Here is a 102257-nt window from a genome sequence, read left to right as displayed (position 1 = left end):
TGAAAGGCCCCAGAGTCTGCAACACCACTAAGCAAGGGCCACCACCAAGCAGGCGGCACCATGAAGACCAAGGAGCTCTCCAAACAGGTCAGGGACAAAGTTGTGGGGAAGTACAGATCAGGGTTGGGTTATATAAAAAAATATCCTAAACTTTGAACATCCCACGGAGCACCATTAAATTATTAAAAAATTGAAAGAATTTGGCACCACAACAAACCTGCCAAGAGAGGGCCGCCCACCAAAACTCACAGACCAGGCAAGGAAGGCATTAATCAGAAAGGCAACAAAGAGACCAAAGATAACCCTGAAGGACCTGCATAGCTCCACAGCGGAGATTGGAGTATCTGGCCATAGGACCACTTTAAGCCGTACACTCCACAGAGCTGGGCTTTACAGAAAAGTGGCCAGAAAAAAGCCATTGCTTAAAGAAAAAAATAAGCAAACACGTTTGGCATGTTGGAGACTCCCCAAACATATGGAAGAAGGTAATCTGGTCAGACGAGACTAAAATTGAGCTTTTTGGCCGTCAAGGAAAACGCTATGTCTGGCGCAAACCCAACACCTCTCATCACCCCGAGAACACCATCCCCACAGTGAAGCATGGTGGTGGCAGCATCATGCTGTGGGGATGTTATTCATCAGCAGGGACTGGGAAACTGGTCAGAATTGAAGGAATGATGGATGGCGCTAAATACAGGGAAATTCTTGAGGGAAACCTGTTTCAGTCTTCCAGAGATTTGAGACTGGGACGGAGGTTCACCTTCCAGCAGGACAATGACCCTAAGCATACAGCTAAAGCAACACTTGAGTGGTTTAAGTGGAAACATTTAAATGTCTTGGAATGGCCTAGTCAAAGCCCAGACCTCAATCCAATTGAGAATCTGCGGTATGACTTAAAGATTGCTGTACACCAGCAGAACCCATCCAACTTGAAGGAGCTAGAGCAGTTTTTCCTTGAAGAATGGGAAGAAATCCCAGTGGCTAAATGTGCCAAGCTTATAGAGACATACCCCAAGAGACTTGCAGCTGTAATTGCTGCAAAAGGTGGCTCTACAAAGTATTGACTTAGTTTTTTTGTCTTATTTCTTGTTTGTTTCACAATAGAAAATATTTTGCATCTTCAAAGTGGTAGGCATGTTGTGTACATCAAATGATACAAACCCCCGAAAAATCAATTTTAATTCCAGGTTGTAAGGCAACAAAATAGGAAAAATGCCAAGGGGGGTGAATACTTTCACAAGCCACTGTACTTACCAACCAACTTACCAACTTTCACACAGCCAATGTCTGCAAGAAAACACATCTTTATACAAATTAAAATCATTATTATTACAACATGATTAAAGTTATTTACAATAACATGCAATTTACAACAAGATGTAATGTCGTAAAATACCTACCGCCTTGAGGTGGGGAGTGGGCCAAGCAGTGACAACAAGGGTGGGGAAAACAACAGACAAAACAGATTATGGACGACGGACACCATTTATTTTTAAAATGTTTATTTCACCTTAAGCCAGTTGAGAACAAGTTCTCATTTACAACTGCGACCTGGCCAAGATAAAGCAAAGCAGCGCGATAAAAACAACACAGAGTTACATATGGGGTAAAACAAAACATAAAGTAAAAAATACAACAGAAAATATATATACAGTGTGTGCGAATGTAGTAAATTATGGAGGTAAGGCAGTAAATAGGCCATAGTGCAAAATAGTTAAAATTTCATATTAACACTGGAATGATAGATGTGCAAAAGATGATGTGCAAATAGAGATACTGGGGTGCAAATTAGCAAAATAAATAACAATATGGGGAAAAGGTAGTTGGGTAGGCTAATTTCAGAATGGCTGTGTACAGGTGCAGTGATCCGTAAGCTGCTCTGACAACTGATGCCTAAAGTTAGTGAGGGAGATAAGTCTCCAGCTTCAGAGATTTTTGCAGTTCGTTCCAGTCATTGGCAGCAGAGAACTGGAAGGAATGGCGGCCAAAGGAGGTGTTGGCTTTGGGGATGACCAGTGAGATATACCTGCTGGAGCGCAGACTAGGGGTGGGTGTTGCTATGGTGACCAGTGAGCTAAGATAAGACAGGGATTTGCCTAGCAGTGATTTATAGATGACCTGGAGCAAGTGGGTTTGGCGACGAATATGTAGTGAGGGCCAGCCAACAAGAGCGTACAGGTCACAATGGTGGGTAGTATATGAGGCTTTGGTGACAAAACGGATGGCACTGTGAAAGACTACATCCAATTTGCTGAGTAGAGTGTTGGAGGCTATTTTGTAAAGGACATCGCCGAAGTCAAGGATCGGTAGGATAGTCCGTTTTACGAGGGCATGTTTGGCAGCATGAGTGAAGGAGGCTTTGTTACGAAATAGGAAGCCGATTCTAGATCTAACTTTTGATTGGAGATGCTTAATGTGAGTCTGGAAGGAGAGTTTACAGTCTAACCAGACACCTAGGTATTTGTAGTTGTCCACATACTCTAGGTCAGACCCGCCGAGAGTAGTGATTCTAGTCGGGTGGGCGGGTTTAAGCAGCGTTCGGTTGAAAGCATGCATTTTGTTTTATTAGTGTTTAAGAGCAGTTGGAGGCTACGGAAGGAGTGTTGTATGGCGTTGAAGCTCGTTTGGAGGTTTGTTAACACAGTGTCCAATGAAGGGCCAGATGTATACAAAATGGTGTCATCCGCATAGAGGTGGATCCGAGCATTACCAGCAGCAAGAGCGACATCATTGATATACACAGAGAATAGAGTTGGCCCGAGAATTGAACCCTGTGGCACCCCCATAGAGACTGCCAGAGGTCCAGACAACAGGCCCTCCGATTTGACACATTGAACTCTATCTGAGAAGTAGTTGGTGAACCAGGCGAGGCAGTCATTTGAGAAACCAAGGCTATTTAGTCTGCCAATAAGAATGCGGTGGTTGACAGAGTTGAAAGCCTTGGCCAGGTCGATGAAGACGGCTGTGCAGCACTGTCTTTTATCAATTGCGGTTATAATATCATTTAGGACCTTGAGCGTGGCTGAGGTGCACCCATGACCAGCTCGGAAACCTGATTGCATAGCGGAGAAGGTACGGTGGGATTCAAAATGGTTGGTGATCTGTTTGTTAACTTGGCTTTCAAATACTTTCGAAAGGCAGGGCAGGATGGATATAGGTCTGTAACAGTTTGGATCTAGAGTGTCACCCCCTTTGAAGAGGGGGATGACCGCGGCAGCTTTCCAATCTCTGGGGATCTCAGACATTACGCAAGAGAGGTTGAACAGGCTAGTAATAGGGGTTGCGACAATTTCGGCGGCTAATTTTAGAAAGAAAGGGTCCAGATTGTCTAGCTCAGCTGATTTGTAGGGGTCCAGATTTTTCAGCTCTTTCAGAACATCAGCTGTCTGAATTTGTGTAAAGGAGAAGCGGGGGGGGGGGGGGGGGGCATGGGCAAGCTGCAGCGGAGTGTGCAGAGCTGGTGGCCGGGGTAGTGGTAGCCAGGTGGAAAGCATGGCCAGCCGTAGCAAAATGCTTGTTGAAATTCTCGATTATTGTAGATTTATCGGTGGTGACAGTGTTTCCTAGCGTCAGTGCAGTGGGCAGTTGGGAGGAGGTGCTCTTATTCTCCATTGACTTTAAAGTGTCCCAAAACTTTTTGGAGTTAGTGCTACAGGATGCAAATTTCTTTTTGAAAAAGCTAGCCTTTGCTTTCCTAACTGATTGTGTATATTGGTTCCTGACTTCCCTGAAAAGTTGCATATCGTGGGGGCTGTTCGACACTAATGCAGTACGCCACAGGATGTTTTTGTGCTGGTCAAGGGCAGTCAAGTCTGAGGAGAACCAGGGGCTATATCTGTTCTTAGTTCTGAAGTTTTTGAATGGGGCATGCTTATTTAAGATTGAGAGGAAAGCACTTTTAAAGAACAACCAGGCATTCTCTACTGACAGAATGAGGTCAATATCCATCCAGGATACCCAGGCCAGGTCAATTAGAAAGGCCTGCTCGCTAAAGTGTTTTAGGGAGCGTTTTACAGGGGTGGTCGTTTGACCACGGACCCATTACGGACGCAGGCAATAAGGCAGTGATCGCTGAGATCCTGGTTGAAGACAGCGGAGGTGTATTTAGAGGGTAAATTTGTCAGGATGATATCTATGAGGGTGCACAAGTTTGCAGATTTTGGGTTGTACCTGGTAGGTTCGTTGATCATTTGTGTGATATTGAGGGCATCTAGTTTAGATTGTAGGTTGGCCAGGGTGTTAAGCATATCCCAGTTTAGGTCACCAAGCAGTACGAACTCTGAGGATAGATGAGGGGCAATCATTTCACATATGGTGTCCAGGGCACAGCTCGGGGCTGAGGGGGTCTGTAGCAAGCGGCAACAGTGAGAGACTTATTTCTGGAAAGGTGGATTTTTAGAAGTAGAAGCTCAAACTGTTTGGGCACAGACCTGGATAGTACGATAGAGCTTTGCAGGCTATCTCTACAGTAGATTGCAACCCCACCCCCTTTGGCAGTTCTATCGAGATGGAAAATGTTGTAGTTGGGGATGGACATTTCTGAATTGTTGGTGGGCTTCCTAAGCCAGGATTCAGACACTGCTAGAACATCGGGGTTGGTGGAGTGTGCTAATGCAGTGAATAACTCAAACTTAGGGAGGAGGCTTCGGATGTTAACGTGCAAGAAACCAAGGCTTTTACGGTTACAGAAATCAACAAATGATAACGCCTGGGGAGTAGGAGTGATACTGGGGGCTACAGGGCCTGGGTTAACCTCTACATCACCAGAGGAATAGAGGAGGAGTAGAATAAGGATACGGCTAAAGGCTTTAAGAACTGGTCTTCTAGTGCGTTGGGTACAGAGAAAAAAAGGGGCAGATTTCCGGCCTTTGTAGAATAGATTCAAGGCATTATATACAGACAAGGATATGGAAGGATATGAGTACAATGGAGGTAAACCTAAGCGTTAGGTAACGATAAAAGAGATAGCATCACTGGAGGCACCGATTGAGTCGGTCTCCGCGTGTATGGGGGGTGGGACAAAGGAGCTGTCTAAGGCAGGTTGAGCTGGGCTGGGGGCTCTACAGGGAAATAGTACTATAAGAAATAACCGAAACAGCAATAAGCAAGGCATATTGACATGGGAGAGAGGCATAAAGCAATCACAGGTGTTATTCGAGAGAGCTAAGACAACAGCTGTTAATGGCGACAAAGTTTGGGCTGAGGCTGAACATAAACAGGATGCGGTACCGTATAAAGGAACAGTCCAGCAGGCATCAACTGTATAGCTGAGTTATCATAAGGTCCGGTGAACAGCAATAGGAGAGTTCGGAGGTAGTTCGGGGGCTGCTACAGCACTGGCGAGCAAGAGGCCCGGCTTGAGTGTGCTAGCGGGCTGGGGCTAGCAGATGGATCTTCGTGGTCGACGTCGTAACGGGAAGCCTGTTGAAACCACATCAGACGACGGCAAACCAGTCGTGTTGGATTGGCGGGGCTCCGTGTCAACACTAGGAGGTCCCGTCCGGTTGACAGAGAGGTAGATAGCCGGGAGATGGGCCTGGCTTGAGGCTAGCTCAAGGCTAACTGGTGCTTGCTAAGGGGCAATGGTAATTAGCCAACGACAACAGCCATTTGGTTGCAGCTAGCTGGTTGCAATGGTCCGGCGCTAGGGTCCAGTGATTCCGGTAGAAAATCCGATATGCTCTGGGTCAATAGCACGCTGTGCAGACTGGCCGACAAATTGTCCAGGCTAGAGCTAGAGCTGGCTGGTGGGTAGTGCAGGCCACGGACAATGGTGAAGACGCTAACGGTGGCTAATAGCAAGTAGCCATTCAGTTGCAGCTAGACTAGTTTCAGCTTAAGGTTCTTGATAAAAGTTATAAATAAATAATAGAATCCTTTCCACGTTGGGTGAGGCGGGTTGCAGGAAAATATATTTAGTTAAAGAATGAAAAGTAAAATTGAGAAATATATAAAAATAAAAAAAACTGGCTATTTACACAAGGACACAGAAAAAAAACACGACCGCACTGCTACGCCATCTTGGATCAATGGACAGACAAATTCACGGACATTGACGACATGAGACAAACAAGACACATGAAAATGCTTGCAGCATCTCCTGCACCGACATAGCTGGTTGGTTGCTGCAGCACCCCTGATACATCACAACAACAACAAATATTAATATTTAAAATAAATGTCCATCAAATTAGTGCACTAGGGCTTTATTACGCCTGTATGAGCAGAGAAAGATACTCCTCAGCAGAGCGGGGAGAAAAATACCCCATGGATTTCTGATGGTATCGTGCCATGGAGGGTTCCTTACCTCTGCAGAGAGTAAGACTGTTTCCAATATCAAACAATCTGTGCCCCCTTTCTGCTGCAGGACGGCCGGCAACATGTAAATGACCAACTTTAATTTTTTATTTTTTATTTTATTTAACCTTTATTTTAGAAGGGAAAACACATTGAGACCTAGGTCTATTTTACAAATGTGCCTAGTCTATACAACATAAATATACACATTATACCCAAACATATACACATTAAAATACAAAAATACAGTCATGGGAAGCACAAATAAAACGTCACAAATCACCCAGAATAAAAGTTACATTCCTCCACAAATAAGTCCCCAATCAATACTTTAAGTTGCCAGAATGGCACCAGAACATCAAGATGAAATGTATTTTGAATTTTGTTCCAGCAATACGGTGCATTGGAACTAAAAGCAGATTTACCTAGCTCTGTGGAGACCCTAGATGGCTAAGTGTTGAAAGATGGTTGTACAATAAATCCTTCCAGTGATCTAATAAAAGGTAACTACTTAACGTTACCCTGAATTGTGATATTCTCTGCCCCCCTAGGAATGTTGGCCTCTTGTCGAGATCAGTGGTGTCTTCATGGTACTTCACCTGGTTGGAAAGCTAAATAAAACAGTCTGGCTTGCTAGCTAGCTGACTAGGCAGGCTGAGGTAAATAAGTAGCTAGCAATGTCAATCTAAAATCAACCTAAAAAGAGCTTAAATTATTTATTCCTATTTAGCAATATTTTCTTATATAAAGACAAATATATGGTAAAGAAAGAGTGTTCTCTTTTCGGTCTTCTGAAGCAGTAGTCCTTGGAGAGCGATTCTGAGGTAATAGATTAGCGCGGACCAAGCAAGCGCTTAGGAGGTGAAATAGAACTAGAACTAGAACTAGAACTTCTCGCATCCTCCATCCGCTGCGACTGCTACAGGGTAAAATAGAGGCAAGCGACCAGCATAGCAACGGACGCTTTGGTTAATTACGTAGGCCGGTGAGTTCTAGCAACAGCCCTATAAGGGGAGGGGGGACACACACTTTTTGGCAGATGGACACTATATGGCATGACAGGCCCCCTGGAGATCACGCCCTGCGTGCCAGGTCGGTATTCAGACATGATTACTACAAGTTTACAGTAGATAGATGGCTAGACTAACTTACCTATCAAAAAATTGTTTGCTGACATGGCTAATTGAGTGACTGTGAGTGACTGACATAACAAGAGAAAAACTGCTGATGCACAACCACATTTTGAAATGGCACCTTCTAAATATAAACAGTAAGTTGAGACTTCGTCTGAGTTCCTAAAAAAATAGTAAAAATTGTTTTTGGGTCGGGGGCCCCCTAGCGGCCGGGGGCCCTAAGCGACCGCTTATGTCGCTTATGCCTGGAGCCAGCCCTGGTTGTCCTGCTATCCAGCTGCAGCCAGTGATCAAATCCTCTGCAGCTGGCCTGGTCCCCAAACATTCCTGCCTAGATTGTTGCCTAATCAATTCTACCCCCTGCATACTATTATTGGTGCAAGTATGTAGGAGGACCACCGGAATAAATAATGTCTCCTAACATGCAAAGGCAACCTGATACAGCACTAGAAAACCTGAAAGAACCCATCACAACAGATATCTGTCGCTGGCCTTCACTATGTACTATGTACACCAGGGAACCAGATCATGTTTCGTTATGTTGGACAAAACATCTGGCTGCAGTGTTCCATCAACACCTCAGACAGACAGAGTTCTTAAGAAATAACTCCTGAGTGGCGCAGTGGTCTAAGGCACTGCATCGCAGTGCTAACTGTGCCACTAGAGATCCTGGTTCGAATCCAGGCTCTGTCGCAGCCGGCCGCGACCGGGAGACTCATGGGCGGCGCACAATTGGCCCAGCGTCGTCCAGTTGATAGAGCATGACGTTTGCAACGCCAGGGTTGTGGGTTCGATTCCCACAGGGGGCCAGTATAAAAAATATATATATATGTATTCACTAACTGTAAGTCGCTCTGGATAAGAGCGTCTGCTAAATGACAAAAAAAAAAAATAGTGAGTCTAACTCTACCTTAATGTTGTTGTTGTTGTTGTTAGGCAGAGAGAGGCATGGCAATGTTATCAGAGCAAAGGGCACATGCTCATATCTAAGGAGGTGTAATACTGCCCAATGCCTGATTACTTTATAATGTCTCAATCTAAGAACAACCATCAAGCTGAAATCAGATTTATAGACTTAAAAACGCTTCTTCCTTGATGAAGTTACATGGAAAAGTTGTTGACAGGCAGCTCTGTACACATACATTATCATGCAATGATTTAGTCAAGTGCATAACGGGTTTCAAAATACTAGAATATGTATTCAAAAAAACTTCCTCCATTCAGTTCTAGCTGTGGAGAACCTATTAGAGAGTACCAACGGAGTAGTGGATTCGATCAGATGTGCATGTTGTAAAGGTTAAAATAGTAGTTTTCAGTAGTCATCATTGCATTCCTTTGTCCTACAAAAATCTATAATTTATTTTTAACCAAGGAAAAACATGCTCTCTTATGATCTGTTTTCAATTTAGTGCCCTCACGTAAACCTTCCAGTAAGAAACATGGCATTTAGGCAAATAATATATTTGTGATTATGGAAACTGATGAGTTCTGTTTTACCAAATGTTATTCCCCGTAAATCTGTTATGGTCAATAAAAACACTATCTTATTTGTAATGTTCTGCCACAGCTTCCAGCTGATCCATCCCTTTGTTTCATACTCCGTTAGTCCTTCCTGCCTTCCCTTCACATCACAACCCACTGGCACAAGATCATTCCTAGAGCATAACTATAATGTCAAGAAAATAAGCAGCATGTTCAGGAGTCAGTAAACTATTTACTACCATTCAGCCACTAGATGAGGCTGTGTGTCCAATGTAAATTGAAGCTGGAGCTTGCAGAGTTTACAGGCTTTAGCTATACTGTAGCCTACTTGATCTGATTCAATGTACCTTCAATCTAAAAATTATCTTCAATATGATAAACTGACTTAATATATATTTGTTCTATTCATGGCAACAATTAGGCTATTACAGTTGATATGACACGTTCTGTATAATTGTTACATATGAAACAAGAATAAAATTGTTCGACATAAAGTAAGACTTATGCCTACACCTGCACACTCTTAGAAAAAGGGTTCAAAGCAGGTTCTGCAGTTGTCCCTGTAGGACAACCCTTTTTTGGTTCAAGGTAGAACACGTTTAGTTCCAGGTAGCACTCACCAAACAAACACTTCATATTGGTGAAAAGGTTCTACCTGATACCAAAAAGGGCTCTACCCAGCCCAAAAAGGGTTCTACCCAGCCCAAAAAGGGTTCTACCTGGATCCAAAAAAAGGGTTATCCTACAGGGGCAGCCATAGAACATGTTATGGTTCTACTTAGTCCCTTTTTTCCCCATAAGAGTGCAGTACATCAAGAGCTTTGTCTTTTGCTAAAAAACGAGTTCAAGCTTGACTCATCAAAAGCTCTTAAAACACATTTAGCTTTAGAGTTGTCCATGCTCCATTTGTGCTCAAGTTGCTCTGAAAGCTTATGAGACCAGTTACCAGCATATCATTATGGTCTTTTGTGATAATAAAAATAAAAATGTTGAATTAAACATAGCTGACATTGTAACAAAGAAGACTGTCTTGTAACAGTCAGCTGTAGTGCGTTATTTCATTTAGGAACCTCATAATGATTTTAGATTACGAAAACAGTTGTAACAGTGCGCTTGGACCGTTTTCCTTACAATGCATGCTGGGTATTGAAGTATTTTTTATCCGAGGGGGATTCGATTTGCGACTACCACCCATAGTAGGCCATTGAGATGCTCTGGCTGCAGTTGTACACAAGAACTACTACTACCGAAATGCCCTCCAGGTTGTTTCCGGTCATTCCGTTAAAAAAAGTTTCGACTGGGAAAAAGTGTTTGGTGAGGAAATGGCTGAGTAGCCTAGCTATATTAAATCGACTGTAACCGATTTCCAAACAAGAGGAGGGCAATTCATGAGTCAGGAGAGAAGGTATGTGAGGTCTGAAGTAACATGGTAGAGTTAAGAATTCCCTGCAAAACACAATGTAAATCGCTCTGGATTAGAGCGTCTGCTAAATGATGTAAATGTAAAAATGTAAATGTTTTAACTTGGCAATCACTAAGAGACAATTCCATTGCCATTGAAAATATAGATTTATAATAACTTTCTTCCAAATGTCATTTTTTTGTGAGTTTAAGTACATATTTATTTTGTTTTTACCGCATAAATCAGTGATGGTGTATTGTCCACATTGATCTCCATTGATGCTCTGTTGGCGTTCAAGCACAATGGATGCGCGTGATGATGCTCTCTAGATGTAATCAGTGGGATGGAGCGGTGATGTTACACTGGGTAGCAATTAGCAAGCCTCTTTTTCCTACAAAGAGGTGAGCTACAGGCTGCTGTTTGTGGTTTTTCGATATGTGGTGGCTATTCTTCATCCCCGTGGGTTGATTACAACGGCGTAGTCTATTCAATTCGATTTTTTTTTGCAAGAATATGATAGGCTACAGCTGACGAAATAGCCAGTTGCTAATTAGGCTAACCAGTACTTGTAGGCTACTTAATGAGTTTGAAAACAGCCGCTATAGTTATCTATGCGGTCCATCATTTGCTAGATTTGTCCACTGTTCAGCCATTAGCAACAGTTAGAAATGTTGCTGCGGCTTTCTTTGATATATACAATAGGCTAAACTGAGTCTACGAATAGGCTATGCCTTTGATTGAACACCCATTTGATGGGTTACCTGTTCCGTTATTCGCGGGAGTTGTATTGCCTAATGTGCTCTGCACTGTTGCCTTTACATGTTGCACTGTAGCAAACCGCTAATCATTCATCCATTAAAACCAACAGTGTTGACGTTGCTACAATGTTGCATTGTAACAATTACACCCAACCGCAACAATGTGTACGGTTACATGCACACAATAATGCGATTATTGTGGATAGTCAGGTTTAATGTAATATAGTTCGATTAAAACGTTTACATGCTTTGCAATAACGATTTTCCTAATCATGTTTACATGGACACATCTGAAATCAGTCTACCTGATGGCACTGATAAATGCAGAAAATTGCTCATCTAAACCTGATGGCACTTTAATAAATGCAGAAAATCGCCAATCGAAATAAACGATCTACCACAGCGAACATGTTATTTTTGGCAAGCATATTTGATTCTGAGTTCTGACATATAAAGTTTGTATGTGAAAACTACTTCTAAAACGCATACATTCAGTTGCTCCGAACTCACTTCACTCGTGCTAAATGCTAGCACATGCGCAGATCAAATACACCACTGGAACGCCAATTAAGGTGTTTACATTACCTAATAATTGGAAAGATTGCTCAGAGATCCAGGTGTTTTAATCGGCGTATGCTTACTTCTATTTTGAATTTACGCACATTAAGATAAGCAGAGTAGGGTGTTTACATGACTATTGTATAATCTGCCTACTGCCATAATCAGTTTAATATCGTATCATTAGGCTACTGTGCTTGTAAATGTACTGCATGTTGCATTCCCCTCCGCCATCCGTAAGCGATGTAAATACCACGCGTACATTCAAATACAAGCTCTACTGGCGCGATAGCCTAGTACTCATAAGCATACACACCGTTCTCCATTTTCAGTGTCGACGTTGTTTTCAAGGGATACACAAGCGAAACGTCTTATATTATTATGATGATGATTATAATTTTTTTTAACGTTTGTAGCCAAAATATGCGTCCAAACAGAGCAAGATAAACTAATGGGTTGTTGTCGATTTGGTTTTGCGAATGGTAAGTTACCATCTAGAGACGAATATTAAGCGTTCCTGTGACCTCAAGTTAGCTTTGCATTGACTTGTTTATGCATGATTTATGTCTCTGTGCTATAGCGAATATGGAGACATGATAGCCTAATATGGATACTACTCGCTCCTGCAGCATCATGGCTCAGCTGTAGGATAGCTTATGCTAGCCAGCAGATCCGAACCGCTTGCTTACGCCTCGATCACACCGACAGTGTGATTGTGCAAAATGGTATGCAGCATCATCTGGATATGTGTGCAACAAAAGTTCAACATTCACCCTCTGCTACCATTTATGTCAAGCTGTCTACACATACAGTTTGGTGCATGTGAACTACAATTCCGAGGCGGTGTTTTAACGTTTAGAAAAGTGACTCATCACTTTCAAACCCTTATCTTTAATATCAGCGAGAAAAATCTTTCTAATAAAAAATATACACTTACTGTAGTAGCAGTTTTGCACAGATCCACAAGCTGAGTGTGCCTCCAGTTGACGAACTACACTTCCTCCCCAGTTATGCTTACACACAGGTGTTCGGAGCACGCAAGATAAATAATTACCACTATGTCTTCTGTCTTTCTTCCGTAAACAAGCTATGTAACATGGCAATATAGCCATGTAGGAACCCTAACCCTATAAAGGTGTGTAGTAATTTTATTTGTCACATGCGCCGAATACAACTGGTGGCCAATAAAAAAAATAAATAAAATAAATAAAATAGTAACACAAGGAATAAAAAAGATGTGATACACAGTGTATGTTTGCAGGGTGTTAAACTCAAATCATTTCTATAACAGAACTATAATATAAATGCAACATGCAACAATTTCAAAGATTTTACTGAGTTACAGTTCATATAAGGAAATCAGTCAATTTAAATAAGTTCATTAGGCCCTAATCTATGGATTTCACATGACTGGGAATACACATATGCATCTGTTGGTCACAGATACCTTAAAAGAAAAGGTAGGGGCGTGGATTGTGCAGTGTGACACATCTCCCTTGCGTAGAGTTGCTCAAGCTGTTGATTGTTGCCTGTGGAATGTTGTCCCACTCATCTTCAATGGCTGTGCGAAGTTGCTGGATATTGGCGGGAATTGGAATGCGCTGTCGTACAGGTCGATCCAGAGCATCCCAAACATGCTCAATGGGTGACATGTCTGGTGAGTATGCAGGCCATGGAAGAACTGGGACCTTTTCAGCTTCCATGAATTGTGTACAGATCCTTGCGACATGGGGCCATGCGTTATCATGCTGAAACATAAGGTGCTGAGGGCGGATGAATGGCACGACATTGGGCCTCGGATCTTGTCACGGTATCTCTGTGCATTCAAATTTCCATCGATAAAATGTAATTATGTTCGTTGGCCGTAGTCTATGCCTGCCCATACCATTATGACGCCGAACTGCAGTCAGGTCAAGATCTTGGTGAGGACAACGAGCATGCACATGACAGTTTATGCAGAAATTATTCGATTGTGCAAACCCACAGTTTCATCAGCTGTCTGGGTGGCTGGTCTAAGACGATCCTGCAGAAGCCGGACGTGGAGGTCCTGGGCTGGCATGGTTACACGTGGTCTGCGGTTGTGAGGCTGGTTGGACGTACTGCTAAATTCTCTAAAACAACGTTGGCGGTGGCTCATGGTAGAGAAATTAACATTTAATTATTTGGCAACAGCTCTGGTGGGCATTCCTGCCGTCAGCAATTGCACACTCCCTCTAAATTTGAGACATCTGTGGCATTGTGTTGTGGCACTACTGCACATTTTAGTGGCCTTTTATTGTCCCCAGCACAAGGTGCACCTGTGTAATGATCATGCTGTTTAATCAACCTCTTGATATGCCACACCGTTCAGGTGAATGGATTGTCTTGGCAATGGATAAATGCTGACTAACAGGAATGTAAACAAATTTGTACACAACATTTGAGAGAAATACGCTTTTTGTGCATATGGACCATTTCTGGGATCTTTTATTTCAGCTCATGAAACATGGGACCAACACTTTACATGTTGCGTTTATATTTTTGTTCAGTATATATCCCTCTTCAGTGCACATGATTGAATCCTTTTTCATATTTTCTACACCTATTACTAGGCTAGTAGTGGGGTTCGTTCCTATGTGTCTGTACTGTCTGTGTTGGCCACCTCCAATACCTGCCCCATAAACCTGTATCTCATTATCTGATGCTGACTCTTTGTGGCCTGAGAGGTCTTGAAGTTAATTTGCCTGTCGGAGAAAACGCTGTCTCAGTGCTCTTGCAGTTCTCGCCACATCCTATTGGAATGCACTGTAATGGGCCATTAAGAGCAGAGCAGGATGCTTAACCCATCAGCTGGGCATGATTCAATTAGACCAAAGAGGAGACAGGTCTCTGACAAGCCACTTCAATAGCTCTCAGCCAGGGTTTCCGTTAGGAAAGTGTTGCGCCAGACAACATGACCGGGAAGATTTTAATGTACCGGCCATTTGAGAAATGTACCTGACCCATATGCATTGGGTGCATAACCCATTAGGGCGTCCACACACGGTTTTCAGAATGACAGAAATCACATTTAGGTTATGGTAATGCATTTTAACAGAACATGCAACTCATGTAATGAAGCAGCCAATAAAACGTCCTTTTCAAAAATTGGCCACAATGCAATTAGCGGGAAAACACCATTCTAAACAGCGCACCTGATAGCGGATCCATGTGACGGAGATGAAAATCTATGTCAGACACTTAGAAAGAGGGGGAATCTAAAGATAGAACAACTAGGATGGGTTGCTAATATGACTAGGATTGTGCCTTTTGGCTTCTGGACAACAAAATAAAGTTGATATGAAAACCAATAGAACAGGAGAGAAATTACAGTGGTGGGTCCAATGGGGAAGTAAATGAAAATACATTTGCCAAAATTAGATAATTTCTCCTGTCTATACAGAAATATATAAAATCATTCAAAATACTTCACCAGAAAGCATGACTTAGCCAGAGGAATTGAGGATCATTAGGTTTTTGAAATATTTTGCTGTGGATTGTTTTAAAGTAGAAGCTCGTAGGCCTATGCCTATTTGGGAAGCCCACAATTTGGGCAGCGTGAGTGGCAATAGGCATAGCTGATTATTGAATTGCGGCTGTCATTGAAAAGCATCTAAAATATGTGTGAAGATAATGTGCCTTGATTATCATTTAAAATGTTGAGACAAGAAGAAGGGGAGGGGTGTGTCTCTCCAGAATGGCTTATCTGTATCCTGCCAATTCTTGCGCATTCATTGTGTGAATTGTTTGCCCTTTTGATTCCCCATTACATATGTCACCAGTAGTAAATGTACCGTTAATCCCCGTCATTTGGTTGCATTAATTTGGTTGTCACTCTATAGCTAAGGAGGAAGAGAAATGGAAGACCCCTTCCCTTTTTCCACATTTTGTTACATTACAGCCTTATTTAAAAATGGATTAAATCATTGTTTTCCCTCATCAATTTACACACAATACCCCTTAATGACAAAGCAAAAACAGGTTTTTAGAAATGTTTGCAAATTTATAGATAACAGAAGTACCTTATTTACATAAGTATTCAGACCCTTTGCTATGAGACTCGAAAATGAGCTCAGGTGCATCCTGTTTCCGTTGATCATCCTTGAGATGCTTCTACAACTTGATTGGAGTCCACCTGTGGTAAATTGAATTGATTGGACATGATTTGGAAAGGCACACACCTGTCTATACAAGGTCCCACAGTTGACAGTGCATGTCAGAGCAAAAACCAAGCCATGAGGTCTAAGGAATTGTCAGTAGAACTCCGAGACAGGATTGTGGCGAGGTACAGATCTGGGGAAGGGTACCAAAAAAATTCTGCAGCATTGAATGTTCCGAAGAACACAGTGGCCTCCATCATTCTTAAATGGAAGAAGTTTGGAACCACCAAGACTCTTCCTAGAGCTGGCCGCCCGGCCAAACCGAGCAATCGGGGGAGAAGGGCCTTGGTCAGGGAGGTGACCAAGAACCCAATGGTCACTCTGACAGAGCTCCAGATTTCCTCTGTGGAGATGGGAGAATCTTCCAGAAGGACAACCATCTCTGCAGCACTCCACCAATCAGGCCTTTATGGTAGAGTGGCCAGATGGAAGCCACTCCTCAGTAAAAGGCACATGACAACCCGCTTGGAGTTGCCAAAAGGCAACTAAATGACTCTCAGACCATGAGCAACATGATGAATCCAAGATTGAACTCTTTGGCCTGAATGCCAAGCGTCACATCTGGAGGAAACCTGGCACCATCCCTACGGTGAAGTATGGTGGTAGCAGCATCATGATGTGGGGATGTTTTTCACCGGCAGGGACTGGGAGACAGGATTGAGGGAAAGATTAACGGAGCAAAGTACAGCGAGATCCTTGATTAAAACCTGCTCGAGAGCGCTCAGGACCTCAGACTGGGGCAAAGGTTTACCTTCCAACAGGACAACGACCCTAAGCACACAGCCAAGACAATGCAGGAGTGGCTTCGGGACAAGTCTCTGAATATCCTTTAGTGTCCCAGCCAGAGTCTGGTCTTGAACCCGATCGAACATCTCTGGAGAGACCTGAAAATAGCTGTACAGCGACACTCCCCATCCAACCTGACAAAGCTTGAGAGGATCTGCAGAGAAGAATGGGAGAAACTCCCCAAATACAGGTGTGCCAAGCTTGTAGCTTCATACCCAAGAAGAGTCGAGGCTGTAATTGCTGCCAAAGGTGCTTCAACAAAGTACTGAGTAAAGGGTCTGAATACTTTCAGTTTTTTATGTTTAATACATTTCCAAAAATGTCCAAAAACCTATTTCTGCTTTGTTATTATGGGGTGTCATGTGTAGATTGATTAGGGGAAAAAATAATTGAATAATTTTTAGAATAAGTGTGTCATGTAGAAAAAGTAAAGGGGTCTGAATAATTTCCGAAGGCACTCTTTAATCATGGCTTAAGCAACGAGGGTTTTTTATTCTTATTGGTAATGAGATTAACTAATATCAATGCGACTATAGAAGATCCTCACAGGAGATGCTGGAAAACACTTGGTTTGTTATTTTTGATTAAAACAATAACGCTATTCATAAATACGAATACAGAACTTGTTTTTGCGTGGATTCCACGACACGGTTAGCATTTAACACCTAGGACCGCTATTTCTTGTCCCGGAATCACGCTTAAGAGACAGGTTGAAGCCTGCTTGACAGAGACGCTAAGCTGCTAGCCATCAAGCTAACGAAGTTGGTACCAGATTAGTTTTGCAATGGAGCCATCTTTGTCTGGAGAACTAAATGAACGGTTCCAGCGCTGTAGGAGCTGTATCTATTACGCTTTGATTCGGGCAATTGTTTACTTGCCGAGGATTATAGGCTTGAGGTGGCTTCCTTGATCACGCCGGTCGTCAGCCTACGTAAGAAACTGGGGAAAACGCAGAGTGGAATGTTTACATTTTCTACGCCGGTGGCTGGACGGCGTTCGCGCTTGTTGGATGCATCTCCGCCTTGTCGTTTGTCATTATCCGACTGGCCGGTGTTGCCCGGAGCTCCCCCATATGATAGCGCCGTCGAAGGAGCACAGCATGAGGAGAAAGGCAATCAACGATGGTCGCATGTCACGAGCCGTGGAAGCCGAAGACAGCGACCTCCCGCAAAGCAGTCTACACTCCCAACGAGAGGCCCGGAGCGGATACAAACAACGAATAGTTTCGCCATCCTGGAGCCTGATCTTCCAGCACCTTTGTCGCTGGGGGTGCCTGTGTCTGCGGCCGCAGTGCCTACTACTACGATTTCGAATGTCAGCAATCTTCCGTCCCTGCTCGGGATCGAGCGGGGCTTCTCCATCTGTCGGGGAGTCCTGCATCCTGTGAAGCGTGGGAGTCGGCAAATTTCCTCATCCTTCTCGCCAGTCGTGATTTTGAGCATCTCCATGGCAAGAAATGTGACCGTTCCTGGTGCAAAAACAATGTCCTATCCTGGAGCTCGAGTAAATTACATTACTAAGCTGCTCCCGAAAGTACTACGTCAGGACATGGAAATCGATTCTATCGTAGTCCATGTGGGTTTTAATGACATTATGAAGGGCAGCTCTGAACTGTTGAAACTGGATTTTAAAGAGCTGATTGACACTCTGCTAGACACTAACAAAAAACCCATCATATCTGGCCCTGTGCCCTCTCTGAATCATGGCATTGAATGCTTTAGCAGGATTCTTGCTCTTCACAACTGGCTACGTGATTATTGCAGCTCAATGTGAGTAACTTTTTGTTGACAATTTCGATACCTTTTGGAAACAAAACACGTTTTATAAGGAGGATGGGATCCACCCAAATCATTTGGGTTCCTGGATCCTTTCACAGCATTATAAGGCTGCGTTGAGACAATAACTTAGCAATGACCCAAGCCCAACTCCCTACCATTGTGACTAAGAGTTATCAAAATGCTTCAGAAAATGTACATTACATCAGGGGCGTCGGTAGTCACAATATAAGTAACCTAATTTATGTCCCTCTAACTGCCCTGAATCCTACAGCTATTGTGTGCTGTAATCATGTGCCTAAGAACCAGATTTATACTGTTAGCACTGAGCCGGTGTGCCCGAGGAGGCAATCCACTGTGTGCAGCTCACCCTGCACTAACAAAAAGTACATGAGCACATCTACTGCTGCTAAGCTTCCCAGTAAAGCAATAAAAACAATTAAGCATCCCAGAAGAAAAGTGCTCAAAATAGCCCACGTTAACATAGAGTTGAAGTCGGAAGTTTACATACACTTAGGTTGGAGTCATAAAAACCGCCATAAAAAAGCCAGACTACGGTTTGCAACTGCACATGGGGACAAAGATCATACTTTTTGGGGAAATGTCCTCTGGTCTGATGAAACAAAAATAGAACTGTTTGGCCATAATGACCATCGTTATGTTTGGAGGAAAAAGGGGGGCCTTGCAAGCCGAAGAACACCATCCCAACCGTGAAGCACGGGGGTGGCAGCATCATGCTGTGGGGGTGCTTTGCTGCAGGAGGGACTGGTGCACTTCACAAAATAGATGGCATCATGAGGAAGGAAAATTATGTGGATATATTGAAGCAACATCTCAAGACATCAGTCAGGAAGTTAAAGCTTGGTCGCAAATGGGTCTTCCAAATGGACAATGACCCCAAGCATACTTCCAAAATTGTGGCAAAATGGCTTAAGGACAACAAAGTCAAGGTATTGGAGTGGCCATCAAAAAGCCCTGACCTCAATCCTATAGAAAATGTGTGGGCAGAACTGAAAAAGCGTGTGCGAGCAAGGAGGCCTACAAACCTGACTCAGTTACACCAGCTCTGTCAGGAGGAATGGGCCAAAATTTACCCAATTTATTGTGGGAAGCTTGTGGAAGGCTACCCGACTCATTTGACCCAAGTTAAACAATTTAAAGGCAATGCTACCAAATACTAATTGAGTGTATGTAAACTTCTGACCCACTGGGAATGTGATGAAAGAAATAAAAGCTGAAATAATAAATAATTCTCTCTACTATTATTCTGACATTTCACATTCTTAAAATAAAGTGGTGATCCTAACTGACCTAAGACAGGGAATTTTAATAGGATTAAATGTCAGAAATTGTGAAAAACTGAGTTTAAATGTATTTGGCTAAGGTGTATGTAAACTTCCGACTTCAACTGTATGTAGCTTAAGAAACAAGGTTCATTAAATAAATAATTTGCTAGTAACAGATGACTTTTATATTCTGGCTATCTCTGAAACTCACTTAGATAATACCTTTTGATACAGTAATAGCAATACAAGGTTATAACATTTACAGAAAAGATAGAAATGCCAATGGTGGAGGTGTTGCTGTTTACAGTGAGGGAAAAAAGTGTTTGATCCCCTGCTGATTTTGTACGTTTGCCCACTGACAAAGAAATGATCAGTCCATAATTTTAATGGTAGGTTTATTTGAACAGTGAGAGACAGAATAACAACAAAAAAATCCAGAAAAACACATGTCAAAAATTTTATAAATTGATTTGCATTTAAATGAGGGAAATAAGTATTTGACCCCTCTCAATCAGAAAGATTTCTGGCTCCCAGGTGTCTTTTATACAGGTAACGAGCTGAGATTAGGAGCACAAGATTGTAGACCTACACAAGCAGCTTGGTGAGAAGGTGACAACAGTTGGTGCGATTATTCGCAAATGGAAGAAACACAAAATACCTGCAATCTCCCTCGGCCTGGGGCTTCATGCAAGATCTCACCTCGTGGAGTTGCAATGATCATGAGAACGGTGAGGAATCAGCCCAGAACTACACGGGAGGATCTTGTCAATGATCTCAAGGCAGCTGGGACCATAGTCACCAAGAAAACAATTGGTAACACGCTATGCCATGAAGGACTGAAATCCTGCAGCGCCCGCAAGGTCCCCCTGCTCAAGAAAGCACATATACATACCCGTCTGATGTTTGCCAATGAACATCTGAATGATTCAGAGGAGAACTGGGTGAAAGTGTTGTGGTTAGATGAGACCAAAATAGAGCTCTTTGGCATCAACTCAACTCGCCATGTTTGGAGGAGGAGGAATGCTGCCTATGACCCCAAGAACACCATCCCCACCATCAAACATGGAGGTGGAAACATTATGCTTTGGGGGTGTTTTTCTGCTAAGGGGACAGGACAACTTCACCGCATCAAAGGTATCGTCAAACCTTGGGTGAGAACCTCCTTCCCTCAGCCAGGGCATTGAAAATGGGTCGTGGATGGGTATTCCAGCATGACAATGACCCAAAACACACAGCCAAGGCAACAAAGGAGTGGCTCAAGAAGAAGCACATTAAGGTCCTGGAGTGGCCTAGCCAGTCTCCAGACCTTAATCCCATATAAAATCTGTGGAGGGATCGAGTTGCCAAACATCAGCCTCGAAACCTTAATGACTTGGAGAAGATGTGCAAAGAGGAGTGGGACAAAATCCCTCCAGAGATGTGTGTAAACCTGGTGGCCAACTACAAGAAACGTCTGACCTCTGTGATTGCCAACAAGGGTTTTGCCACCAAGTACTAAGTAATGTTTTGCAGAGGGGTCAAATACTTATTTCCCTCATTAAAATGCAAATCAATTTATAACATTTTTGACATGCGTTTTTTCTGGATTTTTGTTGTTGTTATTCTGTCTCTCACTGTTCAAATAAACCTACCATTAAAATTATAGACTGATCATTTATTTGTCAGTGAGCAAACGTACAAAATCAGCAGGGGATCAAATACTTTTTTCCCTCACTGTATATTCAGAACCACATTCCTGTGAAGATTAGAGAGGATCTCATGTTAAATACTGTTGAAGTAATATGGCTACAGGTTCATCTGCCTCACCTAATGCGAATTTTGGTGGGAAGCTTCTATAGACCACCAAGTGCTAACAGTCAATATCTGGATAACATGTGGAATGCTTGATTAATGTATGTGATATCAATAGACAGGTATACTTTCTGGGTTATTTTAAATATTGACTGGCTTTCATCAGGCTGCCAAATCAAGAGAAAGCTTAAAACTGTAACCAGTGCCTGTAACCTGGTTCAGGTTATCAGTCTTCCTACCAGGGTGGTTACAAACAGTACAGGAATTAAATCATCAACATGTATTGATCATATCTTTACTAATGCTGCAGAGATTTGTTTGAAAGCAGTATCCAAATCCATTGGATGTAGTGATAACAATAGAGTAGCCATATCTAGGAAAACCAAAAGTTCCAAAGGCTGGGCCTAATATTGTGTATAAGAGGTCATACAATACGTTTTATAGTGATTCCTATGTTGTTGATGTAAAGAATATATGTTGGTCCATGGTGTGTAATAAGGAGCAAACAGACACTGCACTTGACACATTTATGAAATTGCTTATTCCAGTTACTAATAAGCATGCACCCATTAAGAAAATGATTGTAAAAACTGTATGGTTGAGAGGGATGAGGCAAAAGGAATGGCAAATAAGTCTGGCTGTACAACCTATTGGCAAACGTATTGCAAATTGAGAAATCATGTGACTAAACTGAATAAAACAACTCTATGAAACAAGGATAAATTACAAAGAATGATAGTAAAAAGCTTTGGAGCACCTTAAATTACATTTTGGGAAAAAAGGCAAACTCAGCTCCATCATTCATTGAATCAGATGGCTCATTCATCACAAAACCAACTGATATTGCCAACTACATTTAATATTTTTTTCATTGACAAGATTAGCAAACTTAGGCATGACATGCCAGTAACAATTGGTGACACTACACATCCAAATATATCTGACCAAATTATGAAAGACAAGCATTGTAATTTTGAATTCCATAAAGTGAGTGTGGAAGAGGTGAAAAAAGTATTGTTGTCTATTAACAATGACAAGCCACCGGGGTCTGACAACTTGGATGGAAAATTGCTGAGGATAATAGCGGACGATATTGCCACTCCTATTTGCCATATTTTCAATTTAAGCCTACTAGAATGTGTGTGCCCCCAGGCTTGGAGGGAAGCAAAAGTAATTCCGCTACCTAAGAATTGTAAAGCCCCCTTTACTGGCTCAAATAGCCGACCAATTAGCCTGTTACCAACCCTTAGTAAACTATTGGAAAAAATGGTGTTTGACCAGGTACAATGCTATTTTACTGTAAACTAATTGACAACAAACTTTCAGCATGCTTATAGAAAAGGACATTCAACAAGCACCTACACAAATGACTGATGATTGGCTGAGAGAAATTGATGATAAAAAGATTGGTGGGGCTGTTTTGTTAGACTTCAGTGTGGCTTTTGACGTTATCGATCATAGTCTGCTGCTGGAAAACCGTATGTGTTATGGCTTTACACCCCCTGCTATAATGTGGATAAAGAGTTTCTTGTCTAACAGAACACAGAGGGTGTTCTTTAATGGAAGCCTCTCAAACATAATCCAGGTAGAATCAGGAATTCCCCAGGGCAGCTGTCTAGGCCCCTTGCTTTTTTCCATCGTTACTAACGACATGCCACTGGCTTTGAGTAAAGCCAGTGTGTCTATGTATTCGGATGACTCAACACTATACATGTCGGCTACTACAGCAACTGAAATAACTGCAACACTTAACAAAGAGCTGCAGTTAGTTTCGGAATGGATGTCAAGGAATAAGTTAGTCCTGAATATTTCCAAAATTAAAGCATTGTATTTGGGTCAAATCATTCACTAAACCCTAAACCTCAACTACATCTCATAATGAATAATGTGGAAATTGAGCAAGTTGAGGTGACTAAACTGCTTGGAGTAACCCTGGATTGTAGGCTGTCATGGTCAAAGCATATTGATCCAACAGTAGCTAAGTATGTCCATAATTAAGCGCTGCTCTGCCTTCTTAACAACACTATCAGCAAGGCAGGTCCTACAGGCCCTAGTTTTTTCGCACCTAGACTACTGCTCAGTGGTGTGGTCAGTTGCCACAAAGAGGGACTTAGGAAAATTGCAGTTGGCTCAGAACAGGGCAGCACGGCTGGCCCCTAAAAGTACATGGAGAGCTAACATTAATGACATGCATGTCAATCTCTCATGGCTCAGAGTGGAAGAGAGTTTGACTTCATCACTGCTTGTTTTTGTAAGAGGTGTCGACAAGCTGAATGTACAGAGCTGTCTGTTTTGGAATACTGGCACACAGCTCTGACACCCATGCATACACCACAAGACATGCCACCAGAGGTCTCTTCACAGTCCCCAAGTCTAGAACAGACTATGGGAGGCGCACAGTACTACATAGAGCCATGACTACATGGAACTATATTCCACATCAGGTAACTGATGCAAGCAGAATAATCAGATTTTAAAAAATAGGTAAAAATACACCTTGTGGAACAATGGGGACTGTGAAGAGACACACAAGGGTATAGACACATGCATACGCACACATTGTGATATTGTTATATGGTGGTATTAATCATTTTGTATTGTAGATGGGTAGTGGTGTAATAGTGTCATGATGTACTGTTTTATATTTTGTTTTATATGTAATGTAAATGCTTTAATATGTTTGGACCCCAGGAAGAGTAGCTGCTGCCTTGGAGGATTGTAACAAATAAATGATAATGGTTGGAGATTTTAATACAGTGATAGATTCAGCAATCGATCGAACTGGGAGCCGCATGTCAAATTGTCACCCACAAGCTCATTCAGCAATCAGGGAGATGATATCCTCTCTGGATCTAGTAGATATCTGGAGATTTAAAAATCCCCAGTCAATAAAATATACTTGGTGAAGAAGGGAACAGGCGAGCCAAATAGTTTCTTTTTTAAATGTCCTCTTCACTCACTTCTACGGTATCAAACTGTTATTACAAAACGTTTACGTTCAAACCACTCTGTTATTGCAATCCAACTTGTTAGTGAGGAATTCCCAAGAGGTCCAGGGTTTTGCAAATTTAACCAATCCTTACTGGAGGATGTGCATTTTATTAATAACACCAAACAATTCATAATTTAATTATTTAACCACAATACAGACTCAGCTGATCCACATATTGTATGGGATGCCATCAAATGCACTTTCAGGGGACGTGATAAAACATGCTTCTTGGAGAAAGCTTTTAACAGAGAAAATTATTACTCTAAACCAACAAATAGACAATTCTTCTAAAGATTTAAATTACAACATTACAATTACTCAATGGAAAACAAAGAGCTAGAGAGACTTCATCAACAGGTGGTTGGTGGTATCATCTATAGATCTTAAGCCACATGGATGGAACATGGTGAAAAATACTCCAAATATTTCATGCATTTACAGCAGAGAAATTTTGCATGAAAAAATATCAACTCATTTTAGAGAATTTTGTGATCTCCCAACAAATTATTTGAAACAGTTGTTCACTTTAGAGGAAGCCAGCCCTACAATCTCACAAGCATTCTCAGAGAAAAGCATTTCGCTACACCCGCAATAACATCTGCTAAATATGCGTATGTGAACAATACAATTTTATTTTATTTAGATTCCCCCAAAAAAATATCGAATAGCCCCCACCTGAAACTTACAGATGAGCAGCAGCTTTTAGGTGAAGGTTTGATCACGGAGGAGGAATTACGTCATGCCATTGAGTCATTCAAAATGATAAAGTCCCCACGTTTAGATGGAATTCCAATTGAGGTATGTAAAACGTTCTTCACAGAAATTTAAGAAACCCTTACTATCCTGTTTGAACTATTCTTTCGATGCTGGAAGCCAATCCGGCACCCAACAGGAGGGAGTTATATCCTTATTATTAAAGCAAGATGCAAACGGTCAATATAAAGACCCAATTAATCTTTAAAAATTGGAGAGCCATCACGTTACTTGGTTGTGATGCCCATATACTGTCAATGTATTTCCTTGAGAGTTAGAAAAGTCATACAAGATACCACCATGATCAAACTGGTTTCTTGGCAGGGAGATTCATCGGAGACAGTATCAGAAGGCTTCTTGAAATTATTGATTATTATGATAAGGCAAATTAACTGGGCCTTATATTTATTGCAGATTTTGAAAAGGCATTTGATAAGTTCAGATGGGACTTCTTATGTGAATGTCTGAAATACTTTAACTTTGGCGAGTCCCTCATAAAATGGGTGAAGGTATTACGACCAGGACTCTGTGAGCAAAATCCTAAATAATGGATACATCTCTGATAGTTTAAAACTATCAAGAACAGTGAGACAGGGTTGTTCTCTCTCGCCTTATTTATTTATTTTTAATTGGAATTGGAATTCTAGCTATTAAGGTGAGAAATAATATAGAGATAGAAGGATTAGACATGTATGGTTTTATAACCAAGATTTCTACCTATGCAAATGATATCCCCTTCCATCTCTGTCCTCGAGCTGTCTCAATAAGTGCCCTCACCAAAGATTTAGATGATTTTGCCAATCTATCTGGTCTGAGACTCAAACTTTGTATTACCATGTAGTGTACCAATTACATGGACAGATGGGCCGGTAAATGGTCTTGGAATACATATACCTGAATACATGAACGACCTTGTTAAAATAAGCTTTGAAGCTACAATTTAAAAGATTGATAAAATATTACAACCATGGAAAGGCAATCCTCTTTCCATCCACGAAAAAAAGTCATGAATAAATGATTTAGCTGTCTCTCAATTCAATTATTTTATTATGTCTCTTCCTTCACCAGATAATATTTTTTTCAAACGATATGAACAGAAAATATACAAATGTATAGGGAAAAATACACCTGAGAAAATTGGGAAAAATACACTACATGACCAAAGGTATATGGACACCTGCTCATCAAAAATCTCATTCCAAAATCATGGGCATTAATATGGAGTTGATCCCCCCTTTGCTATAAATCTCCACTCTTCTGGGAAGGCTTTCCACTAGATTATGGAACATTGCTGCGGGGATTTGCTTCCATTCAGCCATGAGCATTAGTGAGGTTGGGCACTGATGTTGGGCGATTATGCCTGGCTCGCAGTCAGCATTCCAATTCATCCCAAAGGTGTTCAATGTGGTTGAGGTCAGGGCTCTGTGCAGGCCAGTCAAGTTCTTCCACACCGATCTCGACAAACCGTTTCTGTATGGACCTTGCTTTGTGCACTGGGGCATTGTCATGCTGAAACAGGAAAGGGCCTTCCCCAAACTGTTGCCACAAAGTTGGAAGCACATAATCGTCTAGAATGTCATTGTATGCTGTAGCGTTAATACACTGCTCAACAAAAATAAAGGGAACACTAAAATAACACATCCTAGATCTGAATGAATGAAATAATCTTATTAAATACTTTTCTCTTTACATAGTTGAATGTGCTGACAACAAAATCACACAAAAATTATCAATGGAAATAAAATTTATCAACCCATGGAGGTCTGGATTTGGAGTCACCCTCAAAATTAAAGTGGAAAACCACACTACAGGCTGATCCAACTTTGATGTCATGTCCTTAAAACAAGTCAAAATGAGGCTCAGTAGTGTGTGTGGCCTCCACGTGCCTGTATGACCTCCCTACAACGCCTGGGCATGCTCCTGATGAGGTGGCGGATGGTCTCCTGAGGGATCTCCTCCCAGACCTGGACTAAAGCATCCGCCAACTCCTGGACAGTCTGTGGTGCATCATGGCGTTGGTGGATGGAGCGAGACATGATGTCCCAGATGTGCTCAATTGGATTCAGGTCTGGGGAACGGGCGGGCCAGTCCATAGCATCAATGCCTTCCTCTTGCAGGAACTGCTGACACACTCCAGCCACATGAGGTCTAGCATTGTCTTGCATTAGGAGGAACCCAGGGCCAACCGCACCAGCATATGGTCTCACAAGGGGTCTGAGGATCTCATCTCGGTACCTAATGGCAGTCAGGCTACCTCTGGCGAGCACATGGAGGGCTGTGCGGCCCCCCAAAGAAATGCCACCCCACACCATGACTGACCCACCGCCAAACCGGTCATGCTGGAGGATGTTGCAGGCAGCAGAACGTTCTCCCCGGCGTCTCCAGACTCTGTCACGTCTGTCACGTGCTTTCATCTGTGAAGAGCACAGGGCGCCAGTGGCGAATTTGCCAATCTTGGTGTTCTCTGGCAAATGCCAAACGTCCTGAGCGGTGTTGGGCTGTAAGCACAACCCCCACCTGTGGACGTCGGGCCCTCATACCACCCTCATGGAGTCTGTTTCTGACCATTTGGGCAGACACATGCACATTTGTGGCCTGCTGGAGGTCATTTTGCAGGGCTCTGGCAGTGCTCCTCCTGCTCCTCCTTGCACAAAGGCGGAGGTAGCAGTCCTGCTGCTGGGTTGTTGCCCTCCTACGGCCTCCTCCACGTCTCCTGATGTACTGGCCTGTCTCCTGGTAGCGCCTCCATGCTCTGGACACTACGCTGACAGACACAGCAAACCTTCTTGCCACAGCTCACATTGATGTGCCATCCTGGATGAGCTGCACTACCTGAGCCACTTGTGTGGGTTGTAGACTCCGTCTCATGCTACCACTAGAGTGAAAGCACCGCCAGCATTCAAAAGTGACCAAAACATCAGCCAGGAAGCATAGGAACTGAGAAGTGGTCTGTGGTCACCACCTGCAAAACCAGTCCTTTATTGGGGGTGTCTTGCTAATTGCCTATAATTTCCACCTGTTGTCTATACCATTTGCACAACAGCATGTGAAATTTATTGTCAATCATTGTTGCTTCCTAAGTGGACAGTTTGATTTCACAGAAGTGTGATTGACTTGGAGTTACATTGTGTTGTTTAAGTGTTCCCTTTATTTTTTTGAGCAGTGTATTTCCTTTCACTCGAACTAAGGGGTCTAGCCGAACCATGAAAAACAGCCCCAGAAAATTATTCCTCATCCACCAAACTTTACAGTTGGCACTGCATTTGGGCATGTAGCGTTCTCCTGGCATCCGCCAAACCTAGATTCGTTCGTCGGACTACCAGATAGTGAAGCGTGATTCATCACTCCAGAGAACTCGTTTCCACTGCTCAAGTGTCCGATGGCGGCGAGCTTTACACCAGCCGACGCTTGGCATTGCGCATGGTGATCTTAGGCTTGTGTGTGGCTGCTTGGCCATGGAAACCCATTTCATGAAGCTCCTGACGAACAGTTATTGTGCTGACGTTGCCTCCAGAGGCAGTTTGGAACTCGGTAGTGAGTGTTGCAACCGAAGACAGACAATTTATACGTGATACGCACTTCAGCACTCGACGGCCTTGTTCTGTGAGCTTGTGTGGCCTACCACTTCGTGGCTGAGCCGTTGTTGCTCCTAAACGTTTCCACTTCACAATAACAGCACGTACAGTTGACCGTGGCAGCTCTAGCAGGGCAGAAATTTGACTTGACTTGTTGAAAGGTGGCATCCTAGAACGGTGCCACGTTGAAGGTCACTGAGCTCTTCAGTAAGGCCATTCTACTGCCAATGTTTGTCTATGGAGATTGCATGGCTGTGTGCTCAGTTTTATACACCTGTCAGCAACGGGTGTTGCTAACAAAGCCGAATCCACTAATTTGAAGGGGTGTCCACATACTTTTTTATATATACATTTACATTTTAGTCATTTAGCAGACGCTCTTATCCAGAGCGACTTACAGTTAGTGAGTGCATACATTTTCATACTGGCACCCCGTGGGAAACAAACCCACAACCCTGGCGTTGCAAGCGCCATGCTCTACCAACGGAGCTACAGGGGACTAATATACAGTGCCTTGCAAAAGTATTCATCCCCTTGGTGTTTTTCCTATTTTGTTGTTAAATAGATTTTAATTTGGATTTCATGTAATGGACATGCACAAAATTGGTGAAGTGAAATAAAAAAAATTACTTGTTTCAGAAATGTATACAAAATTAATAACGGAAAAGTGGTGCATGCGTATGTATTCACCCCCTTTGCTATGAAGCCCCTAAATAAGATCTGGTGCAACCAATTACCTTCAGAAGTCACATAATTAGTTAAATAAGTGTCACATGATCTCAGTGTGTGTGTGTGTGTATATGTATGTATATGTGTGTGTATATATATATATATATATATATATATATACCTGTTCTGAAAGCCCCATAGTCTGCAACACCACTAAGCAAGGGGCGGCACCATGAAGACCAAGGAGCTCACCAAACAGGGCAGGGACAAAGTTGTGGAGAAGTACAGATCAGGGTTGGGTTATAAAGAAATATCCGAAACTTTTAACATCCAATGGAGAACCATTAAATCCATTATTCAAAAATGGAAAGAATATGGCACCACAACAAACCTGCCAAGAGAGGGCCGCCCACCAAGACTCACGGACCAGGCAAGGAGGGCATTAATCAGAGAGGCAACAAAGAGACCAAAGGTAACCCTGAAGGAGCTGCAAAGCTCCACAGCGGAGATTGGAGTATCTGTCCATAGGACCACTTTAAGTAGTTGAATAGTTATGCACGCTCAAGTTTTTTTTTTGTTTGTTTCACAATAAAATATTTATGCATCTTCAAAGTGGTAGGCATGTTGTGTAAATCAAATGATACAAACCCCCCAAAAATCCATTTTAATTCCAGGTTGTTAGGCAACAAAATAGGAAAAATGCCAAGGTTGGGTGAATACTTTTGCAAGCCACTGTAGTTTATATGTATAACTCATTTCCAGAGGGTGGGCTAAGATTGACTAATTTAAAGGCCCTGGATGCGACCTTGACGACATCCTGAATACAGAAACTACAGTGCATTCGGAAAGTATTCAGACCCGTTGACTTTTTCCACATTTTGATTTTAGTCACTTAGCAGACACTCTTATCCAGAGCGACTTAGTTAGTGAATGCATATATATATATATTTTTTTTCATACTGGCCCCCCGTGGGAAACGAACCCACATCCCTGCCGGCCCAACCCTCCCCTACCTTGGACGACGCTGGACCAATTGTCAGAGCCTGGACTCGAACCAGGATCTCTAGTGGCACAAAGTACTGAGTAAAGGGTCTGAATACTAATGTAAATGTAATTTCTGTTTTTATATTTTAATACATTTGCAAAAATTTATAAAAACCTGTTTTTGCTTTGTCAATATGGGGGGGGGGGGGACAGTTTAATACATTTTAGAATAATGCTGTAACCTAACGTAATGGTGACTCCCGAGTGGCGCAGTGGTCTAAGGCAAAAACAGGTTTTTATAAATTTTTGCAAATGTATTAAAATATAAAAACAGAAATTACATTTACATTAGTATTCAGACCCTTTACTCAGTACTTTGTTTAAGCACGTTTGGCAGCAATTACAGCCTTGACTCTTCTTGGGTATGAAGCTACAAGCTTGGCACACCTGTATTTGGGGAGTTTCTCCCATTCTTCTCTGCAGATCCTCTTAAGCTCTGTCAGGTTGGATGGGGAGCGTCGCTGCACAGGTTTTCCAGAGATGTTCGATCAAGTCTGGGCTCTGGCTGGGCCACTCAAGGACATTCAGAGACTTGTCCCGAAGCCACTCCTGCGTTGTCTTGGCTGTGTACTTAGGGTCGTTGTCCTGTTGGAAGGTGAACCTTCGACCCAGTCTGAGGTCCTGAGTGCTCTGGAGCAGGTTTTCATTAAGGATCACTCCCCAGATCTGTTCCTTGACACTATCCTGTCTCAGAGCTCTACGGACAAATTTCCTTCGACCTCATGGCTTAATTTTTGCTCTGACATGTACTGTCAACTGTGGGACCTAATATAGACAGGTGTTTGCATTTCCAAATCATGTCCAATCAATTGAATTTACCACAGGTGGACTCCAATCAAGAGATAGAATCATTAGATCATTTGTTTTGGTTCTGTCCATTTGTAGCTTGTTTTTGGACACAGGTCCAGGAATGGCTAAAGGATTGCAATATTTACCTGGAACTAACCTTGCAGATAGCATTACTGGGTGATCTGAAAAGTCATAGTCAATCAATCAATAATATAATAATACTTTTAGCAAAAATGTTTATTTTTAATTCACAATCTGTAGAAGCAATGAGAATAGAAAGGTTCAGAACTTTTGTAAAACATCACAGTACGGTTGAAATATATATGGCAAATAGAAATCCTATATGGATGGTGTTAAGAGATAGATGGGAGGTATTGAATAGAGTTGAAGGATGGGACTAATAACAAATAACAACAAATAATAACAAAGAGAGCTAATAATGTAAGCATACTGTGTCCATAATAAGTATATAGGTTGTATGTTGGGAGCTTTTGGGAAAGAGCACAGTTAGAAAGATATGGCATTTAGAAGCAAACCGGATGGACATCATGAAAATGATCGGAGAGGTTTAGAGTAGAAGAAGTTCAGGAGCAAAAAAATAAATAAATAAATATGTATGTATATATATATATATATGTATGTGTGTGTGTATGTGTGTATATATATATATATATATATATATATATATATATATATATATATATATATATATATATATATATATATATATATATATATATATATATATATATATATATATATATATATGGATATATGGATATAGAATTATTGTAAAATTAACTCTGTCCATAAGGTGTAGATAGTAATTATAGACCGGAAGTAGAGGCCTGGGCGTTGTTGTTCACTAATTTACTCCAAGTAGGGAAAGGATGGTGGGGTTGAAAAGTAATAAAGGGGAATATATATATATATATATATATATATAAAAATAAAACATGGGGGATTGGAAGTGATGCAGACAATTACATTGATAGAAGATACAATCTATCTGCAATATTAAGCTGATCCATCCCCCCCAAAGGGAAAAAAAAAAAGTTGTAGAAACATCTCAAGGATGATCAATGGGAACAGGATGCACTTGAGCTCAATTTCGAGTCTCATAGCAAAGGGTCTGAATACTTATGTAAATACGTTTTTATTTAATTTAATTTTTTTCTACATTTGCAAAAAGTCTAAACCTGTTTTTGCTTTGTCATTATGGGGTATTGGGTGTAGATTGATTGAGAAAATAAAATCAATTTTATAATAAGGCTGTAACCTAACAAAATGTGGAAAAAGTCAACGGGTCTGAATACTTTCCGAATGCACTGTATATTCCAATCCTAACTGGATTTCACACAACCTTCTCCCTTTTCATCAACTTAAACATTTCTCTACCAAAATAATGTTTTTAGCAATGCATCTCCATTCCTTCAGGAGGCAATAAAATCATGGTTACACTTCCAATTCTATCCAACCGAAAAACCTGAGGTAATTCTTCAGCAATTTATTTAGTACAACACAAATATTGAAATTGATGGTCAACCTCCTTTGTTGGCAATCTTTTATTGAAAAACACATTTTATTTTCTAAAGGACATTGTGGACAAGGACGGAAAGTTGTTTGATTTTGGAACATTGTGTAGAACCTATGCGGATATTTGTACAAATCATACATATGCTCAATTGGTGTCTGTTATACACCCCATATGGAAAGTTAAGATTAAGAAAGGAACGCATAACTTAACTGTATGCTGTCGTACTATAAAAAAAAAAACTATAAATGGATACAATAAGATAAAATCAACTCTTAAATATATCAATTTACTTTGAATTTCCTTAACTTATCTGCAATTCCATACAAATTGGGAAGATATCTTTGACAACCCAATACCATGGAAGCAGGTCTTCAATCTCACATACAAAACATCAATAGATACACATTCAAGAGCCTTTCATTTAAAGGTATTCTATACAATTCTGTCAACAAAGAAAATGCTTTGCATTTGAGTTATTGAGCAAGACTCGAAGTACAGATTCTGTCATAATGACGAGGACATAATGCATTTTGTATTGGTACTGTTCGACAGTGAGCTTATTTTGACTACAGGTTCAGGGCTGGCTTTCCCATCACTATTATAAATCAGAAAATTCAACAGCATCAAAGAAAGTGGGAGATGCTAAGCTCTAAGGGCATATGTTTTTGACTAAGTCGACTAGAGTTCTATTGAACAATATTAATTAAAGCAAATATATTTTATTAGAACGGCACAATGTTCCAAATGCCATGGAATGTAAGCTAACAATGTTTTGTCCTTACATTGAGGGACATTTTTTTTTGATCCCCTGCTGATTTTTGTACGTTTGCCCACTGACAGACATTATCAGTCTATAATTTTAATGGTAGGTTTATTTGAACAGTGAGAGACAGAATAACAACAAAAAAATCCAGAAAAACGCATGTCAAAAATGTTATAAATTGATTTGCATTTTAATGAGGGAAATAAGTATTTGACCCCCTCTCAATCAGAAAGATTTCTGGCTCCCAGGTGTCTTTTATACAGGTAACGAGCTGAGATTAGGAGCATACTCTTAAAGGGAGTGCTCCTAATCTCAGCTTGTTACCTGTATAAATGACACCTGTCCACAGAAGCAATCAATCAATCAGATTCCAAACTCTCCACCATGGCCAAGACCAAAGAGCTCTCCAAGGATGTCAGGGACAAGATTCTAGACCTACACAAGGCTGGAATGGGCTACAAGACCATCGCCAAACAGCTTGGTGAGAAGGTGACAACAGTTGGTGCGATTATTGGCAAATGGAAGAAACACAAAATAACTGTCAATCTCCTTCGGCCTGGGGCTCCATGCAAGATCTCACTTCGTGGAGTTGCAATGATCATGAGAACGGTGAGGAATCAGCCCAGAACTACACGGGAGGATGTTGTCAATGATCTCAAGGCAGCTGGGACCATAGTCACCAAGAAAATAATTGGTAACACACTACGCCGTGAAGGACTGAAATCCTGCAGCGCCCGCAAGGTCCCCCTGCTCAAGAAAGCACATATACAGGCCCGTCTGAAGTTTGCCAATGAACATCTGAATGATTCAGAGGAGAACTGGGTGAAAGTGTTGTGGTCAGATGAGACCAAAATCGAGCTCTTTGGCATCAACTCAACTCGCCGTGTTTGGAGGAGGAGGAGGAATGCTGCCTGTGACCCCAAGAACACCATCCCCACCGTCAAACATGGAGGTGGAAACATTATGCTTTGGGGTTATGCGATGGACGGCGCCATGTACCTTCAAATCTTGGGTGAGAACCTCCTTCCCTCAGCCAGGGCATTGAAAATGGGTCGTGGATGGGTATTCCAGCATGACAATGACCCAAAACACACGGCCAAGGCAACAAAGGAGTGGCTCAAGAAGAAGCACATTAAGGTCCTGGAGTGGCCTAGCCAGTCTCCAGACCTTAATCCCATAGAAAATCTGTGGAGGGAGCTGAAGGTTCGAATTGCCAAACGTCAGCCTCGAAACCTTAATGACTTGGAGAAGATCTGCAAAGAGGAGTGGGACAAAATCCCTCCTGAGATGTGTGCAAACCTGGTGGCCAACTACAAGAAACGTCTGACCTCTGTGATTGCCAACAAGGGTTTTGCCACAAGTACTAAGTAATGTTTTGCAGAGGGGTCAAATACTTATTTCCCTCATTAACATGCAAATCAATTTATAACATTTTTGACATGCATTTTTCTGGATTTTTGTTGTTTTCTGTCTCACTGTTCAAATAAACCTACCATTAAAATTGTAGACTGATCATGTCTTTGTCAGTGGGCAAACGTACAAAATCAGCAGGGGATCAAATACTTTTTTTCCCTCACTGTGTTTATTTTTGTATTAGGCTACACCATGGCATTGCTGATAACTATCTTGTCCAAATGTTTTGTATTGTGTGTGTTTGTTTGTCTGAGTTTTGTTATGTACATTGTCCTCAGTTCTTATGGTTGTCTTGTCCTGTCATAAATTATTATTTTTTAATCTGTTAATTCCGGTATTAATTAGTCATTCTCCTTTCTCATTCTCGGAGTGGAAACGTTGTTTGCAGAGTTCACAACCTGCTACACTTGTGAGATTTGGTTTATTTCATAACCATCCATTTTGAGATTTGTCCATTTTTCTCATTGTCTTTTGTTTGGCGTGCTCCATATGAGCAATGAGCATGTCTGGTTTCTCTTTCCTGATAATGTTGAGGTAGTGCGTGCCTGAGCACTCATATAAGTACCTGGCCTGCTGCACAGGAAATGTAGGATTTTTTTTTTTTTTTTTTTTTTTTTTTTTACATCCATTGCAAATTATAATATATTAAAACTTCCTCACAGTAAGCTATTTGAAAAAGGTTTCAAACAATGAAGTATGTTTTCAAAATGCATACTGCCTCCAGCTCACATTGTAAAGTGGTGGGTGACGCAATAATAGGCTGTTGCCTGCACTTGAATGTTGAATTTTTTTGCTATTTTTAATCGTGCACCAAAACTGTTTTAAACATGTGATTTGCATTTAGATTTGTGGCGCACATGTTTTACTGTAGCAGCAACCAGCTGGGGAGCTGCAGCAGAAATCCCACTCAAAATAGGCTCTGTTTGATGTGCGCGTATGATAGTTGTTGGATAAATAAGATGCATGATTATTAACAAAAATACACAGGCCAATTTAATTGCACTAAATTATTCAAATTAACCTATAGACTGATAAGCATGACGGTGAAATGTATTTCCATCGACTGGTATTTCCATCAATGGCTTTAAACAGTGGAAGTGCATTTAAGAACGAGGATGGAAATATGGGCTGCAGAGAGCTTTGGAGATGGGTGTGTGAAAATACTGACCATGCAAAAGGTGTGGGTTGAAGCTAGATTATGCTGATACCTGACAGCTGTCCAAACCAGCGATCTTGTCTACTGTATGTAATCAGGAACTGCACTTCTATACACCACATTGAGTGGAGTCCTTACTTCTGCCTTTTAAGCAGAGGATAAAAACACATTCTCATTGCTCGTAGTGACCGAAGGACAGTGAGTTTCAAAGTTCAATTTGCACTAGCTTCCTGTTGAACGGTTCTCTAAAACAGGTGGAGAGAGAGAAGTAAAGTTTTTCAGAGGAGAGGATCATTTTGGGCTCCTTGGGAAAGTGGGCCACAAGTCCCTGCGGTGAGTGGTGCTATTCTGGGGCAGGCGCGGCGATGACGTGTAGCCGGCCCGGATTGAGAACAGACTCCATCGTCTGTCCGTATCCGAGAGGGGGGGCTGGGGAGCGGTGCTGATCGGAGAGATTCGCACGAGAGGGACCAGAGAGGCTGTAGGTCTGCCACTGCGCACCCAGCTACAAGACACCTTTGGCGGGGGAGAGATCTGTCATAAAGGCCCCTCCGGAGCAGTGAGTATGGCGCTGGGTCCACCTGCTTTAGGCTCTGGTTCTGTACAACTGCAGTGCTTTGCAATGCATCTCTCCTTACCTTCTAGATGTGTAGTGCTAGACGCATGTCAGGCTGAGCTCAGTGTTGGCTTGGTGAAGCGTAGAGAACTGGGGATAACTATTTTTCCTCCACTTTATTGGCGGCTGTTTGTGCCCAAAACCCAAGCAGCCCTGCAGTGAGAGGAGGCAGGCTGGGCTGCTATTTAAAGATCACATAACCAAGCCAGCTGCTCCCGTTTCCGCTCGCATCATAATTGAATCATCGCTAGTGGAGTGCGCCAGCCAGTGAGAGTGCACTCTACAAATGATTATACAGTAGTGACTCTAGCAACAACTAGTTTGTGATGCCTCCTGACCTGTGCTTTGTGATGCCTGGTCCTTGGTGACTGTGGAGGGGAGGAAGGAGGGATAGGTGTGTGTGTGTGTGTGTGTGTGGGGGGGGGGGGGGTGCAGGCAACAGCAGGACTTAAATGTACCCTCAAATGAAGTGTTGTTGTGGGTTTAGTCTGTGTGGGTCGCCTCAGGTTGTTTGCTATGGCAAGATAATATTTTGTTTCAGTCGGAGCTGATCAGAATGAGTTATAAGACGACCACTGACTCTGAGTTCATCAGGATCGATTCAATTGGCTACTCACCACGGTGGAAATCATTACGGTCTCTAATTAGTCAGGACTATCACTGACCAAGGTGTGTGCCAGCTCTCGCACCCTCCTGCTTGACAGTCCGTTTGAGGTGTTTATGTGAGGTCAGGTGTTATCAGCTGTGGTCTGGACTGGAGACTGACGTGTTATGATGTGTCAAAGGCAATTGGAGTGTATATTTGGCATCGCTATGGTGGAAAGGTGAGTGATTGAAGTTTCTGGACTGTTTGACTTTGACACAGTGAGCTTTGTGGCGGTGCTGAAAAGCATTGATTGAGCGCAGCGATATCGCCCAGCAGTGAGACGGTTAAAAACTCAAAAGGGAACTAGGCCATTTACATCCCTTTTTCATGAGCACCATCCTGAGGGTGTGCTGTGAGCATGAGGAAGAGCGAGCGAGGGAGGGAGAGAACACATTTCTGTCTGTTTCAAATGACATTCAAAGGCTGAGCATAAAGATGAGGGCATGACGATATGTATAAGATCACAAACACACACACACACACTTTTCTAAGATAGGAAAATGCTCGCCACTCTGCTCCAGATTCTGCTTGACTCACCAAGCAGTGGTACTGGGCGGGTCGGGAGTGTGAGAAACTTCATCTTCAACCACACTGACATCTGCTGCCTCTCAGCTCGCACCTTGTCTAGTAATTCAGTGTCAGTACTTGTCTTTCAGTACATTTTAGCCCAGGCTCTGAACTCAAGGAAAGGATGTGGCTTATCTGGTGTCACTGCCACTTGTTCGGTTTCATTCCTTTACCCTTTTAGCTTTCTTTTGTGATTGAAAAGCAAAGCTTTGTTCCCACGCTCATACAACAAGAGGAACTCATAAGGGGTGACGATGCTTCTGAAACAGAGCAATCAGTCATTAAATGGTAGCCTGATGATGGGGTGTGTGTGTGTGAGAGAGAGCAGTAGAACCCTGTGCATAGCTGTGTCCTAGACCGACTATTAGCCTAGGTAATGGCTGTGTGTGTGTTCATGTATTTATGATTGCGCGTGTGTAATAGAGCAGTAGAACCCTGTGCTTGTCTGTGTCCTGGACAGATTATTACCTCACGGCAGGGCATTGATTGGACGGTGTGTATTTATAGCTCTGGTCAATGGGGCCTCTCAGGACGACAGCCATCACATTGTCTAAACAGGCTTTTGCCCATGTAGTCTTTTTGCCCACTGTTCATTTAAAGAAAGACAATGTATAGGGATAGTATTTTTTGATCAGTCATGGAATAAAAGTGCTGAAAAAAAATTGGCTCCCTATAAAAAGAAGATTGAGAACAAGCTATGAAGTTTTGGTGCAGGTAAAGCAAACTAGCTCAAAAATTATATTGCGACATTGTCAAAATGATACGAGATATTGTATAATAACATCCCGATATGTAACTATCGATTTTCTTCCCCCGCTATCACTAGTCTTCTGTCCCTGACATGCAAGAAATGGCATTTGATGGAATGTGTTAGGCTTGGGCGATATTCCATTTATGGGTCTTTCTATAAACTAGGGTACCAGTGAGGATTTCCTATGCAGGACAACTTGTTACAGCTGTTGATAAGTCATTGATAATAATCTGCCAAATGTTTTCATGTCATTTACATTAAGATATAAGGCGGGATCATAGCTATATTCAATAAAATGTACGAGTTGATTTAAAACGTGTTTTGGTGTCTTGATGGATTTGTCCAAAATCGTGTGATATAAAACAACTTTTCTGTCCTTGCATTTATGGCAGTGTAAGTTGTCGTTATATCATATATTAAGCATTAATCAGTTCAATTAGACATTGAACTTGAACCCTGTAAAGAATCCTGGATCTAGTTGTCGGACAGTTTTTTGCATAGAGATCTCAAAAATGCAGTGTAACTACGTAACATTTTGTGTCTCCTTATGTTACAGGGTGAAAACAGTTTTCATGAGCACACAAATCCAAAATGATGTATGAGACTTAAAAATTGAATGCTTCTAACCGAAAGAGTCACCTTACCTTGATACTTAAAACCTAAACCAATACTGTCATTAACGTGGTTCTTCAATAAGTATGCATAATACTTGATGGATGTGCATTTGGTATCAAGCTGATTGTGTCGAGGCACAGATCTGGTGAAGGGTACCAAAAATATTTTTCAGCATTGAAGGTCCCCAGGAACACAGTGGCCTTCATCATTCTTAAATGGAAAAAGTTTGGAACCACCAAGACTCTTCCTAGAGCTGGCCGCCCGGCCAAACTGAGCAATCGGGGGGGGAAAAGGCCTTGGTCAGGGAGGTGACCAAGAACCTGATGGTCACTCTGACAGAGCTCCAGAGTTCCTCTGTGGAGATGGGAGAACCTTCCAGAAGGACAACCATCTCTGCAGCACTCTACCAATCAGGCCTTTATGGTAGAGTGGCCAGACGGAAGCCACTCCTCAGTAAAAGGCACATGACAGCCCGCTTGGAGTTTGTCAAAAGGCACCTAAAGACTCTGAGACCATGAGAAACAAGATTCTCTGGTCTGATGAATCCAAGACTGAACTCTTTGGCCTGAATGCCAAGCGTCATGTCTGGAGGAAACCTGGCACCATCCCTACGGTGAAGCTTGGTCCTTGCAGCATCATGCTGTGGGGATGTTTTTCTGCGGCAGGGACTGGGAGACTACTCAAGATCAAGGGAAAGAAGAATGGAGCAAAGTACAGAGAGATCCTTGATGAAAACCTGCTCCAGAGCGCTCAGGACCTCAGACTGGGGCGAAGGTTCACCTTCCAACAGGACAACGACTCTTAAGCACACAGCCAAGACAATGCAGGAGAGGCTTCGGGACAAGTCTCAATGTCCTTGAGTGGCCCGGAATTGAACCCGATTGAACATCTCTGGAGAGACCTGAAAATAGCTGTGCAGTGACGCTCCCCATCTAACCTGACAGAGCTTGAGAGGATCTGCAGAGAAGAATGGGGGAAAGTCCGCAAATACAGGTGTGCCAAACTTGTAGCGTCATACCCAAGAAGACTTGAGGCTGTAATGGCTGCCAAAGGTGCTTCGTCTTATCTCGATCGCCCACTGGAGTTTATATTTTTTATTCATTACCAGTATGAAAATGTATGCACTCACTTACTGTAAGTCGCTCTGGATAAGAGCGTCTGCTAAATGACTAAAATGTAAAATGTAAATGTAAATTAGACGCGCATTCGGTCCTTATATTACTGTAGCATAGGCTATGCTGCAGCAAATGTAAGCATACCTGTCACATGTAAAAAAAAGTTACCATGATGAGATGATAGGTCTACATGCGTTGTGAACTGCACTCCATACCGAGATGGTCTGTCCCCACCATGAGCATTGATGATTGATTATGCAGAGAGCCGAGAGAAGGCCATAGAGTAGCCAGCTTTAGAAATCCCATATTAACAGTTCCATTTCACGTCATGCTATTGATATAAAACATTTATTATAATTTACCAGTTTCTCGCAGTTATTTATCCCGGGAAAAGGGAGTGGTTTTGGGTGGTAAATCTTGGTAACCGGGTTCCCGCCATTCAACCCTAACCTGCACCCACACTTTTTCACACATTTGCTCACTCAACCACCTCTCCCTTGACACTCCACCATCTCTCCCTTGACACACACGCACACACCTTTCCTGTGCTTGTCCTTCATTCGCCCTGAAAAAGTCCCTGTTACAGCAGATCTGCTCGAGTTGACGACACTAAAAATAAGTTTCAAACGTGCTCACGCTCTGTTCCCAAGGTTTAATATTGTCCCCCTGGCTACACCAGCTGGAGTCAGTGTGTGTATTTCAGTCTAGATGGACTGTAAATGAGCATGTCCTTTGGCTCTCTTTTCCAAAGTTAATATTTAGTTACCATACACCACAATATGTTCTTTGCCAATTGTTTTTATTAACTAGCTTATAATTTAGATTTGTATGTAAATCTGAAGAGGAAAAATGCAGTTTCCAAACAATCGTTAAGACAATGTGTGTTTGGGTGTCATAGCGATGCATTACCCTTCTCCTCACTCCAAATCCTCTAAATATTTAAGTGTTGTTTTATGTGGAATGTCACTTGAGTTTATCGATCCCCATTAAAACTGGTTAAATGCTCTCCCCTCCCAGCTGTGTGTGACTGACTGTGTGTTGTGCTGTCTCTGGACAGAGGGACCGAGCCGAGAGGGCATCTCCAGGGAGGCCTGAAACCTCTCCCCACAGAACTACCTACTGCTGCTGAAGACCACCACCTCCCAACACCAATGACCTTCTACAGTGTACATCTCTTCAGTTTTTACATAAATACTACTCATGAAAGTCAAAGTTGCCATTTTGCCATTTACCTCTGCAGGCTAATAAATAAAAATGTTGCGGTTTCTTTTTCAGGAAGCGTTGACTGTTGTGCCTCAGACCTTGTAATGGAAAATCGTGGTAAGTTTGGCTTCTTGTTCATTGTGGTTTGTGTAGTAGTGCAATATAGACCTGGGTGTGTTTATGGGGCAGTTTGTTTTTGCTGCTACTCGACGCACAGCAGACAGCTCAGTACTCTATGGCGCCCTCTGTAGGCTAGTGAGACAGGTTCCCTCCCTTTCTTGTTAGTACCAGTCTGTGTTGAGCTTCAGTTCCGTCTGCCTGCTGAAGAGGCCTGGCCCAGTCTGTTTTCCAGGTCAGGCTGACATGTTCCGGGCTCATGTGGATTGGCCCAGCTCTCTTTCTCGCCCTCTCTCTGGAAGCCTGCCCAGTTTGGAGGCTTTATGTGGGGCAGTGAGAAAAGGCCGTACAACTACAGATTCCATCTTTAGAAGCAAAGAGAGAGAAAGGGAAGGGGGAAAGGGGAATACCTAGTCAGTTGTAAAACTGAAATGTGTCTTCCGCATTTAACCCAAACCCTCTGAATCAGAGAGGTGCGGAGGGCTGTCTTAATTGACATCCACTTCATCGGCACCTGGGGAACAGTGGGGTTAACTGTCTTGCTCAGGGCAGAACAACATACTTTTTTTTACTTTGTTGGCTCTGGGATTTGATCCAGCAACCTTTCGGATACTGGCCAAACTCTCCTATCCGAGAGAGACACAGCCCAAGACTGCAGATGAAGGGCAGAGACCTCATCTGTTCAAATCAGCAAATACTTTAGCTGTGCTTGATTGAGCTTGCCTGGCACAATGGAACCAATAGGATAGTCCCCAAAGTGCAAACCTCGCCCACCTGTCACTCCAGACAGTATTAATCAAACGCTCAAAGTATTTGAAGGAAAACAACGATTTAAACCCAGGAGCCTGTTCATGATAGAACTTTCAGATAGGAATGTATCGTGAAGAACAGATATGATTGTCTGTCAGATCATGCCAGCTCTATTCACTCTATTTCTATCTGCGACGTCCAGAACGTTTCACATCACTGAATACACCCCAGGTCGGTTCAGTGCCCTGTGTTGGCATGTTGCATGTGACCCCAGGTAGTGGGTTTAAACGTGCCCTTCATTCTAACCAAAACAGCCTGGCTGGCTAGCCTTCCTCCTCTTCTGCCGATCTCTCTCTCCACCCTCTCCTATGAGAAAGAGTTGTTTGTGTTGGTACCTTAACACTCCCTTCTTTCTCCCTCTGTCTCTGTATCTTGCCCAAACAGTTTGCGCCTCTCCTTGGCAAACACAAGTTTCAAAGGCATGCTAATCCCTCGGAGCCTGTTCAGATTTCGATAAGGAACCAGGCGCAGGGCAGACAGAAAATAGAAAACAGCAGCCAGCCAGCCAACCAGCCAGCGTTGTGTAGAGAGGGGCACACACAGAATGAAAATGAGAAGCGTTCCACCTCAAAAAGCACAACAAAGAGGATTTCGACACCCACCATTTCAGATTGTTCTGAAATCTTTTCTGATAAGATTAGCATTCCTGCAACATTATTTTGTTTAAATATAATTTGATCTCTGAGAAATTAAGCTGATTGATTGCACCCAAATTGGCCATTTTAAATTATAGGATTCATATAATATTCAATAAATATAGTACATAACATCCGATTTGTACCCCAACAAAAATCTTACAATGAGTAATATTCCAAAGAAATGGTCAAAAGCCACCCACGGACCCCCCCCCCCCACACCCCCAAGCCAATCCGTATCAGTTTTGACAAGTATACTGAACAAAAATATAAACGCAACATGCAACAATTTCAATGATTTTACTGAGTTACAGTTCATATAAGGAAATCAGTCAATTGAAATAAATTAATTAGGCCCTAATCTATGGATTTCACATGACTGGGCAGGGGTGCAGCCATGGGTGGGCCTGGGAGGCATATGCCCACCCACTTGGCAGCTTGGCCAAGCTAATCAGAATGAGTTTTTCCTCACAAAAGGGGAAAAAGACAGAAATACGCCTCAGTTTCATCAGCTGTCCAGGTGGCTGGTCTCAGACGATCCCGCAGGTAAAGAAGCCGGATGTGGAGGTCCTGGGCTGGCGTGGTTACATGTGGTCTGCGGTTTTGAGGCCGGTTGGACGTACTGACAAATTCTCTAAAATGACCTTGGAGGCGGCTTATTGTAGAGAAATTAACATTACATTCTCTGGCAACGGTTCTGGTGGACATTCCTGCAGTCAGAATGCCAATTGCATGCTCCCTCAAAATCTGTGGCATTGTGTTGTGTGACAAAACTGCACATTTTAGAGTGGCCTTTTATTGTCCCCAGCACAAGGTGCAACTGTGTAATGATCATGTTTTTTAATCAGCTTCTTGATATGCCACACCTGTCAGGGGGATGGATTATCTTGGCAAAGGCGAAATGCTCACTAACAAGGATGTACACAAATTTGAGAGAAATAAGCTTTTTGTGCGTATGGAACATTTCTGGGATCTTTTCTTTCAGCTCATGAAACATGGGACCAACACTTTACATGTTGCGTTTATATTTTTGTTCAGTATAGTATGGAGCTGCGGCTCGGAGTATTGTTTCTTCATATCCTATGTAATGCATTCTCATGCTAAAAAGTAAGCATTTGAAACAGTGGCCAGGTAAACATGGGTGTCATGGCTTGCTGAAATGACATGGAACGAACCAGTACCGTCTCTGTGAAGTAGATAGTTGTAGCTCTGTCATGAGTGCTGACTGGAAATGAATGTTAAGAAGGCTTTTGTGAAGCATACACAGCCATTTTGAATGGCTAGCCATTGCATTCATTTTTCACATTGACATTTGAGTCATTTAGCAGACACTCTTATCCAGAGAGACTTACAGGAGCAATTAGGGTTGTGCCTTGCTCAAGGGCATGTCAACAGATTTTTCACCAAGTCGGCTCGGGGATTCAAACCAGCAACCTTTCTGTTATTGGCCCAACGCTCTTAACTGCTAGACCTGCCACCCCATTCCTATAATAATTGACCACCTCCGCAGTACAAGAGACGTCTCTGCTGCTGGAATGCTGTGTGGTCTCAGAGCAGACACTTCCTCCTCTCTATCTGAACTACATCTCCATTGATAGAGGGCACAGATAGAAATAGATCTCTCTCCCAAAGGACAAGCTAGTAGCTTTGTACCTGCTCTGGTTTTCCGGCTTTAAACAATTTAATTTCTATGTCGGAAGTGAGAGATAGAAGGTACTACTTTCTATATATTTTTTTTTCGTTTTTTCTCTCTCTGGCCCCACTGCCCATCCTTTCAGTTCTCTGTGAATACTCACACCTCTCAGCCCTACTGCTCATGCTGTACATCCATATGGTGGCTCCATAGAGACAGAATATGAATACCTCAGTGGGTGTCCTTATTTAACCTTTGACCTGGATCTGGCCACTGTCAGGTCACATGAGCAGTCAGAGCCCACCGCTGTTGAAGAAACTACTTTTGTTACTACTGGGCGGTTTTGGTCTATTAAGCTGCTGAGTGCCCCCTTCAAAGTGGAAAGGAGAACTGCGGTGGGCATATATGAAGGGCTAAAGCCCGAGAGGTTAGCCAGAGAATGTTGGTAAATTCTGTTGTGGTAAATCCCATCTTATCACTCACTCACTCTAAAATACAAACGCATATTTATACTCCACCAGTGCAGCTCAAAGCAATGATAGGCATCCGTCTGTGAATGCTGACCGGCCCAGAGAGCCAAGGAGGGAGGGTCAGTGAGAAAGGGAGAGGGAGGGGAGCACTTCAAGGGAGCAGGGAGGGTAGGTCTTATGGAGACCGAAAGAGGGAGGGAGATTGGGAGGAGTATATCGAAAGAGGTAGAGGGGAAAGAAAGTCGCACAGAGTTGCTGGCGAAGTAGACAGAGGTGTCCGGGAAAGAGGAGACCAGGGAACTTGGTTGAACAAGTTGTGGACCAGGTGTGCTCCTACTCTACCCAGCACAGAGTGCCTATTCCTGGGTAGAAAGAGCAAGAGAGGCCCCTCTGGGGCTGGATCATGGGACAGAGCCTTCCTCTGGAGACCTCAGCTCAGGACCAACACTAACACATCCACCGCAGCAGTGAGTTTCTAGCTTACTCACTCACTCATTCAGTCACTCACATACACATGCTCAATAATCAGTCTCACAAGTACACACACACGCACATTTATAAATACACTCAAACACTTTCACTCACTTATAAAAAGATCCTTAGTGTTGTTTTTCTAGTTTTTTTCAACATCTTACCTGCGCCGCTTGAGTGAAGGAGAGAGGGCAGAGGAGAGGCGGGGGCTGGAGATTGTGTAATCAACAATGTTGCACACTTTATCTCTCGCTCTCTTTTTACCACAGGGAATGCTAAAAATCACTGGGATCAGGTGGATGAATATCAGCTGTATGTGTGTGTGCACCCACATTACTGAGTGCAGGATACCCTTCTGACGTGCTATGTGCAAAACAAAAAGATTAGCCGCACAAACACATGCCTCACTGTTTGCGGCAGTAAACTGAGATATTGAAAGAAAAATCTGAGAGGTTACTGGAAATAGGATTGTCTGTCTGTGAATGTGTAGGGCGTTTTTATGTGCTTTTTCTGGAGCCATTCCATCCCCCTTTCCCTCAGTATTGTTGTGGCCTGTCATCCCACGGAGGTTAAGCCTATGAGGTTGGGTAGTCTTGCTGGGTTATTGTATAGAGATGAAGTATGGCAACCAGCGAGTAATCGGCCCTGGCATTTCTAACACACCGGACCATTTTTTTCCTGTAGGACCCCACACTGGACCAGTTATTAGCCAGTTACCAGTTACTGACCAAGTTAGACAGGCCCACTAGGCTAAAAATGGACCAGCCCATCTGGCATTTAAAATGCCAGATGGCCAGTCCGATCCTGTGTGTAGGTACAAGTACACAAAACCAGGTTTAGAAATAACTATATTTTCAACCGACAACTTTAGGGATTGGAATTACCTCTCTGTACCACCCACTAGTCAAAGCTTATCTAGGCTCCATTTCAAAACATGGAAGTTGACTAGTTTAGGGATGAGGAGGGAGGGGGTGGGCTTTCCTTGCGGAAGCAGACTCTTATGTAAATCAGGCTGCTCGAGGCAGCGGGCCTGCTGCTGAGGCCCTTAAAACAACACTATCTTCTCTCCACCACATGCTCACCTGACTGCTCCTGCTATGAGTCAATGAGTCATGGGGCTGAGGCTAAACCATAATTAGCTACAGTTTGTTACGTGAGATATGTGATAACTATGTTTCCATATTCAACGTTACAGCTTAGCTTATACAAAATGGCGCCATTGATTTTTCAACTAACCTGCTCTTGGCGATACTTTATTTTCTCGTTTCGGGTACAGGGTTATCTTATAAATGTCCGTGTCCAGTTGCTGGTGGTTCCACACAAAAAAAATACTTTAAACCATGTTTTGTATCAAGTGAGAAATGCCTCTTGCATGGGTGTAAATCTTTGTTTTGGTTGCACTGTGTGACTTGCTGTCATCTACTACTAGAAACGACTAGATCCTGCGAAGATGCTGGGAAATGCTACATGTGTGGTGGAGAAGAACCTTGTGCGGTACAAAACATGTATTTAATAGCTTTGAGGTTTTTTTGCAGTTTTTTGGCAAAACCATCTGCAACTGGACACTGACATTTATAATAAAATGTTCCCTAGTGACCACTACTCAGGCCTCTTTCTTTTTGTGGAGGGAGACTTGGTGTGAGGTAGTGATGTGCAGTTCGAAATATTTTTTTGAACAACTCTTTTTATTGACTCGATAGTGATGATTAGTTTTTCTGAGTGACTCGTTCATTTTTCGTCATTCTTTTGAACTGCTGGCCGCAATTAATTCTACAGCAGGATTAATTCTCCGGCTCCTGAGACGTGCTCCGACCAACAACTGTCTCATATACAGTGAGGGAAAAATGTATTTGATCCCCTGCTGATTTTGTACGTTTACCCACTGACAAAGAAATTATCAGTCTATAATTTTAATGGTAGGTTTATTTGAACAGTGAGAGACAGAATAACAACAAAAAAATCCAGAAAAACACATGTCAAAAATGTTATAAATTGATTTGCATTTTAATGAGGGAAATAAGTATTTGACCCCCTCTCAATCAGAAAGATTTCTGGCTCCCAGGTGTCTTTTTTATACAGGTAACGAGCTGAGATTAGGAGCACACTCTTAAAGGGAGTGCTCCTAATCTCAGTTTGTTACCTGTATAAAAGACACCTGTCCACAGAAGCAATCAATCAATCAGATTCCAAACTCTCCACCATGGCCAAGACCAAAGAGCTCTTCAAGGATGTCAGGGACAAGATTGTAGACCTACACAAGGCTGGAATGGGCTACAAGACCATCGCCAAACAGCTTGGTGAGAAGGTGACAACAGTTGGTGCGATTGTTCGCAAATGGAAGGAACAAAAAATAACTGTCAATCTCCCTACAAGATCTCACCTCGTGGAGTTGCAATGATCATGAGAACGGTGAGGAATCAGCCCAAAACTACACAGGAGGATCTTGTCAATGATCTCAAGGCAGCTGGGACCATAGTCACCAAGAAAACAATTGGTAACACACTACGCCGTGAAGGACTGAAATCCTGCAGCGCCCGCAAGGTCCCCCTGCTCAAGAAAGCACATATACAGGGCCGTCTGAAGTTTGCCAATGAACATCTGAATGATTCAGAGGAGAACTGGGTGAAAGTGTTGTGGTCAGATGAGACCAAAATCGAGCTCTTTGGCATCAACTCAACTCGCCGTGTTTGGAGGAGGAATGCTGCCTATGACCCCAAGAACACCATCCCCACCGTCAAACATGGAGGTGGAAACATTATGCTTTGGGGGTGTTTCTCTGCTAAGGGGACAGGACAACTTCACCGCATCAAAGGGACGATGGACAGGACCATGTACCGTCAAACATTGGGTGAGAACCTCCTTCCCTCAGCTAGGGCATTGAAAATGGGTCGTGGATGGGTATTCCAGCATGACAATGACCCAAAACAAACGGCCAAGGCAACAAAGGAGTGGCTCAAGAAGAAGCACATTATTTATTTATTTATTTATTTATTTATTTATTTATATATATATATATATATATATATATATATATATATATATATATATATATATATATATATATATATATATTTAACCTTTTATTTAACTAGGCAAGTCAGTTAAGAACAAATTCTTATTTACAATGACGGCCTACACCGGCCAAACCCGGACGACGCTGGACCAATTGTGCGCCGGCCTATGGGACTCCCAATCACGGCCGGTTGTGATACAGCCTGGAATCGAACCAGGGGGTCTATAGTGACGCCTCAAGCACTGAGATGCAGTGCCTTAGACCACTGCGCCACTCGGGAGCCCTTTTAATTAATTAATTAATTAATTAATTAATTAATTAATTAATTAATTAATTAATTAATTAACATTAAGGTCCAGGAGTGGCCTAGCCAGTCTCCAGACCTTAATCCCATAGAAAATCTGTGGAGGGAGCTGAAGGTTCGAGGTGCCAAACGTCAGCCGCGAAACCTTAATGACTTGGAGAAGATATGCAAAGAGGAGTGGGACAAAATCCCTCCTGAGATGTGTGCAAACGTAGTGGCCAACTACAAGAAACGTCTGACCTCTGTGATTGCCAACAAGGGTTTTGCCACCAAGTACGAAGTCATGTTTTGCAGAGGGGTCAAATACTTATTTCCCTCATTAAAATGCAAATCAATTTATAACATTTTTGCATGCGTTTTTTCTGGATTTTTTTGTTGTTATTCTGTCTCTCACTGTTCAAATAAACCTACCATTAAAATTATAGACTGATCATTTCTTTGTCAGTGGGTAAACGTACAAAATCAGCAGGGGATCAAATACTTTTTTCCCTCACTGTATGCGCACAGGCAGCATAGAGAAGAAAAATACATGTTTAGAACTGATAATTGATCGCATGGTGCAATTAATTGATTATTGAATGTTATGATGGGGACTGCTTTGTAGAACCAAAACACACACAGCCTCTGCTCAACAAACTCGAACTCGAGAACAAATCGTGTGAGGTGCTGCAGTTAGCAAACGATATTGTGCTTATCACCCTCACGGCAGTAAAGCAATGCATTCCGCCAAGAGTCGTTCACAATATAGTCCGGTTGCGGCCACAACTAGACCTCGTTTCAAATGTATCAATAAATAATATTGTTTGTATGCCTAGAAATCAACAAATGTACATTGTTTAAAGCACACTTTTACAAGTCTCAGTCACAAATGACCGCTCCAATAAGCAAACATCTTATGGTGAACGACATGTGAACAAGAAGCTTGTAGAATCATTACTTTTTCAAGTCTTCAGTTCATCGTTCGCCGGTAGGGGGTCCTACGTGCTCTGGGCATTACTGACTCAAATGAACGAAATTAGTCGATTTCATTATTTTGACCAAACGAGTCAAAGATCATAGTCAGTAAAAATAGCTGAACTTCCCATCACTAGTCTGAGGTGTGGAAGATGTTTGACAGCAGGTGTGGCTATTAGCATTGCTTTGAGGTCATCCCAGTCTGGCGGTTTCCACTAGATCGTAAAACCACAAAGTCAAAATTGGCTATATTGTAAAAATTCACAAAAAAATTATCTTAATTTAAGATTAGGCATAAGGTTGGGTTTAAAATCACATTTTAAGAAGATAAATTGTAGAAATAGGTGGAACTTATGACATTGTGGCTGTGGTAACTGTTACAGGCTTTGATTTTCGTTTTCGAGGTTGGTTCTATTTAGGTGTGGACGCGCACTGATTGGAATTATCCTCATTGGTCAGGATGTGTTGCACCTGTCACCTCATTAGTCAGTTGTTAGTTTCAGGTGATATTTAAGAGCTACAGAGCCAACGCTTCAGTGGGCATCTCTTTTTATCTTGTCTCACCTGTTTGGTTTGTGCCACGTTTATTTGCACCTAAGTTGGTGTGGGTTTTCTTTTCTTTTAGTTTGTCTGCTATCAGGCAAATCTAGTGGGCGTCCATGGTGGGTGTTTTAAGACCCTACTCAAGTTTGTTTGGCCAGCACCCAGTCAGTAGGCACCCCCATGGATGCCTTTTCAGAACCCATTTTAAAACCCCACCTGTTTTTGTTCTGGTTGTTTTTATTTATTTATTTTATTTCACCTTTATTTAACCAGGTAAGCCAGTTGAGAACAAGTTCACATTTACTACTGCGACCTGGCCAAGATAAAGCAAAGCAATGCGATAAAAACAACAACACAGAGTTACATATGGGGTAAAACAAAACATAAAGTCAAAAATACCACAGAAAATATATATACAGTGTGTGCAAATGAAGCAAATTATGGAGGTAAGGCAATAAATAGGCTATAGTGCAAAATAATTACAATTAGTATTAACACTGGAATGCTAGATGTGCAAGAGATTATGTGCAAATAGAGATACTGGGGTGCAAAAGAGCAAAATAAATAACAATATAGGGATGAGGTAGTTGGGTGGGCTAATTTCAGATGGGCTGTGTACAGGTGCAGTGATCGGTAAGGTGCTCTGACAACTGATGCTTAAAGTTAGTGAGGGAGATAAGTCTCCAGCTTCAGAGATTTTTGCAATTCGTTCCAGTCATTGGCAGCAGAGAACTGGAAGGAATGGCGGCCAAAGGAGGTGTTGGCTTTGGGGATGACCAGTGAGATATACCTGCTGGAGCGCAGACTATGGGTGGGTGCTGCTATGGTGACCAATGAGCTAAGATAAGGCAGGGATTTGCCTAGCAGTGATTTATAGATGGCCTGGAGCCAGTGGGTTTGACGACGAACATGTAGTGAGGACCAGCCAACAAGAGCGTACAGGTCACAGTGGTGGGTAGTGTATGGGGAGACAAAACGGATGGCACTGTGATAGACTACATCCAATTTGCTGAGTAGAGGGTTGGAGGCTATTTTGTAAATGACATCGCCGAAGTCAAGGATTGGTAGGATAGTCAGTTTTACGAGGGCATGTTAGGCAGCATGAGTGAAGGAGGCTTTGTTGCGAAATAGGAAGCTGATTCTAGATTTAACTTTGGATTGGAGATGCTTAATGTGAGTCTGAAAGGAGAGTTTACAGTCTAACCAGACACCTAGGTATTTGTAGTTGTCCACATACTCTAGGTCAGACCCGTCAAGAGTAGTAATTCTAGTTGGGTGGGCGGGTGCCAGCAGCGTTCGATTGAAGAGCATGCATTTAGTTTTACTAGTGTTTAAGAGCAGTTGGAGGCTACTGAAGGAGTGTTGTATGGCATTGAAGCTTGTTTGGAGGTTTGTTAACAGAGTGTCCAATGAAGGGCCAGATGTATACAAAATGGTGTCGTCTGCGTAGAGGTGGATCTGAGAGTCACCAGCAGCAAGAGCGACATCATTGATATACACAGAGAAAAGAGTCGGCCCAAGAATTGAACCCTGTGGCACCCCCATAGAGACTGCCATAGGTCCAGACAACAGGCCCTCCGATTTGACACATTGAACTCTATCTGAGAAGTAGTTGGTGAACCAGGCGAGGCAGTCATTTGGGAAACCAAGGCTATTTAGTCTGCCAATAAGAATGCGGTGGTTGACAGAGTCGAAAGCCTTGGCCAGGTCGATGAAGACGGCTGCACACTACTGTCTATTATCGATCGCGGTTATAATATCGTTTAGGACCTTGAGCGTGGCTGAAGTGCACCCATGACCAGCTCGGAAACCGGATTGCATAGCGGAGAAGGTACGGTGGGATTCGAAATGGTTGGTGATCTGTTTGTTAACTTGGCTTTCAAATACTTTCGAAAGGCAGGGCAGGTCTGTAACAGTTTGGATCTAGATTGTCACCCCCTTTGAAGAGGGGGATGACCGCGGCAGCTTTCCAATCTCTGGGGATCTCAGACGTTACGAAAGAGAGGTTGAACAGGCTAGTAATAGGGGTTGCGACAATTTCGGCAGCTAGTTTTAGAAAGAAAGGGTCCAGATTGTCTAGCCCAGCTGATTTGTAGGGGTCCAGATTTTTCAGCTCTTTCAGAACATCAGCTGTCTGAATTTGTGTGAAGGAGAAGCGGGGGGGGGGGGCATGGGCAAGTTGCAGCGGAGGGTGCAGAGTTGGTGGCCGGGGTAGTGGTAGCCAGGTGGAAAGCATGGCCAGCCGTAGCAAAATGCTTGTTGAAATTCTCGATTATTGTAGATTTATCGGTGGTGATAGTGTTTCCTAGCCTCAGTGCAGTGGGCAGCTGGGAGGAAGTGCTCTTATTCTCCATGGACTTTACAGTGTCCCAAAACTTTTTGGAGTTAGTGCTACAGGATGCACATTTCTGTTTGAAAAAGTTAGCCTTTGCTTTCCTGACTGTTTGTGTATATTGGTTCCTAACTTCCCTGAAAAGTTGCATATCGCGGGGGCTATTTGATGCTAATGCAGTACGCCACAGGATGTTTTTGTGCTGGTCAAGGGCAGTCAAGTCTGAGGAGAACCAGCGGCTATATCTGTTCATAGTTCTGTATTTTTTGAATGGGGCATGTTTATTTAAGATTGAGAGGAAAGCACTTTTAAAGAACAACCAGGTATCCTCTACTGACGGAATGAGATCTATATCCATCCAGGATACCTGGGCCAGGTCAATTAGGAAGGCCTGCTCGCTAAAGTGTTTTAGGGAGCGTTTGACAGTGATGAGGGGTGGTCGTTTGACCGCGGACCCGTTACGGACGCAGGCAATAAGGCAGTGATCGCTGAGATCCTGGTTGAAGACAGCGGAGGTGTATTTAGAGGGTAAGTTAGTCAGGGAATATCTATGAGGGTAGGTACCCATGTTTACGGATTTAGGGTTGTACCTGGTAGGTTTGTTGACTCAGAGAGGTCTGGATGACAAGTTCAAAGTGAATGATGCAGTGACAGCCAGGATACCAGGCTAGACAGGAGGCTCATTTGTTAGTTCCCTATTTCTATTTTCTTATTTTTTTCTTATTGGGGAATGTAACATAACTAGTGACGACCCAGTCTGACCCTGTTTCCTTATTGGTAAGCTCTAGATGGGCTGGCTTCCTGATTTGGACAGCACTGTCTAGCCTGGTATCCTGGCTGTCACTGCATCATTCACTTTGAACTTGTCATCCAGACCTCTCTGAGTCCTTTGTTTTTACATAAAGGCATTGTACACAACATCTAAGGATTCTTCAAGAGGTCTGGTGATTGATGATTTAGAAGGGAGTGATGATGATGCAGGGTTTATGGTATTGTTATACAACGGGTGTGTCTAATCCTGAATGCTGATTGGTTAAAACCAAATTTCAGCTGGTGTCTATTCCACAAATTACCACTGGCTAAATCTATGACGTTAAAATGCCTATTTACTCTGTTCCATCTGACTGCGCAATCCACTGTCACATCAGCCCAGCCAGGCACTTTATATACTTGATCTCAACTATAAAAAGCATCTAGACATTATCTCATATTTATTTTAGAGTAACATTTAGTTTTCAACAGCGGAGATTTGTATAAACCTTGCTGTCAGGCTCTCTGACATTTGCAACATTGTTTCAATATTCAAATTCGATCCCCAGTTGTCACATAGTAATAAACGTGTCGGGATGAGACAGACAGGCAGGCACCGTTTCTCAGCCAGTCGAAATCATGAATCAGCTGGCATTATTTTTATGGACATATACAAAGAAATGTGAATTGAAAAAAGCTCAAACGAAACGAAGTGCAGCTAGTTTACAGTCTTTCCAGCTTCAGTTTGAAGTGATTGTGTTAGCTGTGTTGTTGTCTAGCTCCTCTGAACGACAGTGTCCTGACGAGTGAGCACATTTTCTATGCCAGGCGAAATCGCCTCATTAGCTCATAGTTATGGATGCATACAAATAAATGTCACTAGAAAACAGCTTAAACAAATGCAAATGAAGCTACTTTGCTGTTCTTCTGGCTGCACTTGACGTGACTGTAAGTTATCCATAGTTGGCTAGCTAGCAAGCAAGGGATAAGAACGTTGCCAGTATGAATAAATTCATCAAAATAAAGTTTTTAATGAAAATGTGTCATTCATTATTTGAATAGGTTGGTAACCCGTTGTATAAAAGTGATAATGCCCTCAAAGCCGGTGTTTGAAGGATATATTGGCACGGTTTGCTAACAACACCCTTGCCGATATATCTTCCAAACACCGGCTTCTCTGGCATTATCACTTAATATTCTGTCCTGTGTGCTTTATAGCCTACAGTACAGGCTCTCAGTTGAAACAGGCTCTCTGTTTCCATGTCCAGTACAGTAAGATGTGTGAGGGGTGGAGGTTGTCTTTGTTCTCTGTCACAGTTAGGAACAGGGTGGAGTGCCGTTTCCTCCCTGTGTTTCCCAGACCTTTCCCCCCCCTTTCCTCTGTCCGAGTCACACAGCTGCAGACAGCCTACACACACACCAGACCTCCACTCACTCTTCAGGCACCCTTTTGACAAAAAAATGGGTATAGGAAGGATCCATTTGGTCACCTTTCCAATCTCCGGGATAAGAAACTGTATTTCTTGCTACCAGCTGAATGGAGTGAATGTGCTGCTGCTGTGTGTTTCTGGTAGTATCAGTCAGTCAACCCACTGGATCTGGAGTGTGTCGGCCCAGCACAGCCAGCACTTATCCTGCTTGAGTGGATTTAGCTGACCTGCCTGCCTGCCGCACTCTCCTTGTCAAAGGCAGACCGCTCTGCCAGAGCCTGCTGTGCCTGTGTGTAGGAGAACCAGGGGAGTGTATGTGTTACAGACCACTGCATTTAGCAACTCGTTCTTTGGACATCATGAACTGAATCCACTGCTTTCTGTAACTTCCAGAGGAGCTGGATGTACATGATTTGGACCTGGCCTCTGAACTTGTTTTGTCCGCATGTGGCTTAGCAGCCTGTGGGTCTCTGCGCTGTCACAGCCGCCCCCAGCCCTACCTAGGGTGTTAGGATCGACTAGGGACAAGAGAGTTTGAGTTTTTGAACACAACCTTTTGCTTCCTCATGGCATGCTGCCTGAAGTCCCACCACCATGGAAGCTTGACCCTGAGCTCTCACCCAGGTAGACTAGCTCTGTAATATAACCTCCATGACCCTGCTTTGGAGCCCATTTCCACCTTTTGGCATGCATGTTTCCTCTACCTCCACTTCTGGCCTTTCGAAGGAAGGTATTGTATAGTATTATTACATCTGCCCATAAACCCTCCTGTAGCTCAGTTGGTAGAGCATGGCGCTTGCAACGCCAGGGTTGTGGGTTTGATTCCCACGGGGGGTCAGTATGAAAAAAATATGCACTCACTAAAGGACATCCTGTGTTTGTGGGACTTGTTGGTTGTTTTGCCCCAGCCTCTCTCTACACGGAAAATATTATGTCTGCTGAATAAAAACCTCAACCTTAGAGGAACCTGGCTCACAGAGTTGTTCTGTGACAGGCCTTGTGTAGCTCAGCACCTTGTCAGTCAGCCTGTCAATCACCTGAGCTGTTACCATGGCAGCTGGATGTCTATGCGTGTCTCGGAGAGAGACGCACTCAGGCCAAAGAGAGAGTCCTACCTCCAAATTATTTTTAAAGGTGTATGACTCCACATTGTTAGTGAAAAAGCATATAGAGTGCAATGTGTGTCTGTGTGCTTCCACATAGCCTGTTGGTATTGAAAGGCTGATAACAATATTTTCCCAGTAGGGAGGAATGTGAGACTCTTGACTGTGGGAAGCTATGGATGGAGGCCAGTGCAAGAGGGACTCTCCCATCACATAACTGTTGGTTACTTGGTTGTGAATGTGTGGAGGAGTACATGAGCTTTCACCATCACCCTGCCAAAGCACACACAGTCCCAGAGCTCTGAGCTAAAGATAATAACCTTCCTAATGAGTCTGGCCCTCCCATGTCTTTACTCATGGTTCATATGGGTGTCAGGCTAGCCTAGCTAAGCTAATGTTCTTCTGCACTTTTACTCCGTGTGCATATGGGTGTCAGGCTAGCTCAGCTAGGCTAATGCTCTACTGTGAAAATGTCTGGGCTCTGGTTAGCTCTGCTCTCTGTGCTGTTATGTTGTAGATGCCCAGTTGTGGTTGTCATATTTCAACAGTGTTTCTTGACTCTCCATTCTTCTCTCACTGACTCCATTCCTCCAGATGATGACGTTGACCACCTGCACAACACGACGGGGGGAGATGGGGACGGCACCCCTATCCCATGCAAGGGCAAGGGCAAGTTCTCTACCCTTGGCAAGATCTTCAAACCATGGAAGTGGAGGAAAAAGAAAAGCAGCGAGAAGTTTACGGAAACTTCAGAAGGTTTGTGTTCCGGCTTCATTGTGGTTGTTTGTTTTTATGTGTTGCATTCAATCTTTATCATACGCCTTTCAGTGTGCTTTTTCCTGTCTCTTGGTGATGTTATGTACATGCCATGGCTTTTTCCAGTGTGTCCAGTTCAGTCTGCTTAAAAAAGACAATTGTTATAGTGGTTAGAATAATATCCTTTTTATTTGAAGATCTGTAAACTTACATCTGACTTCTGGAACGTGATATGACACACTAAAATTTGAAGTATTATCTTCGGTTTTATATGCTATCTGGAATAAATCTGAAAAAAAACTCTGTGCGTTAACGCACAAGCTTAAATTCTGTGTGTTGACGGCAGTTCTGGAGAGAAAGATGTCGATGAGGCGACCGAGGCAGGAGCTTATAGAACAGGGAGTGCTGAAGGAGCTCCCGGAGAATGGTAAGAGTGCTGCCTCTGGTGATGTCATTCACTCACCTGATCCCCACATGACTCAATCAGCCAGTTCCAGTTGGCTCCCTACTCCTTCCTCTTGCCCCTAACCTTTCAATGTTTCTATATCTGTAAGTTGTAAGCAACATGGTGGACGCTCCACCACTACCCTGCATATACCTATCCAGACCCTTCAGATCTGCAAACATTTAAGGGTTAGGGCAGCCAAGGGGGAGGGAGCAAATTGGAAATGGCTTTATCTGTATCAGACAAAAGTCCAGGGCTATCACACCTACACAGACAGCATAGTCGATGACCGTAACAGCTTCATATTCAGAACACTCAATGGCAGTTGAAGAAAGGCAACTCTCAGGCTCCCTTTTCAACAGTAGAACTATATATTTTGGGAAGAAAATGACATGGTGTTTTTCTTGAGCTGGGGAAATAGCTTTTAAAGTCAGTGTGTTCTGTGCTCTTACTCACTCTGCCGGCGTCAGTGTTGCAGAGGTCCATTTATTAAACATATTTCACTCCAGGGGCAGAGCTCTGATCCAAAGGGGTTGGCAGTTAGGACACCTTTCTCAAACCTCACATTCTGAAGGGGGCTGTGAAATCATGTCCAGATCCACTGAGGGAACCAATCCAAAAGTCCATCCTGTGCCTTATTTCAACAAGCCAAATAAATTTGACAATTTCTACTCAAATATGCACAACATTTTGAGTAGAGATAATGGCTTTGTTAGATTTCTGACTAACCACTCCCTCACACTTGGTTGGTGACTCAAAGTAGTGTTAGTTTATAGATCTTCTCATGTGTGAGTGACGGTTGTCTCTGTATGGAAAGTCTCACTGCTTGTATCCATTTTTGTGACAGAAGGGGACGATCCTCACAGCCCCAAACAGCCCTACGTGAAGAATGGCCACACCCTGCCCATGGGTGGAGGTGGTGGAGGGGGCAGAGTGCAGGAGAACCAGACAAGACCCACCTCAGACTCTGGGATGAACCCATCAGACTTGAAGATTAACCCAGCCTGGCTGCCACAGCCAGAGGACCGCCGGGTCCGCTTCCCCTCGGAAGGAGACCGCCATGGGGACCAGGGTGGCCCCAGAGGCTCTGGACAGCAGGAGGATGGCCGGCGAGGAGGGGGAGGAGGACGATCCCAGGGGGAGGGGGAGGGGGAGTGGAAGTCTAACATGGCCTGGCAGGGCCAGGGGATGGGCCAGGCGCAGGGGATGGGACAGGAGAAGGGGGAGGAGGGGAGACGCGGGGGCAGACTCCACTCTTCTGACGGAGACAAGCGGCCGGGCCTGCAGAAGGCACCATCAGAGGATGGTAGGAAGAGTCGCCCCGCTGAGACAGCATGGAAGCCCACCCTCCCCCGGCACGCATCCGCAGAGGAGGGAAGGGCCCGTAGAGGTGAGCTATTAACACACACATTCTTTTACTTTTAGATTTGTGTGTATTGTTGTGAATTGTTAGAGCTAGGAACACAAGCTAGGAGCTAGGAACACAAGCATTTCGCTACACACGGAATAACATCTGCTAAATATGTGTATGTGACCAATCAAATTTGATTTGACACACACACCCTTATTCTGTGGAGTAGGATGACGCTGTCTCTAGACACTGATCTAAGGTTTGTCTTTTTACCCCTAATTTAAGATTTGAAAAGGATCAGCTGATCCTAGATCTGTGCATAAGGGAAACTTCTGCCCCCCCTCCGTCTTCCTCCTCTTCAGTACTCTGGTTTGGGCCCAGATATAGACAGGAGTCTCTGAGCCTCTTTGCTCCCCTGAGTCCTGCTCCAGCTATGCGTCTTATTCAGGAACAGAAGGGAATAAAGGGAATAGCTCATCCTCTCTTCCTTTCGGAATTAATGCGGCACTATCGTTTTAACCATTCCTGCCCTTAAAAGCTAATGCCTGTCAGCTCAACCGTAACCCTGCTGACGAGCTAAAGCTAGTTGATACCATTCCAGTTATTACACACTTAGCTAAATGGCATTTAGTGTCCGCTGTTTCTTTTAGATCTTACGCTCTCCCTGATTTATATCTTAATCTTCTCGCTTTCTCTCTCTCGCCCTCTATTCTGTCTCTTCTCTCTCACTTCTGAAACTTCCATTTCATCCCTCCCCCTCTCCTTTTTCCCCTTTTCTCTCTCCCTCAGTTTTCTTTGACCTACAGTGCCTTCAGAAAGTATTCACAACCCTTGACTTTTTCCAATACAGTTTCAACCCTTTTGTAATGGCTAGCCTAAATAAGTCACTACAATGATACACGCACCCTTCCTAACTCAGTTGCCAGAGAGGAAGGAAACTGCTCAGGGATTTCAGCATATTAGAGTTTAATGGCTGTGATAGGAGATAACTCAGGATGGCTCAACAACATTGTAGTTACTCCACAATACTAACATAAGTGACAGAATGCAAAGAAGGAAGCTTGTACAGGAAGCCTGTAATCTAACACAACACATCACGGAGTACCACTCTTCATATTTTCAAGCATGGTGGCTGCATCATGTTATAGGTATGCTTGTCATCGGTAAAGACTAGTTTTTTTTAGGATGAAAATAAGTAGAATAGAGCTAAGCACAGGTAAAATCCTAGAGGGAAACTTGGTTCAGTCTGCTTTCAAACAGCAACTGGGAGACAAATTCTCCTTTCAACAGGACAATTACCTAAAATAGAAGGCCAAAATATACACTGCAGTTGCTTACCAAGACAACATTGAATGTACCCGAGTGGCCTAGTTACAGTTTTGACTTAAATTGGCTCTATGGCAAGACTTGAAAATGGCTGACTAGCAATGATCAACTTGACAGAGCTTGAATAATTGTTTTAAAGAATAATGGGCAAATATTGTACCATCCAGGTGTGCAAAGCTCTTAAGAGACTTACCCAGAAAGACTCAGAGCTGTAATTGCTGCCAAAGGTGATTCTAACATGTATTGACTCAAGGGGTTGAATACTTATCTAATCAAGATATGAGTTTTATTTTCCATGTAAAAACAAAAAATCTTACACTTTGACATTAGAGCATTTTGTGTAGATCATTGACCATTAAAAAAAAATGTATCCCACTTTGTAACACAACAAAATGTGAAAAAAGTCAAGGACTGTGAATACTTTCTGAAGGCACTGTATTTCCTCTCTTCTCTGTGACATCAGCGTGTGATAAAGATAAAATAAACTTCAAACTTCAGCTTTGAGGAATGGCGTGGGATAAAAAGCATGGTGGGGGGCTAGGGGAATGGGGGAGGGAGGTTGGTAATTACAGCACTGTTTCTCTTCACAACTGATCCCCTGATAATGACAATCTCATACAAGTTTTTTGATACACACACACACACACACACACACACACACACACACACACACACACACACTAGAGTGGCTGAGTGAATGGCACAAATCGGCTCAGTGCTCCAACCCAAGACTGAAACATTTATGTTTTTTAGGGAGATGCATAATGTGATGAGATTGGCTCTTTCAATAATGGAAAAGATACTAACACGCTCCAAAAAGGCTAGCAGTGTGTAGTGAGTTGCTGTGTGTACGGTCTTTGACACGAATGCGCCCCTGTGTCTCTCATGATGATGATTAGTTATTAAGTGTTCTTTCTTTAACACATGTATGTTATGTAACGTGCTTTGTGTGCTGTGTGTTTTGCAGAAACGGATAGCCATTTTGTTCCTGACCCAGATTCGCTGCGGGACACTCTCCGAGAGCCGCTGCCCCCCAAACAGTCTGTTATGCCCCCCAAGTGGCTGATGAGCTCCACCCCCGAGCCCGGCAATGAAGGGTCACCCTCACCCCGCACCCCATCCAACCACCCTGCAACCACGTACTCTTCACCCCGCACCCCATCCAACCACCCTGCAACCACGTACTCTTCCTCCTCCTCTTCTTCCTCTGCAGTTGCAAAGCCTGCCCGAAATGTCTCCTCTGCAGGCGCCAACCCCCAATCTTCAGCAATAGTGTCCCTTGTGCCATCCTCCACCCCCCAGGCGACCAAGCAGCCTCCCCTCCCCCCGCCCAAGCCCGTCAACAGGGGCGGCAACGCGGCCATGTTGGGTGAGTAGTAGTTCTAGTTGTGGTGGTTGTAGTAGTAGGGACCGCAGCTGCCCATTTAATCACGGGATGGCAGAATTAGCCAATGAGATGCCAGAGGAGACCAGGTGCAGCTTGCATCGATACACACACATATTCACTCGTGCACATGCACACATGCAAAATCAGTGGAGCTTCCTCACGTAACATGTAGTCATTTGTCATATGCATACATGCCTGCAGAAGACTCACGTTACATGCATAGGCATTACTACAAGGGACACGTGCACGTCGCGCGCATTCACACACACACACACACACACACACACACACACACACACACACACACACACTGAAACACACACACACACACTTTTCCACTCTCATCATAATAATGATGTTATCCCTGCGGCTCCAGCGGCTGTTCCCCAGCCGATGACTTAATAAGACTGATCTATTTTAGACAGCAGCAGCAGAGCAGATTTTCCCTGTCATTGTACTCTCCCAGGACACCACTGACTCTGGTTGCTCTGAGCCTGCTGCTGCTCAGCTCCATGCGAAGACAATGTTGTCGTTGTTGTTGTTGTTTTTACCAGGGGCATTTCTCCTCAGGGGAGCCTGACTTTATTCAGACTCTAATTTAGCCTGGAGCTAGTAGGCTTGGAAGTCATTTGCTGTGCGCTGGTGTCACCTTTTCGCAATCTATAGTCTGTCAAGCTATTTCATATGCACGTTCTAGAATGTGTGTAGACATTTCAGCTGTCATATTATGTAAACAATTCCGATGTATTAAACCATGTCGGATATGATCAAAAAATGGGGCATAGAATACTCTGAACAATGGGGGCTTTTCATGATGTAGTCATGTAGCAGGAAGGAGAAACGGCATTAGGAAGTTGCTTTGCTGATAAACATTCTGCATTCTTAATTTGGTACAATTACAATACGTTCCGTTATTGTCTTAAACTGTAGGAGTTTTGATTACCTCTCTTCACTTTCCCCACTTGGTGCCCCTCTCACAGCCCAGGCAAGCCCCTTAGACACTTAGCGCAGTACTCTAATTACACACACCCTCTTGTTCTGGGTGCTGGTAGTGGATTCAGTGTAGGCATATCGACCTTGGTCGTGTTCATTAGACGCCACACGTCAAAAAACTGACTGAAACCAGGAAGGACTACATGGACTGTTTTTAAAATGTTGTGCTACGGTGTGCCCTAATGAACACCACCCTGGTGTAAGTGTAGTTAAGGTGACCAGATATTGGAAATGGGGCTAGTTGTGCGAAAATATAAAAAAAACAATGGTATGGAACTATAGTTAACTATCAATTTTCGCTATATTCCTTTCAAATACTTGTATTAATTATAACAGTTTTCTTAGGCTAGTAATTTTAGAATCACCTGTTTAGTAGCCTGGTCGGCATGGTTGTTCATGCGGTGGTTACATGTTTGTATCAATGATCAAATGTTCTCATAAATGGTCAAACAAGTTTGGTACAGGGATAGACCATTTTTACATGCAAATCTGACTGGATACAGCGTTTTGATTATTGAAATATCAACCTCAATTTAACTTCACAGTTGCGTCTTTCTTTCTATGGGATAATCAAGGACATTTTTGGGGACAGCTCTAGCCGGGGGCAGGCCACAAAAATTGAGGACTGTCCCTGGAAATCAGGGACATCTGGTTACCCTATACACAGTGTATACATTCAGCCAGCCTATATGAGAGCTGAAGGCCTGCGTGTCGTGACTCTCGTCCCCCGCCAGCCTCCACTCTACATGGGGGTGAGAACCAGAATGACTCCCAGCTGCCCCTCTACTGGTCCTGCTGGAAACGCGAGGGAGACTATGACGTCTACCTGTCCCTCCCTGTCTACCTGTGCCGGCGGGATGGCAGAGGCCTGCGGTCAGGTAAAACAAAGGATGCCCACCAATGCCCCTCTTCACTGGCATCGCCGCAGCAACGGTGCCCACCCTGTCTTTCTAACGTCTTCCCGAGCCTGCATTGTGTGTGTGGCTGTTATCGTCAACCTTCTGGTCACCTGCGTCATCATATTGCATCATCCTGACTTGAAATGCCTCATGCCAAACGCTACCTGGCTGGACTAACCTATAACGGCCTGGATTGAGAGCTCTCTTCTGCTCATGCCACGTTAGGCTGCATGCGCGTAAGAAGGTTGAATGAGAGTGAGGTGTGCGTGTGCATGTAAGTGGGTGTACGTGGGTGTCTGAGCACCATATGTGTACTACCACCTCTGGCATGTGAATGGGGGAGTAACAGAGTCTCCAGTGATGGCTAGCTGTGGCAGCGCAGCACAGAACGGGCTGCCCCATAAAGGCTAATCCACACATCTGCTCTGGAGCAAGAGAAGGGCAGATAAAGGGCTTGATGTTATAATCCAGTCCAGTTTATTGCATGGTTCATGTCTGGCACTCAATCGGTCAGCTGCTGTTATCTATTGTACTCCAATGCGGTGTGTGTTCATGGCTTTGTATTTTAATGCTATTTCGTGGTGACACATTCATCAGCAACTGCATCGAGCTTACGGATTTAAAGGTTTGCATGCAATCGCGAAATGTATATTCCAGCTTGGTTGAACAGGGTTTTTTCATAATTCTCAGTTCAGAGATGCTAAGAAGCGATGGATGCATACTGGCCAATTTGATTTGTTTATGGTCTGTGTGTATTCTAGAGCAGGTGTACATATTCAAACCCTCACTGTAACCTTGATTGCCACATGCACCCGTTTGTAGTGTAAGACCCTGTCGGATGCACTCATGTGGACCCAGTCATGTGACCTGGGTTTGTGGATCTATGCATTAATGTGGACTCAGTCATGTGATCTGGGTGTGTGTATATCCGTTCATGTGCACTCACCCATGTTACTTGGGCTCCTCTTACATGTAAATAGAGACATAAACAAGCATGTGCAATCACTTGATCCACGGTTGAAAGCCCAGATTTAGGTTAATAAAGTAAGTGAACATGTGTGTTTATCAGTGTGTGTGACACATTCAATAAACTGTGTTTCTCCATCCCACAGGCGACCTCACCCAGGCCGGTACCAGCCTTGTGTCAACTAAGCCCTCCCCACCGATGCCCCCCAAGAGGACCACCCCTGTCACAAAGCGCAACCAGGAGGACCCCTCTGTGTCCACTCAGTCTGTCTCCTCCCCCTCCCTGCTTTCTCCTGAGGACCATCATAACCACTCAGTGGGCTTCCAGAGGCCTCCCCCGTCCCCGCCCTTACCCACACACATCCCCCCTTCTCCCCCCCGCCAGCATCTGCACGCGCACTACCTCCACCACCAGCATTCCTACCAACATCCCATCCCCCAGCCCTTGCTCTTTGACCCTCCCAGCCCCACCAGTGAGCCCCCCCAGCGTCCGGCCCCCGTCCCCCTGCACATCATGATCCAGAGGGCCCTGTCCAGCCCCGGCCCAGCCCAGCCACACCCCGACGGCTCCCAGCGCTCAGCCCACTCCCTGCTCTTCGAGACACCGCCCGAGTACCAGGGGGACCGTGGCCGGCCCCTAGCCGTCAGCATCCAGCCTCTGAAACTGTGAGTCCTATATGTTACTGTGGATATTTAATCAATGTTCTAGACTTGAGTAAAACACACACCTGAAAAATTAGGTGTAAAGTTGGCAAGACCTTGTCTAGGACTTATGAAAGGATCTAGCCACACAATCTTTCTGTGATGCCAATGATTTATTATCAGCTCCATCAATAATTATATGTGACTGGCGGCTTTTCCTATTTCTGTTGAAATCATCTGATCTCCATCGCTCCATTTCTCTCTCTCTCTCCCTCCTCTCTCTCCATCAGGGCTGAGGATGACTACTCTGAGGAGGATGATGAAGAAGAAGAGGAGGAGGAGTACGATGGGGAGCTCCCCCAGCCAGAGCTGGAGCCACGGAGCAGACGGTGCATGGTGGGAGGGCCCAGCATCAGCGTCATCCCCGAGGGACCCAACAGCAGTGAGGAGGAGGAAGAAGAGCAGGACCTGCAAAGGGACGACAGCGACTCGGACGGGCCAGTGCTTTATAAGGATGAAGATTCAGACGAGGATGAGGAGGATGAGCCTCCACCCAGTATGTATCTGTCTCACTTGAATTGGTTTATGGATAAACATTTATACTTAGATTCAAAATCAAATCAAATGTATTGGTCACATACACGTATTTAGCAGGTGTAGCGAAATGCTTGTGTTTATAGCTCCGACAGTGCAGTAATATCTAACAAGTAATATCTAACAATTTCACAACATATACCCAATACACACAAATCTAAGTAAAGCAATGGAATTAAGAATATATAAATAAATAAACTCAGCAAAAAAAGAAATGTCCCTTTTTCAGGACCCTGTCTTTCAAAGATAATTCGTAAAAATCCAAATAACTTCACAGATCTTCATTGTAAAGGGTTTAAACACTGTTTCCATGCTTGTTCAATGAACCATAAACAATTAAAGAACATGCACCTGTGGAACTGTCGTTAAGACACTAACAGTTTACAGACGGTAGGCAATTAAGGTCACAGTTATGAAAACTTAGGACACTAAAGAGGCCTTTCTACTGACTCTGAAAAACACCAAAAGAAAGATGCCCCAGGGTCCCTGCTCATCTGTGTGAACGTGCCTTAGGCATGCTGCAAGGAGGCATGAGGACTGCAGATGTGGCCAGGGAAATAAATTGCAATGTCCATACTATGAGACGCCTAAGACAGCGCTACAGGGAGACAGCTGATGGTCCTCGCAGTGGCAGACCACGTGTAACAACACCATCGGTACATCCGAACATCACACCTGCGGGACAGGTACAGGATGGCAACAACTGCCCGAGTTACACCAGGAACGCACAATCCCTCCATCAGTGCTCAGACTGTCCGCAATCGGCTGAGAGAGGCTGGACTGAGGGCTTGTAGGCCTGTTGTAAGGCAGGTCCTCACCAGACATCACTGGTTTTGTCTCACCAGGGGTGATGGTCGGATTTGCGTTTATCGTCGAAGGAATGAGCGTTAAGCCGAGGCCTGTACTCTGGAGCGGGATCGATTGGGAGGTGGAGGGTCCGTCATGGTCTGGGGCGGTGTGTCACAGCATCATCAGACTGAGCTTGTTGTCATTGTAGGCAATCTCAACGCTGTGCGTTACAGGGAACACATTCTCCTCCCTCTTGGTACCCTTCCTGCAGGCTCATCCTGACATGACCCTCCAGCATGACAATGCCACCAGCCATACTGCTCGTTCTGTGCGTGATTTCCTGCAAGACAGGAATGTCAGTGTTCTGTCATGGCCAGCGAAGAGCCCGGATCTCAATCCCATTGAGCACGTCTTGGACCTGTTGGATCGGAGGGTGAGGGCTAGGGCCATTCCCCCCAGAAATGTCCAGGAACTTGAAGGTGCCTTGATGGAACAGTGGGGTAACATCTCACAGCAATAACTGGCAAGTCTGGTGCAGTCCATGAGCAGGAGATACACTGCAGTACTTAATGCAGCTGGTGGCCACAACAGATACTGACAGTTACTTTTGATTTTGACCCCCCCCCCCCTTTGTTCAGGGACACATTATTCAATTTCTGTTAGTCACGTGTCTGTGGAACTTGTTCAGTTTATGTCTCAGTTGTTGAATCTTGTTATGTTCATACAAATATTTACACATGTTAAGTTTGCTGAAAGTAAACGCAGTTGACAGTGAGAGGACGTTTCTTTTTTTGCTGAGTTTATATGGACCAGCAATGTCAGAGCGGCATAGACTAAGATACAGTAGAATAGTATAGAATACAGTATATACATATGATACAGTGGCAGCTTCTTAAAAATACTGTAAAAGTAAATATGCCACCTAGCAGACGTGACTTACAGTAGAGTGCATACAACCTTTGTATGTGATTATTATCCCTGCGGGAATTTACCCCCGATTTGCCGTTGCTAGAGCTGCACTCTTACCAATTGAGCCACACAGGATACCTACAGTGAGGGAAAAAAGTATTTGATCCCCTGCTGATTTTGTACGTTTGCCCACTGACAAAGATATGATCAGTCTATAATTTTAATGGTAGGTTTATTTGAACAGTGAGAGACAGAATAACAACAAAAAAATCTAGAAAAACACAAAATGTTTTCCATTTTAATGAGAGAAATAAGTATTTGACCCCCTCTCAATCAGAAAGATTTCTGGCTCCCAGGTGTCTTTTATACAGGTAACGAGCTGAGATTAGGAGCACACTCTTAAATGGAGTGCTCCTAATCTCAGCTTGTTACCTGTATAAAAGACACCTGTACACAGAAGCAATCAATCAATCAGATTCCAAACTCTCCACCATGGCCAAGTCCAAAGTGCTCTCCAAGGATGTCAGGGACAATATTGTAGACTTACACAAGGCTGGAATGGGCTAAAAGACCATCGCAGCTTGGTGAGAAGGTGACAACAGTTGGTGCGATTATTCGCAAATGGAAGAAACACAAAAGAACTGTCAATCTCCCTCGGCCTGGGGCTCCATGCAAGATCTCACCTTGTGGAGTTGCAATGATCATGAGAACGGTGAGGAATCAGCCCAGAACTACACGGGAGGATCTTGTCAATGATCTCAAGGCAGCTGGGACCATAGTCACCAAGAAAACAATTGGTAACACACTACGCCGTGAAGGACTGAAATCCTGCAGCGCCCGCAAGGTCCCCCTGCTCAAGAAAGCACATATACAGGGCCGTCTGAAGTTTGCCAATGAACATCTGAATGATTCAGAGGAGAACTGGGTGAAAGTGTTGTGGTCAGATGAGACCAAAATCGAGCTCTTTGGCATCAACTCAACTCGCCGTGTTTGGAGGAGGAGGAATGCTGCCTATGACCCCAAGAACACCATCCCCACCGTCAAACATGGAGGTGGAAACATTATGCTTTGGGGGTGTTTTTCTGCTAAGGGGACAGGACAACTTCACCGCATCAAAGGGACGATGGACGGGGCCATGTACCGTCAAATCTTGGGTGAGAACCTCTTTCCCTCAGGCAGGGCATTGAAAATGGGTCATGGATGGGTATTCCAGCATGACAATGACCCAAAACACACGGCCAAGGCAACAAAGGAGTGGCTGAAGAAGAAGCACATTAAGGTTCTGGAGTGGCCTAGCCAGTCTCCAGACCTTAATCCCATAGAAAATCTGTGGAGGGAGCTGAAGGTTCGAGTTGCCAAACGTCAGCCTCGAAACCTTAATGACTTGGAGAAGATCTGCAAAGAAGAGTGGAACAAAATGCCTCCTGAGATGTGTGCAAACCTGGTGGCCAACTACAAGAAACGTCTGACCTCTGTGATTGCCAACAAGGGTTTTGCCACCAAGTACTAAGTCATGTTTTGCAGAGGGGTCAAATACTTATTTCCCTCATTAAAATGCAAATCAATTTATAACATTTTTGACATGCGTTTTTGTCGATTTTTTTGTTGTTATTCTTTCTCTCACTGTTCAAATAAACCTACCATTAAAATTATAGACTGATCATGTCTTTGTCAGTGGGCAAACGTACAAAATCAGCAGGGGATCAAATACTTTTTTCCCTCACTGTATGTATCTTTGTATACCTGACTACATCTCTCTGTGGTTCTTGTTCAGGTGCTTTGGCCAGCAGGGTCAGAAGGAAAGACACGTTAGCTTTGAAACTGAGTAACCGAAATGCCCCAGAGAAAGATGCTCGGGAGGACAAGTCCAGCGGTCACACGGGAGGACGCACTCCGGGACACACACACCAAGGGTCAACAGGGCTGACGTGGCAGAGCAGGGAGCAATGGGAGGCCATACGCACACAAATAGGCTCTGCACTCACAAGGTAATAGATAAAGCCACATACACACAGTCTCACTATCATTTTCTTTCGCTCTTTCCTCTTTTCTCCCTCTCTTCTCTCTCTTCTCCCTCTCTTCTCTCTCTCCACATATACACACCAAATCTAACACAAGGTTGATGTGATGCTGATGTTCTAACTTCTATCCTCTAGGCGTCTCAGCCAGAGACCCAGTGCAGAGGAGCTGGAGCAGAGAAACATCCTTCAACGTAAGTCTTTCCAACTCTCCATCACAATTTTTCCTTCCCTGAGTATGGGAATGAAGCGACAGGTGAAAGCTTTGTGGTGGAGGCGTGGAGCCCTTGCCTTCACCTGTCCGATCACGTCTGATCAGGGATAACTTCAAGGAAGGGAGGAAGGAATAATGCACTTTTATGGAATTGGAATGGGACCTAGGTTTTCACCTAATCACTGCTCAATCCCCACTGGTATTTCTCTCTCAGTAATGATTCTTGTTATTTATATAAATGAGGCCATATTCCAAGAGCATGATGCCACTTCTTATCAATGTGGATTAGGAAAACACATTTCTCAATCGGTGTACTTTTGTATTTGTACCTAGTACCTTTATTAAATCCCATTGGAAAATCAAATTTTTGTGAAATGGACAACAATTGCACAATTTGGTGAATGTCTGCACAGGGTTCTAAATGTTGGTTTGACTCTCTCTCTCCTTTCCAGCCAAGAACCAGGTAGACAGGCAGGCGGAGGTCCGAGAGATCAAACGTAGGCTCACCAGGAAGGTAAGACCAGTGACACACACACTCACTACTGTTAACTGTTATAAGCTAGTTCTCTCATTTAACAGAACATTTACATACAGAGGATTAACTAGAGTGAATTGTTATAAGACGAGCTGAGAGAAGATAGAAGGTAGTCCTCTTCAAGGGATACTGGCAATGAGGCCCTTTATCTACTTCCCCAGATTCAGATGAACTTGTGAATACCAATTTGGCTCGCAAAACTACCTCTAACTTCCTTCATACTGAACACAGAGACATACAAATGGTATTCACATTGATCTGACTCTGGGGAAGTAGATAAAGGGCCTCATTGCCAAAATCTCAAAGTATCCCTTTAAACTCTGTATTTAACTCCTCCTCTAGCTGAGTCAGAGGCCCACGGTTGCTGAGCTACAGGCCAGAAAGATCCTGCGCTTCCACGAGTATGTGGAGGTCACCACAGCCAATGACTACGATCGGCGTGCGGACAAGCCCTGGACCAAGCTAACACCCGCCGACAAGGTACAATCAGCTGTCACTCATAGCTCCCTAAATCACGGCTTGTAATGCACTTATTTATTGACACCAGTATATCTTATTGACCAGTAAAGGAAGTATATATTTCTGTGTTTACTTTAGCATTTAGATGCTGTCTTATGCGACTTGATACAGTTAACTTTCCCTCCTTCGTCCAGGCTGCCATTCGGAAGGAGCTCAATGACTTTAAGAGCTCTGAAATGGAGGTTCATGAAGACAGTAGGATCTATACAAGGTACTTCCTCAGCCTATGGACAACATGAAGTTATATACACCATTACATAATATAGATCTTGAATTAACATACCAATACATTTGTTTCGGTCCCTTTAATTGGCGGCTCTTACAGACGGAAAATACCTTTTTCAGATGTTGAGTTGTTGTGATTGATCAAATTATATTTGATGTCCCTTTCTTTAGGTTCCACCGGCCTTAGCATCCACCCCATACTGGAAAGCACGTACTTAACCAGCGGCCGGCAGAGTCTCTGGAGAGGAGTTGCGGGGTCTTGGTGCTCCCTAAACAGACTGCCTTTTTATGTTGCTGAATGTACTGTACAGATCATCAAGGAAGGCCCGGGAATAGACTGAACTGAAAACAGGGGGACTGAGGACCAGATGCAGTATTTCTCCCGGACAGTAGGGGGAGCCAAGTGCCAACAAAGTGGAGAGGTGGCAGAGGGGCTTGACCGATCGGACTGACTGGGAGACACTCTGCCAATGTGTGTTATCCCTCAGGGACTTGGTTCCACTGACAACGACCTTTTGCCGCCTCTTTCGATGTTGCCTTTTTTTTCTGCTTTTACTCTGTATGGCACAGTTAACCCATGTTGCAGAGATGTAAATGCAATAACATTACAGTAATAATAGTCATAATAATGACGGCTACAATAATAAACACAGTAATAATAAATGTTAGAGACTTGAAGCTGCAGAAAGAGGACGAGGAGGAAGACAACTGTGGGATTTGCCATTCCCAAGACTGGAAAAGCTCTGGGATAATTGTGTACTTGCTGTGATTTCTTAGACTGAAACTTTGGAGAGTTCTAATAATGACAACTGTAATGCATAATATTTTGATCACATCAGAAATTACCGCTTTTATTTGAACCTGTTTTATAGTGTGCATTTGTACATTTTAGTCATTTAGCAGACGCTCTTATCCAGAGCAACTTACAGGAGCAGTTAGGGTTAAGTGCCTTGCTCAAGGGCACTTCAACAGATTTTTCACCTAGTCGGCTAGGGGATTCAAACCAGCGACCTTTTGGTTACTGGCCCAACGTTCTTAACCGCTAGCCTGCCTTGCCTGTATTTGTATTTGGTTGTGATGTGGGGTGAGCATTTGAGCTTTAACTAGTCATAGGAAAGAAAACAATGAGGAGGTAGTTGGTGTGCTATTCTTTAATTTTATTTTTTGGGCCAGACACTGATCTCCATGCTGTGACAGTATAATGATGGTTTTTCATATCGCAGATTTCTTCAATTCGCTGCATGAGCCAACACACAGTGCAATTATTGAATCAACACATTTAAATTTTTTATTTATGCTTTTTTATTTGATTTTTTTGTACTTCTCTACATAGGTCAAACCATGCAATTCTGCAATTGATAGCTGTTTTTAAAATGCAAAGATCATGATGATGGCATCTTAAATAGAACAAAAGTTAAACTTATAAATCTTTACAGAATGTATCAAAGTGCAGTTACCATAATCAAACATGAAAACAACACAATTAGTGGATTTTACGGTTGACAGGGAATCATTTCGGCAGGAACATACTTTTTTATCTGGAGAAATGTATCATGCGTTGTCTTCTGGTCAGTAGATTACAGGGTCCTTTGCTGTACAGATGCATTTAGGTTACTGTTGTGTATATATTTTTCTTCCTTATTATTTGAAAATAAATGTTAAATATAATAAAGTATTATAGGTTGCTATTTTTTTAAGCACTAAATATTACTGTATGATTAAACACTACAACAATGGAAATATTAAAGTGTACCTGTTTTACTTGGTTTTATGAAATGTGGAATTTTAGTAACTGACTTTCTGTTTAGATGTAAATAGTCACCTCTAATTAAAAACCTTACAAATCACTCTGAGTCTTGTTGTTGGACTCATGCCGCGTTCATGTGCTATTCGGAACTAGGAAACTCAGAAATTGTTCGACTTGCTAACTGTTTGCAGTTACACGTGCTGCGTTCAACCAGTTAGCAAGTCTAACGTTTGAGTTTCCTACTTCCGACTAGCACTTGAATGCGTCATTAAAAGCTCACTTATGTGAATAAATATGTGTACAGGGTAAAGTGATGGTTCACTCCAGAATGAATTGCCTAATTTAGATAAGAGTCCACGTCCCATCTTCAGTTGTGAAGATCCAGCTAAATCCTGTAATTCCAAATGAATGGGAAAAATGGGACTTCATCATTCAAGATGGTGCAATATCTCTCATTCATCTGGGATTGAGGCATATAGCTGAATCACAAGAACCTACAAGTGGATCTAGACTAGTTAAAGGCCCAATGCAGCTGTTTAAATATATATATATATATTACTGTAATAGATTTCCATTAAAATTGTTGAAAGAAATAGCTCTTTAGCCAAAAAATAATTGTCAAGCAAGAACTTTGCTAGGACTAACCAAGTTTCCATCCAGTTTTTATGCGAGTAAGTCATAACGTATAAAAACAAATCACGACAGCTGTGATGGAAACAGGACGTTTCGGTACAATTTTATAAATGCTGCCATAATTTGTTCGTAAATATCGAGGGTCTTATTCTGGTGGCATTATGGTTGATGCTTGACTACTGTTTGACAATAAAAATATTCTCATGTAGACTAGTTCACCTGCACAGCCTACCCACACTGTATCTGCAAGCTGTTGGCTAGAGCGCATGTGCCAAGACCAGAGTAGGCACATTTGCTATTTAACGCAACAGTTTTTGTGGCAAAACTATCGGTAGAGATGAAAAGTTGAAAATGCGATGGAAACACAAACTTTCGATTTTTATTCAGTACATGAAAACGTATGCAAAAAAAGTACATTTTGTGTGCACTACGTCATCACGCGCCGATTTCTATCCACAACAGGTCAGCTTGCTGGAAAGACACCACTGTTGGGAAAATGTGCATATTTTCTTTATGCGTATTTTTGAATATTCGCATGAAAATGTGTCTCCAATTGTATGGAAACCTAGCTATTGTCTTGGTAGGGAGGGGAAAACTAGTTGTTATTGGCAGAGTTTTGGAACTCTCTTTGTTATTGGTCTATTAACCAATTTACTGCATGTTGATATCACCATCGAAAGCTGACACTCCCACCCATGCAACCCCGCTGATTTGAAGGTCCTGTGTAGATTGCTTTTTCAACCAGCAACTATCAGGAAATGACACAACACATTTTTTTGCACACTTAGTGTTCGTTTCATCAGCTGATACAATTTTGACTCGCTGGGCCTTTAAATGCCCACACCAGTAGAAATCCACTTTTTCGAGCTGAAAGAAGATAGCCAGAGTTTACCCATGATGTTGCACAAAGATGTAAATCAATAAGTCATCGTTTTAGTCAAAGTATGAGATATTAGGGCTTGAAGTGCCATATCCGAATGTTAGACTTCAGATTTTCCCTGAGTCATGTGTCTTCCTATGAGATGACGTGCAAATTCTTTACAGCCTACATTTTGTTTCAGTGCTGGGTTTTATGCCGTGTTCACGAGCTAGGAAACGCTGACATTTTTGATTTGCTGATTTGTTGAACGCGGCACGTGATTAACTACAACCAGTTAGCAAGTCTGAAATTTCAGTCTCCTATTTCTGACTAGATGTGAACGCGACATTATGCAGTAGTGTGGTGGAGGGTATTGGTATACCAACTTGTTTTTCAGTGGGCATTGCTTGTTTCTTAAGAGTCTAAGCCATTGGGGTGGGTTCTAAGCTGACATATGGAATTGCTTTAAGATGGTAATTTAGCTATTTGATTTTGTATTTTATTTTTGAATGTTTTAGGACCCCTTTAGGTATAAAAAATATATATATAAAACAATTATTTGATCAAATATTGAATTTGGCCTTTACTACTATAGCCCATAGAAACGCATTGAATAACACATTCATAAATGGCAAAAAAGACAGTCAAAAAATAAATCATAAGGAAAAAGGTTTTGAAGTGTCTGTCCTATATCTAGAAGATATACTGTAAGAAAGCTCAGGAAATATATATATATATATATATATTATTTTTATTTTTTTAACCTGTACCGGTTACCTTCAGAAGAGTCGTAGTGTCACGCCCTGACTCAGGGGACTCTTATATGTTGAGTCAGGGTGGGAATATTCTATGTTGTGTTTTCTATGTTGCAGTCTAGGTGTTGTAGATCTATGTTTAGCCGGGTGTGATTCCCAATCAGAGACAGGTGTCGCTCGTTGTCTCTGATTGTGGATCATACTTAGGACTAGTTAGTTGTGGGATCTTGTTTCGTGAGTAGCCTTGTTTTGTGTGTAGCCTTAGGGCTTCACGTTTCGTTGGTTTGTCGTGTGTTTATCATTTAAATAAACATGTACGCATTTCACGCTGCGCCTTGGTCTGACCGGTCCTTAAACGAACGTGACACGTAGAGTAAAACGGAGAACACCATTGTGTTCGTGAGACTCTCCCCTTTCCATAGAGTGGTCAGGATGTCTCATGGTCTGAGAAACACCACTGTAGCTCAGCCACCTTCCACCGCAGATGCGGAAGGACGCCATAGGCGGTTGTGGTGGATTGAGATGCAGCCCATGCAAAAAAACGATATCTAGTTTTAATTGGAGGATTTTGATGGGGATTTTTGTATTATGTTACTTAGCTTTAATCCCCCGATGCATAACACCATATCAACTAATAAGGCTGCTTGAACAGATCAGAATGTTTAGCTTAAAATGTTAAATATTATTTCTTCAAATTTTTGGCGCAGCAATGTGCACAAGGCCATAGGTCTATCTGCAAATGTTCCAAAACGCAATTTGTGGGAAAACACCTTTCTAAAATGCACCTGCAAGTGGTTTCATGGACAAAGGTGGAAATATCCATTAGGAATGTAGAAAGAGGGGACATCTAAAGTTGCAACAACTATCATTGGTTGCTAATATGACTAGGAAAATGTCCAGACACTACCGCCACCGTGCGCATTTCCCCCGAATACCTCGATTTGGCACACACATTTTTCCAAAACGCAGGCGACCAAATTACCACCTCATCTGGCGGGGGATTGCGCGATAAACCCTCCGGGTAGACGCTGTGCCTACCAGGAGTCATGTGTATCCCCTGTCGCAGGCTGAAACGGAGGCGATGGAGACATGCGTCAGGGGTTCATACGTCCCTCCACTTCACCCGCCTCCTCGAGTTTATTTTATGTGAAGAAGAAAGACGGAGGTCTGCGCCCTTGCATTGATTACCGAGCACTGAACAAGGGGACAATACGTTATAGTTATCCTCTACCCCTCATTCCATCTGTGATCGAGTCAATGCATGGGGCGCGCTTCTTCACAAAATTAGATCTCCGGAGTGCGTACAACCTGGTGCGTGTCCGAAAGGGGGACGAGTGGAAGACAACATTCAGCACAACCACGGGGCATTACGAATACCTGGTGATGCCGTACGGTTTGATGAATTCTCCATCAGCCTTCCAGTCCCTTTGTGAATGAGGCGTTTCGGGACATGCTTGGTCGCGGTGTAGTGGTCTAGATCGATGACATTCTGGTGTATTCCGCTACACGCGCCGAGCATGTGTCCCTGGTTCGCAAAGTTCTGGCCCGACTGTTGGAACATTACCTTTATGCCAATGCAGAAAAGTGTCTGTTTTTCCAACAGTCCGTCTCCTTCCTCGGATACTGCATTACCACCTCAGGTGTGGAGATGGAGGGAGATCACATTTCAGCCGTGCGTAATTGGCCAACTCCATCCACGGTTGAGGAGGTGCAGCGCTTTATTGGCTTTGCCAACTACTATCGGAGGTTTATCCGGGGCTTTGGCAAGGTCGCAGCTCCCATCACATCTCTGTTGAAGGGTGGACTGTCCCGGCTCCGCTGGTCTGCTGAGGCTGACAGGGCCTTCAGTAACCTGAGGGTTCTGTTCACCTCAGCCCCAGTACTGGCCCATTCCGATCCATCACTACCGTTCGTAGTGGAGGTGGATGCGTCCGAGGTAGGGATAGGCGCTGTCCTATCTCAACGCTCGGGCACGCCACCCAAGCTCCGCCCCTGTGCCTTCTTCTCCAAGAAGCTCAGCCCGGCGGAGCAGAACTACGACCTACGCCTGTTTTGCGCACTGGACTGTCTTGACGCATTATTGTGTAACTCTGTTTTCCTGAATAAATTCTGTGATTTACCCTCCTGCGCCTGACTCCTTACAATAACCCATCACAACACAAAACATGTTTTTGATCTGCAAATGTAATTCAATAAACATAAATATTGTTTTAGTTTTTATGTTTCTCATTCCAATGATTTGGTGATTGACAGTCACTGTAGTGGGTCATGTGACCAGTCCAAATTGGCCTAGGTCAGTGAGACAGTCACTTCCACAACTTTTACAACCTTAACGACTAACCTGTAGCCTATACAATTGTGGATAGGCTCTATAACATGCCACAGATCAACACAAGCTTCAGTTCCTACAAGCTTAGACAACATGACCATATGGGCAGTCAGCCATGGTCAGGTGAATGATCTATACCAATGACAAATGATCTATAGAGTACCACAGTATGAGTCATAATACCAATGAAACCTAAGGGACAAACAAGGAAATGGTTCCAATTGTTTTTCCACCACACATTTTTCCCAGAGGGGATTTTAGAAACACTTACAATAATGGCAGTGTTTTGTGTAGGCTTACCCTGGTGTGATTTTTTGATAACCGTGTAAATCTTTCTAGGACAAGGTCACTTTTATCAATTATTTTTCCCTGTATTTACCCCACAAAAATGAAATGCTAATGTGGCTATCATAAAGAACTACAAATGCCATGATGAGACTGCCAAATCGAGGCAATGGTAAGAATCTTTGGATTAACTATCTAATGTTAGCAAAATCTAGTCATTAATAAATTGGCTACATTTCTTTAAATGGACAATTCTGTAAACTATCTTGTGAAGTTTTAAATTGACACAATACCTGTTAGCAAAGGTGTCAGCTAGAGATGATGTGCAGGAGCTTCTAGGGATTTGTAGTCTTGCATGATGCTAATTAGCATATTTGAATCTGAGAGTAATTTACATCTTGTCCTAGAGAGATTTACATGGTTATCAAAACATCACGCCAGGGTAAATCTACACGAAACATAGCCCTTATTTTTAGTGTTTCTAAAATGAATGGTGGAAAAACGATTGGAACGATTTCCCTATTTGACCGCTAGGTTTTATGGGTATTATGACACCTCCACTGTGGGGCTCTATACCGTGGTCATGACCTATGGAGAACAGTTTTTAGTTTTGCTCATGTCAGGATCTGGCTATTTGTGATGAGCCTATAAGCTACATCAACAATAAGGTATGATATGGTTCTAACAATGAACTTAGCCTTTAGATACTTTTGGCAAACCGGGCCCTGGGCCTCGTTTCCCAGAGCATTCATATAGCATTAAAATTATCGTTAGAACCATCTTACGATGTATCTTTAGTAGCCTAGGTGCCGCCCTACGGGACTCCCAATCACGGCCGGGTTGTGATACAGCCTGGAATCGAACCAGGTTCTGTAGTGACGCCTCTAGCACTGAGATGCAGTGCCTTAGACCGATGTCAGTAAAGGTCGGCAAAACAACGTAATTAAATTGTTGCCAGCAGCACAGTTACAGTCACCAATGCTCTAGATAACATGGAAACAGCCCTAACAAGCTCTGCTAGGGCGAGTAAAATGGTCAGCGTGAGGTGTTCTCTCATTTGTGTCTGGAAGTAGCTAGCAAGCTAGCCAACTTTAGCCAGTTAGCTTGGGTGCTTGACTGCCATTGTAAGGTCAGAACACTCAGATCAACCCTACTCCTCGGCCAGAGTGTCCAGTATGCGCTCTGAACGCTCCGATAGCGAAATGCTCTGAATTTACGAATGGACAATCTGACAACAGCTCTGATTTTACCAATGAGCGCACTCTGGCACTCCAGAGTGAATTTACGAACACACCCTTCGTAACGAAGGCTTTTGAAACCCTTGCACATCTACAAGTGATCCAGACAACTCCTAGAGCAGCCAAAGTGCACGGATATCTTTCTAAAACAATTTTTATGTAAATGGGAATGATCATACGATGATAAATGTTTCATAGGATCTAATGTAATATTTGAAATATATATTTGTAACATTTTGTCAAGATTAGTTTTATCCCAAGCTGAATCTTATCCGGTACAAATTGGAAACACCTGGAACACTATAAACGCCAAGCCATTGTCAGACGTCAGCGGAACAACAATAATACGGCATTTGGCTGCTATTCAGCAGATTGTTGCTCTCCAACATAACTGGCGGTGCCGGCCACGCAGTCAGTTGGTGTATATACAGTAAATGCGCAAATTCTCAACAACCTGAGCCCGTTGCAGACTCACAATGATGAGGCAGGAATACAGGATAGGAGATACTCAGACTGCTTGACCTTGTGTCCCGCTCAATCAGCCAACCAACCCACTGCAACTTTGCACGGAGTTGCTTTTACGCAATTAGGGCTATTTTACCAAGAATGAGAGTGATGGAGTGCTGCATCAGATGACCTGGCCTCCAAAATCTCCTGACCTCAACCCAATTGAGATGGTTTGGGATGAGTCGGACGGCATAGTGAAGGAAAAGCAGCCAACAAGTGCTCAGCATATGTGGGAACTCCTTCAAGACTGTTGGAAAAGCATTCCAGGTGAAGCTGGTTGAGAAAATGCCAAGAGTGTGCAAAGCTGTCATCAAGGCAAAGGGTGGCTATTTGAAGAATCTCAAATATAAAATATGTTTTGATTGGTTGAAGACGTTTTTGATTACTACATGATTCCATATGTGTTATTTCATAGTTTTGATGTCATCACAATTATTCTACAATGTAAAAAAAAATAAAGAAAAACCCTTGAATGACACTGTGGCCCCTTCCGACGATATCCACGGACAGGGCCAACCAGGCAGGATATAACCCCACCCACTTTGCCAAAGCACAGCCCCTACACCACTAGAGAGATTTCAACAGACCACCAACTTACTACCCTGAGACAAGGCTGAGTATAGCCCACAAAGATCTCCTCCACCTCACGAGCCCAAGGCGGCGCAAAACCAGACAGGAAGATCAAGTCAGTGACTCAACCCACTCAAGTGACGCACCCCTTCTAGGGACGGCATGGAAGAGCACTAGGAAGCCAGTAACTCAGCCACCGTAATAGGGTCAGAGGCAGAGAATCCCAGTGGAGAGATTCATCTTCGCAACCCTGGGCCAGACCTCACTCAGTCATAGGACCTACTGAAGAGATGAGTCTTCAGTAAAGACTTAAAGGTCGAGACAGAGTCTGCGTCTCTCACATGGATAGGCAGACTATTCCATAAAAATGTAGCTCTATAGGAGAAAGCCCTGCCTCCAGAGCATTGCAGTAGTCTAATCTAGAAGTGACAAAAGCATGGATTAGCTTTTCTGCATCATTTTTGGACAGAAATATTCTGAATTTTGCAATGTTACGAAGATGGAAAAAATATCTCCTTGAAATTTTCTTGATATGTTCGTCAAAAGAGAGATCAGGGTCCTTTTTTTGTTGTTGTCATTTAGCAGATGCTCTTACCAGAGCGTCTTACAGTTAGTGAGTGCATAAATGATTTTTTTTATTTTTCATACTGGCCCCCTGTGGGAATCGAACCCACAACCTTGACCACTGCGCCACTCGGGAGGCCCTTCACAGTTTTATTTGCGACGACTGTACAACCATCAAGATTAATTGTCAGATCCAACAGCAGATCTCTTTGTTTCTTGGGACTTAGAACTATCATCTCTGTTTTGTCCAAGTTTAAAAGTAAAACATTTGCCGCCATCCACTTCCTTATGGCTGAAACACAGGCTTCCAGGGTAGGCAATTTTGGGGCTTCACCATGTTTCATCGAAATGTACAGCTGTGTGTCGTCTGCATAACAGTGAAAGTTGACATTGTGTTTCCGAATGACATCACCAAGAGGTAGAATATGTAGTGAAAACAATAGTGGTCCTAAAATGGAACCTTGACGAACACTGAAACTTACAATTGATTTGTCAGAGGACAAACCATCCACAGAGACGAACTGATATCTTTCCGACAGATAAGATCTAAACCAGGCAAGAACTTGTCAGTGTAGACCAATTAGGGCTTCCAATCTCTCCATAAGAATGTGGTGATCGATGATGTCAAAAGCAGCACTAAGGTCTAGGAGCACGAGGACAGATGCAAAGCCATGGTCTGACGCCATTAAAAGGTAATTTACCACTTTCACGAGTGCAGTCTCAGTGCTATGATGAGGTCTAAAACCAGACTGAAGCGTTTCGTATACATTATGTGTCTTTAGGAAGGCAGTGAGTTTCTGTGCAATAGCTTTTTCTTAACATTTTGAGAGGAATGCGAGATTCGATTTAGGCCGATAGTTTTTTACATTTTCCGGGTCAAGGTTTGGCTTTTTCAAGAGAGACTTTATTACTGCCACTTTTAGTGAGCTTGGTACACCTCCGGAGGATAGGGAGCCACTTAATATGTTCAACATAGGAGGGCCATGCACAGGAAGTAGCTCTTTCAGTAGTTCAGTTGGAATAGGTTTCAGTATGCAGCTTGAAGGTTTAGAGGCCATTACTATTTTCATGAACGTGTCAAGAGATACTGGATTAAAAAACGTGAGTGTCTCCATTGATCCTAGGTCCTGACAGTTCTGTGTAGACTCAGGACAACTGAGCTTTGGAGAAATACGCAGATTCAAAGAGGAGTCCATAATTTGCTTTCTAATAATCATTATATTTTCGTCGAAGAAGTTAATGAATTCATCACTGCTAAAGTGAAAGCCATCCTCTATTGGGGAATGCTGCATTTTAGTTAACTTTGTGACAGTATCAAACATTTATTTTTGATTGTTCTTATTCTCCTTAATTAGGTTGGAAAAATAGGATGATCGAGTAGCAGTGAGGGCTCTTCGATACTGTCTTTCCAAGCTAGTCGGAAGACTTCGAGTTTGGTGGAGCGACATTTCCGTTCCAATTTTCTGGAAGCTTGCTTCAGGGCTCGGATATTTTCCGTATACCAAGGAGCTCATTTCTTGTGACAAATGTTTTTTGTTTTTAGGGGTGCGACTGCATCTAGGGAATTACACAATGTTACATTTTGATCCTCAGTTAGGTGGCTAACCAATTTTTGTACTTGTCACACCCTGGCTCTGGGACTCTATATGTTGAGCCAGGGTGTGTTCATTCTATGTGTTCTATTTCTATGTTGGGGGTTCTAGGTTGTGTATTTCTATGTTGGCCTGAGTGACTCCCAATCAGAGGCAACGAGTGTCAGCTGTTGGCTGGTTGTCTCTGATTGGGAGCCATATTTATACTGTCTGTTTTCCTTTTGTGTTGGTGGGTTCTTGTTCCGTGTTCGGTCATTGTCACCGTGGACTTCACGAGTCGTTTATTGTTTTTGTTCGTGCTTTAATATAATAAAGTAACATGTTCATTCATCACGCTGCGCATTGGTCTACTTCTCTCCCTGATGATCGTGACAGAAGAACCCACCCTAAAAGGACCAAGCAGCGTGTCCAGGAGCAGGCAGACTGGACATGGGAGGAAGCGCCGGGTAAGGAGATGGAGAGGTTGGCGATGGCCCAGGTGGGCAAATCGTGGTCCTGGGAGGACATGCTCGGGGGCAAGGGACCTTGGGCTAGGATTAAGGCCCTGGCGAGAGAGGAGCAGCGGCGTCAGCAGTGCCATCGTCGGACGGACGAGAGGCAACCCCAAAAAAATTTTAGGGGGGGGCACACGGCATGGGCGGCTGGGCAGCAGGAGGCTGCCACAGGGCGATTTGGAGAGGAGGCCACCGGGTTAGGGGGGCCAGAAGGCAGGTTGGCGGAGCCTGGATGGAGAGCGGAACCAACTTCCCGTACTCAGGCATGGCAGCATGGGACGGGGCAGGTTCCGCGGTATGCGAAGCGGCGTACTGTGCCACGAGTGGTCCGGCATAGTCCTGTACGTCCTGTGCGAGCACCCCGCATGTGTCGTGCGAAGGGGGGTATGCAGCCAGGACGGAGTGTGCCGGCTCAACGCTCGTGGTCTCCAATGCCTCTCCGCGGTCCCGGATATCCTGCTCCAGTGTCACGTGCTGTTATGCCAGTACGGGTACACAGCCCTGTACGTCCTGTGCGGATGCCTCACACAGAGTGTGTGAGGGTAGGCATTCAGCCGGGACGGGTTGTGGCCGCTCTTCACTCCAGGTCTCCTATCCGTCTCCACAGCCCGGTTCGGCCTGTCCCTGCTCCACGCACCAAGCCTACGGTGTGCGTCGCCAGCCCAGCCCGGCCTGTCCCTGCTCCACGCACCAAGCCTACGGGGTGCGTCGCCAGCCCAGCCCGTCCTGTCCCTGCTCCACGCACCAAGCCTACGGGGTGCGTCGCCAGCCCAGCCCGGCCTGTCCCTGCTCCACGCACCAAGTCTACGGTGCGCGTCGCCAGCCCGGCCCGGCCTGTTCCTGCCACTCGCACCAAGCCAGGGGTGCGAGTCGTCAGCCTGGTCCAGCCCGTTCCTGCTACTCGCACCAAGCCAGGGGTGCGAGTCGTCAGCCCTGTAAAGCCCGTTCCGGCTCCACGCACCAAGCCAGGGGTGCGCATCGTCAGCCCGGTCCGGCCCGTTGCTGCTCCACGCACCAAGCCAGGGGTGCGAGTCGTCAGTCCGGTGAGGCCCGTTCCGGCTCCACGCACCAAGCCAGGGGTGCGTATCGTCAGCCCGGTCCGGCCCGTTGCTGCTCCACGCACCAAGCCAGGGGTGCGCATCGTCAACCCGGTCCGGTCCGTTCCGGCCTCACGCACCAAGCCAGGGGTGCGCGTCGTCAGTCCGGCACAACCCGTGCCTGGGTCATCGGTGCCAAATCAGGTACCGCTCAACTGCTCCACAACGGAGCTGAAGCTAGCCGTTCCTGCTACGTTCAGGTCAGCTCCTGCCAGCGGGGCCAGACCGGACCAGGGACGCTATGGGGGGATTATTGGAGGGTGGTGGGCAAGGCCGGAGCCAGAACCGCCGCCGAGGAGGTATGCCCACCCAGCATGCCCATCCACAATATTTATTCCACGGGACAAAACTGTGGCAATTAGGTCCGAAGACATGTTGGACAAAACCCACTGAGTCAATGATTGCTCCGAAAGCCTTTTGGAGTGGGTCTGTGGACTTTTCCATGTGAATATTAAAGTCACCAAAAATTTGAATATAATCTGCCATGACTACAAGGTCTGATAGGAATTCAGGGAACTCAGTGAGGAACGCTGTATATGGGCCAGGAGGCCTGTAAACAGTAGCTATAAAAAGTGATTAAGTAAGAGGCAATGATTTCATGACTAGAAGCTCAAAAGACGAAAATGCAGTCTTTAAACAAAAAAAAAACAACACAGTAAATAAATTAGGTTTGAGCCATGTTTCAGTCAGGCCAATCATATCAACATTATGATCAGTGATTAGTTCACTGACTATGAATGCCTTGGAAGTGAGGGATCTAACATTAAGTAGCCCCATTTTGAGATGTGAAATACCACAATCTCTTTCAATAATGACAGGAATGGAGGAGGTCTTTATTCCAGTGAGATTGCTAAAGCGAACACCCCCTTGTTTAGTTTTGCCCAACCTAGATCGAGGCACAGACACTTTCTCAATGGGGATAGCTGAGCTGACTACACTGACTGTGCTAGTGACTGTTTCATCCTAACATCGTTGGTGCCGACGTGGATTACAATATCCCTCTATGTTTTAGCCTTAGCCAGCAGCCTCTTCAGATTAGCCTTTACGTCGGTAGCCCTGCCTCCTGGTAAACAGTGTATGATCGCTGGATGATTATTTTTAAGTCTAATATTGCGGGTAATGGAGTCGCCAATGACTAGGGTTTTCAATTTGTCAGAGCTAATGGTGGGAGGCATCGGTGGCTCAGACTCCATAACGGGTGGAGGAGAGACCTGAGAAGGCTCGGCCTCTGACTCCGACTCGTTGCTTAATGGGGAGAACCGGCTTAAAGTTTATGTCGGCTGAATGAGCGACACTGGTTGAGCATGCCGACAGCATTTCTTTCCAGAAGCTTTGAGAAAATTGTCCGGTGGCGGGGACTGTGCAAGGGAGATTTATACTAATATTTGTACTTACTGGGGGCACAGACGCTGTTTCTTCCTTTCCTACTGTTCGAAATTGCGTAATTCAAATCTGGTATTGGAATAAGAGAAAACATAATCAAGAGATATTCAATCCAAGCTACATTTATTATATGCAAAATGTATGTATGATAAGTATGATGGTTCGTATACGGGCTCACTGAAATACCACGCAGGGCAGACAGAGAACTAATCCATTGTTATGAGTTCTCCTTAAAATACTCTGACAGAGATAGTTCCCGCTCCCTGCTGGGCCTATCAGAGTAGAGACTGAGCGTGGTTTAGACTTACTCAGCCTATCCGTTGGCGCACCGGCTGGTCCCAGTCCCTTGGCGCTCCTCTGTTGCACACTGTTGCCAGGCATAAGTTGTTTTGCAACTTATCCAGAAAGTCAGCACTTTTGCAGTACATGTCCTTGGACGGTTCACAGATCACAATAGAGGCAGTGTGTATGTGTCTGTGAGAAATACAAGTCTTATCTCATCCTACCCCCTAACGTTCCTCACATGAATCACAGCTTGTTAGGTGAAACAATCCATATCAGTACAGTATAAACCTTCTATGTTTAATCACCAATGCATTCCTTCTAAGCTATTCATCACATACAGATCCAGTTATGAGAAAATAGAACCCCACACTACACTTAAATTGCCCTTGCCTAAAGATTGCATCTGAAGCTGGGCTTGCAACACGGCTATCCTTACCATAAGGCGATAGTTCTCCTGTATATTATCAGCACAGCGACTGCAATTAGATGGCATAGTGTTAATGTATCTACAGTGGCGTGCGAAAGTATTCACCCCCCTTGGTATTTTTCCTATTTTGTTGCCTTACAACCTGGAATTAAAATGGATTAAAAGGGGTTTGTATGATTTGATTTACACAACATGCCTACCACTTTGAAGAGCTCCTTGGTCTTCATGGTGCCGCTTGCTTGGTGGTGACCCTTGCTTAGTGGTGTTGCAGACTCTGGGGCCTTTCAGAACAGGTGTATATATACTGAGATCATGTGACACTTAGATTGCACACAGGTGGACTCTATTTAACTAATTATGTGACTTCTGAAGGTAATTGGTTGCGCCACATCTTATTTAGGGGCTTCATAGCAAAGGGGGTGAATACATATCCACGCACCACTTTTCCGTTATTTATTTTTTGGCATTTTTTGAAACAATTTTTTTTTTTCATTTCACTTCACCAATTTTGACTATTTTGTGTATGTCCATTACATGAAATCCAAATAAAAATCAATTTAAATTACAGGTTGTAATGCAACAAAATAGGAAAAACGCCAAGGGGGATGAATACTTTTGCAAGGCACTGTATGCTATTGCCCCGACTGTTGATCTGGCTGTGTCAAAACTACAGTCCGATTTTATAGCTATGCAGGAATCCCTTGCTGATTTAAAACTTGTGCTGAATATCGGCAAAACTAAATTCATGTTGTTTTTAAACTCTCGTAAGAATGTTTCAGATGAATTACATGTTCACTCATTAGATGGTTCACCAATCAAACGTGTTCCCGCATATAAATAGGCCTATACGCATTTGGATTGATATGGATTTGACATTTAAAAAACATATAGATGAGCTGGTTAAGACGCTAAGATTTAAAGTTGGCTTTTTCTATAGAAACAGATTGTGCTTTTCTCTAAGCAGTAGGAAGCAGATTTAGTCAACCTTTTTATCTGTTCTTGATTAGGTGATATTATTTATCGAAGTGCTGCTGCTACTACTCTTAAACCTTTGGATGCCATCTACCATAGCGCCCTTCGTTTTGTTACAGGTGACATTTTTGATACTCATCACTGTATCCTGTATTTAAAGGTTGGCTGGACTTCGCTAAAGACCCAAAGATCTCTAAATTACTCCCTTTTTGTTTTTGAGGCCCTACTTCATAAACTTCCGTCTTATCTAACTTTGCTGTTTAAGTATAGACACCTGAGCTGCCTAACCCGTTCACAGGATTGGTTAACTCTTGAGGTTCCTAGGGTCTCCACAGAGCTAGGTAAATCTGCTTTTAGTTTTAATGCACCGTATTGCTGGAACAAAATTCAAAATACATTTAAATTTAAAGTATTGATTGGGAACATATTTTTGAAGGAATGTAACTGTTTTCTGGGTGATTTGTGATGTTTTATTTGTGCTTACCATGACAGTGTTTTTGTATAGTAATGTGTGTGTATATATATATATATATATATATATATATATATATATATATATATATATATATATATATACACACACTACTGGTCAAAAGATTTAGAACACGTACACATTCGAGGGTTTTTCTTAATTTTTACTAATTTCTACATTGTAGCATAATAGTGAAGACATCAAAACTATGAAATAACACATATGGAATCATGTAGTAACCAAAACAGTGTTAAACAAATCAAAATATATTTTATATTTGTGATTCTTCAAAGTAACCACCCTTTGCCTTGATGACAGCTTTGCACACTCTTGGCATTCTCTCATCCAGCTTCACATTGAATGCTTTTCCAACAGTCTTCCCACATATGCTGAGCAATTGTTGGCTGCTTTTCCTTCACTCTGCGGTCCGACTCATCCCAAACCATTTCAATTTGGTTGAGGTCGGGGGATTGTGGAGGCCAGTTCATCTGATGCAGCACTCCATCACTCTCCTTCTTGGTAAAATAGCCCTTACACAGCCTGGAGGTGTGTTGGGCTATTGTCCTGTTGAAAAACAAAATGATAGTCCCACTGAGCCCTAACCAGATGGGATGGTGTATCGCTGCAGAATGCTGTGGTAGCCATGCTGGTTAAGTGTGCCTTGAATTCTAAATAAATCACCACAAAGCACCCCCACACAATAACACCTTCTCCTCCATGCTTTATGATGGGAAATACACATTCAGAGATTATCCGTTCACCCACACCGCGTCTCACAAAGACACAGTGGTTGGAACCAATAATCTCCAAATTGGACTCCAGACCAAAGGACACATTTCCACCGGTCTAATGTCCATTTCTCATGTTTCTTGGCCCAAGCTTGTCTCTTCTTCTTATTGGTGTCCTTTAGTAGTGGTTTCTTTGCAGAAAATCGACCATGAAGGCCTGATTCACACAGTCTCCTCTGAACAGTTTATGTTGAGATGTGTCTGTTACTTGAACTCTGTGAAGCATTTATTTGGGCTGCAATTTCTGAGGCTGGTAACTCTAATGAACTTATCCTCTGCAGCAGAGGTAACTCAGGGTCTTCCATTCCTGTGGCGGTCCTCATGAGAGCCAGTTTCATCATAGCGCTTGATGGTTTTTGCGACTGCACTTGAAGAAACTTTCAAAGTTCTTGAAATGTTCCGTATTGACTGACCTTCATGTCTTAAAGTAATGATGGACTGTCATTTCTCTTTGCTTATTTCATCTGTTCTTGCCATAATATGGACTTGGTCTTTTACCAAATAGGGCTATCTTCTGTATTAGAGCGGTCACTCTAATATCTTGTCAATATAATACATTTTTTTGACACAAAAATATCCCACCATGTCGAATGAAAAAATTATCTTTTGACATTTTATATGAAATCACGTCGTGATTTTTTGAAAATACGGTATGACTTTACTACTGACTTCCATACAAAAATTCCTCACTTCGTGGGCTTATTTTTATGGACACATTTTGGGCAGTAAAATCTCTCGCTTCGCCTCTTCGTCTTTGATTCTACTAGATGAAAAGCGTCTACTCTTAGGAAAATGGGTTCTTTGAGGTTCTATATAGAACCTTTTGGTTCTTTGGACGAGATTAAAGAACCCTTTACTAAAAAAGGGTCTATATACTCTGAGTATACAAGGAACACTTGGTCTTTCCATGACAAAGACTGACCAGGTGAAGCCAGGTGAAAGCTATGATCCCTTATTGATGTCACTTGTTAAGATCATTACTATCCCCGCCCTTACGGAGTGGCAGCACGAGCTGATTTCCATACTTTTGGAATATTTCCTGATAACAATGTTAAATAAAAAATGTGGGTTATTGAGCCAACAATGATGGGTGCAGCACACTTAAGTAGACCAGGATCCAATTGGTCGGCTCCTGTGGATTTCTTGTTGTCTATTGCTAGCAAAGCATCCAGGATTTTTCTGTAAATAGCCTTAAAGAAAAGCTTTGATGCAGAAAAACAAAATTGCCCGCGCTGAAGACTTCTACAGTGGGGAAAAAAAGTATTTAGTCAGCCACCAATTGTGCAAGTTCTCCCACTTAAAAAGATGAGAGAGGCCTGTAATTTTCATCATAGGTACACGTCAACTATGACAGACAAATTGAGAGAAAAAAAATCCAGAAAATCACATTGTAGGATTTTTAATGAATTTATTTGCAAATTATGGTGGAAAATAAGTATTTGGTCACCTACAAACAAGCAAGATTTCTGGCTCTCACAGACCTGTAACTTCTTCTTTAAGAGGCTCCTCTGTCCTCCACTCGTTACCTGTATTAATGGCACCTGTTTGAACTTGTTATCAGTATAAAAGACACCTGTCCACAACCTCAAACAGTCACACTCCAAACTCCACTATGGCCAAGACCAAAGAGCTGTCAAAGGACACCAGAAACAAAATTGTAGACCTGCACCAGGCTGGGAAGACTGAATCTGCAATAGGTAAGCAGCTTGGTTTGAAGAAATCAACTGTGGGAGCAATTGTTAGGAAATGGAAGACATACAAGACCACTGATAATCTCCCTCGATCTGGGGCTCCACGCAAGATCTCACCCCGTGGGGTCAAAATGATCACAAGAACGGTGAGCAAAAATCCCAGAACCACACGGGGGGACCTAGTGAATGACCTGCAGAGAGCTGGGACCAAAGTAACAAAGCCTACCATCAGTAACACACTACGCCGCCAGGGACTCAAATCCTGCAGTGCCAGACGTGTCCCTCTGCTTAAGCCAGTACACGTCCAGGCCCGTCTGAAGTTTGCTAGAGTGCATTTGGATGATCTAGAAGAGGATTGGGAGAATGTCATATGGTCAGATGAAACCAAAATAGAACTTTTTGGTAAAAACTCAACTCGTCGTGTTTGGAGGACAAAGAATGCTGAGTTGCATCCAAAGAACACCATACCTACTGTGAAGCATGGGGGTGGAAACATCATGCTTTGGGGCAGGTATTTCTGCAAAGGGACCAGGACGACTGATCCGTGTAAAGGAAAAAATGAATGGGGCCATGTATGGTGAGATTTTGAGTGAAAACCTCCTTCCATCAGCAAGGGCATTGAAGATGAAACGTGGCTGGGTCTTTCAGCATGACAATGATCACAAACACACCGCCCGGCAACGAAGGAGTGGCTTCGTAAGAAGCATTTCAAGGTCCTGGAGTGGCCTAGCCAGTCTCCAGATCTTAACCCCATAGAAAATCTTTGGAGGGAGTTGAAAGTCTGTGTTGCCCAGCGACAGCCCCAAAACATCACTGCTCTAGAGGAGATCTGCATGGAGGAATGGGCCAAAATACCAGCAACAGTGTGTGAAAACCTTGTGAAGACTTACAGAAAACGTTTGACCTGTGTCATTGCCAACAAAGGGTATATAACAAATTATTGAGAAACTTTTGTTATTGACCAAATACTTATTTTCCACCATAATTTGCAAATAAAATCATTAAAAATCCTACAATGTGATTTTCTAGATTTTTTTTTCTCATTTTGTCTGTCATAGTTGACGTGTACCTATGATGAAAATTACAGGCCTCTCTCATCTTTTTAAGTGGGAGAACTTGCACAATTGGTGGCTGACTAAATACTTTTTTTCCCCACTGTATACAGTGAGGGAAAAAAGTATTTGATCCCCTGCTGATTTTGTAAGTTTGCTCACTGACAAAGACATGATCAGTCTATAATTTTAATGGTAGGTTTATTTGAACAGTGAGAGACACAATAACAACAAAAAAATCCAGAAAAACGCATGTAAAAAAATGTATAAATTGATTTGCATTTTAATGAGGGAAATAAGTATTTGACCCCTCTGCAAAACATTACTTAGTACTTGGTGGCAAAAGCCTTGTTGGCAATCACAGAGGTCAGACGTTTCTTGTAGTTGGCCACCAGGTTTGCACACATCTCAGGAGGGATTTTGTCCCACTCCTCTTTGCAGATCTTCTCCAAGTCATTAAGGTTTCGAGGCTGATGTTTGGCAACTCGAACCTTCAGCTCCCTCCACAGATTTTCTATGGGATTAAGGTCTGGAGACTGGCTAGGCCACTCCAGGACCTTAATGTGCTTCTTCTTGAGCCACTCCTTTGTTGCCTTGGCCGTGTGTTTTGGGTCATTGTCATGCTGGAATACCCATCCACGACCCATTTTCAATGCCCTGGCTGAGGGAAGGAGGTTCTCACCCAAGATTTGACGGTACATGGCCCCGTCCATCGTCCCTTTGATGCGGTGAAGTTGTCCTGTCCCCTTAGCAGAAAAACACCCCCAAAGCATAATGTTTCCACCTCCATGTTTGACGGTGGGGATGGTGTTTTTGGGGTCATAGGCAGCATTCCTCCTCCTCCAAACACGGCGAGTTGAGTTGATGCCAAAGAGCTCGATTTTGGTCTCATCTGACCACAACACTTTCACCCAGTTCTCCTCTGAATCATTCAGATGTTCATTGGCAAACTTCAGACGGGCCTGTATATGTGCTTTCTTGAGCAGGGGGACCTTGCGGGCGCTGCAGGATTTCAGTCCTTCACGGCGTAGTGTGTTACCAATTGTTTTCTTGGTGACTATGGTCCCAGCTGCCTTGAGATCATTGACAAGATCCTCCCGTGTAGTTCTGAGCTGATTCCTCACCGTTCTCATGATCATTGCAACTCCACGAGGTGAGATCTTGCATGGAGCCCCAGGCCGAGGGACATTGACAGCTCTTTTGTGTTTCTTCCATTTGCGAATAATCGCACCAACTGTTGTCACCTTCTCACCAAGCTGCTTGGCGATGGTCTTGTAGCCCATTCCAGCCTTGTGTAGGTCTACAATCTTGCCCCTGACATCCTTGGAGAGCTCTTTGGTCTAGGCCATGGTGGAGAGTCTGGAATCTGATTGATTGATTGCTTCTGTGGACACGTGTCTTTTATACAGGTAACAAGTTGAGATTAGGAGCACTCCATTTAAGAGTGTGCTCCTAATCTCAGCTCGTTACCTGTGTAAAAGACACCTGGGAGCCAGAAATCTTTCTGATTGAGAGGGGGTCAAATACTTATTTCCCTCATTAAAATGCAATCAATTTATAACATTTCTGACATGCGTTTTTCTGGAATTTTTTGTTGTTATTCTGTCTCTCACTGTTCAAATAAACCTACCATTAAAATTATAGACTGATCATTTCTTTGTCAGTGGGAAAACGTACAAAATCAGCAGGGGCTCAAATACTTTTTTCCCTCACTGTATACAGTGGGGAAAAAAAGTATTTAGTCAGCCACCAATTGTGCAAGTTCTCCCGCTTAAAAAGATGAGAGAGGCCTGTAATTTTCATCATAGGTACACGTCAACTATGACAGACAAATTGAGAAATAAAATTCCAGAAAATCACATTGTAGGATTTTTTATGAATTTATTTGCTAATTATGGTGGAAAATAAGTATTTGGTCACCTACAAACAAGCAAGATTTCTGGCTCTCACAGACCTGTAACTTCTTCTTTAAGAGGCTCCTCTGTCCTCCACTCGTTACCTGTATTAATGGCACCTGTTTGAACTTGTTATCAGTATAAAAGACACCTGTCCACAACCTCGAACAGTCACACTCCAAACTCCACTATGGCCAAGACCAAAGAGCTGTCAAAGGACACCAGAAACAAAATTGTAGACCTGCACCAGGCTGGGAAGGCAGAATCTGCAATAGGTAAGCAGCTTGGTTTGAAGAAATCAACTGTGGGAGCAATTATTAGGAAATGGAAGACATACAAGACCACTGATAATCTCCCTCGATCTGGGGCTCCACGCAAGATCTCACCCCGTGGGGTCAAAATGATCACAAGAACGGTGAGCAAAAATCCCAGAACCACACGGGGGGACCTAGTGAATGACCTGCAGAGAGCTGGGACCAAAGTAACAAAGCCTACCATCAGTAACACACTACGCCACCAGGGACTCAAATCCTGCTGTGCCAGACGTGTCCCCCTGCTTAAGCCAGTACATGTCCAGGCCCATCTGAAGTTTGCTAGAGTGCATTTGGATGATCCAGAAGAGGATTGGGAGAATGTCATATGGTCAGATGAAACCAAAATATAACTTTTTGGTAAAAATTCAACTCGTCGTGTTTGGAGGACAAAGAATGCTGAGTTGCATCCAAAGAACACCATACTTACTGTGAAGCATGGGGGTGGAAACATCATGCTTTGGGGCTGTTTTTCTGCAAAGGGACCAGGACGACTGATCCGTGTAAAGGAAAGAATGAATGGGGCCATGTATGGTGAGATTTTGAGTGAAAACCTCCATCCATCAGCAAGGGCATTGAATATGAAACGTGGCTGGGTCTTTCAGAATGACAATGATCCCAAACACACCGCCCGGGCAACGAAGGAGTGGCTTCGTAAGAAGCATTTCAAGGTCCTGGAGTGGCCTAACCAGTCTCCAGATCTCAACCCCATAGAAAATCTTTGGAGGGAGTTGAAAGTCTGTGTTGCCCAGCGACAGCCCCAAAACATCACTGCTCTAGAGGAGATCTGCATGGAGGAATGGGCCAAAATACCAGCAACAGTGTGTGAAAACCTTGTGAAGACTTACAGAAAACGTTTGACCTGTGTCATTGCCAACAAAGGGTATATAACAAAGTATTGAAAAACTTTTGTTATTGACCAAATACTTATTTTCCACCATAATTTGCAAATAAATTCATAAAAAATCCTACAATGTGATTTTCTGGATTTCTTTTTCTCATTTTGTCTGTCATAGTTGACGTGTACCTATGATGAAAATTACAGGCCTCTCTCATCTTTTTAAGTGGGAGAACTTGCACAATTGGTGGCTGACTAAATACTTTTTTCCCCACTTTATATATATATATATATATATACACACAGTAGCAGTCAAAAGTTTGGACACACCTACTCATTCAAGGGTTTTACTTTCTTTTCTACATTGTATAATAATAGTGAAGAAATCAAAACTATGAAATCACACATATGAAACCATGTAGTTACCAAAAAAGTGTTAAATAAATCAAAATATATTTAGCCACCCTTTGCCTTGATGACAGCGTTGCACACTCTTGGCATTCTCACAACCAGCTTCATGAGGTAGTCACCTGGAATGCATTTCAATTAACAGGTGATCCTTCTTAAAAGTTAATTTGTGGAATTTCTTTCCTTCTTAATGTGTTTGAGCCAATCAGTTGTGTTGTGACAAGGTAGGGGGGTACACAGAAGATAGCTCTATTTGGTAAAAGACCAGGTTCATATTTTGTCAAGAACAGCTCAAATAAGCAAAGAGAAACAACAGTCCATCATTACTTTAAGACATGAAGGTCAGTCAATCCAGAAAATGTCAAGAACTTTGAAAGTTTCTTCAAGTGCTATGATGAAACTGGCTCCCATGAGGACCGCCACAGGAAAGGAAGACCCAGAGTTACCTCTGCTGTAGAGGATAAGTTCATTAGAGTTAACTGCACCTCAGATTGCAGCCCAAATAAATGCTTCACAGAGTTCAAATAACAGACACTTCTCAACATCAACTGTTCAGAGGAGACTGCATGAATCAGGCCATGGTCGAATTTCTGCAAGGAAACCACTACTAAAGGACGCCAATAATAAGAAGAGATTTTCTTGGCCCAAGAAACATGAGCAATGGACATTAGACCAGTGGAAACCTGTCCTTTGGTCTGATGAGTCCAAATTTTAGATTTTTGGTTCCAACCGCCATGTCTTTATGAGACGCAGAGTAGGTGAACGGATTATCTCCGCATGTGTGGTTCCCACCGTTAAGCATGGAGGAGGAGGTGTGATGGTGTGGGGGTGATTTGCTGGTGACACTGTCAGGGATTTATTTAGAATTCAAGGCACACTTAACCAGCATGGCAACCACAGCATTCTGCAGCGATACACCATCCCATCTGGTTTGCGCTTAGTGGGACTATCATTTGTTTTTCAACAGGACAATGACCGAAAACACACCTCTAGGCTTTGTAAGGGCTATTTGACCAAGGAGAGTGATGGAGTGCTGCATCAGATGACCTGGCCTCCACAATCCCCCGACCTCAACCCAATTGAGATGGTTTGGGATGAGTTGGACCGCAGAGTGAAGGAGAAACAGCCAACAAGTGCTCAGCATATGTGGGAACTCCTTCAAGACTGTTGGAAAAGCCTTCCTCATGAAGCTGGTTGGTTGCCAAGAATGCCAAGAGTGCGCAAAGCTGTCATCAAGGCAAAGGGTGGCTACTTTGAAGAATCTCAAATATAAAATACATTTTGATTTGTTTAACACTTTTTTGGTTACTACATGATTCCATATGTGTTATTTCATAGTTTTGATGTCTTCACTGTTATTCTACAATGTAGAAAATAGTAAAAATAAAGAAAAACCCTTGAATGAGTAGGTGCTCTAAAAGCCTAGCTCAGTGCTTTCTGTGGTGGTGAGGCAGCCAGCGGAAAATACGGAGCATAGGGTTTGGTAATGTTTTCTAGTTGCGCCGTGATTGGCTCAGTGTTCCACAGATAAAATGACGTCAAATCACGTTATATCTATCGTAGCTTTGATTGGACTGATAATGTCAACATCATACTTTCAAAATCTTAGGTAGCAAGCTAGACAAGCAGTCATCATCATGAATCAAGTCGACAATCTGTCACGATCGAGGTAAGGAGTAGACCAAGGCGCAGCGTGATGAACAAACATACTTTAATTAGTTAAAGCATCAAAATACAAAACAAAACACGACTCGTGACGTCCACGGTATCAATGACCGAACACGGAACAAAAACCCACAACCACAAAGGGAAAACATACAGTTAAATATGGCTCCCAATCAGAGACAACCAGCCAACAGCTGACACTCGTTGCCTCTGATTGGGAGTCACTCAGGCAAACATAGAATACAACAAACTAGAATGAACACCAACACAGAAATACACACATAGAAATGAACACACCCTGGCTCAACATAATGAGTCCCAGAGCCAGGGTGTGACAGTACCCCCCCCTAAAGGCGCGGACTGCGACCGCGCCTCAACTAAACAAACCAGGGGAGGGCTGGGCGGGCATACCTCCTCGGCGGCGGTTCTGGCTCCGGCCTTGACCACCACCCTCCAATACACCCCCCATAGTGCCCCTGGTCCAGTCTGGCCCCGCCGGCTGGAGCAGGACTGGACTTAACAGGAGCGATCCTTACCAGGCTGTCGACTCGCACCCCTGGCTTGGTGCGTGGAGGAGGAACGGGCCTTACCAGGCTGACGACGCGCACCCCTGGCTTGGTGCGTGGAGGAGGAACGGGCCTTACCAGGCTGACGACTCGCACTCCTGGCTTGGTGCGTGGAGAAGGAACGGGCCTTACCAGGCTGACTTCTCGCACCCCTGGCTTAGTGCGAGTGGCAGGAACAGGCCGGACCGGGCTGGCGACGCGCACCGTAGGTTTGGTGCGAGTGGCAGGAACAGGCCGGGTCGGGCTGGCGACGCGCACCGTAGACTTGGTGCGGGTGGCAGGAACAGGCCGGACCGGGCTGGCGACGCGCACCGTAGGTTTGGTGCGAGTGGCAGGAACAGGCCGGGTCGGGCTGGCGACGCGCACCGTAGACTTGGTGCGGGTGGCAGGAACAGGCCGGGTCGGGCTGGCGACGCGCACCGTAGACTTGGTGCGGGTGGCAGGAACAGGCCGGACCGGGCTGGCGACGCGCACCGTAGGTTTGGTGCGAGTGGCAGGAACAGGCCGGACCGGGCTGGCGACTCGCACCGTAGGTTTGGTGCGAGTGGCAGGAACAGGCCGGGTCGGGCTGGCGATGCACACCGTAGGCTTGGTGCGTGGAGCAGGGACAGGCCGGACTGGGCTGGCGACGCACACCGTAGGCTTGGTGCGTGGAGCAGAGACAGGCCGGGCTGGGCTGGCGACGCACACCGTAGGCTTGGTGCGTGGAGCAGGGACAGGCCGAACCGGGCTGTGGAGACGGATAGGAGGCCTGGAGTGAAGAGCGGCCACCACCCGTCCTGGCTGAATGCCTACCCTCACACACTCTGTGTGAGGCATCCGCACAGGACGTACAGGGCGGTGAACCCCTGGCCTGGTGGCCTTCTGGATCCGCCCCCTTTTCTCCTCCGTCAGCCCCGTCGTCCATGCCGTGTGCCCCCCCCTAAAAAATTTCTGGGGTTGCCTCACGACCGTCCGACGACGACCCTGATCACGCCGTTGCTCCTCTCTCCGTCGCCTCTCCACTGTCTCACTCCATGGCCGGCGATCCATCCCGGCCAGGATTTCCCCCCAAGTCCAGGACCCTTTACCGTCCAATATCTCCTCCCATGTCCAGGCTGCCTGCTCCTGGACACGCTGCTCCTCTTTCGCCAGGGCCTTTCCCGGCGCTTCCTCCCATGTCCACCCCAAGGGCTGCCCCTGGACACGCTGCTTGGTCGTTGCATGGTGGGTTTTTCTGTCACGATCGAGGTAAGGAGTAGACCAAGGCGCAGCGTGATGAACAAACATACTTTAATTAGTTAAAGCATCAAAATACAAAACAAAACACGACTCGTGACGTCCACGGTATCAATGACCGAACACGGAACAAAAACCCACAACCACAAAGGGAAAACATACAGTTAAATATGGCTCCCAATCAGAGACAACCAGCCAACAGCTGACACTCGTTGCCTCTGATTGGGAGTCACTCAGGCAAACATAGAATACAACAAACTAGAATGAACACCAACACAGAAATACACACATAGAAATGAACACACCCTGGCTCAACATAATGAGTCCCAGAGCCAGGGTGTGACACAATCTACTTCCAAGTCCTTTTCAATCCTTATCATATGAAGAGAAATTATAGATAAAACGTATCGGTGCTCATCGGCCATTGGACATAAAATTACACAACAAGTTGGAAATCGCAAATTCAACAATGAGTGGTTTGGAAGGAATCAGTGGCTAACTGCAAGCATTGCAAAGCAATCACTAGCCTGCTATTCAGTGGAGTGGATGTGTGGTCCGAGTCTGGGTTTAAGGGTCTATTTTCCAAGCTTAAAAGTATAAACATTCAACATTGGCCGTGCTGTCAATCCAGCATGATTTATGCCGCATTCAAAACAACTGGAAACTCGGATCTGGAAAATCTGACTTCAGTGAGTTCAAGACAACTAAGAACTCTGAAAAATACGAGCTCCGACTGGGAAAAGTTTAACAGGAACTCAGGCCTCTTTCTAGAGCTCTGACGTCATAATTCAACCTTGTTTTTTTCAGAGTTCCCAGTTGTCTTGAAAGCACCATAAATCCAGAGAATTCCAGACTTTGATGACAAAGTCTGATGACAAAATTTGCTCACAAGAAGGACCGCCGCACCACCTTCCTGTTCAGGTGAGCACAGCACAACAAGGTGAGTCCAAAAATTTATTGCATACTGCTGCATAAATTATGTAATATGCCAGGGAGATATGTATACTGTAGCTAAGAAAGTGATACTAAGTGTATGTTATGTAGTAAGCTGTTAGTAGCCCATGTGCCTCACCTTAATAATTTGGTCCCTTTCCCCCTCATAACTTAGCCTACTGTTCTGACTTGGTGGTGCACATGTAGCCTATAGCCTGTTTTAGAGAAAAGTAATCATTGAATATTGTAAGAGCTTTTATTGTTTGCTTTATATGCCCCCTTTATTTATCCTACGGTTCTTACTTGGTGTACAGGGAGAATACTGTAAGAACGGCCCATGTTCTGAATTCTGTCGCTGTACATTTCAAAAGTGCTGAACAAATAGTTATATTGACTATATCCTTCCTAGGTCACTCATTAATGTCTTAATCAAAATTATGGATTGCCTCTTATCCACTCGTCGTTCCCTTATGCCACAGTTTGTACATCTCAATTGTCAGTAGAAACCACATTTGTTTAAGCAAGTCAGCCATATCAGCTATGTTTTTTAAAAAGGCAGTAAATGAGGCTGAATTCACTGTTTCGCTGCCAGACAATGCTCCCTGATAGCCAGGCGTAGCGGTGGTAAGGATTCACTCCATGTTGCTGAAAAGAAAACTCTGCTTTTGGGACAGCTTTATGTAGGCCCTAACAGTTTGTGGGCACCGTTTGTCGCCGTTATAGTGCAGTTAATGTATTGTTTAGTGTTGTGTTGTGGCTTTGCTGGCATGCATCAAATATTTTATTTATTTATTTGCCCCACCATGATTTACATGCTAAAATCGCCACTGAATACAGGACTAGTAAAGGACCAGTGCACTACTTTTGTGAAAAAAATTGTGTGTTTACCAGCATTTGTAACGATAGTTACCGGAGATGTAACTCCAGTTCTATGAGTGGAGCGGAGCCCCATAGGGGAGCTCTGCTCCTATTGGTTTACCCCACTGCCTAGGCAGCGAATAGCCTGAGAAAAAATTAAGCACACACCTACAGCCAATAGGAGTACAGGTGTCCCTATAAAAGGGGATGCTTCCCCTCAATCAGCCTCCCAAGAAATTATCTTCAGCGAGACTGGAGGGTCGGCAGGTCCTTAAGTCCTATGGGGCTCCGCTCCACTCATAGAACTGGAGTTACAACTCTGGTAACTATAGTTTTATATCGTGGAGCTCCGCCCCATAGGGGAGCTCTGCTCCTATTGGTTTAAGGCGGAATGCAACGCTACAAAATGTACTCCCTGCCGAACCTAACACTTCTCACCAAGTGAGACACTGTGTCACAATATACTGTGTCCTCAGTACAATCCGCCCCACCTAGTCCAATGGCATTGCCAATGTCTAGTGGGCAGATAACCAGAATATGAGCCATACTAATCTGAACCAGCAGATAGATGGTGCCTCAATATCCTGTCAAGACAGAACCGATCACTAATGGAATGACACAAAGTGTCACTCTACACTGTGTATTCGGTAATCCGCCACACTCAAACTATGGATCCCCAAAGATTGGTGGGTAGAATCCAGAACATGAGCCATACTAATCTGAACCAGCAGATAGATGGTGCCTCAATATCCTGTCAAGACAGAACCGATCACTAATGGAATGACACAAAGTGTCACTCTACACTGTGTATTCGGTAATCCGCCACACTCAAACTATGGAACCCCAAAGATTGGTGGGTAGAATCCAGAACATGAGCCATACTAATCTGAACCAGCAGATAGATGGCGTCACAATTCCGTCAATATTACATGACCGGTCTAATAGTAATGTAAACAAAGTTACAAACACTATTTCCCTCATCATTCCACCCCAACACAATTATACACTGGTGGGCAGATCAACAACATGCATTCTACTGTACTGAACATATCAGTCAGGAGTCATGTCACATATGTCTCTCTCCTAGAAAAGAGCGGACCTGATGGAGACCAGCCCCTTCAGTCCTGCATTCTTTTCTCCTAGTTCAAGTCCTCCCATCAGCTACGCTGAGTACAAACTGAACCGGAGAGTTAAAAGACATATCCAGAATTGAGGACATGAGCTAAAAACTGAACTGAACAAAGCAGACAGTTAATGCTCTAATATCCCTATAACTACTGGTACTACAGTGACGCAACACAAAGTGTCGCTGTACACTGTGCCTTCAGTAACCCGCCCCCCTAGTCTAAGGAAACCAAAGACTAGTGGACAGGAACGTAATACTTGAGCTCAACTGAACTGCACAAGCAGACAGTTACCGCTCTAATATTCCTTTAATATCTCAACTCAACAGTGATGCAACACAAGGTGTCGCCCTCCACTGTGTCGTCAGTAAAACCGCCGCAGCCAGCCTAAGGAATAATCCAAAGGCTAGCGGGCAGATAAAAGGAAAGGAAACCACACTGTTCTGATCCCTCAGACAGTTTGTATCTCCATAATCCCACACAACTGATATCACAGTGAGGCGTCACAAGGTGTCGCCCTAGACCGTGTTATCAGTAAATCCGCCTCACTCAGTCTAAGGCTAACCAGAGACTAGTGGGCAGAGGGAACAATATGATGTCCTCTCCATCACAGACACAACAGTTATATAACCCAAGGTGCTATCATAACTTGTGTATTCAGCAATTCACCACATTCAATCCAAGGATTGATGGGTAAAGGAATATACAAAAACATGAGCAAACACTGCACTGAACCCTCAGACAGTAATAATGCTCTAATGTTATTTTAAGATCGGTTTAATAGTAATGTAATACAAGGTTACAAACACACTTTCCCTCATCCTCCCGCCCCAACACAGTTATACACTAAAGCAGGTCAAAACACATTACCTCTACTGTACTGATAACGTCAGTCAGGAGTCATGTCTCATAGAAAGAAAGCCGACCTAATGGGAACCCTGCCGCTTGGTCCTGCATCTTTTTCTCTTAGTTCAAGTCCTTCCATCAGCTACACTGAGTACAGACTGAGCTAGAGAGTTAGAAAACATATCTAACAAATAGAAATGGATAAAAGGAGACGGTGACGATCAAGATGCCACTGCACAATTATCCCCTACACCTGTTCCTCTGAAAAAGGCAATAGAAGCCCGCTACTCCACGAGTGGATTGGGCTCTTCTACCCAGAGGCAATGGCCGCCCTGCAGCCTCATAAGCCGTCTCAATGCCTTACAAAGCCAATGAGACAGACGCTGTTTAGAAAGTGGTCTACCGAGTGCAGCCGCACCGTGACACACAAAACAGCTGAGGCGATGACCTAATCGCCGCCTTGCGCTCCACGTAGCGCACCAAGGTGCCACTGGACACAGGCGATGGAGCCGTTCCTCTCTCCTCTCAACATGGGGAGGGGGAGAGAAGGCCCACAGCTCTACGATCTGTGATCTATATGAGCTCTTAATAACCTCAGGCATTAATGCCGGGTTAAGACTTAACTCCGCCCGGCTCAATCGCCATTAATGGCAAGGCAGTTGGGTCTCGTCGAAAGAGCACACAAATCACTGACACGTTTAGCAGTGGTCAAAGCGAGCAACAGTGTCGTTTTCAAAGATAACATCTTAAGGGGGATTTGATTCAATGGCTCGAACGGTGGCTCGCAGAGCGCTTTGAGTACCAAAGCCAAATTCCACTGAGGAAGCGTGGCTCTAGGCATTGGCCTAAGCCACCGCGTTCCCAATACGAAACATTTCACTAGAGGGTGGCTGAAGACAGTGTCTCTGCTAAACCCTCATGACAAGCCTAAATCGCTGCCGCAAGCACCTAAATGGTGGCGGGTGAGCGCTGCTTATCAAATAGGAACTGTAGGAATGAGAGTATGCTCTCGACCTGACAGCACACGGAGTCCACATTCTCTGTGACACAACACTGTGAAAAAACGTTCCAT

At 43.8% G+C, this 102257-nt stretch overlaps 1 protein-coding gene across 1 annotated transcript; it reads left to right on the top strand.

The window, feature by feature from the left end:
* The first annotated feature begins 10242 nt into the window (after positions 1 to 10242).
* Positions 10243 to 72564, top strand: LOC311139170 (phosphatase and actin regulator 4B-like). Its single transcript, XM_084174062.1, has 16 exons — positions 10243 to 10317; positions 41505 to 41613; positions 41723 to 41767; positions 56810 to 56971; positions 57318 to 57398; positions 58264 to 58806; positions 61061 to 61462; positions 63208 to 63351; positions 64485 to 65004; positions 65271 to 65536; positions 69047 to 69260; positions 69429 to 69484; positions 69957 to 70018; positions 70382 to 70519; positions 70693 to 70769; positions 70955 to 72564. Exons 3-16 carry the CDS (start codon positions 41755 to 41757, stop codon positions 70968 to 70970), a joined length of 2694 nt encoding a protein of 897 aa, XP_084030188.1. The 5' UTR covers positions 10243 to 10317; positions 41505 to 41613; positions 41723 to 41754; the 3' UTR covers positions 70971 to 72564.
* Positions 72565 to 102257: the final 29693 nt, after the last annotated feature.

The sequence above is a fragment of the Coregonus lavaretus genome (genome assembly GCF_964263955.1).
Source record: "Coregonus lavaretus genome assembly, chromosome: 13".
In the NCBI taxonomy this organism is placed as follows: Eukaryota; Metazoa; Chordata; class Actinopteri; order Salmoniformes; family Salmonidae; genus Coregonus; species Coregonus lavaretus.
This window is presented reverse-complemented; position numbering and strand designations above follow the sequence as displayed.

Coding starts and splice junctions, on each gene's coding strand:
- LOC311139170 (XM_084174062.1), top strand. Junction 65,537..69,046: donor GGAGGATGAGCCTCCACCCA/GTATGTATCTGT, acceptor GTTCTTGTTCAG/GTGCTTTGGCCAGCAGGGTC. Junction 70,019..70,381: donor AACGTAGGCTCACCAGGAAG/GTAAGACCAGTG, acceptor CTCCTCCTCTAG/CTGAGTCAGAGGCCCACGGT.